Raw genomic sequence first — 132,118 nt, 5'->3', positions numbered from 1 at the left:
GCCTGCCAGGCGAGGTTCTGTGGCCTTCAAAAACGTGACCTTCAGGAATCTGACAGCATTTTTGCAAACGTCACGTGAACAAACAAAACGTTTACAGCCATAACAAAAAAAACAGATGTCACCACTGATGGCTCCACTTGATGGGAGAGAATCTTTCCGTTTTGCAGCACGCGCACAAAGAACGAGCAAAAAAGTGGCTCAAGTCGCAAAAAGTGCGACGACCACGCGTGACGAGTGACAGCTGCCACCCAATGACCAGAGTCCAACTGTGGCCACTGCATCATAGAAATTCCTCGTGCCGGCCGTCTGTGAAACACACGCACACACCCACACGCGCGCACGCGCGTTGTGATGTGGATTCAATTGAAATGCTGATCAAATGCCAGACAGAAACGGAAGCTTATTGACAGTTGGATGTGCGCGTGGACAGCGCAAAGTTGTCCTTGCTGGCACGTGCAAGATGGAGGACAAAGAGGGCCCCACACACACACACACACACACACACACACACACACACACCTCCTAAAGGCTCCGTTGATACGAACGCTGACCCTAAATCAGCCCCAGTCAGGAATGCAGCGCGAATGTGTTGCGGGCGCACCTCCATGCGGAATTTATCACCTCCACAGATGTGAAAGAATCCGCGACGTGTGCGCGCGTCAAGCCTTTTTCAAATTTGACTTGGAGCGAATGCAAAAACGAAGACGGTCGGTGCCTGACTCGGGCGGTGAACGCACCATCGCGAATGTCGAAGGCAATCGAGCTGTTGTGGTTTCAACGACACGCGACAAGCGGACGGACTTTTTTCATCGCCATCTCTTGCATCCCCTCTGGATTGGACTTCATCACATTCTCTTCTCCTCCAAAATCCTCTTTCAGTCATTTGCTAAAACTCGCAGTCCAAAAGGAAACCGAAAGCCAACCAGATCTTCCCTTAAATGTACTTGACATGGACACAATCTGAGGACATGGAAGGAACTTGCAGAAAAAAAGTTTGTTTGTTTTTTTTTAAGCTGATGTTTAGATTTTCCGAACAGACAGTGAAACAAGTCGGTGGCACGCAAACGGAATCGAACGAGAGCGCACCAACTCGGACATGCGAGAGCGTCGAGTGTGAAAGCTTCCCGGCCGCATTTCGTGCGCACGTTCCAGAATACGTCCTCGCTTAGCTAAATGAAGAAAAAACTGCAAGTGGGCGGGGCTTATGCAAATGAGTTGTGTTACAATTTCATGGAATGGTCACTTTTGGGTTTATTGTCGCGAAAAGGAGGTGGAGCGTGACTGCGTGTGTTTATTGCTAAAAACAAAACTGCGGTCATATCACATTATTTGATTTCATGTATTTATTTTTGGGGAATCCAATCGTGAGACGGGTGAAGTGTCACACAGTAAATGTGTTGATCTTATGGACCAAGAGAGCGAGCGAGCAACAAGTGAATGGGCCAACCATGCAAATCTAAAAAAAAAAAAAAAAAAAGTTGAGCACGTCACCGTTTTTTTTCTTTTTTGGAGCAACATTTAAAAAAAAAAAAAAAAAAGTGTTGTTCAAGTATGATCGTTGGAGGAATTCAGAAAAACATAAAATGACACACTGGAAAAAAAAGTTTTCCCTCCTATTGCAACGCGGCAAGACAACAAAGAAAGAAATTGTTTCAAGTGCCATTTGTGCCAATTGTACGCGCACACGTAAATCCCGCCCACGTGGCGTCGCCACGCCGTGTCAGATTAGAGCTTTACGCTTTCATCTCTCGGCCGGGTCGTTCTCGCGGCGCGGCTTCTGTGTCGATGTGCGAAGAAGGTGTCTGCAATGTAGGTCAAGGCCGCAGCCAGCCCGATACGATTCATGCAGGAGCAGCACGGACAAAAGTTTGGCCACTCCCCCCAATAAACTGCTGCGATTATCGGAACTGTCGAGAATTCTTTTTCCCCAATCATGTCTAACCTTTTGTAGTCGATCGATTGAAGACGTCACGGGACAAAACCAAAAATTGGAAGAAAGAAACAAGAAAATGATCAACTCGGTTCACATGTCGAAGAAGTACAAAACCAAAAGCGATCGCGCCGATGCGGAAGCGGAATGAAAAAAATAAAACACTCCGGCCCGTTTTTCTTTCTTGCCAAAATGCGTCGACGCGGCATCTGATGATTTCGATCTTAAAGCGACATCGGAGAATGCGAGCCGCAATTCAGGCCGACCACAAAGCGACCGTTTTGTTTGGAAAGCGCCTCAGGTGAGCTTCCCAACATGACGTTGGAAAGGTTTCATCGAGCAGCGACCGGCAGAAGAATTTCTTTCTTCTAATGATTCCAAAAATGGCATTTGGGCTTCGTGCTCCACAAAAGCAAATTTGAGCCACGCGAGTGCCAATAACAACGAAAATGTTGACGACAAACAAAGTCATCTTGCATTTGCGGCGCTTTGGAACGCAAAAAAAAAGCAAAACAAAATGGAAAATGAAAACGGGGCAAACGCTCCGTTTGCGACGGCCGCACTCAAGCGAGACGAGAGCAGAACGATTTGTGCATGTTTCGCTTTTGCCGCCACAGCAACGAGGAAATCGGCGACGCCGCTTCAACTTCACGACGCTCGATGAACTCTTGGCGTCGTTCTTAACTCGTCGCCTCCATTGTGACGTCGTTTTCAAAATAGGTTGAGCATCAACGCGCTTTGGAAAACGCCAAAGGAGCTGAAGCAAACCTTTTCAGACGCTTCTGCCAGAAAAAAAAAAGGGAGCGGGACGACTGGTCAGTCCAGAAAGACGAGAAACATCGTGAGTCACAAGCGAGGGTGGCAAACACGGATGGGAAGACAAAGCATACGACACAAACATTTGGTTTTTTTGTTGTTTTTTTTAGTCAGCGACGTCTTCTTAAGTCACTTAAGTGCCAAAAAAAAAAAAAAAAAACAGGCCACTCGGATGAAAACCGTCCGTGGAACTCTGAGGAAACGCTTTGTACGAAACTCAATCACGTAGGAAGAGTGAAAAGGAACACAAAAAGAAAAACATGTCACGAGAGCACTTTGGACGACAGATAAGGAGAAAGTGACGAAGACGAGAGCGAGAGAAAAAAAAATGAGGAGGAGGAAAAAGAAGGAAATGACACCGAGCTCAAACGTAGCACGGCCAAGAACCACTAACGAGGCAAAACTAAAGTTGCACGCAGGCACTCACTTTGCTTTATGACAAACACAAAAAACTAAGAAAGAAAGAACAAAATCCAGACGGAGAAAAGGAACAAATTTCATCTTCAATGCGATTATTGCGGCGCATAAAACAAACGACCTCATGGAGACGAGCAATCGTCGGATGTCAAACTTTTCTCTCCAAGTGCTCACATTTCAGTTGCTCAGCTTTGATGACTTCACTGAACGTGCGTCGTTCTCATCCAATCAGAAGCGCGCAACGGCAGCGGCATATCTTCCATTCTTGCCAACAGGCGGCCGCCAAACTAACTTTCATTTCTTCCAATTTGCTGCCAATCCAAACCCAAAAATCTTTCGGTTCGCTCGTCTCGCAGAAAACTGAAAAGTGCACAGATCGTCTTTTGACGTCATCGCGCCAGCTACAAACACAATAATTTGCGTTCCAAAATGATTTTCTTTGACCAAAATGGCCGCGCTCGCCATTTGCGCCAACGATGCTCAACATTGGCGATCTTCCTTTGAGCTCGAAAGGAAATGCTGAGGGGAACAAACGCGCCAAGCGGACATTTTTTCATGAATACGTTTGTGAGACGCAAAGGTTAAAAGTTCATGAAGGAGTTGCATAAAACAAAGAAGCAGCAAACATTCGCGCCGACCCAAAAGGCAACAAATCAACCCGATGGCATTTCCCATCCTTAAAACTGAACAATACGCTTGACATTCTTGGATGACATCTTGACGTAAAGAAATGGCTTTTGAATTCCAATTTGGTTTTGTTTTGGCGGGGAGCATTTCCTTCCGGAACTCGAAGGGATCGAAACTTGCCTTATTGACACACTTGAAAATCAAGCTCCTCTATAAGCTGATTTATTAGCGGGCGAGGAGGAGGGATAAAGAAACGAGAAGAAGACTAAAAGAGATCAAGAGATTATGCAGCACAAGCACAACTGCTTCCAAAAAAAAGAGGCAGTTGTCGGCCGCAAAATCCTGGAAAGTCTCAGGCGGCATCGCGACTCGCGTGGCCTCCATGTAAACAAAAATGGCCGACGGGTCACTGCGGTGCCATCTTGCATTACAGCCCGCGCGTGCGCACGTACCGCTGCTTCCGTCGGTCACGTGCGTTCGCCGGCTGCTTTGATCCGGCGCCGATGGTCCGGTTCCGTTCGGCAGAGCGGTGGCCGTGGCGGGCCGGCGGTCGTTATTACAACTCTGTCTCGGAACTGAGAACGCGCCCTCGGGGAAAATGCTTCAGCCGGGGACGTAAATCGTCACTCGCAAAAAGAAGCGGCGCTTGAACAGAATGAGCTCCATTACGTCTCCGGAGGTTGCTGAGGAACGTGATCGGCAAAAAAATATACGCACACGGAAAGAAATAAAAACTTTAGAAGCCAAAGCGTAAAACAAGATCCCGAACCTATTTATGGAAAACGTAAACGGCTGCTCCGAAAGTGCTGGCAGAAGTCCCGAATGTGCCGGAAAGGAGATGATGCTCAGACAATTCCTCTTTTTCGTTCTTCCACGCACTCCAACTTCCAGAATAAGGCAGAGGGGGGGGGGGGGGGGGAAGAAAGCTTTCGTGGCTTCCACCAAACCAAGTTGCATCACGCATCGCCTGTCAATAAAGAAACTGGGGCTGAGCGCAAACCAGCCACACACACGCACACGCACTGGGCGGGAAAGGGGGAGGAGGAGGGGGCCGGGTCTTTCCCACAGAGCAGCACCGGCGGGTCGGCGGGCAGAAGCTAGCAATCGAGCGTGCTCGGCCGAGCAGCTCGAGTTAGCTTGCGGGCCTGACGAGAACAGGGCAACATGTCTGACACCAAGCCGGTCCGTGTGCGGTGGGCACGCTACCGACGCCCCCGACAGCCCCCGACGCCCCCGACAGCCCCCGACAGCCCCCGACAGCCCTCCAGCTACAAAGTTCAAGTCTGGCTGACTCAACCCAGTCAACGCAGCCCGTCCGGAGCGCCAAACAGAAATCTTCTCATATTTGAAATCCCCCCGAACTGCACACAGCCAATGTGATTCAATCATCTTTCCTGGCAACCAACACCGATTTGGGGATTAAAGAGGAGATCAAAACAGGAAATACATTTGCTAAATGTTGCACAATAGATTAAGACTCGCTCGCTCCACACTGAAAATTTTCTCTCTCTCTTATTTGGAAATCTCGGTTCCGCCCGCCGCCGCTGCGACTCGCCGCTGCGACTTGCTGGGAATTAACGGCTTCGTTGCACCGAGCTGTGGAACAAAGAAAAGATAAAGATAGAACTGAGCCAGGTTGTCGCCTATCTTTGGACGTCGGAACCGGCCCGCTTGGGCTGATGTGTTCAAAACTGAGATGGAAATGACAAATTTCCCAATTTCGAGAAGCACGAACTTCCAAACAAAGTCGAGCGTAGTCTTGATTCAAAGTCATTTCACCGCATGCGCATTCAACCGATCCGTTTCGTTGCGAGCCGTTAGCAATAGCAAGTTTCGCAAGGAGCTTTGGCGAGCCGACAGCGCCCGCTAAACGCGTTGAAACCTTTTTCACACGTCGCCATTTTCTTGCCTTCGTGGCGGCAAATAAGTGACACTTCCTCTTCAAGTTGCGCTCTCGCGACGGGATGACCGCAAGTATCGAACAAAGGCAAAGTCACGCTAATTGCGAAGCTAACGTAACGTCGCGGTGAAAGACGAGAATTAAAAGTGCTCGGGTGACGCTTGAGAATTGTCAGGAGAGAAAAAGCAAACCAACGGAATGACTTTTAGTTGACAAAATGTGTCAGTCTCCCGTTATTGAAATATATGAAATGCGCCCCGTGACGGTTTAAGAGGCTTGGCCGGGCTCGTTTGTGTTTCGCGTGCCGGCTAATCCTATTGTTGTTGTCGCCGGCGCACTTGATGTTAAAGCTTTCTTTCTTCTTATCAGCCGCAAGCATCCTTCAAATTTAACTTTGTGATCTGAAATCCAATTCGATTGGAAACATTTGAAAAGGAACAGATTGCTGCCAAGCTTTCCCAGTTCCCATGGAAACGGGACATTGTGGATGCAAAAGTGTTGTTGGATGCAAACAAAACGCACTCGCTCCTTTTTTGCATTCGCAGTGGAAATGGGGAGCGTCATTTGCTTCGGCGAGTCCCTCCCCAAATGCTTAAGGATAGACGAGACAACAATGAACTTTTCGGGGCTGCTCCCATTTGGATTGCATTTTTAGAATCTTGGCATTCCAAAATTCGACAATCATTCTTAAAAAAAATTTAATTGAATAGAACACTCGCTGTATTTGTGTTACGTTTGAATGTTTTCATGTGCAAAGGCAAACGAACAAAACAAAACAGCTAAAAACAACCCAAAAGTGGCAGTTTTGCAAAAGTTCAGATCAGACAACGACTTTGTAAATGTGCGATGACCCCAATCCAAAGACCGACACGACTACGAACATCCGGAAATGATATCCGGGCATCTCGCCAACTGACAGTTGGGCCGATCGTTCCGAAGGTCAAAGGAGATCCGAAAAGTGAGACGGCGACTCCGGCAAAATAACATTTTCACCCTCGGCTCGCGTGAAAGACGAGCAAACTCCGTCTTCATTATAAAAGCGGTTCCGCAACGTGATCAAATATTAGATGGAAACAATGTCGGACAGCGCCGCAAGTTCAAGAGGCGGACAGAAGGGGGCAGATGAGCGCGCGGCGCACCGCGCACCACCCTCGTGCCGGTCGTGCTCCAAAAGAGGAACACGGACCACTGGAGGGTGCTTTCCAAAGCGGGGCAGGCGTTCCCCCGGCGGGATCCCCGGGACTCAGCGGAGGGCAAGGTTCAGCCACTGAAGGAGAGGCGGCGCGCCCGGCAGTCAATTAGCGGCTGGCGTTTGCACCACAAATGGAGCGCCCACGTTGTTCCAACCCTCAGGCGAGTGCACGCACGCCACTCACGAGTGGATCCACTCAGCGCTCATCAGCGCACGCCGACGCAAGGTCGGAGAAATTCAGCGGGGGTCGCGGGGACCGTAAGAGAGACAGAGCAGGAGGCCAACTATCCTCCACTCACGCCGACTCGGTGGCGGCGCACAAAAAGCAAAGAGTGCGGACGGAACGCGTTCGCTACGGCCGCAGAATATTTTGCGGCCGCTCAAACCGACGCCGTCGCAAAGTCTGAGAATGAGCTCCTTTCAGAAGTGGATTCCTCGACAAATAATCAACCGCGCAAAACACGAATAAAGAATACAAAGTTGTTGGGGTGAATGGAATCCGTTTTCGATCGGGCTCAAGACGACGGTGGGAACGCCCAAACCTTTTAGTTTGACAAAGTCAACCGAGGAGGAGCCAATCGGCCGTTTAATTCATAGAACCGCAGACGCATTTTGAGGCAGAGGCGATGCCAATGACGAGTCGTGATTAATCGCCGAGTGGATATCGGGGGGAGGTTGAAAGGGATTTAGACACAACGCGATCATAATCTCCGTCCGGCCAAACCATCTGGCATTCTCGGCCATTAACATTCAGGTAAAAAAAAAAAAAGTCCTGTTTTTATTGTTGCCTTGCACACAAGTTTGTGTGGTCACAACATTTTCATTGGCTTGTTGTCTTGCCGAGGCGTTTTGTTCCGATTTCCTCTCCCCGCCCCTCCGCAACTCCGACAATGCTCGCGGCACCTCCGGGCAAACCGGGAGACGGGCTCCTTGCTCCAAATTTGTCTGGACCGCAGCCAACTTTGGCGAGCAGGATGAGGCGTGCCTCCCGAATACAAAAGTTGCGTTTGGGCTTTCCGAAGAGCATGACGTTTTTTGTTCGGGGAGGACGGCAACCTTTTTGACCTTTGTCGTTCGGGCAAAAGAACGTGCCAACAAACATTTTGAGTGGCTTTGACAATTTCTTTTCAGTTGGCCAGCTCACGTTTGTCAGCAAGAGACGTCACGCCGCCGCCGCCACCGCCGCATGTCGCTTATTGACGCAGCCAAATGAGGTCACCGTGCGGGAAAGAAAGGAACCAGGACACATTCCTTCGCGTGGAATGGAAAGCAGGCAAAATGTACGTCTCGCTGATACAAGGAGGCAAGTCAGCCCTGAGAGAAGAAAAAAGAAAAAGAAAAGCGGAAACTCCTCCTTGCTGTTCCGCATCAGCACATCACACTCGTCCCAAGTTACACACCCCATTTCATTTGGAATGCAGCGGCCCAACCAGGAAAATCGCCGCCGCATTCGTCACATGCTCAGTCGCCGTTGAAGCAAAAGCACAAAAAGCATTTTTACAATTTGCTTCAAATACAAATTTGTGAAATGCAAAACGAATGCAATTCATTATTCCGGAATGTTTTGGAAGTGCAAAAAGAGCCCGAGCGACGTGAGCTCTTGAAGAAGCGACGCCTCACCAAATTCGAGCCGAGCTTTGTCAAACAAGGCGAGAAAACAAAAAAGAGGCGGCGGCACCTTTGAGACGAGCCGCTTAAGTTGCGCAGTTTCCGTCTGCTAAATGACTTGAATGAGAAAACACGAAGGCGCTCGCATGCTTCTTAGTTTGGAAACTCGTTAGAATGGAACACGATTGTGTGCCTCATTGTAACAGCAACCTAAATGCCCCCCCCCCCTCGCAATTCAGCGACTCACCCATGGCGGCCTTCGTGCCTTGCCAATAAAACCTCCTTGCTTGCATTCCACCTTTAAACAAGGGATCAGTCTCACCTTTGAGCTCTATGTCAACCCTCCTCACAGATGGATGGCATCTTTTGCCTACTGCTCTTTACCGAGGAAAAAAAAAACACACAATCCACCCCCGCCCCTCCCAATCCTCCCAGTCCACCATTGTCTGGCCTTGAGGACTTATTGGGAGCGCCTCCTGCTCTGCAAGCGTCTCCTCTGCGGGGGGTCAGGGAAGGATAGAGGACTTAAAAGCCCCCCCCCACCCCGGACTTGCGCTGTTGCCGAACGGCGGCAACTCAAGTTTGCCAGAAGAATTAGACTCGAGCAGTCACCGCCGTTTTAAACCACACGACGCAGGCTGCTTTTCTGAACGAGCTTTGGAAGGAAGGAACGCGACACGAGGGCAACGCGTTTCACGGTCCTCGAGCAGATCTCTCGGATGTTAAGGCGAAGGTGACGAACAGAATTCCAATCAGAATGGAACGACGGGAAGCACTTTGTTTCTTTTGGACGGTCAACCTGCGAAGTCGGAAATCGCCACCGAAGAGGCGAGACGAGCACTGCAAACTTTATTGAGGCGTGCACGTGGCAAAGATGCAACGCAACCACACAAAAGGAGGCGCGACTTGGCGGGCGACTCCTCGTTTCTCCCTCCTTAACCCTTTGAGAGGAGCACAAAAGAATTAAAAAAGCCCTTGCCAAGATGTCGTCTGTGTTGCTACGGCAACATCTGGAGGGCACTTCTGACCCACATGTGGCATTTCAATGTCTTAAACACAAACGTATCGAAGCGATCCCAAGAAAAGTGATTTCATTTCGACGGCGGCTTCCGTTCCACGAAGGAACTTGCGTCGTCATTTGTCATCCGGGTACGGCAAAGTTCGAGCCGAGACGTGCCGTGTTTGAGGGTTAAACGTCGACAGGCAAGTGGGGGGGGGTCAAAAAGGATTTACAGCAGGTGACTTCTTTGCCACCTACGTGAGTGACAAAGTGCGTTTGGCGACGAGGAAAAAAAAAAGACCAATTTCTCGAAAGCGTGAGAGTAAACAAACATACGAGAAATAAAATGTGGTCTGGCGCCGGTGACAACACGTCAAAAAGGATTTTTACAAAATCATTCAACTGAAACAAGATGGAATTTGATGATGGCTCGTCTCGGGCAACGGTTCCAAGAAGAGGTCGGACATCCGCTGGCAAGCCGATCTTAGCCCAAAAAAGTTGGCGCGTCCGCAGCCGAGTCGTACGCTTTAAAGCGACGCAGCCGATGTCCGATGTCCTGGACACAGTTGCCGACGAATCGGACCTTTTTCTTTTTCAACGGCAGCGAAATCAGCAAGAAAAGCTGACGAGATTTGGAAAGAAACGGAGAGGAAAGCCACAGAGACGGAGAAAAAAATGAAAAAGTGAGCCATGCCGAGTCGCTTCTTGTGATTAAAATAAATGGCGAGCTTCAAGAAATTTTCATCTCATCACCTCGTTTGTGATCGTCGGCTTCCGTTAGACACGAGTGGCATCCCGATTTGCTTCGTGTGCGCAACGGCGAGAGCACGCCAACGACGCGCTGCTCATCTCAATGCAAATGCATGCGGCCTCCTCCTCGCTCGCTCTCTGGCAAGCGCCTGCGCGGCGATTCTCATTAACAAGCCAAACATGCCTGAAGAGGCAGACAGACTCGAGTGAGCATGGTAAATAACCGGTAGGCTTCCTCCGCAGAACGTTCCCAAGATCTGAGCGTCACGTTCTGCAAATTATACCGACAGGTCGGAAGAAATTAAGAGAGCAGACATTTTTTGCCGTCTTTGCCAAGGACAACCGGCAAACGCAGACAGAATTTAACATAAAAAAAAAAACAAAGACGTTCAAAGGTCAACATTGGGAGGCGTTCAATGACAAGATCTCTGTAAAGTGGCGCAAATTTTGGTCTGGATGCCCCAAAGCGGCCACGGTGACTCCGAGTTTGGCGAGGTGGACAGAATGCTGACGAGAGCGTCAGCATGCAAGTGAGCGAGCCGGCCGGAATTTTTTTTTTTGGGGCCGGCGGGTCACCAGAGGAAAGCCGGTCCAAACCGACCCGCTCTTGGCACCGTCGGCACTTCCACGTCTTCCAAAGGATGACACCAAATTCTCAAAGCGGGTGTGAATTATGAATCGCAAAATAAAAACGCGCCGACTCGATAGCCGAGTTGCATCCAATGGCAGAATTAAATGCTCGGAACGTAAACGGACTCAATCGACGGCACGCCACTTTTTTTGTGGCCGCCGTGACATCATTTTGAATTCCAAACAAATGGCCGTCCTGCGTTCAACCGTATTGGAACCTCACCCATGTTGTGTCCCCATAAAAATTGATTTGGTTTCGCCGATTTGAGTGGAGGTGGACGATCTTTTCAATTTGCTGCCAGATGAGCGGCCACCTTTGAGAAAGTGTCAGCAGAGCAGAGAGAAATGTTCCAGTTCCAAATCCTTTGGAGTTGAGGGACCTTTCTGCTTCAAACAGCCCCCCCCCCCCTTCCCCCCTCCGCCGAGCGAGCAGCTGTCACTTTTCAGCAGGCACTGTGGAGGACAGAAGCGAGGAAGGGGTCCTTTGAAGGAATGCTTAAAAGTGGCGGATAAAAATAAACTGGGAGAGGAGAGAAAATTAATTATACATAACAGACAGTTAGTTCACTTGGCTGAGCAAGACCGAGTCTGAGAAAACAAGGTTGTCCTCCTCTGCGGCGCTCGCAAGTCGGGGGGGCTGAACAAAGAATCTTTTGGGAAAAGGTCACAAGATCAAATAACACACAAAGTCTGTTTTCATTTCAAATTCTCCACACGGGAACTCGCTTGGCGCATGCGCTTCCATTCAACTTTTTTCCGGGGCCCAAAATAAGCCGCTCGCTCGACGACAGCGTCGTTGGCCTTTAAATTTGTTTGCGATTGCGACGGATGAGGGTTGACGCGCGTGCCACCTGCACACTCGCGCCGAGATACGGTTTGGAACGCGCCACAATTTGCCACTTGGGCGCCGCCCACCAGCTCTCAAAACTCAATCGCGGCTCTTCATTGGCTCCAAATGGAGGTCAAGACGGGCGAGCCCGCCAGCTTTGGGCGACGGAGTTGATTTCATTTTAGGGGCCGGTCCACTCCAGAGGCGTTGGCACCAAGCGAGCTGGGCGTGCGCGTGCACGTGCGCGTGCACGTGCAAAAGAGCCCCTTTCGCCGGGCTGCTAGTTCCGCTATGGGACCTTTTAATATTTGCGGCGGCGGCGGCGGCACGGATCCTCGTCTCGGGGTCGCGCGCAGAGACTCAAGAAAAAGAGGGAAAAGAAAAAGAGCAAACGGTCCGCAAGGTAGCGACAACACTGCGACCTCAAAAGCGAGCGAATCGGCGATTATCGTCTTCATCGCAGACTGAAAACTAAAACTCCAACTCATTTGCAAATGTCGGCGCGCCGTTTTGCGGCAAATCTAAATCGGAAGCGCAACCGAATGGCGTCGCAATGTCGCAACGCGAACAGCCAATCAAAGATGGCGTGTCGAGAGCAACAAAAAAAAAAAAAAAGTTGCCACGTCCGATGTGGTTCTGAGATGCGGTCGGCTTGCAAGTTGCCATCGGGCTCCTTCGACGTCGCGCTTTAAGCGCGCATTGCTCAAATAAATTTCTTTCTTTGCTTTTGTTTTACCTCTGGCTCTTTGTTGGCACATTTTGATTCACTAAATAAAAAAAATACTTTTTAAAAGTGCATGACTGTCACATTGATCGGCGCGTCAGCTTTTACGTCACTTCCGCCTACGAGCCGCCGCAGATCTTCCTTTCTCCTGCCGAACGTGCAACAATATTTCGGCTTGAAAGAATAAAATGTCCGGATATGATGTGAAATATTTCAAAATCAAACATTTCCGACCCTTGACCACCATCGGATTCCCAAAGCAACGCAACGTTGACGTGACCGACACCGAGGGATGATCGTCGCAAAAGTAGCGGCAAATGTTCTTCATTTTTACGACTATAATTTGGGAACTCGGAACATCCAAACACGACAAACGCGCGCGACGAACATGGAGGCGAAGAAATGCAAACGCGTGACGTCATCAGCCGTCGAAGGATCCCGAAGGCATCTCGCAAGCCGACCACATCGAGCACCGACCTCGTCTTCCGCCGAGCCGTCGCAAATGCGCAAGTTCACAACTCGGACGAATATTTGGCCGGCCGAGTCGAAGCGCAAACGCGGCTGAAGAGTTTTGAAATCCTGGACTTGGATTTGCCGAGTCTGTTGGCGTGCAAGCGAGGTTGAAAAACGACATTTCACGTTTGCATTCAACCGCGTCACGACGTGTTGGCGTCGACGCGTGCCAAGGACGTCATTTGACTCGGGCGCGCCGACGTAGCGCACAGCGAGGAACTTTTGCGCCGGCGTACGAAGGCCGCTGATTTGTTGCTGCGTCGCTCTCGTTTCTTTCTGCTGTTTTTTTTTTTTTTTATTCATGTTGGCCTTTTTTGAGCATAAGCATTCAACGTCAACATGAGCACTTGAATCTTTTCCATGGAGCGCCGGCAATCGATCGGCTTTCCAGTTGACCTCGTCGGCAAACCCGAACACAAAAACGATTGACGTGACGCGAGCGCAGACCTTCCGTTCAACCGAGCTGACTTTTTTTCTTTGGGGCGGAGACGACACGGTCGAGGTTTCGTCTTGCACGGATCCAAAGAAGTGCACGGTTTCCAGTCGTGGTGCAACCGGAAGGCCGCGAGGCACATCCGGTCCACTTTTCAGAGCGTCAAGTGAACTCGTCGAGAAAGGAAGCAGCTTGGCTGAGTCGCACGTGAGCGGCGACCGAATCGGCGTGGAACAGAGCGACAACGACAGAAACCGAAAGGAGCGCGGCCAAAAAAACAAAAACAAGGCAACGCCGGTGACAGAACGCGGCCGTGAAAAAGACGAGCGTGAGAGGAAGAAGACGTGAATTAATGGTGAGTGGCGGCGTGAGGTCGGAAGAAGCGCACCGGAGAGAGAAGGATGAGCGCGTCGCTGGGGTTCGCATCGTCGTTTCAGTTACGCAGGAGGAGGCGGCTTCCGCAGGATCCCAACAGATACGCAAATGCCGTCGATGTCAACGCAGCACAAAAATGAAAGTAAAGCAGAACCCAAACAATATTTCTTTCGTGGCGGCTCATTTCGCACTTTTCTTTGTCATCCATCCACAATCTAATTGGACCGAAAATATCCCGCTTGTTGAATGCTCCACAGGAATGCAATGAGGGGGTGGGACGGGGGCGGGGCAACCACACAAAAGAAGAAAGGGGGCGGGGCAAAGTGCACATGTCAGCAAGAATTCCAAAGTTTGGACATCACAGTTCGAGCCGCATGCACGTGCAAATTCCTGACACTGCTGCTCGATTGTGGGAAGATTTGGATCCTAATTAGGCAAGATGAAGGCAAAGTTCTGGATGGGTTGCGAAAATTATAGAAATGTCATGCAAGGTTGCAGATTTGGCCTCTGATTGCAGATAACCACTGTGCACATCAGTGGAGACAAGCAGGAAGGTGATTGGGGGGGGGGGGGCAGCTGCCAGTGGATGAGACGCAATTGAAAAAAAAAAAAACAGAACAACTGACAGACGTTCAACAAAATGTAAGAGAGGAAAACAACGCAAACAAGATTTCATGGTAGGACCTCAGAAATTTCGATTGCTAATTTCCTCGTGAACTAACTCAAATGATGACGTGACATTGATTAAAGAATTTCAGTCGCCACCTGTTCGATTGCGAGTGCTCGGTGGCACCGCCCAAAAAACGTGATGCTGCAAAATTGGGCCAAGATTGTTACATAAATCTTCACACCTGCCTGGAAAACACGAAGTATTTCAAAAAATAAAAAAATACTGCAGTGATTTCTCGCTACAGTTAAGCTACAAAAACTATTTGGAAGACATTTCACAAAATCGAATGTGACTTTTTATTCCAATAAAAGAGTGAGAAGGGGAACCCCCACTGAGCAATGCAACGAGTCTTCCTGTTGAGTTGCCAAGCATGGCGCACTCGGCACACACACACGCACACACACAAACACGCACTCGACACACACACACACGCACACACACAAACACGCACTCGACAGACACACACACCAACACACACACTCCGCTTGCTGCCTGCTCCTTTACTTGTCGAATAACAAAGCTTCCAAATTGCATTTACGCCCCATTTTTAACGCTGCACCAACACGATTTTAATCATTTCAAAGTTAATAAGGGAAATTAATTTTTTGGGGGGGGGGGGCACGCGCACGTCCCTTTGGAGAAATCCCGCAGTGGGGTTGATCTCCGAAGACCCTTCTGGGCAGAATTGTGTTGTAACCGTGAAGAAAAAAAGCCGTGCGTGCGTGAGCGCGCACAGGTGACGCCGGTGTCTAAACTGTCATTGCGCGTGCATGTGGCGGAGGAGCGCGAGGCGGCGAGATGTTCCGTGTCAACAAACGTCACTTGTCGTTGTGCCGTTGCAACATTTGGACAAAAAAGTCGATGAGGGACTCGACTCGACCTCGCTCGCTGCATCACAAGCACAAGACAAGCTTGAATTAGAGATGACAAAGTCGACATTTTCAGACCAAGTTTCAAAAGCTTCGGTGTCGCACCCCACAATCACACCCCCCCCCCCAGCCCAGGCCGAAAAGACTCGCCTGCTGGACCGCGTGTCCATTTTCACGCCCGGTTGTCTGTGTGTGGCGCGCCCAGCCTTGCAAACAGACACCGAGAAAAGGGGGGAAAAAAACAAGAAACGAAGAAGAAGCAACGAGCAGATTTTGACTGCTGCTGCGTTGGAGACACAATCGAGTCGAGTCGAGCCGAGCCGCGCGAGAAAACCTACCAAATAGTGCGCTTCTCGCCTCTCGCTCCCCACGCGCGACTTTTGCACGCCACTCACCAGTCAAGTGATCCGCAGCGAAGAAACGGTCGCCATGATTTAAATTCCAAAAGTTGAGGACATTTCGACTCCGGTCACGAAGTGACTCGCGATGTCTCTTCGGCGGCTCCCTGCGTGTAACTGGAGAGAAGAGGAATGCAGCTCGAGCTCCACGCGGAGGGGGAGGGGCGGGGCGGAGGTGACAGGAGGGGAGGGGCTCATGCAGTACTTGGCTCAGTCCATAGAGGGCGCCCCTGGTTGACGACTGTGGTTCATTTGAAATGTTCACGCACTCACCCTTTCACCACGCGTCTCAGTTGAGCCAATTTCAATTTGTCACACGTTCACGTATTCATTTGGGTTCGTTTTAGATCAGTTACATTTCTAGTTGCTCTCCATTTTCCTGAATAATGTTGTCATTTGTATTGTGAATAATTCATTCACTGAGATACCCGTGTGAATATTTGCATGCATTGAATCATGAAGCATTCCAGAAGTGAACAAAGGCAACATTCAAACGTTGAGGAGTGGCGTAAAACACGGATACATGCTTCAAAGCGCCATTTTCTCCATGCATTGTTGTTGACTTACTGATCGACTGTAAATGATATTCAAAAACAAAAACAAAAACGGTCCCGGATTCTAAAACGTAATCAGGTGAACTGGAGTTCTTCAAAGGCCGAATTTGAAGGCCACATGATGTGACTTGGGGCGCGCCCGTGTCCAACGTCAAGTGACCTTTGAATATAGCCTTCAAATCTGGCCTTTGTTTCCATGGAGACCCCGAGCAAAGGTTGCTTCGAAGCTCGCTTTGGTTTTCTACGCGCTTCTCTTCTACACGCGTGTTCCATGTTCTGGTGCAGAATTCTGCTTCAAAGTTCCAGGCAGAAGCCACGTGTCATGTCAAAAACAATTCATTATTTGTCTTTATCCAAGCTTGAAAAGCCTTGAGGTCATTTCAGCATATTTAACCTCAACCTCACTGTCCATCCGGGTCACGGCACTAATATAATCGGCGATCACCTCGAGTGGATCGGCCCTCCTTCACGCGGCCGAGCTCACGCTTCGCCACCAGAGAGTTCAGCTCGTTAGCCAGCAGGCGGCTGTTGGTGCGTCACGGAGTGAGGTTGAAGTTGCTATCGCACAGCTAAGCTAAGCTAAGCTAAGCTAAGCTAAGCTAAGCTAAAGTAGTTGGCATCCTTGACATGAGCAAGGACAGAACCTGAAAATTGCACACGGGAAAGAGGAAGCCCGCTTTTGAGGACCGAACCTCAGAACTGTGAGGGAGCTTTTATTCTCAATTGCGCTTGAGTTTTAGGCAGGACACGGCCAGCTGCAAGATGATTGGCTGCTACAAGCACATCCGCTACTGCTGCAATATGATCGGCCATTTTTGGGGTGACAAATTTAAAAAAAAAAAGGACAACAACAAAGACTGGGGGTTGATTTTCGTCCGTCGCGCGTCCTTTGTCCTTTTGGCCGCGCCGAGAGCCGATTCGCGGGCCGGATGGAAATCAACCTGCGGCCTTTGTTGAGCGAAGCCTTTTTGAAAATGTCCGCCAATTGTTTTTTGCCGACTGCGCCGTTGGAAACGTTTCTTTTGCTCTGACAAATATTTGGTTCGCTCGCGACGTGAAAATTGTTTGCGGTCTTCCCGTGAAAAACATCGGCTGGCTTCACGTCCACGTTGGACGACTTCCACTTGAGGCGGACTCCGGGACGGCTTTTGGTGGAGAAAACAGCTTCTGAACTAAAAAAGCGGCTCGCAAAAGTCGCCGCACGTCTTGTCGCGTGTGTTTTAAATCCAAGGCGTCACTTTTTTAAGATGGCCAAATGGAAAAGCGCCGAGCACCTTAAAGAGGCTTAAAAAAAAGCACCTTCACGCGAGCAGATTTAAGTCCATCCAAACTTGTTTTGCAAACACCGTCGCGCGCTCGACTTTTTTAATGAGCCAGATTAGACTTTGCTGTCACGAGTTGACGAGACCGAGCGCGGGCTGAGCGGCTCCAGCCGAAAGCGGCCCGAATATGAAATCAACTTGCAGCCGCCGTTTTGCGGCGACGCTCGGGCTTTTTTCATTGGTGCACAATTGACGGCTCGTGTTTGGCGACAACCACAAATAGTTCCAACGGACTCATCTATTCGTCAAACTTTTTAAGCTAGGCTGGAGATGATAGCCGCATTTCACGCAGCACGTCATCGCCGTCGTTGCATCTAGAGCGCAATTTGCAGTCAGTTCTGTTTGGACGAGCGACGGCGCAAAGGGACTTGCCGACGGGGGGAGAATCCTGAAGCCAAAAGTTCAAGGGACAAAAAGTCTTTTGCCAGACGCAAAAAAAAAAAACCCTTCCAGGTGCCACCGAGTCAACATCGTGTACGAAAGGGGGCCCATCTGTCGGTCTCAGACAGAAGAGCAGAAAATCGGCAGGTGCATCTTGACAGCGTCCTTGCGTCTACTCATAAAAAAAAAAAAGAAGATTGTAAGGAGCAAGCGAGGAGCAGATTTGCAGCTGGTTTAACCCGAAGTGGCCTCATGCACTTAATGAGCCGTTAATTGGCTAACAAGATGGTCGCGTGGAGACCGAGCAGCATCGCGCTAAACCGCTCGGATCCCTCCAATCCCATTCCGGCCAGCTCATGTCATGGGACTCGCAGCGTGCGAGCGAGCGCGTGTGTGCGTGTCGTTGTTGCCAGTTCAAGTCCGACGCGCTTTTTCAACGTCATTCTTTTCATGTCTCGCAGAATAACGTCGTCATCTTTTGGCCATCGTATTGCTCATCAGTCACGCTTTGATGGGTCGCCCCATCGCGTCCACGAGTTGTGCTAAGCTAAGCTAAGCTAAGCTAAGCTAAGAAAGCCCTCGTGTGTTAAACATTTCAAGTAGCCAATCCCGAATGCGAGTCCGATCCCGGCAAGCCGTTTGTCGTCGCACGCTTGCGATCAAACACGTCGTGTCGCCTTTGCTTGCCAGCGCCACGGCGCGTGTGCGTGTGTGTGTGTGTGTGTGTGTGTGTGTGCGCGTGTGTGTGTGCGTTCGCGTCGGAGGCCAGCACACACTCGCGCTTTGAGGAAACAGCGCATTTCATTCTGATGAAATGAGGGGAATTTTTGTGGTGGCTTTTCCTGTCCGGATTGTTTCTCACGCCACAGCCACGGGATTTGCACAACAATGAAGACACACAAACCCCGTCCGAAAGAAAAACATTCATTCATGATACTTTTGGGTTTTTTTTTGTTTTTTGCTAGTAGGACATTCTGAGAAGATGCTTAACAAATATACGGTGAAATAAATTCTCTTTTAAGATGCTGGCCAACTTCCAAGTCAAACAAAAAAATTCCCGATGGGAAGCAAGTTTGAAAAAGAAGTTCATTCATTCACTTTGAAGACTTGAAATGTTTGTAAAAGTCACGTTTTAAGCTTCAAACACCAAATTCAACTTCAAAAAGGCCAACGGAGAATGGAGAGGAAGCAAAGGAGAAAAAGTCAAGGATCAGTTGAGATCTTTTCTAATGTTTTGCGTCACTCCATTTGCAGCTCGCCGCCCGGTGCCGGTCCAGTACCATAAAAGTGAAGAAAAACGAACACGACATCAATTCCACGAATTTCGATAAAACACAGAAGAGCCAGCAAGCGAGCAACTTGGATCCTGCAGATTCAAAGTTTGCCATTCGCAAATTTGCAACTGAAAAGCTAAAAAAAAAGGTAGTGCTTTGCCGCTCTGGTGGCCTTTATGTTGAGAAGCTTTCTTTCGTAAAAGCACACGCGCTGCAAACAAGAAATCAGCGGGCTGCTTGGGGACCCCGACACTGGTTTGTGTCTTGAAAATGCTTCTCAGGTTCGCTTCCACTTTGCCATCGTTCCAATTTTTTATTTTTCTTTGCTGCAGACTGCAAGTGAGTCATTCTGGACGGCCGTCAGACTGTAAAAGTTGCGTTGGCGTTAAGAAGCTTGCTTTGAGCTCGGTACCTGCGAGGACGTCTTGTCACAACATTCTTTGAACGAGTGGCTTTGAAGCCGCGCACGTCGGTCGTGCCAGCTTGGGAGACGAAACCCGTTGGAGTCACGCCTTGCCAGGTGTGCACGAGCGCAAAGCGGCGCTGCAAGTTTGCCCGCTTTTGTAGCAACAAAGTTGAAATCGTCACCGCGCGCACCCCTTGCTCAACTTTAACGAGCGTGACGCTCGCGACCGCTCAAGACGTTCCGTGTGACAAAGACACACGCAAATGAAGCGTTGCAAGCGAAGCGTTGCAAGCGAAGCGTTGCAAGCGAAGCGTTGCAAGCGAAGCGTTGCAAACGAAGCGTTGCAAACGAAGCGTTCCAAACGAAGCGTTGCAAACGAAGCGTTGCAAACGAAACGTTCCAAACGAAGCGTTGCAAACGAAGCGTTGCAAACGGAGCGTTCCAAACGGAGCGTTCCAAACGAAGCGTTGAAAAGGGTGCACAAAAGTGAAACGAACCACAAAGACAATTTGCTGACGTCAACAGAATCCAAAGTTGCGTCGTGCACATTTTTCAAATGCGCTCACCAAATGTGGCGCATTCGAAATGAGCCAAGTAAAAATGGGTGAAAATACAACAGCCCAAATATGAACCAAAAACTGGATACGAGATAAATGTTGATTTCAAATCAAACTGAACATATTTTGATCTGAATATGAAAACATTTTCAAACCGGACAGTAAAGTGAAGCGTACCTGACGTTACTTGATGAAATATTTTAATGGCAGATCTATCGTTCGTCTCGTGGCTTCTAATTTCCTTTTTGTGACAGAAGGCTCTAAAATGTTGATTTTTGCAAGAGCGATTTCTTTTTTTCTTGCCTCATTTCTGTCGCTATGCGGCTCGCCGTCGTTCTCCGTCGGCCGCGCTCGCTTTTCAAATGGTGGCCGCTTTCATCGTCTTGCGCACAACCAACGTTCATGCGAATATTGGACGGTAACCTCGACCATTTCGCACAATTGCACGACACCCACCGTTTTTTTCTCCTCTTTTCTGCGCCTGGGAAGCCATCAGAGAAAGAAAAGCTGACAAGTCGGAGTGGCGGCGGATGGCAGGCTTTAGTCCGATGCTTCCGATTCCATCCGTGACGGCGCGGCGAGCGGCCCTCCCTCACAGCTGTCCTGAAATCAATCAGCCGCGCTCTCGGAGGTGAGAACGCGCAACTCGACATTCTTGCATGCGCAATCGTCTTCTTGGAGCGGACGGACGGGCGGCCACGAGTCCAAATGCAAAATATTGAAGCGTCTTGAAAATGACTTCCTGCTCGGATCCATCAGGCGGCACGCGATGACCTTCAAGACGATGACGGACTAAGAAGTGGCAGTCTCGACGGCGCATTCGTGCAACAAAACATTCGCGTGGCGTCTCGTGCACATTTCATCCGAGCCGACTTTTCAATTTTTCCGGCGCGCCCGTAAGACTTTGCCCGTGTAGAAGGCGCACGTCTCCCGCACTGAAGTGAACGTGAATGAGGGCAACCTCATCGATTGGCCGTCGACCGAGTTCGCTCCCGCAACGGCGCAAACGCCCACGACTAATATGTCTGCCTACAAAAATACTAAAAGAAAGAAAACTCCGCCCACGCGCAGACTTTGCGCTAAACTTCAAAATAAGACACTTGCTGATCGGCACGTGTCAAAATAAATACGAATAAAACAAGTCCCGTTGATCTCGGACAAAATACAAAAGAAAAAAAATTGCTGGCGATGGGCGATTTTTCTGCGATTTGATATCCTGCGGCGTCTAAAAATAGCAACGACATTTACGTACATGGCGGAGAAGGTGAAACGCTTTCAAAAAATGAAGTCGGCCAAACTTATTGGCCGCCGGCCGATGACGATGTCGGCAAACAACATTGCCGCTCCCGTTTGCAAAATGACCGAGTGGGAGCTGGACCGCGACGAGACGATTGGCGACTTTGCAATGGCTCAACGTGCGTGCGATCTCGCATCTTCAAATCAATCAAGTCACTTTTGTCACGTCGATACGGAAAAACGGACCATCGTCTTTGCATATTTCTTTGATTATTTGTCATCAAAAGTGCAACGAATGCGCAACTTGCTCAGAAATGACATTCGCCATCGAGGCAAGGAAGCGCCGCCAAAGGATGAAGAAAGGAGAGGGAAAAAAAAAAGGTTTCGTTAAGCTCCTTCGGCTGTCAACGTGTTTACGAGCAACGCTCGTCTCTTCTTGAAACGTCCGCTTTGCATGCTTCGTCGGGATCGCAATTGGCGATGCAAGCGCCATGAGGCAAAAAGTCAAAAAGTCATTCATTGTCATCCGGTGACAAAAAAAAAAAAAGGAGGAGCAACCACGGGCACGTGAGCGAGGCGCGAAAGCTGCATCATAAAATTGAAACGAGCGCAAAATTGCATCTCGATTCATTTCTCCAAAGTGGAGTCGATTACATCGAGTGTGACAAGTTGCACATGGTGGAAGCCAAAATCTTATTAAGCAATGGAAGCAAGACAAAGCGCCGGTTACCTTTTCATGTTTTGATTACACACACACACACACACACAGCGAGGCTGAAATGAGTTCAAGTTAGCAATTCCATGCAAAATATGCAAATTAGGAGCAATGTCCACGTGATGAGGGGGAGACATGAAAGCTCGTGCCACAAAATAACAGAAACACGCACACACAACGAGCTGAAATGAGACAATCCTAAGATTGCCACACAAAAGAGGAATTTCCTCCTCCTAAAGTTGGGACGTCTTCTTCCATAGCGACCGAACGACCTCGTTCGGCGCCACAACACAAAAGTAAACCAAAATGAAAGAACATTTCCACACCAACAACAATGTTGACATGTTTGTGCCGCACAAAGTCAGAAAGACAACAACACAACTGCACACGGACAGAAAGGCTATTTTGGGTCAGCCTGCCCCCCCCCCCCAAAAAAAAATAAAATAAATAAAGAATAATTGATTGAGGCCATGCAGACAACGGAGCAGTTGTGTATTATTTCTATCAAGAACTGATGACACTTTCTCAGAAACACACACAAGCATTCATTTTCTACAACGCACAAACCATCGCTCTGCGCAATGCCCGCAGCTTGTTGATTAAAAAAAAAATTTTTTCCCAAGAACGATTTGCTGACAACCAAAAGGTCATTTTAGTGAATTGTGGACGTCGTGCACAAAGTGTGATTTCAATTCAATGGCAGCCACTCAGACAAAATTTCTGCCGTCTCCTTAGGATGCGACAGTTGCCATGGAAACAAACTTGTGGCCAGTTCTTGTACAAAAAATAAAAAAATGGTCTTACCGGCCACACTTGACCGTCTTCACACATCTCAGCTGAGCCTGCAATTGGAAAAAAAAAAAGCGCCAGTTGTGCTCGATCCCGTTTTTTGAGGTTTGTGGCGAGGCTGCCTCATCAAGCGGCGCGATTACATTTCAAGTATTCGCCGTTCGGTGCCTTTTGGGGAAATGCTGCGGTTCGACAAAGAACGAGAAGCAAATGTCCGAAGAAATCTCGCCGTTGCGTTGATTTGAGATGAAGGTCGCCTTCAAAACGTTTGCGATCTCGCAACGCCTCATTCTGGTCACCGGTTGGCCGTTGCCGACCGCGCTCGATTGAATTTGCAATTCCAAGTCACTCAAAATTCAAAGGAGAGACGAAAATCTTAATTGTGAGGAACAAAACGAGAGCCGAAGCGTACGAGCGAACGTCCTCGTTCGCCGTTATTTTCAACACATCACATGAAGGCCTTCGATGGGAATTGTGGACTCGGACTGGCAAAAGTGCATCGGGCGCAAGTTGGCGGCGTTTCTGCGGCGACACAAACGCGTCACAACAACTCGGGTTGCGCGATTCGGGAAGGACGGCGCACGTGGCGACATTTGCGTCGCGGCGCTTTCAAGTCGCGTTCCTTCGTTGGGTCGCGCGTCAAAGCGGATCGCGTCCACTCGTGCTTGTCGCCACTCGCTCGTGTTGACCAATCAGATCCCTCCAAGCCTTTTGCGTCTCGTCCTCGTCGTCTCGGCAATTTGTTTCCATTTTCGTTTCCTTCTGTCAAGTTCAAGTCCTCTTTCTTTTGTTTTGAACTGGACTATTTTTGATGGTCTGAGTTCCTTTTTTTCTTTTCTTTTCATGAAGTCCCCTTTAAGTTCCGGCATTTGGGTCCTCCTGTTAACGCACTCGCGATCGATGAGATGGCGAAAAGCAAAAAATGATGGCGGTCGATTCTTCAACATGAATGGCACGCCTCCACGAAATGGAATTGTGGAAGACGAGACAAACACGTTTGGAACATTTTAACGCGCGAGCAGGCGGAGGACAAGAAAGTGGAACGAGGTTTCGTGTCATCGGGTTACGATGTTTTTGGTGGCGCGGGAGCCAAATTTTGTACCCGTGAAGTGACGAGTTTCAAGATGGAACTTGGAAATTGTGAAGTAACAAGTCGACGTTTGAGCGCGGAAGGCGTCACGTGACGGCCAAATCTTGTTGAGGCGCATCAGCAGCACTCTGCCTAGAAACACAACGTCGATGTGTGTTTGCACGTGCGCACGTGCGCGTGCACGCTGGACACATTCCTCAGCTCCCTGTCGACGTGAGCTGCGACCAGTCAAAGTGCATCCATCAGCGACCTGCACGCGCATCTTTGAGTGTGCACAACCAGCTGAGCCCGCGTCGTCCACCTTGCAAAGAAAATAAAACAACAAAAAGCCGTCGTGTTGACTTCAATTTCTTCGAAAAGTGGAATTAGTCCAGAGTGAGAAGGAATTATTTCCCTCTGCGAGTGTCCTTTGAGACAACACGTCTTGCTCCTCAATCACATTTTTTGTCTTTTAAAGAGAGGGACAAATAAACGGCGTCATTGAAAAGCCATTCACGCGCATGTGGCGAATTTCAAGGTGGCACAAACACAAAAGCAATTTTTTGTCACAGCACAACAAAGCATAAATTCAATTTGTTGCTTTGAGCGGCTCCAAAACGACTCGTTCTCGTCCCTTATGATTTTTGCTCTGAAATATGTTTCCTTGTCCGCTAAAAAGAAAGAAAGAAAGCGTGCGTGCGTGCGTGCGTGCGCACTCTGCTGGCTGCTCGCGCGTTGCTTTGATCTCGGTCAAAAGTGACATCATGAGCAAATGTAGGCCAAGCGCGGCTGCGAGTGGCAGAAGTCGCGACGCGCACGTTATTGACGATGACGTCACGCAATCGCAACCTTTCAAGAACACGACGAGCCAACGTGAGCTAAAGGAGCAAAATGCAAACATGAGACGACGTCGAGAGAGATGAGCTTGAGTTCCTTTCCATACTGGGCCTGAAGACCCTCCACGTGCACGCGCACGTGCACAGCATCCATCCACCTCTGTACTGCTACAAAATGAATGTATTATTCATTCAACGAGCACCAAGCAAGACGTCAGCCTTTCAGGAAGTGAAGCCACCATAGCGGGGGGGGGGGGGTGGGTCCACACGTACATTTTGTATGTTGCATGTCCATCCAAATGTCCGCACGTGGAGAAATTTCCTTCTCTGAAATGCAACGCCATTTTCTGAGCCGCCAGCTTGACTTTTGTTTCCACATCGACCGAAATAAACTTCAACTTCAACCAAAGTTGACCTTCGAATGCAGTTGAACGGCCGAGGTCGTCGAAAACACGCAGCACGTTTGCGGTGACGTCACGCAAAAAAAGATCATCCTCGTTGGCGTTTCAAGTCGGGGGAGACAAACGGGAAAGAAAAAAAACGTTGACGCTTCACTTCAGGCAATCAGGCCTGATCGTCTGACGGCCGACATTTTGGACCAACGATGGCCAGCGCCGCTGGGAGGGGAAAAAAAAAAAGGGGGAGCGGCCGGCCACGTGTTGCCCGCCGTGAGCCGTCGCCACCAAAAGCGCCACAATCGCATTACGAGAGCGAAATGCGCCCAAAAGTGCGAGGCGGCGTTTTTGGAGCGGGCCCGCCGCACCGCCCAATTCGGGCCACTTCACAAGCGTCTCCTCGCAACACGTGCGCGCGTGTCGCCGACACACGCTCGATGCCCTCGAGCGCGGCGACGGCAGCCGCCGAGCCACCGAGTTGACGAGCCGCGTTTATGAAACGTTGCTCGTCCGCCTCAAAAGTCCACTTCATCGCGAAATTCCAGCAGCACGTCGCTCAATTCATCACCGTCATCCAATTTCGCTTCCCGTCCTCGCCCGCAACAGAAGTCGGCCGTCGGCCGAGACGAACACGTCGCAAACGGGAACGGCGACTTTGTTCTTCTCTGGCAAAGGGAAATGAAGCGCGAGCAAAAGCCGACAATTATTTTGCTTTCAAACGTCAACGAGCCGCGCCGTGATGGAGAGGAAGCTCCCGTCTCGCCTACTTTCCATCCACACGCGGCCCGAGGCGCCTCCACATTTCGGAACCTCGTAAAGCTCGCGTGTGCGGCTGACTCAGCAGCATTGACCCTCGTGGGGACGCGCTAGCGCTCCGAATCGATGCGTCATCAGCCCACCTGAACGCCGCCAAGAAAACTGCACGATTGCCTCCGAGCACAAATGGATCCTCTCCCGCATCCTTTTGACCCTTTTTTGTCCGTTTCTGTCCCCAACATTCCCAACGACGTCCCAACAACTCGGGGCAGCTCAACACATGATTTGCTTCGGTGTCGTTTGTTTGCCACTCAACATGTCTGCTTTCTTGGTCGGCTTCTTGTCGCTCATCCGACATTTGAAGCGCTTTTAGCGCGTGTGGCGACATCTGCTTTACGATTGGCGAGCGCCTATTACGATGTCATCGTGGTCGTTCTCGTCAGCCATCTTTGCCACGGTTATGGAGTCGATACTATTTGGCCAACTTCGGGTCGCTGCACGTTGAGCAGATAAATTCCAGCGACAAATCTTGCATACGCTCGATAGCGGCGGGGGGCCGAGAGGTCACGTTGGCGTTGTTGGCAAAAAGTCCGACCGTGTTGCGGTCGCCAAAACCGCCGATTCGGTTTCCTTCGGCGCTCGTTCTCATTCAGCTGCCGCTTTTCCCATTCCGGGTGGGGTCGGCGGGTTCTGCTCCAATTTGGCTCGGGTTGAGCGGACACATGCTCGTTTCGGGGAAAAATGAACATTTTCTCGGCGGTGCCGCGACGGGCCCGAGGACTCGGCCCAGTCGAGTTTATCGTCGCGCGCGGCTGCACTGGTTGATTCGAGCTCCAATTAAATTTTGTTTTCGAGACTTATTGCTTAAAATGATAACACACCGCTTGCTTTTTTTTTTTTTTTTCCTCCAGTAGAAGGGAACAGATTAGACATCAAGTCAGAAGTTATGAAGCGCTAACAATAGACTAAAGCAAAAAAAATAAATAAAAAGTCTCGTCTTGATATCAAAGCAAGCAATTGTTGGTCACGAGCTAATGAAATGAAAAGAAAGTGCAGCGACGTACGAGTGGTTGCCTTTGACACTTTCGGGATACTCGGAGATGAAGACGTTACAATTCTGCTGCGGTGTTGACAAGCACCAAAGGTTAAATATGGAGCGTGCGTGCGCACGCGCGCGTTGGCCGAGGACTCATGAATTATAATGCGAGCTGTCAGTGTGAGCTCGTCCTCAGGATGGTTCAAGTTGGGACGAGGCGTCTTGCTGCTCGATTCGAAGCCGGCTAACATTCAAAACGCGCATCGCACGCATGAGCAGCTGCAAAGCACGCTAAAGTCATAAAAGACGCACAAAAAGTGTACAAATTAAAAATAGGCAACGGAAATCATGGTCGCGTTATGTCAACATCTCGTTGAGACAAAGCAGACGAAGAGCAGCGTGGACGGACGACGGCGGTGGGGGGGGGGGGGCGGTCACCCCAGGGGGTTGGCGTGTTGCGGGGCGCGACGTGAAGGTCACGTCGCTGAGCATCAACTCAGCCGGCAAGTGGCCCGTGCGGCCGTCGGAGCGAGAGACTCCAAGGGCGCCGTCGCCAAAACGCATTTCAGGTGCCCGATGTTTCCGATGGCGAACGTTTTTTGAGGGCCGCCCGCTCGGATCCCAATTTCAAATGTCTCAACTCTGAGCCAGTCGTGCTCGCTGCGGTCAAAACATTTAGAACTCCACGGCATCAATCATTTTGTTTCCATTTCTAAAACTGATAAAAAAGGCGCTCACTAACAAACTCATTGCGGCGCTAATGCTAACGCTAACGAGGCAATTGTGTCTTGCGATTCACTCGCTCATTGAGGCGGGCAACTGAATGACGTTTAAAAACACGTCGGAGTTGCACGCTTTGCTTTCATCCAGCCTAATGCATCCGCACGTGCACACGCTTTGTAAATTGGCCCGTACACAAAAGAACGCAAATGTGTCGTGACATCACCACATCATTTCGTATCGTCAACATCGTTCATCTCTTTTGCAAGCGCACTCGTGTGTTTAAGGCACAAAACGCAGTAACGGAGAACCAAACCTGGTGGTGCGCCCCCATGACGTCCGACTTTTGTCTCGTTTTGGGAAGACAAAAAAACAAAATACGTACCGCCATGAAGGATGTTCATTTGGCCTTGATCTTAAAAATTTGTAACCTTACCCAAAAGCTGTCTGACGTGCTCTCGTTGGTCACGTGACGCGCGCCAGACGCCTTCCAGCATGTTCACACATTAGCGTGGATGCCCCACGCGAGATGACAATGTGAGATTGGGCCTCGGATCAAACATTCTTTCCTTGCAGCCCATGGTTAACGCACACACACACGCACACGTTGTTGTGTTGTTATGAGGACCGCCAGTAGCAACCAGCGCGACCTCTCACTTCACTGTTGCAATATTTCAACAAATGGCGGCTTCTTTACGAGTTGGTGGCATGTCGGGTCGTTTCAGAAAGAGCGCAAACGCCTTCTTGGATGGCGACGGGACGAATTTCAGCAATTAGATGAGGACGGCTTGCGCACAAAACCAAATGTCAATAATGAGCCGCAAACACGAGTGCGATTGTTGCGACGCTAAACAAGAAATGATCCAATTTCAAATCAAACGAAAATTCTGACTCGGTCACGAGCAATTTTTGGTCCGCGCAAGCCACAAAAATTCTTCCACATGATCCGATGAACATGTTGCCAACTCGTCTTTCACGCAAGAAGTCAAATTCACTTCAACAAGTCCACATTTCACGCTCAGCGAGCCAATTTGGGAGAAAAATGAGAAAGATCGTCAGATTATTATGAGGACAATTTGGGTTGGTGCTTATTTATTTATTTTAAACGTCAGATTTCAATCTTAATTTGAGAAAAGCTGCTGCACGTCACGTGGCAGACAAAAAGAGTGAAAGCAGCTCATTGGAAGTTTAAGGTGAAATTAATTTATGCAGCAGTGTATCAATCACAGATGGTGAAATTTGAGCATTATCTAACGAATTATCATCAAATATTACATTGGGAACATCATCATTTCGGTTTTGTTGTTCATTTAGACTAAAAAAAAAAAAAGAATCGTTAACAAAAAACGTGCCAATGAAATCAAAGACGGGCCCGTTTGGAGTGAATGAAATCCAGTGTTGACACACAAAGTCCAACCATGATAGAGCTTCCGTGTGTGAGCGTGCGAGCGTGTTGGGGTGATCCACTCATACTCCCGCCGCCTTTCGTCGCTTTGTGTGACAGACAAAGCTGATAGCGCCGCGTCTTTCTGGCGAGATAGCATCATTATACAAACGGCAGCCTGCCATTATTGACACTGCATTTGTGTCAGCGTGTGAGTGACAAAAGAGGGAAAGAATACACACGAGGCTAATGGGGTGTGTGTGTGTGTGTGTGTGTGTCTGCACAAACAAGTGTAAAACAAGCACACAGTCCATCATCTGCATTTCAATTATGGTCTCTTCACTCATCGGTTATCAAATGCATCGATAATTATTTTTCAGAATCGATTCAATGTTTCGGTAGCTCTTCAATTAAAAGTGGTCCTCACAATTTCACTTTCTCAAAAGTCACATTTCATAATGAATTCATGTTTGAAGTTAGTTCCTATTTTTGAATAAGTGGCTAAGCCCTTTTTTCATACATTTCATTGATTGCTGGCCAAGACAACCATCAAATGAATCAATTTTTTGTTGCAGCCCTCCGCCAGAGATAAAAAAAAAAAAAAAGGCTTGGATTTTACTACAAATTGAACTTTTGGAATGTGGGAGGAGAAGACGCGAGCGACCTCAGAACTGGGAGCCAGATGCGCAAAAGTCGATCCATTAGGGAGGGCGCCCCCTGCAGGTGAGTGCAAGCGAATGGTGGCCGTCGTTAAAAAAACAAAAAAACAAACTCACAGTCACAACGCTAAGATGGCGGGCTGGAGAAAGAGAAAGGAGAAAAAAAGCGGTGAAGAGAAAGTGGATGAAATCTGTGGCGTCCAACTAAAATGAGGCCACGGCAGGCTAAGACGAGAGGAGTTGAAACATTGATGACGCGCATCATCGCCATCTTGACTGTTGTTTTAGGTTTGTACGAAAATGACAGGCACTTACTTCGTTTGCCATTCAGGTTCGCTCTCTTGGACTTATCAGCTCTCTCTCTCTCTCCGCAACACGAGTTGGCCGACGTTCGACGTTCGATTCACTCACAAGTCCATTCCACATGAGAGCTCACACTTGCTTTCCTTGATGATTTTGACCATGTTTTGCGCTGATTTTTACGCTCAGCAAAAGGTTTCCTCCCCGTGCTCACCCACCACACGATCCAAACAAAATAATTACCCACAGGTGTGTGCACCTACTAATAAGAAAGACCCCCCCCTTGTGACATCACCAATCACTGTGCGAAAGTGGAGTGTGTTGCGTGCACAACACACAAGCATGCATTGCAACAAAGGAAAAACCACAAAACACTACATGGCTCCTACACTTTACGGGAATTGATCCCCATTAAGTCTTTCGAAAGTCTGACACCTCGTCAGCTGGTGCGAGGCGAGCTGTTGAAGCATAGTGAACATTTCACGACATGACGGAAAGGTTCAAACAATCACCTGTCAGATGGCTGCACTTAAGGGTATAAAAAAAACCCTGCTAATTACAGCATGTTGAATTTCCTCCAACAGTTTCGTTAGCAATTGCCGTCACAAACGTTCCAAGACTGGAAATCAATCGTGCCGCATCGAGAGCTCCAGCATGAAGCCGATTCCTCCAATCAAAGTAGCGCCCGTTACCATGGCAACCACAGTCCCAGGTCTCTCACAGCAGAGGCGAAGATGCCTGCTTGAAAAGGAAGCTGGCAGCGACCACAAAAGTCCCACGAACAAAAAAATAAGGTAACAAGCATGTGATGTGCAGGAAGAGGGAAAAAGCGCAGCTGACTTGAGAAAGCAAATAGAAGACGAGCATCTGGCCCACGGCGTTTATCTTGATTCCACACAAAAGACTCATATATTAGGCAGGCAGTGTTCGGGCAGCTCGGCTGGGGTCCTTCGTAACTTTGGCGCCGCAAGCGAGCGAGCAGCCCTTGAAGCAAATTACGAACAAGTTGACGTGTGGCGCCCGTAGATGTTTATGACTCGATCCGTGTGTTAGCCTTTAAGTTGTTATCTGTGCCAATCCCGAATGTGCGTCCATGAGTGGCGAGTACTGTCGCCTTTTTTCATATATTGGCGAAGCTTAAGTTCTCTTCATGCTACCGACGAGTGGGCGCGGTTAGCATTAGCTGGCGCTAGCTTGTTATTATGACTTGTTCACCTGCTTTGATGTTAATAGGATGACATTTTACGTGTAGTTGCTGACTTTGACTTTTATTTATATATATATATATATATATATATATATATATATATATAATAGCTGAAATTCCCCACCTATTTCTCTCAAATGGTAATTCAAGTCTCCTAATAAAAAGCAAATGGCATGTGGGCTTTTCTGAGCTTGTATAATTCACATTAAACTCAAACCTTCTCCTTAACTGAGTAAGAAAAAGCAATAACGGAGTGATTGGAAGCTGGTATTTGTAAAGAAATGTCAAGGAGAGACAAGAGATATGAGAGTCACTGGCTGCAAACTTCAATATAGAGGAGGGGGGGGGTCAGAGCAGACTAATCCCTGGTGAGGAAGCGGCGTTTGGACGAGGAGGTATTTACTTGCGTCTCAAACACGCGAGACAATGGAGGAAGAAAGACGCTGATAAGGTCGTCTTCCATCTTCCGCTTTCCATTTTTGGGGGAAACATTTTAGAGCAGGAATTAAAAAAAAAAAAACTACTACTGCCACTTTATTCTATTGCAAGTACAGTCCACATGCATTGGGGTCAAGTGTGCCACTAAAATCCAGCAGATGGCACGGTGCCAACTGGACTGCAGTGGAACCGAAAAGCATTTTTCAACATCGAGGTTGGCGCTCTTGTGAGTGCCGACGCTGTTGACGTGTGTCAAGAAAGGAGCGCAGGAACAACAACAAATCCGACGGCCCGAAATGTGCTCATCTTTTTGAGCTTGTCATGATGGAGAAATATTTCATCACAAGTGTTGGCAGACATTAGCTTACACTGCAAATGTGATAGAGGCGCATTCTCCTCCATTGCTGGCTGGAAATGGAAATGCATCTTTAAGTCACACACACACACAGAGGGTTAAGTTTGCCATACCTCCGTGCGCTGACCTCGACGGGGGTTATCTGGAAGCTTCCTTCACACCTGGCTGCTAGCGCAAACCAAAACAGTCACCATGGTAACAGCAGCCGGGACAATATGTGGCCTGTCCGCTGTGCACGTGCAGTTCGGCGCATGCACTTTCTGGTGACCACATTAAGTGCGCAGACGTTTACTATCGCCGAGCCACATGATTAACACGCACGCACGCGCACACACAAATAGATGTTGACTTCACTATTCATCTGTCCTGCACTTCATTTCTCGCTTAATGAAATCACGAGCGCGGCACACAATCAAGCCTGCAGGCCTCGCAAGACGGCTGCACACGAGCCCCATTTCCTGTCGTCATTAGCGCGCTGCGACGCACAAATTCAAACACAACACAAAGACGCACAACCTGGCGCGTCTTTGCCGCCGGATCACCTGGATTTATTTCCGAGAAGGCAGAGGTGTGCCTGTGCAACTTGACAAGAAATACAGGCATCGTGCACTTCACAGACACAAATCAAGATTTAAAAAAAAAAAAATGACGAATGCTCAGTGGAGAAGGCGAGAGAGAGAGAGAGAGAGAGAGAGAGAGGCTCTTCAGTGGTGGCGGAAAAATAAATCAAACGTCGTCCGGCGAGAATGGGATGATTTTGACACGTTGGCGCTTCATCTTCATGCTTCTCCTCCGCGATTGGTCAGTAAGTTCTGCAAGACAACAACAGAGTGACGTGTTGGAAAACTTGAGAAGCGCAAAATGTGGCCGTGCAAAAGAAGCCAGCAAAGAAAACTTCCAAGTTTGCTTTTCTTACGTCTTTTTGTGCTTTTTTTTTTTCGTCCACGGCCACTCATTGACGTGACGTGATGGCAAAGTCGCAAAGAAAAGCGACCGCTGCACGACGACGCCGTCAAGTTGACTTTCATTTGAATGTGCTTTTGAAATAAAACGACCGTGCAAACAATGTGATCATTAAGGATGGAAAAAAAAAAAACAAGTTGCTCATGTCATGAGATGAGCAAATGCTAAATATGGAATCTGCAAACCACTTTTTGTTTCAGGTGTTGCTCATTGGGGACTGTTTTTTGTTTCTTGTTTTCCTCTCTTCAAAGTGTGCGCATTCATTCGTTCATTTTCTTTCCCACTCGTCCTAATTGCAGTTGCAAGTCAACTGCAGCCGTTCCCAGCTGACTTCTGGACTGGTCACCCATCCATCGTACGAGCCACTCCCGCCATTTCAAATGTTCCATCAACCCCCCAAAAAAACACGTTTTAGGGGTGTGGGAGTAAACCGCAGACAAAACACAACAAACTTCCCCAAATAATCAAATAGTTGTCCACATGTGAGACGTTCCTGCGATTGACACGATGAGGCGGAAATACAAGCAACGACAATGCTACATTTAATTTCACGACGCGGATGCTAATATTGAGCATGACGGCGCAGAAAACGAGCGATGCCTTCATGACATTTTCTTTGGCCCGCTGACATCACGTCATCACACTTCAAGCGCTAACAACCTCATGGATTTTCATTTGGGCCGCAAAAAAAGTCCAATTTGAAGCGACACGCAAGCATACTAATTCAATGAACAACATTTGTCCAATAAAACGTGTCCCGGAAGGTGCACGGCCGGCGCGGGGCGCGAGGTTGGGCCGCTGATGCGATGTCGCTTTCAGCCAAGAAGAAAAGGGCTCCCGTTGATGTGCTGTGCGCCGTCGCCTTGGCGATGATGGATGGCGACGAGGTGCGAAGGAATACACGCTTCAATATTGATGTTCACACGCGCTTGCCTACGTGGATTTTCTACGTCTCCAAGTAAAGTCATGTTGGAGGAAATTCACAAACTCAAACGATGAGGTTTGCCGCTTGCTAGTTTGGACTCAATTACTCGAAGCGGAAACGAGATCAAACTTTGAGGCAATGATCTTGTTTCTCATCGTTTCCTAAAGCGCTCTAGTCGCTCCAACTTGTTGACCGCTGGATGTCCAATTACGGAACAAGACCTTAACGTGACAAACTTTCAGACGCTCGAATATCTTTAACAAGCAAAAATATCCTGAATCCAAAATATTTCATGCAAAACGTTTCAGACAATTTGAGCAGTATTATTTTGCTCGCCTCCCTGCTGTGACGTAGAAAATAACAAGCTGAACTCGAAAAGGGGGCGTGCCAATTTGTCGGAATTCTCATCACAATAAAAATCCCGAAATGACGACGGGGGGGGGGGGGCATTTTAGGGACGGATGTCACTTTGCCATGCAAACCGATTCTCGACGTGCCAACGGTGGCTGCGCCCGACGGCACATCGACAGAACGTTCTTTTCCAGTAGGCGGCCATGAAATACGTGTTCTTAGCTAATGCTAATGCTAATGCTAACAAAGGCGTTAGTGAGCCGACATTCAACGTGCATCATCAAGCGCGCCACTCGCAGAGCGAAGGTCCCAAATGCACGACAATGACACAGACGGGAGAAGTTGGATGGCGCAAGTTTGCGTGCGTGCACGTCGACATCAATCATAAAACATAAAAGAACGTTTGAGTGTCGGCGGCAGCCAGAAAAAGTGAGACGGATAAAGTTGAGTGATGCTCACATCAGACTCTGGCAGAAAAAAAGCAGAAAGCTGGTGGCACTGGCGCGTTTTTTGACGAACGGAAAGGATGCGGAATTGTTTACGTACATGAGAAGGAAAAAGAAGAAAACCAAAACGTTTAGTTTGGCACAATGTGTACATTGAAGTTTGAAACTTTTTCAAAACCTTCATGAAAAATACGTCGGAAAGTGGAAACAATTTGACGAACCGTCATCACGTGACATTGTTGATGCAACGGAATCTTTTTTTTTTTTTTTTCCCAGCCAGCCTCAACGATTGTTGCCTCGCAGGAGCTCAGTCCAACATTACAAAGTGAGCGTTTTTGGAAGAAAGTGACTCATGACCAAATTCTAAATTCCATTTACAGCTAATTTCATTTTATACGCATGTGAAAACCGCTTCATCATTTTTTTGGACTCATCCAAATTGGACTTTTCCGAGCTGGATGCGACTCACGTTCTTCTTCAAATATTGTTCTCAGTTCTTCGTAGCAAAAACTGCCGCTTTCAAGATGTACAATTTAATTTTCCTTTTCGTAACAACGAGCGTGCCTTTAAAGCGCCAAGAGGCTTTTTCGCAAAATAAGAAGCTTTCATGTCCACTTAACATTCAAATCGCAGCTGGGAAAAAAAAACTAACAAACAAAAAAAAAAAACGGTGCCATTTTCTACATCCTGTGTATTATATAATCGTTGAAAGAACATGCCAAGTATTTTTTTTCTCATCTGTCTATTTAGTGTCAAAGGATTAAAAACAGCGGCTTTCCACAAAGGTAATAATATATGCGGGAAGACGCACGAAGGAAATGCGCACCCGCCACGAGTCTGCGAGGCGCGATTCGGCGTCGGCGAGCGACAAGACGCACCGTCAAGTAATAAAAATCATTTGCATGCAACAAATACAAATCCACGCTGATGCGGGCGGCAGGCAGCCGTCACGTTTAGCAAACCTTGCAACGACATGACGGCAAGTGCGGATCTGAACTGAGTGGAAGAGGTCTTAATAACGCGCGATGGATGCGACGCGGGAAAGAAAAAAGTTCAGCGGTGAATATCGGTCGGCATGCAGAATGGACTCGAGTGAAAGTGGCGACGTTATCATCGAACAAAGTCGCGAAACCTTTTTCAATCGAGTCCACTCTATCTTAAATGGGTTCCTTTTCAAGATTGAGCGCGAAAGGTCGACTTGAATTGAAATCCAACTCTTCAAAAGATGAGCGCGAGTCGCTGCGGAAAAGAGCGAGATCATCTCATAGATAATTGTCATATGTTAAGGTTGAAAAGTTGGCCCGACTCAAACGCTTCTTCCCGTTCTGACCTTTCAAAACTTCAATGACGCACGTCATGAGAGGAAACGTAAAAGCGGTCCCAGTCACGTGGCGGCTTCACAATTTATCGGAGAGAACTGAAAAGTGCACAATTATTTGCAATTCCGCTTTTACCCGGATTTGAAACGAGCTCCTGATTTTGTACTTTAGATGGCGATTCATCCATTAAGCGAAAACCCAAACAGAGTCGACAATTATTTAGTTCGGAAGCGGCTCCATCACTGAAACGAGGAAGATCGAGATCTTAACCGGTACCAGCCCATATTATTTATGATCGCATCAGAATCGGCGGCCCAAAGCATTTATCACAACACCGTGACGATTTTGTTCCGTTTGGACCGAGCAAAATGGGGCGGGAAACCTTTTTTCCATTTCCATTCTTCAAATTTGATTTGTTTCAAAAAGAGGCCCAAAGCATGTGCCAAAAGTCACGACGACGTCGTCATGCAAGAGCGGAATGGAGGGGGAAAAAAAAGCAAAGCTTCAAAGTATTGCTTGCTGCGTTGCATCACAGCTTTTTTTTTTTTTGATGTTGCACACCGCAAACTCTAAAAGATTTCTTTTTCTTGGTGTAAATGTAGCGAGAGACAAACGCTTCGCAAACTCAATCAACTCTAGCGCGCCTCGCCGAACAATCGCCGCATTTGCAAATACATTGAAAGCTTGATCACTAAAGAATAACAAATAAAGAAATAATTCTTTGACGCTAGCACTAGCTTTTGTCGACTAAGTGTAGCGTTCTAGTTTGCCGGGCGGGAAAAATTGGTGAAAAACGTGTCAAGACAAAGTCAAAGGTTTGAATTTGACAACATTGATTTTCCCATCCAAAACGATTTCAAAACTGACGCCGCAACAAAATCTGAACACTTGAACAACTTCAAATGATTGAGAGAGAGCCTGAAATGATCCAAGCGAGGTGGAAGTCGGCTGCAACAAGCAAAAGACGTTGCGACGCTTCTCTCACGCGGCCGCTGCGGCTTACCTTGTTGGCTCGCTGGACGCAGCTCATGTAGCGTTTGGCCAAAGCGGAGCAGTGCAGGGTTTGCCGCGGATTTTCTCGGTAACACCGGAGCACGTCGGCCTGCGGCTCGGCGCACAGCGCCGCCGTCTGCCGCCGGCTGCGCACACACACACACACACACACACGACGGCGACAAATGTTTTTGCAGAGAAAATGTTTCAAAGTTGAAACGAGACACAATTTGTCGGAGCGGACACACCGGCTGCTCTTGTGACAGAATGAGGCAAATTGACAATTTTCTCCTCCCAAAATATAAGAATCGCAACGATGACAAGAACAATTTGCGGCGACATTCGACATGACCTGACAGGCGTACTTCCTTTTGGCCAACATGGAGTTATGCCAAGTAAAGGAGCGCTTGCTTGGCTCGCGGCCATTTGCAAACGACGTCTCCCTCCCGGCTTGCATCCGCTGACAAATACTCACAATTCATTCGTGGAATTCAAGCGTACACACTGAAAAGGGCGGAGAAATGAAAGCAAACGCAAAGGCAGCGACACGTGGGTCACGTTGTGTCTGCGCGTGTGCAGCGGAGGGCAGAGAAAGGAACGATTGCAGGAGAGAATCTTCATGAAAAGAGAGCGAGAGGTAGACGAGCGCTGCTAAATGTGACAGCGACGTACGAAATGAGAAGCCTTTGCGCTCGCGCAGCCCATAAATCGGAAAAAGACGGCGCTTCGCACGGCTCCCGAGTGGGGACACTTTTTGCGGCGTCGCAATCAACACTTGCGCATTCCGATACGCTCGACAAAAATAGTCGGCACTCGGAGTTCTAACGTAGTGTAATTTGGCTTTTTATTTGGAGATTATTCGATGACTGAATATCATGTTGAATGATCCAATACTTTTGGTGTTTGGAAGCACGTTCCATAGCTCACGTCTAATGAGGTCCGTCTTGAAAGTCAGACGTTTGACCGAGAGAACGGCAACAAGCTCAAGTTGGAAAAAAAAGAAAAAATTCAACTCATTCTTTTGTCTATTCATGAAGAGAAGCGTCGCGACGGCAGGTCTGTTGTCAAAATGGAATCGGAAGCAGAAAATTGCAGCAACCGCCTCGTTTGAAAACGACCGGCGACTCGGGCTTGTTTGACAGCAACAAAAAGAAGCGAAACAATCAAATGACGTTCAAATCATTCAACTTTCACTTTCTAATTTGTCTCACCTCGGCAGTGCAAAGTGAAACGGAGGTTCTTTTTGACTTTGACGTTCTCAGGCAGAAAAGGCGTATTGTACTTTTTATTCTTCCTTCTTTGTCCAAGTTGGCCTTGTTTGTGTGTGAACGGCGATTCGTGTAAGATGACGAGGCTTAGTCGCTTCAATTTGGAATATTCGGCTGAGTGAAGAGGAAGAAAAGAGAGGATCAAAGATGAAAAGGGATTAGCGTGCGCGTTGTCTGGAAGTGAGACGATGAACATTTGCAACAATACGCCTCGGTTATTACAATTGACACCAAAGATCAGCGGCTAAAAATTTGGTTGCGAAAGCCAGCTGAGGACGCACTCAAAGTACATTCGGGACTTAAGTCAAATTGTAAATTGCCAATTGAATGTCGGTCTTGCGTAAGACGGCACCGACGTGTTCCGAAGCAGGTGCAAAATGTTGAAAATTGCGCCACGTCCCAAAAAAAAAAAAAACTTGACACGGGCAGCGGCACATTTTGTGCTAAGATTGAATTTTGCAGAATTTGACAAAATGTTACAGAGACAGGATTGGCCACCCCAAAATCCGTTTGTTTTGCGTTTGAAAGGTGTGCTGGGCGGCAAAGTCGAGGTTCAGCGCCAATTGGAACGCGGCGGAGCGTGAACAGATGCAGACATTTGGAGTGCGCAAAGGAGAGAGCCACGAAGGCGGCGTTAGCGGCGCTGATTGACTGACTTTGGAAGGCGATAAGACGAGCGTTTCATGAAAACAGGTGACATTTCGGAACAAGATAAGGCGCGCGTTTGCGTTTGCTGATAACATTTCAAGCGGCGCAGCTTCCCTCAAATTGTGGCAAGACTATCTGCCGTCGCTTGCCTTTTTTATTTCGATTGCGCGACTTTTAAGAAGCGCTGAGAAGTCGGGATTTTGTTGCTCACATTTGAGCATCCGCAACTCAACGCTCGCTTGCATCGGCTCGGTATTTGATGGACAGCGGAGGGGGAGGGGCTTGGCGGAACGCTAAGCTAACACGCTCGTGCTAACGTTCAGCTTTCTTACATGCTTGATCCTTTCATGTTTCATGGCAAAGCCACTCATTTGTTGCACTTGAGTTTGTGTCGTGTGGCAGAAGTTTTAAAGATAAAGATAAAGATGTCCTTTATTAGTCCCACAATGGGGAAATTTGAGGCGTTACAGCAGCAAAGATAGAGATCATCATTTGTTTCGTTTGGCTCACCCACAAAGTACCGACTTGGCATGCTTGGGACCCCTTTCGACTCGGCGCCACGTGAAACGTGTCCACGGAGAGACGAGAGTTCATATTACGGAAGATTCTTTGCTCATGTTTTTCAAATTAATGTCAGGCTTTTTTTCCCCATTATTTTGAGATAGAGCCGAAAAAAGGGAGCCAGAAATACACAAAACATGGTCAAAAAACAATTGACAAACAGAAATGGGAGCAGCAGTTGTGAGAAAAAATGTTGGCACGTGAAAATGAAATTGTAAAAGATGAATTTCGAGCAAACGTTGAAAATGGAGGTCACCGCGAGGTCGCAAGCAAACGGCCGCAGCGACGTAGAGAATGCGCTGCGCTCTCGTAGCCTCGCGCAACTCAGCCAACCCTCAGCGGCGAGTTCATCAAATAATTAGCGTCCGGTGAGTGACGGACGGCACGAGGAAACGCAGACAAGCGGACTGAATGCAAAGTGCGCACGTAAGCGTGCTGGAGATTGCCAACGTTGGTGCGTGAGCGCCACAAAATCGTAAATAACAAATTGCTTTTTCCACCAGGAAAATTGCACTCGACTGATGTCGCGACCTTTTTTCATGCAGCTGCGAACAGGACACCGTGTCATCATTTCAGCCTTGAATTGTGCCAACGCGCCAATGACCGGTCAAGAATGCAAAGCAAATCGAAAAGCAAAGACGAGGCGACGGGGCGCAGACGGGCAGAGCCAAATTTGAAATCGGAAATGGAATCGAGACAACGAATCGGAACTTACCGGACGTTAGCCTCCGCTTTGGTGGCCGCCTGCTTGTACTGCTCAGTCGTCTCTTGGTAAGTTTCAAGGTTCTGGCGGCAAAAAGACACAGATAAACAAATTCTAGCCAGGAAGAGGAAATTAATGGGCAGAGTTTCAGAAATCGCCAGCTTGTCATGATGATCTAACGACTTCTATTGCGCTGAAGACAATAATATGACTTGACGTGTCTCAATTCAAGTTTAATAGTTGAGCACGAATAAGATGCAAAGTACATTAAGTCTCTTCATCAATTTGAGCGCTCTGAAGAAAAAGCGCAGAAGGCAGCAAAAAGCGGAATGGCCACGTTGCTTTCATTCGTGCCATTTCAAGTGAAAGAGCGTTCGTCATGAAGGCGAGGTCACACGCGGAACAAGTTTCGGGTCAACTCGATGCGGCAACGTTTCACAAATAACGGCGCCACTTTTCATTATTCCCGATCCTGCGACGGGCAGCAAATTATTTGAAATAAGCGACGGCATCACCAAAAGGCCGTCGAGTGCGTCTCTTGATGTCACAAATGAAACGTGGCTTGTTCTCATTCGGGTCGCAGGTGTGCTGCGGCCAACGCGAGCGGACATCGCCGACATCCTGCGCCGCTCACCTGCCAACTCGACAAATTTGCAACTCGTTTGGGGAATTGGGGAGGAAGCCGCGGCACCCGGAGAAAAGCCACGCATGCAAACCCGTTTGGTGGATCCTGAAACCAAAATGTCTTCTTTTTTTTTTTTATTTATTTGACCTTGACTACGTAGGCTTCCATAAAAGGAACGTTTGAAAAGTCGGTCATGTGAGTGTGCAGACTGGCGGGTCGACGTTTGGGAGTGTTGGAGTGTTTGCGATTAGCTCCGGTTGCATTCTTCTTCGCGCAAGACGAGACGAAGGAACAAGCCATCCTCGGCTCTTTGACATCAGAGGAATGTCACCGCTATCGGTCGCACGCACAAAAAGCAAGCTCTTCACACTCATTTGCACACGCGGGGACAAAAGCCCGAGAGGCGAATGATAACCCTCAACAGGCGGAAGCTATGATTTGGGGATGGGCTCACTCACGGAGGGGATTAGTGCGGGTGCATGCAAGATGAGTGTGTGGGTGTAATCTTGCATCCATGCAGGTGTGTGACCAAACGTGTGCACGTGTGTTCCGGTTGTTGCTTGCGCGCCAGCGGCTTTGGCTTGCCATGCTCTCCTCTCATGTCACAATGTGGAGGGACTCTTTTTTTTTTTTTTTTTACCCCACACACTCCCCACTTGGAGATTATTTTTGGGGGAAGGAAGGCGTCAACAAAGGAATTAAAAAAGGTGCCTTCATTTCAAAGCGACCGGCGCTTGTTTACGAGGCCACAAGCGGACACGCTGCACCGGAACACATTCGGAAAGCCTTCATGGAATACGCAAAATGGCAGCCGCAGTGGGAATCGTTCCGGTCTTGGCGTATCCATTAGTTCGGAAACGTATCGCAGGAAAGACAAACATCCACCAGCGCGCGCTCGTTTGTGTCCGCGTGGATCCAAAACGCATCGGAAGGCTTTAAGCAAACACATTCGTGCGTGTTTTCGTTCATCCTGTCGGCAAACTCAAAGCACGGAGCATTTTGAGGCAAACGCAGCGTTATGCCGCCATCGTTCATATAAAGTCAAACGTTGATTCAGTGAAACATCACACGCACCATTAGCGAGTAACTCAAAAAGGCTGGCCTATCCAAGAAAATTTCAGATTTAAATTTAGTGGGCGTGGCTCATCTTCTCCATATTACGACATTTACGGTCAATGCGTGACCGTGCATTCATCACGATGTCGGACAAAAGACGGATGCCGAGGGACAGTTGAAGCGTATCTTAGCATGCGCGTGCAAATTTGTTTTGGGCAAGAAAAAAGGAGAAAACGGTTTTGCACGTTTGCAGCCGTTTTAAGTGTGGCGACGCAATTGAATTTGAAGAGGCCATTCATTTCATTTTAAGGGAATTTCAGAAGGTACGGCAGAGTGAAGATAGGCAGGAAAAGTGGAGAGGGAAGAGAAGGAGACCCGCATGAGGCGAGAGGGTGCGCTTAATTCCCGGTCCATATAGCTTCTTTATCTCTCGCTTTCAGTCGCTCGCTCATCCACATGCAGGTCAGCTGCGAGCAAGTAAGGGTGGAAAATGTCTCGGAAAGGAGACGGCGGCAGCAAAGGCTGAACGATCGCCTGCCAATCATTTTCCTCCATCAGCATGCCATTTCACTTTGCATTTATTTATTTTTTTTTTCTCAGTGGGTAAAAGAAAGCTCGTGCCCGGGACCGGATAAGGTCCACTCTGCCCGATCGAGGGGGAACGGGGGGGCTGCAAGGTGCGACAGATGCTCTCAAGTGAAAACTGCAAGGATGGAAGACGAGCCACGGGAATGTCGGTATCAAGACTTGGCAAAATAAACATTAGCGGTGGAAAAAGTGGAATCGAGTCCAACGTCTCGATTCATCCCAATGAATAATAATCGATGAAAATGTATCGAAACCATTTGCAGCAAACATCGGTGTCTGTGGACGCATGCCCCGTTTTGAGACGTAGCGCATGTCAACATTTTGGAACGCAACGCTCACACTTGTTGGCGGCTACGCTTTACGTATTCTTCTTTTGCGTCTCATTTGACGTTTTTTTTTTCAGCCAGGAAACCTTCCTTTGCAAACACACTCATTTTGGAATGCAAAAATGAAGTTCTTACTTTCTTCTCCAGGATCTCAAGTTGATGTTTGTAGAAGCTGGAAATGTTGGCCAACTCTTGTTCTTTCCTCTCCAGCTGTCCGGCCTGTGAAAAAGAAAACGACAGGAGAAAAGTGAACAACCTGAACGAATTTTGACAAACCCGTTGTCGTAAACGACACGACGACAATAAAGATTGCGATTCGTGGAAAGACAACACATTTTTGCGTGGAGTACGAAAAAGAAGCCTAAAAAAACGTAAAGGACTTTTTGAAGGCGTGCATGCACGGCGGGGGCCGATGGCGGCTTTGAAGTGCGCTGAAATGTTTTAGCGCGACCACTGAGGCCACAACTTTTTGGGGTGAGGCAGCGAAAAAAGGCGCTCAACTGCAAAATATAAGAAATAATGTCATGCCAGACATGTGAGAGGCCAGTGTACATGTGCGCAGCGTGCACAAGTCATGAATGATCCACGAGGAGAAAAAGCACGTGCTCGTCCACTTTTGTGCGCTCGTTGCTGATCCGTGTTGCCACTTGTTGTAATCCGGTCCTTATCCCAATATAACAGGCATCTGCATCCCTCAAGAGCACATCTGCAAATCTTCATACTGCGCAGCTCACTGCACTGCCATTTTTTTTTCTTACTGCAGCGGCTGTTTGATGCTCAAGGGCCCGTCTGTGTGTGTGTGTATAAAATCACCTCCGCCAGCAGAACAGATGATGTGTAATTTTCTGGCTGAATACCTCCCAAAGTGTTGTTGTGTGGAATGGTGCCGGAAACACACTCACAGCCTCGCTTTAATGCACAATGAAAACATGACATTTGAATAGAGTGCACGTGCGCGTGCATGTGTGTGCGTGCGTCAGAGAGAGAGGTATGGAAAGAAGAAGAAAAGGTGAAAGTCACCAGCAGCGGCAGTGTTGCTTACCCAGACGTGGAAACGGGCAGGCTAGGAGAGAAGAAAGTTCGGGTTGGAGTTTGAATGCAAAAGAAAGTCACTGCGATGAAAGAAAATGTTTGTGTGGGAAGACGACAGATGGAAGAGCGTGAGAGCAAAGCAAAAGAGAAACTTAACGGACGTTAGACATGGCAGGATGACCGAGCTCATCTTCACAATTGCAGGTTGGAGACACTCGGAAAAAAATCAATTCAAGTGAATTCAGTTTCATAAAATGGAGTCAATTTCTTCAAGAAGGTTTGTAAAGCCCGTCATCAAATAGTCATCAAAGCGTCCGGACAACCGATGGCCATTTCAATTGTGGCCATCGCACGACTTTTTGCAAAGAGGTTTTACTGCGCCGTAATTGCGGAATCGGTTTCATCCGCAAAATCTTTGGTTTCCGATGTTGGCAAATTCAAGTGGCATGACATCAAAGTGGAGGCAAATATTTTGAAAGGATGGAAGACATAAATGAGGACGTTTTGTTTGGCTTCTGTTGCAGCTTCACGACACAAGCAGACATCTCTTGGCAACAAACGTCCGCATCAGCCGAACCAGGGGGTGTGCGCACGTGTGTGTGTGTGTGTGTGTGACAGATGGACAAAATGGGAAGTTTTGTTTTGGGACTTTTTTTTTTTTTTTTTGTATCTAGCCCAATGCCACTTGACATTGTGACAAATCTATGCGCTAAATAGGACAGCATGCATTAGCTACATTTGAATAAATGAAGAGAATATTTTGGTGAGCATTTCGACTTTGAGTCAGTAGCAGAGAGCTAACGATGAATGCTCAGAATAATGACGACTCTTATTATCGAATCCGTCAAGAGGCAGACAACAAAAACAAAAGCACGGGCGCTCCCGGCTTTCTCAAACGTGACTAATTAGCATTTTGGTACAAAGCGTGCGATGCGCAAGTAAAGTTGCAGCAAGTCACCGACTTCCCTCAACAATTTCAAGTCGCCATTTATCCATCGCCACAATTATTGTTAAAAAGTGCCTTTTTGGATCAAATATTATCAAGCAATCAGAAAAATTCTTTGCTAATCACAGCAGGACTGGATCGGGATGGAGTGAGGCAAATTTTGCAAGATGATGGACACCCAAAATATTTGACAGAAGTCCCTTTTTTCCATCTCAATCCACTTTTCATGTGAATTTGTGCGCGACACGTCTGATGACGTCACCGCAGCTCACCGACGGGAGACGAGACTTTGTGGCAGGAACGGTGCATCCCTCCGCGGTGGCAGCATCAGCAAATCACGTGTGACGAGTGAGTGCGTGGACAAAAGGGCTTCGTGGCATTAACATGATGAGAAAATGTCACGTCGGTGATTCGAGGAGCTGATAACAAGCACGTGCTGAGATGTGTGGGTGCGTGACTCCCACGTTTGAGAAACAAGCATTTTGATGAGCAGAAATGTTACTTGGCGCTCCGTGCACGCTCTCCCTCACCTCCACCCCCGCTTCGTCTTTGCAAACAAGCAAAGCCGGCTCGTCTGTCCGATTGTGACATGCGAATGTATTATATTGCGCGCTCGATAGCCATTCCCTGATGGAATGTCCATCTGAGCCCTTCTGCCAGATGCTTCCAAGTGAGGGCTGCCGCCTTTCAGGACTTACGATAGAGCGCCAATATTGGCTCTACAAAAGGCAAAATGTATTCATTTCGGATTCCGTGTGGGACTAGACAGCAGCAGGCCCGCTAGGCTCATTTGTGTGACGGCGTTCCCATTTGTGAAGTGTCAGGTGCTTCAATTTTATCCTCTTTCTAGTGGACAGTGTCATGCGCTTTGATCACTGGTAAGGACACAAGGACACAAGGAGACAAGGACACAAGGACACAAGTGCAGGTCGCAATTGGGAGAGCCACACTGGCCAAGAGCACGTGTTGCTGTGCAGAAAAATAATTCATTTCCTTTGTGAGGGACATGAAACATGCTTCACTGCTGCCATCTAGTGGCGACTTAGGTCACCACATCCTTTGCCTGACAACTCACTTCCTCTGAGTGAACGACAGACATGCAGACACTCATTTGCATCCTCCAATTATCCAAAGCTGTTTACTTGCAAGCGACTGAAAAGAAGCACCGACCAACACTGACATTTTAGCAAGCGCTCGCCCGGTGTGACACAACTCCTCAATTTCCTGTCAACGGCCCACACAACAGACTGGCTGATGTGTTAAAAGGAAAGCGAGGGAAGCGACATCAGCATGACCAAATGGGCTTGTCACCTCTCATCGCACATTTCATCTCCAACAGAGAGCATTCCATTTTTTTTCCTTTTAACTTCTCTGACAAGCTGCCATCGCAAAGACAGTTTTGGCTTCTTGCCTTGTTTGCATTATGCAACAATTCATTAATATTTCGCTTATCTTCAGGTTTAAGCTTACAGAATCCTTGGAAATGACACAAGGCCTTCGTTACGCACCGACAGCAACACAACACCTCCAAATGATGCCCAATCGCTAATTTAGGGCGCAGTCACGCCGGCCACCTCCTCAAGTTGGTTACATAATCCTCGCTAAGACTTTGCCAAAGGTCGTAGAGCCATGAGCGATACAATGAATCGGCGACAGTGTGTAACTTTTGGCTGCAACACAACAAGAGCGCTCGCTTGAACAAGGCAACGGCTAATGCACGGTTTGGCATCCGGCAACGTTTCGACTCGGATTTGAAAAAAGATGGACGGGGTCATTCTGTAAATTCTTTGGGGAGTCTGAATGTTGTTATTATGACCACTGCCAGGGTGAGATCTACGGTGGTTATGATGAGTAGAAGGATATTAGAAGGGGAGAAAAGATGGAAAGCCAAAGAGGACACATGAAGCGTCTTCTTCTTCCGTTTGTGTGTCACTTACTCACAAGATTACAAATTGCACGTTCCATTTTGTGAAAGATTGGCCACGATTATTAGTTTTGTTTGTTTTTCAGCCTTTGCGTCCAACATACGCATGCGGCACAGCATGTAATTAGCGCAAGGTATAAAAACAAATGTTGCATCTTTTCTTCTCACCCTGCGAGGAAACTTGGAATGGGAGTCGCCTAAAGCCAATGCTTGTTGTTTGTCTGCCGAACGACATTTTATCGGTAGCAGGAAAGACACCTCGGAAACAGCGCGAAGAGCCCCGCGAAAGCCGGGAAGTGTTAATGGAAGCGAAGAGAGGAATCCAACGTTGTTGCAATGTGTCACCGAGTTAACGTCGTCACCGACTGAGAAGATTCTTTTTATTTCTTGCAACGTTGTATATTAGGTAATGCGGCTTGGAATGCAGGCCATTGCAAAGAGCATAGTTAACACTTTTATGGTGTTGTTTATGCCTGCTCTGCTTGCCTAATTAAAACAAGGGAGCGGAATCTCTGCCATTGATAACAATTTTGGGAGCTGCCTCAGTTCAACGGGAGCACATTTAAAAAGACGAGTTGCTCAGCGTACTTGGCAATAAAAATATCTACAAACACAAGATGAGCAGCAGTAAGTGTCCACACCTGCCGTGGGAACACTCCAAATGAATTTAAACAGCCGCAATAAAATGGAAAAGGCAATATTGCTGCATTTGCTGTTCACCAATGGCAATTGATAAAAAGGAGCCAACAAAATGCTTTTGTTGTGAGTTCCGTTCCAAGATTACGACGATGATGATGACGACGCGGCCGCCACGTTGCTCAAATGTATTTGCGCAGCTTTCATCTGCTCTGAAAAACGTCGATCCTCTCAAGTGAATTTCAACCCAAATCACACGACCGTTCCGAAGCAAGGCAATAACAATAACGTCGGGGAGAAATTTTCCTAAAGTCATCGAAAAATCCAAAAAGCAATTTGGTCCACATTTATTTAACGCCGGCTCAGTGAATATTTCACGTATTGACTCCCCAAATTGCGCTTTGTTTTTGTGTGCAGCGATCCTACCAAACCACATCAGCGAAGGTCAAGAGGTGATGATGATGATGATCATCATCATATGGAAATTGTTTTTGCCCAGTGTTCCTATTTGTTGCACAACAAATTCCATGGCACCGTGACCACGGGAACAAGTCGAAATTAGTTGACAGGTAGAAAATGCGACTCACCAGCAGCTTTGCCTTCTCTTGCTCTTTCCGGGCCTTCGCTTTCTCAAGCATGAGCGAAGGGCTCAAATCATCCAACCCCACCGCCGTTGCAGTCTCGCTCTCCGTCTGGCCCAGTCGGCCCAACTGCTCCTGCACCAGCGCCTGCTTATTCTCAAAGCTGAATTCAGAAAGATAACCCAAATTATAAATAAATCGTGATTGATGATGGAGAGATGGAGGGACACTCACTTTCTACGAATTTCTTCCTGTAGTTCCGTCACGGAGGGGCCGGGTGATTTTAAACCTGGAAAGCAAAAGAGACAAAAATACAACGGCACTTCCTGATGGAACAAACTTGCAAGAAGACGGCAACAAATGAAACAAACAGCGACGGCAACATACTTGATGCTTTGCGATTGTCTTGCTTAGATGGCGGCCCCTTGCCACTGAAAGGCCCCTGAACGTCCCTCATTCGACTGAGAACATCCTCTGACAGCTGCAAAACGAGTAAACAATGGTCTCTCTTTCTTTGTGCATCACAGAACAGCATTTGAAAATTGCATCTTCAGCACATTTGCAGCAAAACACAAATCCACTCAACAGCTCCGCATCCACATTAGAATTACTGAACAGTTCAAATCTTATTCAACAATGTGAAAGAACATTTCAAAAATCATTTCATTTCAACCATTTGGTTGGAATTCCAAACTATGATTTTTGAAATTTGCACATTTCCGCACTCCAACACAATTTCAACATAGGGCACTTTGCAAATTGCTGCCGCTTGTATCATCTCCACAACAACATAAGTATGCAAATCAGCCCCCGTAAGAACTTTCTGGTAGTTTTCTGCTCATCTCTTTCCTCACCATACAAACAAAAACGGAAGCCATTTTGCCCCCATTGATGTAGCGGCTATCAAAACTTGCTCATCCTTCATTTTTCCCAAGCTGTTGCACTTTCCAGCCCTGCTAAAAAAATAAGAAGAAGAAAAAAAAAGCATCGGCCAGCATGGTTTTGTTGTGTTTTCATGCTGGTGTCACCAGCAAACAACAACAAAACAGCAGCAACAAAAGCAAAGCATGATTCAAACAGTCGAAGCAACTCGACCAACTGAGCCAAAGCCACTCAGCAACACCAACATGCAGTTATTGTCCTGCTGCTTTCCTGGTGACACCAGCTGGTGTCACTGGTGAGAGCTGGTGACCAGCTGGTGTCACCAGTTACCCACCAGAACAGAATAGAGACGTTGTAGAGTGGCTTTGGCTCACTTGGATGCATGTTGGCCGACTGTTCGACAACAACGAAACCATGCTGGTTTATGCTGGGGTTTTTTTGTTTTTTTTTTTAACACTTTATCTACTCATGCTTTTGTAAAGAAAGCAAATGTTTCCGCTCCATCATAACACAAGCGCACGTCATGGAGGTCAAAGCCACGGTTACTTTTACGACATGGTCATCACAGCAAGGCGCTGTCATTTGGAGAAAGTGTCAAGTAGCCAGTAATGCAAATAAAAAAGGAAGGGTCGTCTGAATACATGAGCAGGTTCAGGTGAGGACACCCCCGCCCCGAACATCAGCTAAAAATGATTAGCGTCACTTGAATAAAAAACGTTTACGCTTACCTTCACTCCTTCAATAACTGTGACCTTCTCTTCTTCGTCCAGTCCGAATGACACTTTCCTCACCGCGCTGCCATTTGCTCCCATTTCGAACGATCTCTCCGTTTTGCCTTTCTTTTTTGTTGTTGTTTGTTTTAATTCGGCTTTGTTTCCTGACAAGTCGACATTAAGTTGGACCTCAGCGGCTGCACTTAGCCGCCCGCTGCCGCTAGTCAAAAACGGTCCAATCAAGGTCACCGTGCTCCGCACTGTTCTAAAAGCTAATTGGTTGGATGAACTCATTCTGACGTCATGATGGGGAAGACGGGAAATGTAGTTTACAACTGCAGCCTAATACAATTTCGCTATTGAACAGGTGACGTTCGTATTTTTCACCAAATTAAAGTTATTTACGTGTGACAGATTTGTTAAACAGGAACATACTTTGCGGGATAATACTTTCGTATATTAAAGAATATTTAGATTAATTCATATGTATATTCTGGTGATGGTAAAAATTTGGGTTTTTTATTAGTTTTACACAATACTTATCCAAATCATATGATAAACAAAAATCATTATTTCACTGTGCCGTGAATCTACTTTAACTACTGAAATAAATTTTTTCACAATAGTTTGCGCGTTAGCTGTATGCATGCAAAATAAAAGGTTGGTCTTCCCAGCTTGTCATTTGCTGGATGAAAATTAATTTTCAAATTAATATTGCAATTTTTTGACAAATGATTCAGACAATGGCTGGAAGAATTTAGATGTTTGGTATTCATTTCATACTAACTCACAAATGTCAAGAAACATTTAAAAAAAATCACGAGTAGAGACCATGGAGAATGATTGTTTTTATTCTGTAGATAGCATTGAATCATTTGACAAGAAAATGTTCATTTACAATTCACAGAATCCAATTTAAATAAGCCTTTTAGAGCTAATCTGCAAAACGATCGAGCATAGATACTTCAAACCACCTTAGTTAGCCCGATTTCGAACACATTGTGTAGAATGCTTTTGTGTTGTCGCTTCACAACAAATACATTCATATGTAACCTTGCAGCACGTAGGTTACCAATGCCAATACTGTGCATTATTAAGACAAAGCTCCTCTTGCATTAACTGTAAAGAATTTCAAAGTACTCACACAATCAGCAGTGATAGGTGGGACAAATACAAGGCAGCTTGTCCTTGACAATAAAGAATGAAAAAAAAAATGCAGTTAATGGGGCATTTCTGGCTCAGACGAAGAAGACAGTGGATGGCATCTTGAAGATGTTAAAATTCATTTGATGGATAGATGATGTGTTCAGAAGTAGGAATGTCATACTCCTAAAATAAATAGAAGGCGGAAAAAGGGTGTAAGACCAAAGCTGATAATTGCTTTTGTTCAGCGTCCGTAGACAGTCAAGATGCTGGAAGATGAACCACAGAATGTATTTTCAATCCACTTTTTTACACAGCAACACACAACAATTTCACTTGTTAACACAACATCAATTACGTAGTTCAAAACCTGTCAAAAGAACACAACATTGCCGTGTAGGTTGAGAAATGGCAGTTTAGTACATACAATTGATAACTTGTAGAAGATAACGTGTCGGAAACACTTGAATGGGAATGTACAAATGATACTCCGCCATCTCGGAAATAAGTAATGCAGAAATCTTCCTCACTGAGGACAAAGCAATTGCTGAGGAAAAGCGGAATGAGAGAAGAAAAAGTCAGCTTGAGCGAAGAGCTACAGCAGCAGGGCACACTGGCAACAGTGTTTCGATTAAAAAAAGAAGAAAAAAAAACAAAAAGAGTCAAGAGTCGGGAGACGCAAGTTAAATGGATAGAAAAAGGTCCCTCCTTACTTCTTCGTCCTCATCTATACGGCCTTGGTCCCATAGCAACACCATAATTCCATTTTGCGCTCGACTCTTTCCATGATTTGCACACATTCGAGTCCAGATGCAGGAATTAGACGTGAACAGGCCTCCAATGATCAGCCTCAATGCTGTTGATGCTGCTGGAGCCAAAAGGTCCCGAAACGACGTCGTCGAGATGCGCCGCGACCGCTCCCGTGCCGCTGGGACCCGAGCCGTCAAACTGGGTGGACGAATAGTACAGGCCCTGGTCCGCGAGCTCCCGGCGGCCGAGGGTCGACGCAACGGTCGGCGGAAGGTTGACGTCACTTTCGTCTGCCTCGTCCACTTGCGACTTGTACGAGAACAGGATCTTAGGTTCTGAACTGCGGCGGCGAGAAGACGGACGCAAGTGTGAAGACAATTTTCTGGTAGTCTTCAGAGCCCTTTTGCTCACTGCGATTCTTCGTACATACCCAAAGAATCCTTTGAGGAATGTGACGTAGATGAGTGGTGCGAAAGCAGAGAAGTAAAGGAAGGTGGTGACGTCCACGCAGCTTGGATCAGAAACAAATGAGAAGAGTTAGGGATTGGCTAGTCCAGCCCCCTCCCCACCTCGGTCGTCATGGCAACAGAAGTCAGAACCATGGCACGGTGTACAATCGCGTCCACTAAATGAAACCAAACTAGAAAGGGTGTCTTATATTTTTGAGAACTATTTTTGTCACCTTTTTAAGTTAAGAGACAAAATGGCAGCAGATGAAATGAAACGGAAAAGCGTGTCGAGTTGATCTAAAACATGAATTTTTAGCACAATGTGTGCCCATGCCGCAATTGTGGACACAAATTCAAGTGTAGCACTCCATCAATACACTTCAGCCCGTTGAAATGTTTTGGCACATTTTTCCAATTTGTTTTTGAAAGCTGTCCGGAATCCAGACAAAGTGTAAATAATTGTGTAACAAAAGTCCTTTCAAAACAGATTGTTGTTCACGTTACACCCACTAAGTGCCTCCTATTCAATTGTGCGTGTAGCGGATTCAACATCCATGCCTGTAATGCATCATCTTTATACTGACCAGAGTCCCTCGATGATTCCCGCACACAAAAGCGCACTGCCCAGGCCCTGGATGAAATTCAACAAGGAGAGGATGGCGGCATACACGTAGAAACTTCTCTTAGCTGCAGAGAGGAAACAAAAAAAAGGTTGATAGACACACTTGGATTTTTTTTTTTAAGACACATTTACTCAGCACGGCCGTCAAATTGATTAAGGCCGAGCTCAAAGTGTATTTTGCTCGGGACAGCAGCAACTCAATCCAAAGTGCAAAGTGGCACGCAGCAATTGTCATTGGGTGGAGCCGCCCACTGCTTCCTACAACTAAACATTATTGCCAACATCATATTTACTCACACTTAAAGCACTCATGTTTTTGTTTCATCCGATCTCGAGTGAAGCGAGCCGGACGCAAAGTGGATACGACGATATTTGCCAATCTGGCATATGGAAGCGCTTGTGGGGAATGGTGCACGTCCATCCCAACTTACACGGTAGAGATATCCTCTCCCTCACCGGCGTTTTGGGCAAGATCACGATCAGAGAGTACACCTAGGAAACACACACACACACACACACACATCCACTGATGGGTGAGATTTATTCTGTTTGTTTTGCATTTATTCCTTCCGATTACTAACCAAGCAGAAGAAGCAGGAGCTGGCCAACCAGAAATGTCGTCCTCCATGTCCGTAGATATTGAAGTCCTCAGCGGACAGGTGACTGTCAGGGTAGTAGATCTCTAAAGTGCCCTACAGGGGAGGGATTTTTATTTAGATTTGGTGGATTAGGGAGGAGGGGGGGGGCAACCACATCATATCACACTGCAGTGGAACCTCAAAATCGTACAACGCAGAATTTGCCGAAGATTTTCGAAATATATTTCTGAAAGAACTTTCAGAGTGTGAACTGTGTCAGGTTTAAAAGGTCCTGACGCCTTCATTAGACTGAATTAAATGCAGAGAACCAGAGGAATAACCAGGGAAGGTTTTGTCTTTTCTCCATCGCGATGGGAGGAGAAGCCAGGAAGTGAAGTAGACGTCTTGCCAGTTCACTCTCCCGCACTCTCACTGACTTCTTCGCCCATCCCTCTGGACTTTATTCAGAGAAAAACGAAACCTATGGAAAGTGAAACTTAAAACAAGCGTGTGGGTGTGCGCATGTGTGCTGAAGCAATGATGTGCGTGTCTGTGAGTGTGTGTGTAATTATCATTGATACAAATAGTGTATAAAAAACATGATTAAAAATACACAAACTATTTACATACTCTCACAACTGCCGTTGAGCAAGATGCAATCGTAGCTCACAGCTCAGCGAACATTCAAAGGATTAAGATTGATTGACTCAAGGACCCCCACGTTGATGAGAATTGGACTTGAATTGCGTCCTTTACATTTAGATTACCGGGAAGAGGGGAGGGGGAGAACATTAGAAAGTTAACTCTTCTTGTCTTTAGATGCTCCGCTGGAAAGTGGAAGCGTCACGTGATGCTGTCTGTGTTTGTCATCTGAAATTACCTGTGTGATGGAGTACGCCAAAGCAAGCACAGTCGTGATGGCGAGCACCCGCTTTATACTAGAATTACTCTCCAGGTGACCTGCAATGCAAAAATGAGTCACAAGACAAGAAAAGGAAAAGGACATTTTGCCATTTTGGAATGAAGAAAACCCCCACCGCAATCGGGCCGAGAAGATTGGAACAAGGCAAATGCAAAGTGAAACGATAAAGCAAACCAACCAAAAGCCAGTCCCAGAATGACAACGCTGAGTTCGATGGCCAGTAAGAAGAAGCGGGTGATTTCCCATAATACCTTTGAAAAAACGAGAGAGAGAAGAGCAACGGCGATCAGGAGAATGCACGGCGACAAAACAGCAAAGAACATGTGAGCAAGTAAACAGTTGAGCTTTTATTCGTAAGCATTAGCTAACCATTTGTTGTTTGTTCGAGGAAACCGGATCATAAATGTCTGCTCTTGAAAAATGCCGACATGTCATTTCTCATTTATGCAACAGCCTCGTAAATTGTAAAGTCTTGCTGAGACTGAGGACACCAAGAAGCAAATGTCTAGAACGTGACAGCCGGTTCCAATTATTACGCAATACAAAACCACAGCGGACGGCGTAAAAAACAATGTTGGATTTTTCAACAAAGATTGAAGTCCAAAACGTACAAAAAAAAACAAAACTGCAGAGTGTACCGGCATCTGTTACGTAGACGGCATTCGACAGAATTTTCTCAAATGTTTCCATCCATTTGGCACGACGTCAAAATCGAATAATTGAAACAATAACACGGGTCAGCAGCACTTTTCCCATCAGCGATGCCTTTGTACATCCCTCAATGTATTTTTGACACCGTTTTAAAAAACGTCTTGACTTCAGGTTTTTGCCATTTTTACTTTTGGGATTAAACTATAAAAAGCTTTCACAAAATGGCTTTTGTCATGCACCATCATTTTTGGCTATGATGTTAAAATATAAATATATCATATAGAAAACTTTACTTGCATCTCTGATTAAAAAAAATAAAAAGGGTTTTTGTACAGTACTACGAATGTTTTTTGTTCACAATGTCAATACATTGATAGCCACAAGGTAAATTTGAGACTATGTGGCATTTATCCGACAATTTCCAATGTAAGAATAACCCAAACGTGTCCTTTCATTATCTACACTTGCACAGTCTTTTAATACGCAGTTGTAGCGCAACCTTAAACTAATAAATATTTGTAGTTTCAAGCGGTGCACTGCTGCTTGCTTTTCTGTTCATTTCCTTTCCTTACTTTGTCGATGATGGTCGCAGAGCTGGATGCGCTGACAGTCATTGATACAATGGCCCGGGTGATTCCAACGGCTGCTACGACAAATACCTGAGACGAGCACAACATGTTAGAAGACCAAATAACTAAGCAAACAACAATGTGCTGCTGTGGAATTAAAAGCAGCGTGTGTGACCTTTGAAGAAGGTACTGAAAGGCACTTATGCTGTCCTTTATGCAGCATCTCAGAAGGACATTATCAAGGTGCGGTCATTGAAAGACAGCAACCGTCCAGAAAAGCGCTATACAAATTAAATGTATGTGAAAGAAATTTATCACCAAGTCATATCACTCGTCTTATGTAAAGCTCAACCTGCTTCTTTAAGAAGAATACAATTGATCATTTCCCATTCAAGCATTAAAAACAAGAGTATGGTGAGCCAGGCAGAGTTGTCGTGTTCTTGCGTAGCTGAGGTTCGTAACGGAAGACGGCACCTTCCATCTAGCCACGGGCCGATTGCCGTGGTTTGAAAAAGTCGAGGAACAAACTTTTGTTGTTTTTTTGAGGAGACTTGTTAGCGGCTGCAATATGTTTAGCTGCATGCAGAGACTGTTAAATAAACGATTAATGAGAGAGCTGCCACTTTATTTTTCTCTCCTTCACAAGCAGAACGGGGAGGGGTGAGCAGTTACGGGGAAAGAGGGACGCAAGGAGAAGACTTACTAAGAAAAATAAAAACTTATTTATTTTAACTTAACAGTACATAAAAAAAAAAACTAAAAATAAATTGTGCTTAACGGAAACAGGTTTGATTTATTGAAATATTTGAAAATAAGTCATTTTAGAGCTGTAATGTTAATACAAAGACACTGCGACACTGTCCCAATCTAAAATTGGCCCATGCGCAGTTCCAAGTTGAGTACAAATTCCCGTTACGTTCACAGTCGTAGCAACAAAACTCAGCCGCAAACCAAGGACTCCCAGCACAATATCAGGTGCAGTTTGAGCCTAAAACCAATTACTTTGGTTAACATTATGTTCCAAGTGAAATTTGAACAAGTTAGAGGTCAACATTTTATTTAGGAAGTTCCACTGTACTCCAAGCTAGACGCTGGGTTTTGAGTCCTACCAGCAGGTAAAAGGTGATGAAGATGGGGCTGGACGTGATCCGAATCTTGGCTCTCGCAGACGGCAGCTTCCACATCAAGAAAACAAAGAAGGCCACATTTGGTATGAGGAGAGTGACGTCCCAGAAACGCACCCTAGAAAAGAGAGTATATTAGTGGCATCACCGTCCGGATATTTCCTTCCTTTGGTGGTCACTTGCTTACCTGGAGTCACCAACATCCTCATACAGAATTTGGAGACATTTGTGAGCTTTGCTGATATTGGCTTCAGAATCAGGTAGGCAGGTGGGGAACATAGAAGTATTCTCCAGTGGTGCTGACGTGACGCTGCCATTGTATTGCGCAAACCTAACCACAGAGGTGGTTAGCATGTTTTTCCACCTGGAGGGGGGGGAACAACACAATGTACAGCAAGTAAGATATTCGACTTCTGGGAAGATTTGACTTCGACACCTTTGTTAATACGTCACAACAATCCACACATAGCAAATGTATGACACTTCGTAAATGTGGCATGCACCTGCCGTCACACATTTTGTCTTAAAAAATGTTCATGTCCACGTGAGTGCAGAATATCGAACCTAAGCAAAAAGTGTCAGCAGTTGGACTCCAGTTGAGATTATTTGTATGTCGTAACAAACTACATGACGACTTCCCCAAAAGTTCTGCTGATGTCAACGCCCCATAATGGTGCTTGTTACTTGAGCCAAAAATGACCAAAAGTAGCAAAATGGTCGCTCCGCTTTTGACAAAATGTTTAGTGGACGACGTTTGCTGTTCGCCGACGGTGCCTGCCCGCTTGCAAGCTAGCTAGCTAGCTAGCCTGTTAGTTAGTGTTTGTGCACTTTGGAAAGTGGCGTACATCTTTTTTTTTTTCTAAATCATACATTACAGCAAGAAACGTGAGAAATTTGGTCAGGGATGTTATCGAGCAGTTTCGTCCGAAACTAAACTAAAGTGGTAAATTTACTGCAAACGCGACGACGCTAATCCCTCACAAATGGTTGTTTTACCTTTTTTCAGAAGATTCCCTTGAACAATTGTTGCAAACGTGGTCAAAATCATTCACATGTTGGCCCCAAAACGACACACGTCAGTCAACTGCTCGAAAAATCTCAACATGTTTTCCTGCCTCGATTAATATCCTCGATTGTCAGATGACATTTTGCAGCCTCGCGGAGCAAACCTCGCGAGATCACACAGTGACGTCATGCTACCTATTTGTCATGGTACCATGAGTCAGATGAAAATATAGTCCTATTTTTTCTGCCCCAAGCAAGTTGTTCCCTAATATCTTTATTTATTCTTTATTTATTTTATTTGTTTCTATTTCTCCGTTAATCTATCTGTATTTTTACTTAATAGTTATATTATTCTTTTCCACTATATTCATGATCGTTTTCTTGTTCAATTGTTCGATTTACTATAATGACTTTTACATTTGTCTAATTGTTGTATTTTCTACAGTTTGCAATAAAGAAAAAAAAAAAATAAAAAAAAAAATAAAAAAAAAAAATTAAAAAAAAATAAAAAAAAAATTAAAAAAAAATGAGTCAGATGAAAAAAAATATGAGACTGAGGAAAAATGAGTTCAAATCACTTTAACTCATTTATTTGAAAGAAAAAGTAATGGCTCATTCACATGTTGGAAGGTGGATATTCAGAATAAATTCAGAACTCAGAATTTTAAATCCAATTATGTACTATACATAGACTATTTTAATATTAATTTTTTTATGAATCAATAAATAAACCACATACAAAACAATATAAAGAAAGCATTCCATCATTATTTTCACCATTTAAGATTGCTCAAGAATTTGCAACTCCCACAAGTGTGTGGACTAACCAAATGTATATATTGATTTGTGAACAAATATTAAACTTAGCAAACTGTGAAATAAGTTTGAATGAATGTAAAAAAAAACAAAAAAAACAATGTGAGCAATTTTAAGCAACAAGCGCCAAACTAACGCAACTGCTAAGAATAAAATGCTTGCAAGGACAGTGACAGGACACATTTTTTTTTCTATCTGCAGGGTGACAACACTTCAGGGAGGGATGGCCAGGTATGTGTGTGCGTGGATCATTCTTGTGCATATTGTACCATCTCATGTAGACATTAAGCGACGTGAAGCTTTTTCACAGCAAGCATTTTAGTCTGTCTCTAAAGATAGATCCTCACCGGCAACGATGAAATACATTACACACAAGGAATTTGTCTCTGGTAGTTTGAGCCACACTAGGTGACATTAACAAGCTCGGGTTTGACCCGACGGTCTTGCTGTTCGGTTGCATCGTTGTACTCGTTGTTGGTTTGTATAATGGGGACGTGATAGTTGTGGCCCTAAAAGATGATACAATTGGTCCTCAGTCCTCACGAAAGGCCCACATACCACAAGGCTGACGCATTACCAAAAGCTTTTAGGAAATGATGGTGACGCGTGCTTGAGGGTGGCCCGACATCATCCGATAGGCCAGGTGCACCGGTTCCGTCAAGTTTGCTTCAAATGTGTGCAAGAGTGTCTTGCTACTGATGCTGCTGATGTGGTAGAAGCTCAACGTGCGACTTCCGAAGCTCAGCCTGATCTCGATCCTACACGACATGCGCGTCCTCTTGAGCGGCACATCGCGGCCGCACTCGAAGGCCGTCAGCAAGTTGTCAAACCACATCAGGCACCAGGAGCCGCGGCTGCTTTCCAGCGCCGAGGAAATTCCGCTGCGCTCCAGCTTGCCGCCTTGGCACACGCCCACGATCCACGGAGAGCCATCGAGCTCCACCTCCCAGCGGTGGTCTCCTTCCGTGAAGCTCTGGGAGCTGAGAACTTGGAAGAAGCTGCTGAATCTGTGGCGGGAAGGCACGTATGGCTGCTTGGCGGAGCTGAACGTCACAGTCTTCAAGTCGTCTGAGAGGAGGAGGTTCGGATGAGCTGTGCCGATGTCAAACGTCACCTCAGACGGATTGAGGGCATTGCGAAGCGAGCGATGAATGACGCCGAGACTTTCCCTGAGCTCGCAGTTCACGTGCTCCAACTTGGGTATGACTCGAAGCGGGTCGACCTTTGGCTCCACGCGGCCGTGAGTTTCTGCCGTGTTTTTTGGCGTCATCTCGGCGATGTGCGGTCGCAGGTCTCGAAGGTCTTCCGCAAACGTGGCTTGGTCTCCCTCCGTTAGGAGTGACTCGGCTCTGAGCAGAACTTGCCTTAGCCGCCCGCTGAGACGGGCGGCCTGACCGATGCGGTGGCTCGCGCTGGCCTCACCGGGCGTGAGCTCTTCGTTCAGCAGCCGCATCACTTCAACGCTGTACTTTTGCACGACATCATTGAGCTGGCGCAGATGTTCCGATGCCTTTTCTCTCAGCTTTTCATTAGCGGCCTTCAGTTTCATTTGGCGCTGCTTCTCCTCCCTCAGCACACTCTCTGCCGTCTCCAAATGGTCGGCAAGGTCTGTGACTTGAGATGCCAGTCCAAACTTAATCAAGTGAAACTCTTTGAATTTCAACCGCTTTCCCTCCCTTCCTGGGCTCGGTTCCAAGTGGCAATTTGTTTCGTATTCATCCTCCACCGCACCACATGCAGGCAGGTGGTCCTTACCCGCTGCAGCTTTGTCCGACTTGGCAATATTGCACATTTTCAAACGGGTCACCACGGCTTGCCCCCCCCCGTATTCGTTCTGGCACTCAGGGCAGCTGTGACGGTCCAGCCCTTCTTCCAGAGTTTGAATGCAGACGTGGCAGTAGATGTGACCGCAGGGCAGCGACGCGGCCTCCGAGTAGACTTCCAAGCAGATGGGGCAGCAGGGATGGAAAGCGAAGGCCTCGGTCACATTTGTCATGTCGGCTTTGTCGGAGCGGACGTATTGACAGACGCTGTAGGACAGACAAGGAAAAGAATGATTTAGCTCTCTGACCGCCGACAGGCCCGCCTACGCGGTGCTTATCTGTGCTCTTATCAGTTGCACATAATCAGTATTGGCAAGGAAGCCAAGGTTGAGGGCTCGCTAGTTGGTTGTCACCTGCTACGAGCCTGCCGAAGTCATAAAAGCAGGGTTGGGCAAACTGATTTTTAAAAAGGAAACATGGGTCATGTTATATTCATACATATGTTTAGGAAGGAAAAAAAACAAGTTAGCACGTGTTAAAATAGGAAAAACAGTAATTACTCATCATTTAAGTTGTATCAATTAGAATAAAATTCATTATTTAATCAACTTAAAATAAAACTGTCGAATGTACATTGAAATAGAAAAGAAGAAAAAATGACTACAAAATACATACAAAAAGGGATATTAAGCAATCAATATGGGGGGGGGGCTAATTTAATGCAAAAAATATGGGCATGTGCACCCCGTTTCCCCAAAAATATTTTAAATGAGTCAGCCAACGCAAAACGTTTCGACGTTAGCTTTCGTTTTGAACGCAACGAATCATCACATGCAAATCGAAACTTACCCTCACAAGACGTCAAATCTCATCTCGACACTTGCAGTATCCATGCTTGCATGCATGATTTAATGACTAACTTAACAAGTCCCATGCACGTTTGGGGATTTAGTTGTTTTTTTTTTTTATAGCTACTCAAGTGCAGGTGGCGCCATTTAAACACGTGGTACACTCGTGCTAAAATGTTTTGAAAAGATCGAAATCACGCAAACTCTATATAGTCAATACTCACCGAAAGCCTTGCAGTCATGACGTCACGAGTTCACGACCGGCGCTCAGGCTCGTTTGGTTCAACCTTGCAAACCGCGTGCACGCGGTCACGTAAAAAAACTAAATATGAACGGTCACCGATTCGTATTAAAACAGATAAATTTATTTTAAATGCATCCAAACCCGTTTTTACAAACACCACATTAAACCGCCATTAAATTCCATCTTTCTATCATGTAGAGTATGCACAGAAAAATAAATGTCATTAAACAATCTTTAAAAGCATTGCAGAGCATAAAAGCATGTCCCTCATTCACATTGTACAAACATTTGGAAAGGTGGTCGTGCAGAACTAAAAGGAAGACATGAAATGTCATTTGTCAGCATCATTCAACTTGCAATTGCATTAAATCAATCATTTCCAGCGTAACTAAACAACCACACATTAGGTATGGAAGCAGGAATTGTCATAGCTAAATACTTTCGTACGTCCAACAATTAAAACAGCAGAGACCAAAGCACGTCAGCAAACCGAGATCATTAAAGAACTCTGGAGTTAATGCTGAAACAAAAAGTAGACGAAATCGTGACGTCAACGCAACAGGAATGTCACGTCACTGCTTTGTGCTTCAAACGGTCCCATCACACGCACACGCACACGCACACAAAAAGCAGGACGTGCTCCAATATTGGCTTGAGCATCATTTCTGGCGCAAGCTTTGAACCGATGAAATGTTGGCAAAGGTGCCATGCACAAATATGTGGAATGAACGTCAACGCGACAACAAAAAATAAAGGCAATATATTTCGTACTTGAAAAATTGCCCAGATTGGACTGATTGTAGGCAATGTCGTATTTGAAGAAGAATCAGTCCGAGTCGTGTTAATATTTTATGCTCCGGCATGAATGAAGAATACGTCATCTCAAAGACACCGCAGTGATGTCATCAAAGGCAGGCATTGGTCAACAAGTGTTGCAAATATTAAGGCAGACAACGGCAGAGGACGTCTACAGGAGTGTGTCGAGGTCCACTTGTGGCAGAGGCTCTTTCCAATACGTGACGCTGCTGAACTCAGGACACACAAAAGCACAAGCGCCGCGATCATCGAGCTCGGGGAAGAAATGCTCCACCAGCTCACCGAGGTGGCTGTAACTACAACGACGACAAAACGACAACGGCGGTCAGGGATGGACGCTTCCGAGTGCTTCATTCCAACGCCGCGCAACTTACGACGACTTGTTTCCTTTGGTCATCTCTTGGATCAGCTCTCCTTTTGGATTGACCGTAAAGATCCTGGTGTTGAGCACTCCCACCTGAGTGTAGGCGTACGCATCCTGCAAATGCGCAAACAAATATTCCATTATTACTTTCAACTCATCGACCACCTTTCCTTAAATGGTGAACCAACGGCCAAATTATTCAGCAGTCGTCGACAAAACTTCCGGTAAAATCAGCACGACAGGCTTTGTTCTCTAACCTAAGCCCACGATGAGTGACACGTTTGTGCAAATGGCGACATCACACGCCAGCAGAGGCATCTGTAAAGCTCAATTTTTAAGTGGGGCAAATTTGGGGATTTTGTTTCTCAAAATCAGAGATGCAAGGAAACCTTTCAAGATTTTTGGTTTGTTGTTGTGCCGATTTTGAATCGACCCGAGTTTTTACCCTTGCATGCTTGGCTTTCCAGAAGCCACCAACCTGGTTTTCGCAAACGAATTAAGAGCACAAACGTGATCCGGATTTGGAATCTTTTTGCTTCTGACCACCAAGACAGAATATGCATACGTTGGTCCTGTTGCCAAAGGCGGCGTAGAAGGGCTTTCTCTTGGGGTTGAATAAGTCCCGGATGTCGCTGAGACAAGCGATTTTAAATACTTCGGGCTTCTTCTCAATCACCTCCCTGCAAAATGGACAACAAACAATTCGAGAGACGATTGAACAAGTGTTACAATGACAAATTCCGGAATATTCCAGCCATCCATCCACCACTTTTTTTTTTTTTTTACACAGTGCTTGTCCTCCCTCATTCAGGCTGCGGGTGAGCTGGAGCCCATCCCAGCTGAGATTGAGCAAAAGGACGGACGGGTACACCCATGACTGGTCGCCAGCCCCGAAAAACATTCACACGTTTGGACGATTGCTAGCGAGTCTCGCATTAACTTAACAGGAATGTGGGAGGAGGCCACAACTTCCACAAACTCCTCCGAGCTGGACTCAAATTCTGAAGCGGACACGTGTGAGGCACGCGTACTCACCACTCACGAGCGTCCAACACGTTTGTCAAAATTGCATCGCGCGTTTTCTATGCCGCTCATTGTGTTCATACCTGTGCAGCGCCGAAAAGAGGCTGCTCGGGGCCAGCAGTACGGGGCCTTTGGGAAGAACCGTGCCTTTGTCGTTGACCCACTGCAGGTAGTTTTTGGTGATGGCGGCCATGCCTATGGCCCGCGCAGAACAATACAGGAACTTGTAGCCGTTTCTGCAGCGACACAAAAAGTCATTGCAACAAGCATGCAGAAAGCACATATCGGCATCCGTGTGTTGTCCTCTACTGGTGAATTTTGTGGTAGAGTTTGGCGATGTCTTTGTGCGTCCAGTCTTTGCCAAACTGAGGCAGGATGTGTCCCAGCGCATCGGACCTGTCGGAACATCGAGCCGCTTTAAGCGTCGTCACGTTTCAAGTGGATTGCCACAAGTGCGTTTACTTGGTGATTGTGCCGTCTATGTCTGAGATGATGATGCGGTCGTCCCAGTTCCACAAATAGATGGCGGCCTCGCAGCGACAGGTGCCCTGGTACTGAGTGGTCACGCTGAATATCACCTTGTTGGCTCCTTCGCGCAGATTCAAGTTCTCCTGGATTGAAAAGAGTGACAAAAGTACTTAGGTAGCTCATCCGACCCTTTTGTTCACCGCCAATCGGTTCATACAAATCCAGAACTTTTGCGGACCGACGGCTGACGGAGCGATTTGGCAGCTCGCCGCTCTTTAGTTATCGGGACTCACTTTGCTAGCGAGTGCGGAGTGCGACAGACAAAATTAGCATTGGCAACGCCAAGTTTCTGTTCTTTTTTTTTTAATCCGTGTGGCCGGTTCCAAAGTAGCCCTGCGGCCCGGTGCTCGGTGACCACTGCTCTCAGGCAGTCACACGTAATTGACCATGCGGAGGGAAAAAAAAATGGCAAGACGCCTTTGGAAGTGTTAGAAATTGTGAACCTTTCCGATATGTCGACTTACAATCTGTTCGGATGTCAGACGAAGTGATTTTCGGTACATCTGAGTGAGACATTGAGTGGTGCGAAGCGTCTCTGTTGACATGCTGGACGTGAGGACGACTTTTTGACCGAGTCCTGCCACCGCTTCATTCTCCGCGACATCCAGTGTGGATCTGAGGGGAAAAAGAAAAAAAAAAACTGCAAAAAATTGTCGGCTGTGATGAGGAACTACTTTGTATCATATTCAAAGAGATTTCAAATACATTTCTATTGTCCTTCAACCAAATAGGGCAGGCAATAAAATCTTGAGTGTTAATGATGACGTCAATTCTTTCGCTAATGAATTTGAATGAAAAATTGTCCGCTGAGGGTCAATGTCGGCTTGTTTAGATTCCAAAATTCTTCATTCTTAAGGAACGTTAAAGATGTTTGATGTAAATAAACATACATGACTGCGCTTCGATCCCCACGTTGACTTTCCCGCTCGTCTTTCTTCGAGGGCTCTTGCTGAAACATCAAGAAACGACACGTTCAGTAAACGTGCTCTCGACAGGGGCCTCCAACTGGCTCAAGAAATGTTGAAACACAAAAACAGTCACCTGGTTGTTGTCCAAGTCGCGTCTCCTCCAGGAGAACCACCAGCGTCCCGACTTTTTAGGCATTCTGTCCTTAACGAGACTCTGCACTGCACTCTACGAGAAGCGAACAAATCATAAATTGCGTTAACGCAACAGCTCAGCTTTGAGCTTGACGAACTAAAGTGTTTCCACAGTACAGTTTGTTTACATGGCACCGAAACGGAAGGGACAAACGGGGGAACTAAATGTTACTGTCCAAAACCCACGTGACAGTTTATGAGTGCCGGGGAATGTCGCAATGCCGGGGCACACTTGCGATGTTAAAAGCAATCGACCACGCTCACAGTTGCAGCGATCGCGCTTTGTTGCGGCGTGAAAGCCACATCAAATAAAAAAAAAAATTCACAAAGCCAATGCCGACAACAGGGAAGCTCAGCGTAACAGTCGGGATGATTCTAAAAAAAACAAAGAAGAAGATAGCAACCTGGGGTAAGTTCTTCTGGAAAGCTGTCATGGACAAGACCATCGGCGCCGCCACGGCCCAGTTATAATAACTGTTCAACATAGACAACAACTTCAGTACATTTCATTTCCTTGCCGATGACGAGACTTGAAATCTTACTTGGAGTTGATACAGATCACGAGGCTCGGATCGTCGATGATTCCCGGATTGTTGACAAAGTCCTGATAGGACACAGCGTGCTCCACAAAGGTCTCTGCGCAAGCGGCAAAACACACGCTTGACACGTTGCCGCTTGCACCGGCTGACTCCAAATCGCGCTCACCTTTGGTGATTTGGCTGGTGTCCCCCACGTGGCCGCACAGCGACAAGCTGACGTCCGCGGCGTAGGACGTGCAGTCGGACAGGTATTCGGTACCGCTGTCCAGCGCGCCCGCGGATTGCGGCGACTGGCTTGCTGATCCGGAGCCTCGTTCGACCGCAGGCGGCGAGCAACTCTCGCTTTCGCTGCAGGAGAACCACGCAAGCAAAGCCATCTTAGGTGGAGCACGCAAATTCCACACAAGACCAAAGCCGAGATTAAAATTCCAGAAGAATGTCATCTCCCAATCTTTGACGTGTTGACAAAAATAATAAGATTGCTCCACGATATTAAGCAAGTGACCAGAAGAGGAAAATGAACCCCACCTGTTCCTGTATTGCTAACGTATCCCTGACCACGTCAGCCAGAACTTTTAATTATTACCTCGGCCAAGGGGAAGATCCGGTTCCAACATGCAAACTCCACACAGATAGGTCAGAGCCGAGATTCGAAGCAAGAACGTCCAAACTGTGAGGCAGACGTGCTAAACATTAGATGGTGGTCTTGGCCATTTCCAGAAAACTAGCAAACAATATTCGACACACATATGAATTGTTTTTGCGGCACAATGACTTGACTTCTCCGCGTCAACGCCGTTTGTGACAAATATGTGTGATGCCTTCCGAGGCAACTCCAAAAGTTGCATCAACCTGTGTTGCAACGGTCAGACTCTTTTTTTTTTTTATGACATCATGCATTTTAAAGACCCTGCTCTTTCCCTCCTCTTTGTGCGGCCATCTTGGGACACGTATTTCAACTGAGCATTGGTGCGCTCCAAATCTTGTGACAGGCGCGCCTACGAAAAATAGAAGCGAACGTGGGACGGCCTTATTAGTGCCGAGTTGGGACGGAAGTATCGAGAAAATGACTTCCTGATTATATTTTGGCCGTTACGAAATAAAACTATTTTGAAATGACATTTTATATGTTGGGTTGTATAACTTTATTTAGTGTGATAACAAAAATAAATGAATAAAAACCAAATCCTTTTTTTCCGCACACTGCTTTGCTCATCTTACCTCTTGGGGAAGTAAAGTGCTGCAACCTCAGGGTCGAGTGACGTCAGATCATCCAAGTAAATGCCTGTTGGTCCCAGATGATGATTCCCGGTACGTCTGCCTACAAAAGTCAACGCGTCAACTTGGAAATTTTGCACATCAAAGTGTGGCGTGAGCTCACCCTTCTTTTTGTGTTCTTGTTCCTGCTTGGCGGATATCTCGGCACCGTTTCCGAGTTGCTCAGCGACAGTCCAGCTGACCCGGTTGTCTTTGGTTTCCGTTTTTGGCGACGCAAAGTCGACCGTTTCGAGTCTGCCATTCCGCGCGCACCGTTTGATTCCGCTGTCGCCTTCACTGACGAGTCCGCTGCCAGTGCAGCTTTGTTGGCGGCGCTCAGTCTGCTGCTGCTGCATTTTGTTGGATTCTGCACAAACTCTGCTTGCGATGTCTCCCAAGTTGCTTTCCATCAACGTGTGTCCACTCGCCTGACGACTATCCTCATTTTGGCCTCGAGCCGCATCGCTCACGCCACCAACTTGGCCAGTCATGACCGCACCGCCTTCATGGGCCGAGACTTCAGAGTCATCCGTCTCGTTTGCCGCAGCCGACTTTGACAGGTCCCTACCGACTGAACTGCTCAAGTGTTGATCAAAAGTCAGGGCCATCGTTTGGAAGGTGTAGGCACTCAGGTCCAGAGACTGAGTCCTGGGTTGCGGTCTGACTACAGTAACCCGGCCCGCGGGCTCGTTGCCCGTGTCAAAGGAGTCTTGCCTCTGAATGGTGCGAAAATGAGAAGAGTCCGACGGCTGGAATTCCACCGACGATCTCTCCGATGGACGTGGCTGGAAAGGCAAAGGAGACGAAAGGACGTTTGCGCTGACGGTCTCAAATGCTCGGCGCGGTTCTGCCATACCGTGGGAAAGCCTCCCCAGTTCCACTGCATCGGGACGCCGGGGGACTCGTGGTTTTTAATCACGAGCTCAGAGTCGCTCTTAGGAGACGATGGGCGGCTGTCAAAAACGCTGCTGGGATGAGGAGGAAGACGTGTTAGTGCCCGTCACCGCCGCTCACGCGCATGACGAGATTGACGTGCCCACTTTTCGACAGGCGACTGGTCGCCATCCGAGTGGCGATGAGAATCTCTGACCGCCAGATCCTCCTCAGTTGGCTCCTCGGACAGCGAGTAGTACACGGACTTACTTTGAAACACACAAACAAAAGCACAATGACGTCAGCGCCCAGAAAAATAAATATGTGGAAAGATTTCACAGGCGGACAGAGAAAGTACATCTTGTTGCAATGTTTGTTTGTTTGTGCGTCCATTTGTTAGTTGGCGGGACACTTTGTCAAGATGTTGCTTGACTGATGCGACAACTTGCTTTGAGGGGCTGGGAATGATTTTTTTTTTCAGCCAAACAACAAAAAAGTAAAAAGAATTTCAATTCTCCATCCATTTGCTTTGCTTCCGGGCCACGCCTTCACCAAAGTGCCCTCATAATAACATTTCCCACTTGCGACGCAACGACACGGAGAAACCAAAATCCGTTTTGTTCACTGACCTGACTTGCAACAATGTGGCATGTTTGTCTTTGTTTGGACTCTCGTGTGAGCTCTGATCTTTGTCGCCCTCCCTTTCCTTTTCTTGCTCATCTGAAGAGGAGGTCGCCTCTTCTCTCTGGTGACTATCTGAGCGCACACGTTTACGACGACGCCTCCTCCGGCGCGTGCCGGAACCAGAGTGAGACGATCCATCATTGGTCTCCTCGCTGACTTCGGGACCGTCAAGTGGAATTGGCGAAGTGCAGAGATGGGCCGGGACTTCGGACTACAACAAATGAATATTCCTTCAGAAGCCGCATGCAACTAATTAGTTGGTCACAAGTGTTGTGATGTCAATCCAGCCTCATGTACAAACGCATTTGTTTTTCTTACCTCCAAGTTGTCATTTTGTTCCACAAAGAAAGCTTCGCCGTTGTCCCCAAGTTTCATGTGCAGGTTTACCGCTTCTCCATTAATCTCAATGTCCACCTACAGAATAGCGGAAGGCGTGAGTCAAACTGAAAATAAAAACATGGACGGCGTTCACACGTTCAACTTACAACTTTCTCCTTGGAGCGAAGCACACCCAGTTTGCCAAAGCGGACATGAAAGGGCGAACACTGGAAGGAGCCGTCGGGTTGTCGCACCACGATGACGTCGATCCCTCCAGTGAGAGTGGCCGGGTTAAGGCCACAGTACAGCTCCTTGACCGTCACGTACACGGTCTCTGCCAACTGGCCCACAATATTCATGGTTTGGGACTGGAGGAGAGACCAGCATGAACACAAAGCTTTATTATAGCTTTTCAACCACGACTGACAGAGATTAAGCCGGCCAGTGAAGGTGTTTCTTCGATCCGTGCAACGGCAGTTTTCTTTTCATCTAAACGAGCCCAGATTTCACTCGATGTACATTTTCTGCTTGACTACACTGCCATATAATTCAAAAGCCAACCGAGTCTTACCCACAGCGAAGGATGCAAATGTTCTTTCTCGACCAGGCTTCGAATCCTTGACCCTCTTTCGGCCATAGCGCAGCACCATTAATATCTCGCGCACATGCCACGCGCCAGGCCCTGGTTGCCAAGGTAACCCACGTCTATAATTATGTCATATTAATCATCAGTGCCCAATGGTCACTTTTGCTTTCCTTGAATCAATCCAAATTCAGATTTACGAAAACTTGATCCCACCCATCTACAGTCGGTCACATCGTTGTTCAATCCAGTGAGTGATGCTGCGCTGTGATGTCATTCGGTCAAACACTCTCGTGTCCTCTGTGTTGCACTATTTAACGCACCGACAACACAGACATAGACGCCCACTGTCCAGTTGGTACTTGCTCACTGTCGTCGCACATGACAGCCAAACCAGCAATTTCTGAGAGGCTTCGACAGGCTATTCAAATCAGGCTGGCATGGAAACACAACAACACATACAACTCATCGGTCAGTCATCCGTTTCTGGACCAGACCGCAACTATTCGAGCACAGCGGGATGACATCGACATGAGCCGTGAGAATCTCGTTCTATTTGGGAGGAAGTCAAGCTGCTGCTGCAGCTTGTGGAAGAAGAGCACCTCAAGAAATGAACACAATGGTTTATAGCAGGCAATCTCACCCTCGTCCAATCAAAATGGACAGTCTCCCCATCGTCCGATCAATGATGGGTCTGATCTGATCACTAATTGGTCATGGGAGTCAAAACACTACCTCTACACTATCTCTTTGGTGGGAAAATGTCATTGTCTTATTTCTTAGGGTGTTTTTTTATTTTATTTGATGCTGTTTGTAATTTTTTCCACTGTTTTGTTTAGTTATTTGTGTTTGATTTCTACTTTCCAATTATTGTTGGGTTCGCTTTTAGTGGTTTTGTATAGGTATGGTTTTCTGAGTGTTTTTTATTGAATTATTTGTTGGGTGTTTTTGCACTTCAAGGCCACCGTTCTATAGGACAAAGTTCAGTTAATTCGTTAACAACAACGGGATTACAAAGAGAGAGGGCGCTGTCAAACTTAAAAGTGCTCAATAAGTAGTTGATTTGAGGCGCTTGACCACAACTTGTTCTACCATAGTAGCGAGGCGACAGGTCTGCTTTAGTGTAAAACGTGTGTTGCAAAACCTGAGTTCTAATTACTCCTTAGCACAACTTCAAAGCTAGCGGCAACAGCAACCGCCGTTTCAACTGTTACAGTCCCCAGATTACATGAAGGATTTCACAACACCGTTATCAGAGTCGCTGCTTTATGGACTTTTTTTTTTAAACGTCGAACGTGAAGATGAAGGGGAATTAGTAACACATAGTTGACAAAAGTGGAAGAAAACTTACCTTTCGGGACGATATTCAGTTTGTCAAGGCGTCAGGCATCCTGAACACTTCCGGGTGGACGACGCATCCACGTGACATCAGCAGCCAATGATCAAACAGGAATGCATTCAAACCCGCCCACGAGTTTGATGCGTCACAAAGCGTCTTCGCTGGAGTTTGAACTGCTGAATTGAAATTTTACTGAAAACAATCACACTTTTTGCCACATAAATGCTTTTATACCAACTCGAGATTAAGATCATACTCACAAACATGTATTTTAATGTTCAGCATTAGAATATTTTGCTCTTCAGCAGTGGTGCCAGGGGTGTGGCGTGACGTCATTACGGTGTAGTCAAGCTTCTTTGTTCTGAACTTTATGACGTTAACAGGGTGTATTCTTTATTTATTCTTGTAATAAATAAAAGGATATACAAATGAATGTTTTTTTTAATTGACTGACAAAATACTTGTCATGTAATGGGCTACTTTGCAACATTATTCTAATACAGCACATGAACGACAGCAATAAAAAATAAAAATCATACATGTAAACATGATGGCAACAACAAATGAAAAAGGACAAATTGACATGAAAGTGCAAAGGAACATTCAAGCTTGAAAGGTGGCTCACGTCACGGAGTGTGTGATTTTTTTTAATTAAAAAAATGGACATCACAGGATAGCAACATACTCTATTTTGTTAACTAACATTTGTGTACGATACATTTCAAGTGAATAATGAACAAGTATTTAAAAAAATATTTGAGGAGTGTAAATGTTCAAACTGAATAATGTTGCAGTGCTAGCTTCTTTTTTAATGAACACCTGTTGGCCTTGTAAGCTACTATATTTTAATGTTGGTTATGTGTTTTAGGTGATAAACTACTTGTATTAAAAAGTTTGAGAAGCACTCTATTGCAGTAATTGCGATGCTGCGATAGTTTGAAATTATGAAACCTTCTTATCCAGCAGAGGGTGTTATTGCATTTGTACAACTCAAGTTCTAGCATTGACGTTTTACGGTACGAAATAAACAAAAACAAATACCAAGAGATATGCAGTGAAACCTACTCCATAAAATAATAATCGAACACACAAAATGATGTCTTTTTAAATTGAAAATGCTGTTTTAGATATAATGAAATTATATATATTTCACACAACACAGAGGACCAGATAACACAGACAAATGCATGCAAGAATTTATTTGCAGAGGGTACATTCACAATGTTCATAAATTCTTTGATAGTGATAAATTGAAAGTTGGTACAATATACAGGCCAATTTGTTTTTACATGCTAGAGAAGCACATCTTTACCATGAAGGGAAGTGTGCAGCTCTGGCAGATAAATCACGAGGTTCCCTACGTGTTCATGTCACAGTGGTGGCAAAACAAAGTGCCTATTTAAGGGAACTGTTGCACTACAAAGTCAAACGCCGATGCTCACAAAATTTCTCTGCATCAGCTCCCAACAGTGCCCCGTACGGCACCTCCCCCTTCTCAATATTTAGGCCCTTTTCTCTAAATAAGGCAGCCTGCTGGAACTTGCTGTCATTTGTGCCTGCTCCCCCCCTACAGACATTTTTACTTGCGTCTGTGTGGCAGCAGCCTGTGCATTCTTTTGCCTTGTATGGAGAAACGGCCTGGCCCCGAGATGTCTTTGAAACGGGCCGGGCCGACCTCGCCATTGGCCGGGACGGGAAGGGAATGGGAGGGGAGGGCAGGGCAGGAGAGGCGAGGGGAGGGTCTGATTCTTGAAACAAACGTTTCCGTGGAACTGCCTGCCTCCCTTCCCACTCAGTGCCGTGTCTGGAGCAGTGGACAAAGAAAAGAGCGTTTGAGGGATTCCCACACAGTTCTACCTGAAGCCAAGGTGAGAACCAAAGATGTGCGTTTGGAGTGGAAATGTGCTGCGCGAGATGATGTGGTGATTGCAACACAAGACACAACGATGGCTTGTTTGTTGCCCTCTGGATGAAGCTGAGTGCACTGTACTGTGCGGGTGTGTGGGTGTGCGTGTGTGTGCGCGCTCCATTCCACAGTGGAATTCCTCTGACCCATTTAGATCTCTTTTGCTCCCTGACTGAGGCTCCACATTTTGTGTTTTTGGAACTCCTGACCTTTGAACTCGAACTCTGCACTTAGTTGAAACAGTAAGGGATGACAGGAAGGCGGTTTAGTCACATCTGCCCTTGCGTGAGTGACGGCGCGGGACTTTTTGTGTTGCGCTAGGATTAAAATGAAAAAGGTCAAGAGCAGTCATTCTCAACTGGTGCGTCAGCACCCAAAACTGGGACCCACACACACAGTCGCACAGTAATGTTTGTTCCAAATATCATCCACTCCGACTTCCTCCCTCAAAAAAAAAACAATCAAACTTAGGTTTATTGAAAGTAAATCAGTAAGTACTGTAAAAGACAACTTTGCTTAACATGTATAGAAATAGAAATAGAAATCGAAATCCCTTTATTGTCATTGTACTCAAGTGTGCAACGAGATTAGAGACGTCATCACAAGTGAAAGTATAGGACTGATTTTGTTGGGAGTTTTTGTTTTTCTCTGACGTACGCAGCATCCCAAAGTGCGATGAGTTGAAAAGAGTTGGTGGACCAAATGCAACAACGATGACCCCGAGCCAAGCCGAGCTCTGTCGCCGAGGTCCAAAAGAGTTGCGATCGTGTTTGTTGATTCTCCCGCGGTGCATCGCTTCGGCTCGCTGAACCTGATTGGACTGATTGATCATTCTCTGTCCTGAAAACAGTCGAGGACTGTTCCGCATAACACAATTAGAGGGACTCAAATTCGACTGTTTACATTGGTTCAGCTTTAAAACACACACACACAGCCGAGCATGATCTGATTGTGGAATTTCATGGTTCCTTCGGGCATAACTTGGAACTTAGGGGCGAGTTTATTGACAAAAACATGTTCATTTTGACAAAATATGAACCAAACCAACATGACTTTTTGCTTTTTGTCTCAATGAAGGATGCATCTTAAACTAAAATGTCTCCTTCCTTTTGAGCGTTATGAGCATTGATGTACCCAAATATACTTTTGACTCATGTTGACGGCTTGATAGAAACTTTTGACCAATTTTGGTAACGCTGTACGTGCTTCATTAAGTGCCAGAAAACATTTTAACTTGTTACACGTCCACATTTGAATTGCTGCTTTTTGTTGTACGAAGAGCATGTTAAACACATTCCACGTTTTTGTGTATTGTGTGAGTCACGTCAGGTTAACGTTTGGTATGAGGATGAGTTTAGAATGACACAAATGAAAAAAAATGTGGTCCCTGAATTGACCTTAACCTCATCCGGTAAACGGACTTTGACTCGTTTAGCGCTTTTCCACCTGCGAGGCTGTCAAAGCGCGTCGCACGACTTCTCAGTCTTTCACCGGCAGCAACAAAAGCTACTTTCGAAACTTGCTCAAGGACACTCGGACATTGTCACAAGCTCGGTGGGCAGACGACCACTCGATTAGAATTTGGGAATTAAAAAGAAAACACGGACTGAATTTCATATTTGAATCGCATCTCAATTTTTTTTTAGAGAAACAAAAATATCATGATGAGGCGCTCCTTTTTACGAGATCAAATTAACAAAAATAAATTGCAAAGAACCGGTAGAAGAAATTGTAACTGATGGAACACCATCGTACCGTGTTAGTTACACAAAACCACCATAAAAACAAGGTTCAATCAAACTAGAAGTTAACGTTGTCTCTTTTTTTAAATTGCACACTCGATCTAAGAAACGACATGAGAGTGTTTAGCGTGTGAAATAATGGAAGCGAGCAGGAAAGCGAGGGCCGAACAGGAAGGAGCTAGCTCGGACCAAAGCGTGACTTCACCTTTTTGCTATTTTGGGTGACGCCAGTACGGAGGTTATTCAGTCACATGATAAAAATGGAAACATTTAAAGGCATATAAATTGAGACGATCAAGAGCGACGGATTACATCAAAGTTTGTGCAGTGTTGACAATAAACGAGTCCTCCTCCCCCTTGAACTCATCATTTTGGACTATGAGACATCAATGATCAGGCTTTCAGATTCACATAAGAAAGCAACTTTCCAGCCGTCACTTTTGTCAGCATAGAAAGCAGGATTGAAGAATATTTGACGTTGAATAATCTTCAACAAAAAACAGATTGAGCTGAACTACTTTGCGTTTTCAGTTTTCTTCGACCAAACGTACACAGTGTCAAACAAATGTGCCCCCATCTAGTGGCCGACAGCGGAATGACATTCCAAATAAACGGGAAGCAGAAGCACGAGCACAGACACGGCTTGCATTTTTAGCAAGAATGTTGCCACTGCGCGCTTATTTTCTTGTTCATCGGAATTGGCATACTTGGTGTCTTCAAACATTTTCAAAGACACTTGACTGTCGCGTGTCCGCTAAGCATGATGTCACCATTTCCTTAAAAGTAAACGACGGGTTTGACAACGAGCATGTCGACAGTCAAACGTCGGTCAATAGTTTTCACTCCGCCGTCGTAGTCAACGGCGAAAGCGAAATGAATCCGTCCTAGTCGATTTGAAGGACGCCTTTTGTCTTCTTGCATTGGCAACTTGTTGAAATCAGTTGCAATGTCAGCCCGCGGTGACTCGTCCATTCAAACCGGCTGCGTCCTGCACAAAGCTGAACCGTCTCTCGTGGTCGCCACAACAATCACGACACATGTCAGAGCCCAATATGAGCGGCAGGTCTATTTGAGGGTGCGCGTGAAGTCCGACATGCGGCATTTTCACACCCATCGCTGGAGAGGGGGCGCGATGAGGAGAAGTCATGGTGTTGATGCACCCAGCTCCTTTTTCCCGTTGAAATTGAGAGACTTGATTCCATTGGCTTCAGTCCGTCAGTCACTTGAGGATGCGCACGAAGATAAAGTCGAGCCAAAAGGCGTGGGCACGCGCCGGTGCTTAACTCACTCACTACCATTGACGGATAAATACGTCAAAGATCCATTTTTTTCGCTCGGCTGATAGTGAATGAGTTAACATGTCGATGGCTTTTATTATTATTTCGTTTGGTTTAACTAAAAAAGAAAAACAAACTTCAGCAAAAGAAAACCATTCAAAGCAACAAAAATGATCTTGCATCTTGAAGAACAAAAGTGCGTTCCAAGATGACTTTTTGAAAATGGGCCGAGAGGGGACCGGCCTAAAACTAAATGAAGCCACTGCTATGTAACGAACAAAACATTTTGAGGTCATTTCAAGGCAAAGACGTCGTTGAAAAGAATTTGCGCTCAGGCTCAAAGTCAGCTGCCGCCATGTCGAGCAAGCGCGCCAAGGGGAAGACGACCAAGAAGCGGCCCCAGAGGGCCACGTCCAACGTCTTCGCCATGTTTGACCAGTCGCAGATTCAAGAGTTCAAAGAAGCCTTCAACATGATCGACCAGAACAGGGACGGCTTCATCGACAAGGAGGATCTGCACGACATGTTGGCCTCTTTGGGTACGCCGTCCATATCGCTCACCGGACCGCCATCGTTGTGTCTTGCATGAGGGTGACGCAATTTTCATGGCATCAGGTAAAAACCCGTCTGACGACTACCTGGAGGGCATGATGAGCGAAGCCCCGGGCCCCATCAACTTCACCATGTTCCTCACCATGTTTGGAGAGAGGCTCAACGGCACCGACCCGGAGGACGTCATCCGCAACGCCTTTGCCTGCTTTGACGAGGAAGGCTCCGGTGAGTTGTCGTCAAATTTGCTTGACTCCATGCAAAATGGACGCCACTTTTTTGTTTTTTGGTGAACGGCGTCAGAGGCGGGTTAGATGGCCGTCTTTGGAATTGCGCAGACGGTGGACCCGAGAGAGGGAGGTCTGTGCCGTTGTGGGAGTGGTAACAACTGACTTGAATCATGGCCAACAAAAGCGGATTCTTTCATTCCCTTTAAATGCGGCGTGCTTGTCGCACATTCAGCATCTGGGCAGGGAGGAGAGCACATCTGCAACAAGTTGTCGGCACGTGGACGTCGCCCAGCCCATTTGAAGCCCCCCTAAATTAAATGCAAGCACCAACCAAATTTGAGTATATGACAAAACTGGATCTCCTTTTGTTAACAAGCTGTAGCAATATTGTAGTCTGTAAAACGTAATATTTGATCAATCAAAATACGTCTTCTCGACTGAGCTGAACCGAACTCCCGTTTAAACGGAGACCAATCATTTTAAAACGTACAAGTGGGAAGGTTTCGCGTTAGCAATGGCCGCTTGGGGTGTAACGGTTTTTGTATTCGTCCCAGACCGTCTCGTTACGGGCTTCACGGTTGGGTTCTTATTCAGTTATTATTTATGAACAACACGAGTTGTTTTTCTTTTTTTTCTTGTGCTTTTAGAACAGAGAATGTTATTTTTCCTTTATAGCAAATAGAATTTTAACTCGCTACCCTTTAAAACTAAACTAAAAAAAAAACTCCTCTTATGTTTTTGAGACTTTTTGCTGTACCGAACGGTGACCCCCATATCGAGGTACGTATCGAACCGTTACACCCCGATTGGCGGCTTTTTTAGGTGGATGGGGCAAAAGAATGAAGAAAGATTTTTTGGGGTGAGATGTTGGTTTACCAAGTAAACAGTTTTGGAGGTGAACAGAAAAGACCGAGCCAAGCGTCAAACATGGCAGTGACAGAAATGCGCATGTACCATCAATGCAACGACACTCGTTTGCCCGCCCAGTCGCTGCCAAGCATTTTATTTTTTTTTAGTTTTCACAGCGCTGTTGTCACTTTTGTCTTCTCTCGCTTGTCCATATTGCTCCATGAAATCAGTGAAATTTTTTTCTTTTTTCCATGACAAATAATGTTAGGCTAACGTTCACGCTAGCTAGCAACAATGTAACACTTATTGGTTGAAAGAGCTTCGGAATGTAGTCTCGATAATTGCAAAAATAATTCATTTCATCTCAATAATTGTGGCCGATTTCCTTATTGAGTGAAATCGGTTTCAATTCAGTTAAATTTGTTTGTACTGAAATTTGTTTTAAACGCTACAACAAAGTTCTGCCTATTTTTAAAACTGATTGGAGCTAACTTGTTGCTACATGGCAACCTTAATGTCGAACCTTCTCCCCTCCAAGGTGTGATCCACGAGGACCATCTGAGGGAGTTGCTGACCACGATGGGCGACCGCTTCACAGACGAAGACGTGGACGAGCTCTTCCGCGAGGCGCCCATTGACAAGAAGGGCAACTTCAACTACGCCGAGTTCACCCGCATCCTCAAACACGGCGCCAAAGACAAGGATGACGAGTAGAAAGGGGACGTGACCATCCACCCTGCCTCTGCACACACACACACACATTTTCACGTCCTACTTTCATGAAGTATCACATCATACCATTTGCTATAGGATGCGGACGCATTTGCTTGTGAAATATTTTCCTTTGAAGGTTATCACGAAGAGGCGTTTACGTGCGACAGCAGAGCGGATTGGACAATCAGATGCAAAATGTTGACCTCTTTTTAGCTAGCATGCTTGCGAAAAGTCGACTCGCCAGCTCAAAGTGACACTGAAATGGACCGAATAGCAGTTTGCTCGTATCGTTTCTTCCTTTCTGACAAGGGCGGGGAACCTCCGGCCTTTGACAGAATTTGCAGCAAGATCAGTTCCAAAAAAATAGAATAAAATATTTGAGCCACATGGCTATGATATAGAGAAAAAAAATGAGCGGCACATTTGTTCATTATTTTAGTAGAGGATGAAAAGTGAAAAGGAGTTCCCTTGCCTGTTTTGCACGCCGATCGAATGTGGCGCGTGTGGTCAAAACTTCAATTTCACCAGCTGGTGACGTCGATTTGGACAGGATCGGTCACGTGTGTTGAAATTGTCAAATCACAGGGTGGAAATTGCTCAGGTGAATAAAGTAGGTCCATTGCCCTTTGATCAAAGCAAGTGTTTCATTTTTGGGGCTTCATTGAAACAAATGGAACATGTTGTTTTAGAAACAAGCCAATTAACGAAGAAAAAAAATCCTTGTGGTCGGCCAATTTTGTATCTTTTGTAAGGTCGTTGAACCGAAAATCGTCGGCGTTCCTTTCCCGACCGAGTGGGTGTAATTTGATGACGGCAGCGAAGACGTCACGTTCTTAAAAAGACACTTTGCTGTCGTCTGCGATATTTGCAGGCTGGAGGATCCATTTTGCAGGACGATTCATTAAGAATATAATTTGGGTTTTTGTTAAATAAACACTTGGTCATGACAAATAGTTTTTGTGCAAAGTCACACATCGTAAAGAATGTGGACACGTTACCAGGAGACATGCCAGATGTTTTTGTGGGAAAGGTGACTTTCCACAAAAAAAAAAAACTTAGTAATGTTCATGGTTTGAACGCTAAAGAAGCCGTCAAAATACCATCTGGGTTATTGTCAATACTTTAAAATGCCACACCGCAGACAATTTATGAAAAACTGAACTTTTATTTCTTTATACAAAACACACTTGAAGTTTAAGGCATATATCGCACAAACTATTGAGTTCATTTTTAGTGTGCATATATATATATATATATATATATATATATATATATATAAAAACAGAACAGGGGATCTGGGGGCGTATCATGAACCCCTCAGTCAAAAGTTTAAGGCACAGACGCCCGTCATACTGCTAACGGTCACGGTCAGTAACATCATAAAGATTTTTTGAATGGCTTTGGCAGTGACGAAATGACAATCTTTGAGATAAATATGTCATTGCCAAACTAAAACGATTTGACCTTGAAAACTTAAACATATAAAACAAGTTTTTCCAATTGGAATGTCAAATATCTAAAACATACAAAATCATTCTATCTAAAACTTGTTTGTCTAATTCTTTTAATCAGACATCTTCGGAATCACGAGCCACATTGTAGTAAAAAAAAAAAAAAAGTCATTTAATACTTAGTTTTCTACGCAAGAGCCAATCCTAGCGTGACCGGTGTAAAATGAGGTATCCATGCACATCCGTTGACAACATGAACTGACAATAATGAGATTCAATGTGAACAAACAGCTAGAAGGAACGGGATTGACATTTCAATTATACATTAAAAAAACTCAACAAAAAAAACCCTCTTTCGGCACATGCAACGTACGTAAGGGTACAAACTGGCCATGGTTCATCGACTCGGGTCAACGGGAACCTCTCAAGTCTGCTACAGTATCTCGATGATGTCGACATTCAGCCGCACAAATATATTGCCGTTACGCTAAAGACAGTTTCATGGAAACTACGATTTTGTGAATGACTGGACATTTCTAAAGCACAGATGAAGGGGGCGGGGGTGCCATACGTCTTCATAAACAGTCGGCTGTGACATTCGACTTTGGCCGAACGGCAAACGTCTCCTCCGTTGCCTCAGACAAAAAATAAGCACGGTGACGTCATCGAGTTGCTACGCTCGACACCGTCATCGACTTCAGTCACACAGCCAACGTGATCGGATTTTCATTCCGCAAGCCCCTCAAGGACAAAACTGGAAGAATGGACGAGAACACATCACACTCACACACGCAAGAAAACGCTCTGGCCGGAAAATAAAGACATGGTGACTGTGAAGACAAAAAGCCGACGGAACAAAGTCACAATTGAGTGCAGTTTTTTTTTTTTCTCACATGGGTTATTAACTGGACTCAATTGTGACTTTGTTCCGTCGCCAACGAGGACGACGCTGTTAGTGTAACATCGACTAAAAAAAGAAAAATGGAACGTGTTGGAATAACTTTGAAACATTCGAGACAGATTGCCGCTGAAGGCATCGCCAAACGTTTGCGACAACTCGTGAGCACGGAACGATGCGCACAGAGCGTCGCTGACGGCACTTAACGACAAAGTCACGGCAAACAGTTTTGCCACAATCATTTGGGTCAATATGAACGACACGGCAAGACGCACATGGCGGCCATTTTGCTCGCGTCCCAAAATGACATCACAATGCAAACGCCACAGAAGCAAACCCAGAAAACGTCTCAAAAACGGGGCGTCGTCACGTCAGATGTGTCAAAATGGCCGCCCCGCAAACGGCTGACGTTTGCCGCTTTGTTCCGATTCTACAAATGCAACAATGTGGGGGCACATACAACATTATCGCAAAGACATTTTTGAATTGACTTTCCCTTCATTTAAAAAAAAAAAAAAAAAAGCAAACGTTGCTTGAACCAGCAGCTCTTTAAAAGAAAAACCATCCATGTCAAATAAAAGTCGTGCATTTCTCAGACACATTCGTCGTCAGCTCAATGGGGAGTGGTGATTCAACTCGCTCGTGTTTTGTTTTGAACAATCTGTCCCACTTCGGCCCCCCCAAAAAACGGACGCACCCGCGTCGTACTCACTGCGTGCACGCCGTGTGTTGCGAGCCCCACGCCGAGCCGGTGATGGGCGCCTTGACTACTTGGAGGGGGCTGGACTGCCTTGCGTCGGCGTGGACCACGCTCCACATGTTGGGCACCACTGCCGAGTTCCTCTGCGAGCCCCCGCCGCTGCCGGCTGTGGTGAGGTGCGGGGGGAGGCCTAGGAGAGGCGTGACTTTTGACCTCGACGGATGGCCGGAGGGAGCGACCGGCGACGGCGGCGGCGGGCCAACAAAGGGGAAGAGCTGGGATTGGTGGAAAGGAAGGAAAAGCGGGCCTGCGAACGAGCCGGCGCTTGGAGTGGGAGCGGCTGAAAGGAGAGCTACGGCTGCTGGTGAGGCGTAGCTTGCCACGCTGATGGAGGGAGAAGCCGTCGCCGTCGCAGGCACGGGAGGACTATTTGAAGCTGCATGGGGATCGGCGCGATGCTTCTCAGACTTTGGCTGCCCAAACGCTGTCGTCGCCAAGGTTGGCATGTGGGCTGGCAGGAGCCGGGACCGCTTGGAGTCCTCCAGGGGACTCCAAATGGCTTTGGGCATGGGCAGAGGGGACAACCTGGGGGCTGCGACCAGGACTGAAGCTGGTACAGAAGACTGAGGAGCGTCCGAAGCGCTGGCTGCCACAGACACCGCCATGGCCTTTTCCATCAGACTCTGGACGCGGCATGGATCCAAGACGTGGTGGCTGTCTTCAGGAGGGGGCGTGGGCCCCATGTCACTCGCGTAAATGCCGCGCTGCGACGCCAGCTTCTCAATCGTTACGGTCTCTTTGGGAATGTCGTGGCCCTCCTCCACCTGCTTCAGGTTCTCCTGCTCCGCCGCCCTCTGCAAAGCTGCGTCAACCAGCAGCCTCAGATCACTAAAATCCTGAGTGGGGAAGAGCTCAGGGGGCGTCGGGGGAGGGGTGTTGAAGAGGCCACCGGTTGGGCTCGCCGCGGCCGTCGCTGCGGCGGCGACGTTCGCGCCTTGCTCCTCGGCCTCCCTCAGCAGTCTTTGCGTGTCGAGCCTCATCAGCGCCTGAACCGAGCTGTCCTTGGCGCGATAACCCGCCGCCGTCAGAATTGCGGTGGCGGTGTTGCCGAGGACGCTGAGGTCCAACGTCGGGGTGGAGCGGATGACAGACGGGCGCTGCTGAGCGGAGCCGGTGGACGAGCGGCTGTCGGGGGACGAGTGGCCCTCGCTCTTGCCGCTTAACTTGCGGGTGACGGTGAACTTGGTGGGGTCTTTGCCATCTTTTCGCAGCAGGTCAGGCAGGAGGCGGCGGCGAGCATTAATGAACCAGTTACATATCTGAAGAAGGAGAACGAGGGTGGACGTTAATAACCGACGGCTGCTTTAACAAATAATGACAATGTTGCTCTTGATCATGATTCAAATTCAACCGTGAAAAACCAAAATGAAAAAAAAAAATACAATTGTGAATATAGTAATATATTTAGAGTATGAATTAAAAGTGAGGTTCAGCAACAGGTTGACTTTTTTTTTTCAACAACAAGGATAAAACTCATTGATGCGTCAAACTTGAAACCAGAAAATAAAAATCTTTCAAAAACCCGATCCACTCGAAAAAATAAAAAAGTTTTGAAATCGTCGCCAAAAATCTGTTTCTCATATGGCGATAAACGCTCCAACATAGCGGTCAGCGATGGTCGCCACTTTTTATTCAGGCATGACCTCGCTCCCTTTCGTGCTGCAACCTCCCGAAGACACACGGACGGCAATCAGGAAGATCTGTGCTCCAAATATTGAGCCACAAGGAGAAGCCGGCCAAAAAACATTCCAGTGAAGCGACGACAGGAAATGAAAGAAACATCGAAGGATTTTGGGGGCAAAATATTGAAAATTGCTTTTGTGCAAGTTACACGTTTTAACAAATATAAGAAATATTTATATAATAATTGCCCGTGAAAATCGCAAGGACTTGTTACACCTTTCCAAAGTATTGATTTATTCCAATGATTATTATGATAGAGGATGTGATGACTTTTAGAGGAGCCGCTTTTGCTTCGCTGCCCCACAGCTAGCACGCTAGCTAGCAAGCAAGCTAGCTAGCGAACTGGCGGGCTGGCTGGCCAGCAGCAGTCGCAAACAGCCTCGCTGGGTTTATTTTGTATACAGGAAAGATGTGATGATGTTTTCACCGCAAATTGGTAAAGGCCACATCACAAGCTTTGGGACTAACACACTCAATTGCAAAACACGACATTTATCTACCACGCACGTCCTCTCATCTTTTCCGGAACATTTTCAACCACCACGGAACCGAGTGGTTTTGTGGGATATATGCAAATGGAAAGCATTTTAATGTTTGGCTAGAAAAAGTGGGTTTGGTCGAGGGATTTGTCTTATTTGGGTGCAAACGTGCGCTTTTCTGCTTTCAACAACAATCCCTCCCCTATTCAACCTATTTGCATGGTGCATTTAAACATTTGCATGAGACAGATCCGCCCCCAGAAAACAGACTAACGAAGCAAGGCTAGTGCATGATGCGGAATGAACACAGATTGAAACATCTCAAGTTGAAATGGTCTTCCTACCTGCAGCACAGAGAGGTTGGTCTGGCTGGACAAACTGAGTTTCTCCTGTTCCGAAGGGTAGGCGTTGAAGCGGTGTTCGTATAGCCAGCTCCTGAGAATCTGTACCGCCTCTTTGGGCAGGTTGCCACGGCGACGGCGCTTCCCGAAGAGTCCCCTTCCTGACAGGTCGAGGGGGGAGCCGTCATCGCTGTCCGACATGGCAGAAGACTGCTCCTGCTCCATGTGACGCTCTTCTTCTACAGCTGGGAAAAAGTGGCAAGTGGTCAGCCATGTTGAGGGAAACCGCAAATGCATTCGGATGAAACTCGTGCTCATGAAATGGCTTTCAATGAGCGGGCGGCAGCAACGAAACCTCGATGGGCCTTAAAAGCCCACTTGATTCCAAGTGAGGTGGTTGCGTTTGTTGTTGGGAGTTTTGGGTGACCAATGGAGGGAATCTCCTCTTTTTAAAATGGAACATGCCTGCTCCCATGGGGTGCGCCACAGAATGCACTAAATGTCTCCCTCTCTCTGGCTGAGTGAAACCTGACCCCCAGGGCAGCGCCTGTCTTCACAAAGGAGATTGTGTGCATATCAACATCACAGTGGCTGCTGGCCCAGGAGTCCGTTGACCATGAGAGGAAGAACTAAGCCGTGTGGGCTCAAACTTGTGACAAAACACATTTTCTTTTACAAATCTGCATTGACAAACTAATTTGAACATTTGGAGAAATTGTGTTGTGGTTGTAGTTATCCATCATATTTGGGAGACATTCAGGAGTAGAAACATTTTACCCGGACTGCTCCAAATAAAACCCTCATTCCAAAATTCCACTACAATTAATCGTGACATTTGGAAGACTGGGGTCCAAATTCCAAACATTTGAGAAAATGTCCAACTAGATGTGCTCTCCTTGCGTCTCCGAGCTGCCAAATCGTCTGCCATCGGGAGTATCTCATTTGCCAAAAGAGAGAGCAAAAACTTTTTGCTTTGCTTTGTTTACAAGCGCAGGCTGCTTTCTAATCAGTTGGAACGCCAGCCGCGTGCTCGAATGTCTCTTAGACGCTTTCTATTGTCCTTAAAAATATATATATATATAAATCAATAACTCAAGTAACGTCCGAGAATCGGAACCGAATGTTTTAATGGAGCGGCCAAAAAAATCTCTGCATCGCACAATCTTGTGAGCGGAGACCAACAAGTTTGCATTTCATGCTAACACGTTTTATTTTATTTTTTTTCAAAGACCTCCACGTTTTTTTTAAGGTGACCGAATTGTCGTTTAAGACACAAAGGAAGCAGGCGGGAGCCACAAACGGACACGATGGCGATGCTCTTTGGCTTTTTGGGCAGCCTCGAGCGATAACTAGCTGGCTAGCTGGCTAGCTGTCCCTCCACAATTAAACACAAACACGCCGCATAGGCTGGCGACGCGCGCGCACGCACGCGCGCGCGCGCACGCACCACGCATTCCATGCTAAACGAACAGCAAAGCCACATGTGGCTCACACAAGAGAACGAGAGTCGGTCGCTCCCCGTTTCGACACTTACTCGCTTTGAATGCTTTCATTCTTTGTTGCTGGCTCGCTCGCTTGCTGTCCAAGTTGCTTCTGCGGGAGCCAAACGACGGTTGACACAACAGCACTTTCTCTTTCTTAATCTTTTGGTTGGCGTCGCGCCCAAACTTAAATGCGTCGCCTTTGTGGTTGTTGGGCGCCGAGAGCTTCGTGCGGACGGCCGCTTTCCATCGCACCGTTTTGCTTTCTTTGCTCGCTCCGTTGAATGTTTCCTTTCGGCGTCGCTTATTCTTTACCTGCACGCAGCAAGCGCAGCTCTTTGCCAATCTTGACAGTCGCCACTGGAATGGGCCCGCCTTCTCGACGGCTGTGGGCCAATCACGAGCTGGTGTTTTGCCTCTTTGGCAGTTGTCGACCAATCACGGCACTCGTCAAATGTGTCATCCCAACTGACGGAAAGACCATTCCGTTCAAAATGCAAAACACATGAGATTGAAATGCAAGATTTGAATCTTAAAAAGTGCTTTCAGTCACTAAAAATCGCATTCGAATGAGGCATTCACACTTTGTAAGACAATTGTTTTGTTTTGTTTTATTTCCAAACGCCGCCTGGATTATTGTGCAGCATGTTGGAGCAGATTTAAACGTGTTAATGATGTTATCTACATTAAATGGTGGTTTTAAGATGATGGCAATTCTTTTAAAAATAAATTCACCACACTACTTGTAAATGTGCTTCCGCGCTATTGGAGGTGATATGGTTTCGATAAACAACTATCACCCAATACTGCACAAGTCTGCACCCCCCACACACGCACGCGCACACACACAAAACAACGATTAACCTTTTGAGAAAGTAATTCATTTTATTTGACCTTCTGCCTTTCCATGTTTCATCTGAAGATTCTTGAGATTGTAGAAATAGAGCTACAGCATTGTAAACAATGATATCCATTTGTCTAACTCATAAGCACAGCGTTATTTCAAGAAGCAGGAGGACGCTGATAATCATTTCAATATCAAATAGATGTTGCCATCCGCACGTATACTTTTAAAAGTGTCACTAAGGACAAAGTCAAACATTTGTTTTAAAGGACAACAACGTCTCACATACATCCAACAAATTATTATTGCGCAGGGAGCAGTTTTCTTAAAAGGGTTTGCTTGTCGAACAGCTTTTTGCTACATCATCTCTGTGCTGAGGCAACGCCCATCACTCCTCCACACTCAATTTGCAAAGATGTTAATGAACTTTAAAGGTAGTAGGCCTTTGGAATATCGTGTGAGTGGTTGAGGGAAACGAAATAGATGACACATTTCCTTGCTCAATTAAAGCAGTTGGCAAATGATTGCCGTCTACATGAAAGTGATCAAAATAAAAAGTGTCATCAACATATGGACTTCATGCTCAATGTCGCATGGGAACAACAAAACAAATAAAAAAAAACAATTGCTAAAATCAAATCATCATTTTAGATTCCTCAAGCCCTCAATGGACAAACACATGATACAAAAAGCCCCAAAAATGTTTGCTATCAAATATTGTCAACATTTGTGGGTCATCTGGGGCTTAATCCGTTTTCACAATTGACCTGCGGGCTCAACCAAATACTTTTTGCCAACCCTGAAATCAATAAGAATGCGTCACATTGAAATGGTACAATCAAACAAATCAATCAGAGAGTAACAAAAGCTTGAACAGGAAGAGAGCTCAGATAAACCCACTCAGGAAAGAGAGCGACAGGTGTGGCCGAGTGATTTCCGTTGGCCAATTGTGTATTGGAATGAGACCTCGTAGAAATTTAGGAGATCAGAATATCATGACGTCTCCTTTTGTAGATCTCCATTTGTTTGTCATACTGTTCCATTTTTGTCCTGTGCTCATCTGAATTCAATTCCGGCAGACAGATGTGCTTGAGCGGTTCCAAAAGTAAAAAAAAAAAGACCCCAAACCACAGTAGAGTTTTGGAAAAGCTGGCACAAAATGCTTGCAGCCAAGATATTTGACTCATTGGCGATGATACCGCAAAGGCATCGGCCCATTTATTAGACAGCATCGCTTTCATGACGTCTTCCTTCAAACAGCACAACACAAAAAGGTGACAAATCTGACGCGGTCGGTGGGTTCTCATTTGCTTATTGCGAGACCATTTAAATAAGTTGTCAGACAACTGTTCCCGACCAGCGAGGAATCAAATCAAGAGATTTCAGCTCAAACAAAAGACTCGGCGGTGATAACGATGCCATTGGCCTCAGTCAAAAGGAAGGGACGTTCCCCAGGAACCGCCAATCGACACCCCGTGAGCCTGCTCATCGGCAAAAGCGCACAAAGGCCGATCATCAATGCAAAGCGAAGCTCTCACGCGCTTGTTGGGACATTTCCAAGTCAAAGCCTCGGGCGGCAGTTTTGGGCCGTAGGTGCCGATGATGGAAAAAAAAAAAAAGAATCGAGCCAGGAGAGTTTGGTTGACCATCAAACTGGATTGGAAGACGTGCAAACAACGGCAGCTTGTCAACTGGACGACGACTTGAAGTCATAAGCACGTTTATTGGCCAAGCATGTCAAACACACAAGGAATTTGTTTCCGGCAGTATTCGCTACCTGCGTGACTTTCATTCACGGGACGGTGACAGCAACTTTTACCAACTTCTTCATTTCACACCTTCCGTTTTCCATGGCAAGATAGCGACGCGGACATTTCAATGCTCAAGATGAATTGAAATGAGGCCAATTCAGTCTTCCAACAAGCATGCAGCACTTCAAGAAATAATGCAAACACAGCTGCTAATGAAGTTCACATTTTAATTAAATCGTCTTTCTTTAAATAAAAAAAAAAAAAGTGCAGAGAAGTTGCACAGAAATACGATGGATTGCTTTGAAGGTTTTTGAAAATTAAAAAAGGAAAACAATCGAGCGTGTTGCCAAAAAGAGAAGAGAATCTAAAAAGCCCTGAACGTACGTGGGGAAGCGGCGAACAAATGTGGAAGAAAATCACCCACAAAAAAAAAAATAAAAAACCAAAAACCAAGTGTGGCAATTGCTCGTCGTGATGTCTGCAACCTGAACGACGTCCTTTGAGATTCTCAGCATCTTGAGATCTGTGTTCATTGAAAACCAGGAAGAAAGGAACCTGTAGAAATTCTTCCAAACATTTTGACAGACACGTTTGTGCTCCGAACGCCGTCAGAATTGGCTCTCGTCACGTGACGGCTCCAAAATATCCAAAAGCTCGCCTACATTAAAGCAAAGCAAAGTTAGCGAATCACGAGAAGGAAGCAAGTGGCTATGGTGTCGTGTCGTGTAACGTGTGTGTGCACGTGCGTGTGCACGTGCGTGTGTGTGTGGCCACAAGGCGTTGTTGTGCAAAGCTACAAAATGGCCAGACTGGGGAGAAGGACGACAAGAAAAGGAAAAGCAAAAATGCTCCACCGTGTCCTCCGAGTCAACATAGAAGAACATTTCAAACGGCCTTCAAATCTACTTTGAGAATGTGATAGGAACATGATTCTTCATTTCGTTCTTTTCATGATAAATATTCCTAAAAAGTAGCGATAAAATGCAACTGCAGAGGTTTTCATTGGCAGCTTTCAGAAGATGGAAAGTCCACAAAAGTTCAAACTATGTCTTTGATGCCTTCAGGACCAGCCGACAAACAATTTGAATCTCTTGTCATTTGCATTGCTAACATGTCCACTCTCCCCGTTGCAGGTATGGTTGTGCTACTTATCTGTCCCATGATCTGACCTCTGACCTTAAATTCCTCTCTCTCTCTCTCGCTCTCACTGTCCCCCTCAAAGGCGCGTCTGTGCTTCTGGAACGTAGATTTCAATGTTGTCTGCGCTCTCGGTGGCTGAGTTCTGGCGGAAGGAGGCGGCCTTCTTTGCCGCCAGCAGACGCCTGCGGGCCTCTCGCCTCTGCTTCTCCGCCGAAGCCGAAGCCAAAGCGGAAGCGGAAGAAGAGGCGCAAGGCGAGTCGGCGCTCTTGTCACGGCTCAGCGGCGGACGTCCTTTCGTGGCCTTCCTCGACGCCTTCTCCTCGTCCTGGAAGCGACACAGCGACCGCACAAGACAGACGAGCGGGGAGAGCGATGAGAACAGAGACGAAGGCGAGAAGAAAAGTTGTCTTTGGAAGCTGCCGCCAGATTTGACAGACAGGACTCGGACAAAGAAGACTGCTCATTAGATCCGGTAGATTCAAGTGGCTCACAGGATCGAAAAACAAACAAACAAAAAAACAACAACAAATAAAATGAGACAAAAACAGTCTCGACAATCGGCAAAGATAGGAGAGAAACGGTCGGACATAAACGGTAACGTGAACGGATATGGACATGAGATCAAAATCGAACCACAACTTGCAGACACGTTGCAAGGCGACAGAAAGCAAGAAAACGAGGGAAGGGCCTTTGAAGAAAGATTCTTTGGAAATAATCTTCATGGATCAATCGGCCAAATAACGGTGACTTGAATAAAACATTTTTTGGGACACCAACTTTCGAAGACGTGAGCACTTTGCGTTTAGAAGCGTCGGAAACAAATTTGCATTCGTATTTATTTGCAAATATTCCGACAGAGTGAAGAACACTTGTGCGTACGGGGCTCGTACCTCAAAGTGTTTATCGGCCGTCGACGAATGGAAGTATTTATGTGAAGATTAGACAATTCCGACTTTCATTTAGTGTGGCATGATGTCGAATGCTCTTCATTTTTACTGCGCGTGTCTGAAGTTGACAGGCGCTCAATAACTCAATCAAAGTCGTGAAATGAGTTGTGCAGCGTAGCGCATGCTCATTCCGACACAAACGCACGGCAGACTCGTCTCAACGTGGACGCGAGCACAAATATTTGACAGAAGGCGTCCGCGTGAGCCAGTCCATCGTCGCCATGCTCACGACACGCGCAACGCATGCGCAAAGCGGGGCGTCGACACGCAACGACGGCGCTTCCAAATGAAATGGCTCCATGCATGCCGGAAGGGATCTCGCCGGTCCCTTTCGATTGGCTCGACATATTGTTTGATCCCACGAGGGGATGTGGAGGTGAAGGTCAAAGGTCAAAGAAGGTGGGGAGGGGGGAAATGGCAGTGGTGGTGGGAGGAGAGAGGCCGGTTTCGGCGGCTTTCCTACCCCAGCCGGGGCACTGGGCAGCAGGGGTGGGAAGTACCTTCCGCTCAGGGGACGGCGACCGGTCAGCCGCAGATGACGCAGGCTGCCAGTCGTTGGACTTGAGATGGTAGAGCTCGTCAAACTTGAGGCTGATGTCCTCGATGGAGAGCTGCAGCAGGTCCCAGAAACCAGCCAAGTCCTGCGCCGCGGGCCGCCGATCGGCGCTCACGTTCTGGCCCAACGAGGGACAGTGGAGGAAGAAAAAAAACAAAAAACGCTGTCATTGTTGGTGGTCAGCTGTCACTTCACTCTCCCACAACAACAACAAAAAAAAAAAAAATCTTTTCGTGTGTGCTGTTGCTGTTGTGGGCAACATGTGGTATTCTATTTTTCACTTCAATCAATTCAAGTTAAAAACAAAATACAATTGTTTATGTATTTATTGTCTCTTCAAATCTCATCACATCACTTTACAACTCATCCATTCCCCGACTATTTAAACAATTGCCACTAGGGGGAGCCATTCTATCGCTTACATCCCAGCATTTTTTTAAACACACATTTCGTGTGCTTGACGCGGGCAAACAATTTGTTTGAAATGCTCCATGTAATTATGGTTGCGGATGTTCACGAAATAAGCTCATGTGGCAAACGGAGTGACCTATCATGCCAATTCATTTTCTCGACTGCCTCGTGAGTTGATTCGAAATCAAGCGCATGTCATATTTGAGACGGGGGAAGTCAAGCCACTGAAGCACATCGGTGGAGAAAGGCCAAAGTTTATCTCGTTGCCGTGACGATATTAGTTGCTAGTTGTAATGCGATTAAGTTTAAGTCGTGTGTGTTGCTGGTGGCTTCGTTTTCCACGCAGGAAATTTTGAAGTCATTTCATTTGCTACCGGAGGACACACAATCACCTCATCCACCGAGAAGATTCTTAATGTTTACGAGGTTGCATCAAAACATCTCAATTTCAACTGAAAATTGAACTTTGAATCTATTGTTAAATTGTGGGCCGAGACGTACACGAGTGGCGACAATTGTCTTGGTTAAGAGCACAAAATGTTTTCATTTCCCAGAACTTTGCTTTCTTTTCTGCAGGGCTGAATCAATCTACAAATGAAAGCATATCAATCAATTGTTATCTGTACATGGGATGGGAATGATCAAATGGAAAAATCTTTTATTGCTGCTGATGTTTTTTTTCCAGTATTATATAAAGATTGACCTCAAACGTTCTAGTCCTGGATGTGTTTGACGTGTCTTAATGTGCCAAAACCATCATCGTTGTGCGCAAGTGTGCTAAGGCAAAACCCACCACGTTTTGTTCGCACAGCCCTCGGAACTGCTGGAACTTCTGGGACATCAAGAGCTGGGCACTTCCCACTGCACTGCGGACCTTCCCCAACACTACAGCGCCAAAACGTAGAGCAGACAAACGCATCCGAGTAAGTGGACATCTTCCATAGACAAATTGTACCGCGTCAACGCAATAAAACCAAAAATCCAATTTGCTCATCCAAGTTGCTTTCGAAAGCGCACTTCCCAAGTGATCCAAGTTGGTGCGTGCAAGTGGGGAGAAATTCATTGCTTTTTTTTTCATTTCTTTGAAGACATTTCATCTCAAATGCCGTAAATACGCAAGCCACGGGCCAGTGAGGAGCGTTGTGCCAAAACAAAAGTCTGGACTATTTTGGGACTCCAAACTGATCACCAAATCTGGATTACAAAATGATAACAAATTCAATTTTTCATTTCAAATGTTCACTTTTATTTATTTAATCTGGAGGTTTAATTCTTGAGTAGATTTGTGTAATTCTCAGGATTACAGACGTGCGGGTGTGAGGCAGCCGCAGGTATTCGTTTCTGCTTCATGCCCTCCTTGATGCGAAAGTCCAATCAATTTAAGGCAGACCACGAGAACTGAGCTGCGACTCATCTGACGAGCTTCAACGTGACGATGACGGAAAACAATCCAATTGAGATTTGAGTTGTGATTCGACGAAAATTCCAGGCATGACTTTACAAAATATTGTGACGTGCAGTTTGGTCAACGTTCACAAGAACAGGCAAAATAGTGAGGACCAAATTAACGGCGCCTCCGGTGGTGAGAATCGAGAAGTGCGCTCAACTTTTTGGGTTGGGACGATGCGTCCATCTATGAAGTGGCGGCGTGCTGGAGCCCATCCCAGCCGTCTTCGGGCAGTAGGCGGGGCTAACACCCGCGACTGATTGCCAGCCAATCGCAGGGGACCATCCAGGATGGCCGAGTGGTCTAAGGCGCCACGTTCAGGTCCCAGTCTCCCCAGGAGGCCTGGGTTCGAATCTCGAATTTCCCCATTGTGGGACTAATAGAGGGCAAATTATTATTATTATTATTATTAATTATAAATACATTCAAATGTTGGATGGAATGTAATTATTATTTTGTGAGTCAATTAATGAACAGAAAGCCACGACATATTCAACGAGTCTCAAAATGCGTCCTAAACAGAAGTTTTGACGAGCAGTAGTTGCGGCGGCGTCCGTGGCGGTCATTTATGTCTCCAAAATACGGCAGGTGGTTTGTTCAACACCAAGGAAGGAAGTTGAAACGCGGGCCGGCGAGCGGGCGAGCTCACCCTCGTCCGAGAGTTGGTTGTCTTCGCTCTCCCGATCCATCTGCCGGCACCACCCTTCCATGCGGCCCGTTTCGGCCTGCAGCAGCTTCAGGAACCAGTGACCGTCCCGTCGACAGAGCGCCCCCCCTCCGCTGACACTCGGGGGGGCGTTGCCGCTACTGCCATTGCCGCTCTCCAGCCAGGGATCCGGCGGCGGTAATGAGGAGGGGTCCAGCGCCGGGTCGAGGCTTTCTGAGAAAGAGGAAGAGCTACTTCGTGTGGTGGAGCGGTTGAGGAACTGCCTGGGAGGTGGAGGGGAGGAAGCGTCACCGGTCGTGTCGCCGTTGTCTAAGGAGTCCTGCTCAGGAGGGGAGCTCAATGATTGGCTGGCACTACTGACCATGACTTTCTTTTCAGTGGCTTTGGCCTGACTACTGTGGGCAACGCCCGACAAGTCCCGTTTATCTTGTTCGGAGGCCATGCCAGAAGGGCGACCGGGCCTGAAACAAAACGTGGTGACAACAAGCAATTAGGCAACAAGTACCCCAAAAAAAAAAAAGGAACAGTGGACGTCAGTGGACAAATTGTTGCGCCATGAAGTGATCACAAAAGATGAGTTCGCATCCTCCCCATCATCATCATCAACCAGGAAAATGTCTCCAGCAGTGACGCTTCGGTCAAAAGGTGAAAATAGGAGAAAGGATGAGTGTGACAAGAAGTGCAAAGGAAAACGGTGACATTGTGGGAATTGCGCAAAGACAAACGGACACAAAACGCAAAGTATGCAAGGACAAATGACGAGTTTGTGCAGCTGGTCAGGATGTCCAAAAGAGCCCAAATAGAAAAATGACGTCATACTGACGTTCAGTTGGACAAATTGTGCCAAACGGTCAAACGCTGTCTGCTGAACCAACAATACGGACACAAGTATGGAGACAAGATCAATTGAAGAATGTCCACGGACACTTGGAAGAGTTTGGCGTGAAAAGTGAGGAGCGAAAAAAATGGCCCGCAACGCTCGCGCTCGTGCAAAACGTTCTTTGGGAAAACCGGATGAAAATCTTCCCAAATGAAGGGAAGCGGTCACGGACGTCCTCCGGGTGTCTCCGTACTTGAGTCCGCATCGGTTGGCGCCGACACTGAAGGAATTTGCTCATGGCATTTCAAGTCAAAGTCCAAACAAGATTGGTGTGTGCAGCTAGAATAGAAATTCCTCACGTTGTTACAAGGACAGGAAGAGGACTTACTGCCACCCGTCCTCCACCTGCACGCCGATGGACTGGAAGCGGGCCAGGGGCGGGCTCTCCACTCGTGGCACTTCTTGGACGCAGTCAACCTCGGGACAGGAAGTGACATCACGTCATTAAGCCGTTTCACGACGGCGTTCACGGAGACAAGCAGCGCTTTGGGATTGTTTTTCTTTTAAAATGTCACGTGTGGTGGGGCCACGTTACCGTGGCAACCCTTCAAGTTGGAGGGAGACACAAAGAGCACGAAAAGACGCATTTGGAGAGACAGCGATGCTTCCGGACCAAACCTTGCAGAAAGTTTGACGCTTTCCGGCAAATATTTGCCGGTCAGCTTTTGACAAGAAACGGCTGAGTCGGAGCGTTTGCGGCCCGATTGGTGAGGTGAGGTGTCGCCGCACGCAAAAACATCGAATGAAGCACAAACGCGACCCGAGGCCAACAGTCGCACTCGCACTTTGTGGCCGTCAAGTGCACGTTCCCATCCAAGATGCGAGGGTCTCAATTCCTAGAAAGGTTCGGTCGCCCCGCCCACACTGAAGACCACCCACAAGTCATTGCGGCTTTGACCAAACGAGCGGGAAACGGACAGCATGCGCTGGAATTCTAACCCGGTAAAAAAAAAAAGGTCTTCTCGTGTACATACGGAATGATTCTCTACATTGCGCCGCAGATCACGCCGGAGCGGCAAACACTTCAAATAACGGCGTCACGCTTGCCATCGACTGGCCGAGGTTTTCCTTTCCTGAAGTCTGAAGATATTTTCAAAGGAAAATCGTCCAAAATGAAACATGAAATCTACCTGGATGCCGATCGAAGAGAGTTTCCGTCGGGGCGCGGGCGCCGCGAGGGCCTGGTCTGCAGAGTTACTCGATCCCGACTGGATGGAGTCGAGCGCAACTAAAGTGGCGTCGCCGGTTTCCGTGGAAGCGTTGGCCGTGGTGGGGACGAGCGGCTCTCGAGGGATGGCGATGGGCGTGGGGATGACGTGCGGCGGGCGAGGTAATCCCCGCGCCAGGCTGTCGGCGCGAGTGCTGTCCAGGCTGTCGGACGAGTTGCTGTGCGCGTGGCTGGACTGGCTGTTGACCTCCGACCTTTGGTCCCGATGCTCCAGGTAATTGTCTTGGGCCGACTCGGTGCTGCTCTGCACCGTCACGGAGATGAACGGCTTGGAGGTGGTGCGTGGCGGCACGGGAGGCGGAGCGGCCTTCTTGCAGGTGCTGATGCAGGACACTGCAAGATAAGGCCCACAAAAGACAATCCAATGAGAAGAAGACACGTCGGAGAATCGGCGCTTGCGTTTCGGATGCCGTCATTAGAAAAGGTCAACTGGGAGGTGGGGGTGAAGCCATAAATGGTCAAAGAACGGACGTCGTCGTCGTCTCCTCCTTGGTAGGGACAACCGCTTCCACTTTTTGAGTCTGTTGTCTATAATCAGCCTGGTTGTGGCTGTGCGAGCGGGTCATGAAAAAAAAAAAAAGGCATTTCAAGTCATTAAAGTCAACAAACAAGGCAGCAATTTTGTTTGGCGGCATGCCGCGTCCACGTCGGCTTCCACGCAGATCAGCATCTTCGCACGCTTTGAGGAGGATGAGGTGTGTGCGTGTGCGCACGTGCGAGCAGGCACGCGTGCACGTGCACGCATCCGGCCCTAAAGTCATCTTCATTGTGCACGCTCCTAAAGCAGAATGTGCAGAAAGCGTGACCCCGCCCCTCCAAAAATAAAAAGAATAAATCCACTTATTCTGAGCACGAACACTTCAAAGAGGCGAGATGCCGCATGCCGCTCGCACTGAGCCATCTTCCCTCCGCAGATCAGCCGAGACGCGAATGAGCCGAGCCAACGTTTCGTGACGTTACGAATCGGCGAGAAACAAAGCCGCGCCTGTGAAAAGTGAAAATGTTGCCTTTCATGGCATCGCTTAGCAACTCCAACCTCGACGGGCAAAGTCATCCAAACGCTTATCATCACCAAAACAACGCCGCCAAATTGCCAAACGAGCGAGATTCCTCTAAAGACGAGCGGCTTCTTTGTGCCAAAACGCAATCTGGAGTCAAGCTGACAGGACAGCGACGGCGTCGCCTTGCTCAGGACGCCTTGGAAATAATCAGCAGGAAGAAGCTGGAGCATCTTCAACATTTCCAACAACTCGGCATCCGCTGACGGGGAATTCATTCAGCTTCCGGTCGAAGAGGTTACTTTGCTTTGCTACGCTACTTTTAAAGAAGACGAAAGCTTTTCTACGACACGCCGATGGTTTGCGTCTGACGCAGACACGGGAAATGGAGGTTTTTGTTGCTCTCAAATGTCACCAACTTGAAGCTCAACCGGCATCACAGAACGAGTTGGACTTGAGAGGTCCCAGTGCAATCGAGGACAACGCAACAGAAATTCAAACTGACAGACTGTGAGCAACATTGGCGAAGACAAAAAAAAAAAATGAATAAAATCCGAGTAGGAAGCTTTCAATCCGTCATCATCCTAAAACGTCCGCTGACCGGACAGGAAGTGTTTGAAGACATTTATGATGTCGTTTTCGTACTTACAGAAACAGATCAAGTACATTTTATTACTCGCGCACGGCCAAAGAAAAGTTCTGCAGGAACCTGCCTGCTTCTTTTCATCTTTAATGCTTGCTATGCTAATAAACCACAAGACTTCCTCTTCTCAGATGAACAATTCAACGGATGCCAGAAAGATCGAAGCGTCTCCGCATATCGCGGAAGAAGGTCAAACCTTCACCATCAGGACTCCTTCTCTTCTACGCTTGGACGCTCACCCACAAGGGGGGCGACTTGGGCTCGGAACGGGTTCGCACTGAGAGAGGGAGATGGCTGTATTTATTGCACTTCATCCCTTTGCTCATTAAACGCAATTTAACATTTGGATTTTGGCTCTCAATTGCTTCTTCACACAGCCGCGCTTCCATGTTTTTGCATCTCTTCTCTCTCAGTTGAACACCAGTACACGCCACTGCATTACTAGATTTCATTCTGTCCCGAATGCAGATGTTTGAATTCTAAACACACACAAGTACTTGATCCATCAAGGGACGATTAACGGGATGGACTACGTCCTTTTTATTGATTGTTCACTGCCGCTTTTTTTCCTCTTTCCTTTTCTTTTCTGTGGGGGATTAGGTGACGGTGACCCACTAGGAAGTTCTAGGCATCGACCAACCGGGCATGCACCTGTTCCAGTGATGTCGGCTTCCTGCAGCGCGACATTTGATCAATTTATTTATATCTAATTTAATTATTTGTTGGCCTGTTTACTGCCGCTTCTTCTCTTTTCTGCCCCCTCTTCCCCTGCTTGGGAATTAGGTGATGGGGGCATGCTTTGAAGATTACGGCACTGACGAACCGGGAAGGGACCTGCTCCGCCGAAGTCGTCTTCATGCAGCGCCTCTTCTGATTTCCTTAAATTTCAGCACTTTGTTGAACTACTTGTTGGCCTGTTTACTATTTCTGTTCTTTCTTTTCTGTTCCCAATTCCCCGACTTGGGAATTAGGTGATGGTGATTCACTTGGAAGTGGCTGTTCTGAATTTACACCAACTGACCGGTACAAGATCGAAGGCTCATCCTCCGATATGCACCTGAACAACCCAGAGGGGGCGTGGCGGCAATGCGAGTGGTGCGTTCAGGTTCACCTCGGGCTCTCCAAAACTACTACAGTGAAATAATGGCGATGTGATGCATGATACCATTTCAATTAATTTTAATGAGAAAATGTCAAAAAACACTAAACGGAAAGTTAAAACAAAATAATAATGAATATCAGTGTAGATGTTTTCAAACGACTTCAACCTTTTGGGAAAATTCCAAATCACATGAAAGCAACAATTGCATTGCAGTCTTGTGTGGCGTGTGGTGGATAGCGCCACTCAGTGGATGTTGTGTGATTTTATTTTATTTTTTAATGTGGATGTTAATTGATTTTATTTTAGAAGCCGGAACAGATCACTAATGACGTAAGCAGCAAGACACTTGTTTGATTGCTGGAATAAAACTATTCCGGCACTTTGTGTCTATGTAAATATACAATACAATGCAACTTTATTTCTATTGCGCCATTCACAGCAGCTGGAACTGTGAGAAAGCGTTTTCCATACTCTGTGGGTGTTAATGATCTAACGCTGCCGTCACCGCAAAGATGAAGCTGACAAATATTTTCAGTCTGCAGCCACAACATCTGTCGGGATTTAATGCACAACACATCCAATAAATCTAATATAATGATAGATTTGCATTGGAATTCCAGACATTTATTATTGTGATTAAAGATTGTAGTAGTGTACAGTGATGAACTATACGGAGGGCTGTTTAAAATGTTTTCTGCATTTAGTTTCAGTAGGAAGTCCCGACGCAGAGCCAATTTTCAAGAAGCTCCAGAAGAGGGCGCTCTCCCCAATTGTACAGGTTAAGCAATATTCTGTATCGTATCTCAAATAATGTACAACAGGTTAAGTTAACAAGTGGCTACCTGATGGTGAATGTTCAAAGTTTGGAGCGAAAGAAAAGATCATGGGAATCCCAACCCAATCGCTAAGAATGTGATTGTAAACCAAAGTAGCTCAGAGCGCGAGTGCGATGCCGTGAACGGCTGCCAATTACCGAGCAGAATAAGTGCTAACTGGTCGGAGGACGGCTTAACATTGTTACCTGTGTGTGTGGGTATGATGCGTGGTCTGTCTGTCCCCAAACGCTGCAGAAAAATTGCAAGTTGTTTCTCCTTTGGAGCTTTGTCCAAGCCAGAGGCTATCAGGTAAGAGCCAAACTGTTCTTTCCATGTCTTCCACTGTGTAGAAAGGCCGTCTAGTATGGGCAAAAGAGGCTGCATTTGAACTAAAAGTCTCGAGTGTGTGTGTGTTTGTATTTTACTACTCAAAATATGTCATCAGTGAAAATAAAACTCGTCTTCTCTTTCTTTCTTCCTTCCCTTTTTTTTTTGATTGGGTTATTCGAATCCTTGTATCCCCTTTCAACGCGTGTCCACTGTATGTTTTTTTCCCATCAGTGACTCACCAGTGCTGGTGCCGTAAGTGCGAACAGTGTTGTCAGGTGGCGGGAGCGAGCCTGAGTCTACGGACGTCACGTCGTCATCTTGAGAGCAGCCCGCCTGGATGGCCCTCAGGTAGCTGTGGCTGCGGGAGCGGAAGCAAGTGGGCACGGGCAAGTCTGGAGGCTCCGGGTTGTCCTGAGAATGGGAACGGGAACGAGAATCTCGGCGACGCTCTTCATAATGATGACTCATGTCCAGGTCCCGGAGCTGCATGCAAACAAGATGGAAGAGACGGCTGAAAACATTGCGTTTCTTTCAACCGCGAGACTTTTCAATGCTCACGTGGGCCATCCCAGGAAATAGGGACCTCCGGGAATGCCATTTTGGGACCGACTCGGCTTACTAACAGCCGACGATCGTTTTGAAGCACTGACCTGTCCCACGCAGCTGCGTCTGCCCAGTGTGCTGCAGGCACGGCGGAAGTCGTCTTCATCCCAGTGCGGCACAGGCGAGCCAGCGCCGCCGATGCAGTCGAGGTTGTCCAGGCTGCGGTTATTGGCGAGCTCTCGGAGAGATGGAAGACAGCTGCGCGACAAAATAAACAAAGTACTCACAGCGTCACATTGGAAGACCAAGCTAACAAATATCATGAGGGCACACTTTGTTCAAGTCAAAGTTCATATTTATGATGATGGCGAGGCAGCGTGAGACAACATTCAAGATCAGCTATGGCAAGAAATAAAAAAATAAAAAAAGCGTATTAATAAAAAAACTAATCTCTTACAAAAGATTTTGCAAACAAAAGCAGTTAAAGCACTTTGCTTCATGCAAAACACAAAACTATAGTGCATACACACACACACATATCCAGATGTGTATATATATATGACACCAAGTGGAATGGGCTTGAATGAATAATTCTAACCAATTATCGTGAATATCATTATTTTAAAATCAAAATGTATCAAATAATGACAATTATAAGAAGAATCTCTCAAAAGACATCATTGGTTATTACTTAGAATGGATATTTACATTGTTTACAAATACAATAAAGAAAAAAAACAACACTTATGAATCTAGAAATGCAACATCAATTTTTGAAAGTTCTGCGTTTCTACTTCACTTTGTACCAGAATCCTCCAGTTGACAAAACAACGACTAAAACCAATTTAAGGCAGAGTTGCATCCTCTTAAGCAAAAAAAACCCAAAAGAACAGTCCACTAGAATAGCTTTTTTGTCATCTCAGTCCTCGTTTCCATCGTAGCGGCGTGAGAGCATGCAAAGCTGCTAACGTGAGCTGGCACAAAGTCCGCTCACGGCGTGGTGTCGCCAAAGCAACAAAAGGAGACGGTTGTCTTTGCGGACACACAACGATGACAACGTCACGAGATGTTTCCCAGACTTAAACCACAGAATGATCATTTTCAGCGCCAAGTGCCGTGCGGATGCGCTCGCCAAGCTTGCAGGTGGGCGGGCAGCAGGCGTTGCTTATTTGGGCCAATCACTGACCTGCTGATTGAGCCGCTCAGTTGGTTGAGGGAGGACAAACTGCGGATGGGCGACCACAAAGCGTCCGGCTCCCCCGGCAACACGGAATAATCCAAGGTTGTGCTGCTCGCGCCGCAAGAGAGCCGTCAGTTAGTCACGCAAGCGTCTTGAAGCGTGCGCGTAAATTTTGTTCACGTTGCCCTCGCGCCTCCTCATCGGCGAGGCAACGAAATATTGCGTCACGTTGTGGCGTGTAACGCTCACTTTTTGAGGACTTTCTCAGATTTTTTTCAAACTCACTTTGGTACAATTGCCAGAGCAGAATTTGCAAACGAGTAAGTGCATTTTCCTCAAAACAATCGGACCGACCCGGATGCACGCCGGCGACGACTCGGGAAATAAAGTTGTTTCCGTCACGTCGAAGACCGCGGGGCGAAATAACGACGACGATGAGACGAGCCGCCGGCATTGGCCACGGAGCGTTCACACCCGCAACGGCGCAAAGCACCCTTTTTGAACCGTGAGATCCCATTTTGAGCTCAACTTGCGAGCCTTTGAGTCCAATTTCTCACGTGTAAAATGGAAGCTTATTGGAAAGATGTTCCGCCCGTGCACTTGTCTCAAATCAGACAACTAACGACGTGCAAATGTCTTTTTACTGAGCGTCGACTTGTGCATTCAAGAACTGATTCAAAATGAAACGGGCCAAAATCGATTGAATGCCTTTTTGGTTTTCTTTTTGCAAGCAAATAACTCATCCATGGGCCGCTCCCACTTGACTGACTGCGCAGCGATTGGAATCCGTTCGGCGAATCGGCCAAACGTCGGCGGCCTTACTTGCGTGTCGGTAGCTGCTCGCTCAGAGAATGCTGCGTGGCCCTGAGGTAGCTCTGGCGGCGAGCGGCGGTCTTTGGCGAGGGTTTGGGGCTCCCCTCCGAGTCTTCGCTGTCCTCCATGTCCGCCATGGCCTTCACGTAGCTTCCGCTGCGCATGCGCCGACACGGAATTTCATTTGGGCCGGCGCCGCGGCCTAAGGAGCTGCTCCAATCCCCCTGCGGGCAGCGAGAAATGGCTCCAGTTCCGTTTCAAATTCTCAGCACGGCGTCACAACGTCGCACTTCCCATTCAGCCCGGTTGGCGGTCGGCCTCACTTACCCTTCGACCGACCCGGAGGTAGTCGCGAGTCAGTTCTTGTTGGCACGACCTGGACTTGAGCAAGGACCGGTCGAGAGTGGCCGAGCCCTTCTGGATCACTTGCCTGGGCGGGCCCATCGTCAGCGGCGACCAGGATCCGCCTTTCGCGTAGTCTCTATCATTCAGGAGCACATTGGCGGCCCGCTCCAGTCCATTTCCAGCGGCCAGCGTCCGATATTTGACCTCATCGACGCTTTTGGAGGCGCCCACGGTGTTGTAGCCGCTTCGAACGAGGCCGGCGGGGCGTTGGAGCGTCATCAGCGTCGTGGCGTTGTGGAAGTTGCTCATATCGTTGCTGTCCAAGTCATCCGAACTCCAGTAACCCGACATGTTGGAACGCGGCCGTCGCTTGGCGGCGCCTTCCGATTTGGTCCCGCCATCTTTGCTTTTGGCTCTGCGGTTGCGCTTGCCGCCGCCGTCGTCGCTGCCCGATGAGCGTCCGTTGACGTTTCCTTTCATGTGGTGGCTTTCAAGCGACTGCGACTTTGCGAAGAGCTTCTGCACCGAGTGCAGCATGTAACGAATGCGGCCGGGACTGTCCGTTCGCTGTTTGCTCGCGGCGAGCGCCGACGCTCTGCGGAACTGCAACGTGCTGAAGCCATGCTTATCAAAGTCCAGAAGGCCGCGCGGCGCCTGGTTCTTGGTCACGTGATGCGAAATGGTCGCCGAGCCGCTCGTAATCAGCGAGGTTCGTCCGCTCGGCTCGGCCGGGCCCATTCCCGATCCGGCGCCCGTGGACACGGACGCTCCCGACGTCCCGCTTCGCATGGCGCCGATGCCTTCTACGTGCAACGAGAAGTCCGATGGATCGTAGGAGTCGTAGTGAATCCTGGGGAAGGTGCTGCTGTTTGACAACTGGTTGTTGAGGGGCAGCAGACATTCGGGCGGAAGAGAGCCCGGGTTGGCCGAGGGGTAGGGTTGCGGGTCCGAGTTGCCGTATTGGTCCGCGGTCGGGCCGAGCAGGTACGGACTCCGCGGCACGGTGCTGCTCTTGTGAGGGTAGAGCGCCTCCAAGTGGCCGGAGGAAGGGGCGCAGGAGTCGGACGGGTGTCTGGAATGGCTGGTGCCGAGCCCTTTCATGACGGCGAGGAGGCCGCGCCCACTTTTAGACCTCCAAACCCAGAAGTCGACTCCTAGAATTCCAATGAAACAAAGACAAAGAAGTGGACAGGTTGATCTCAGCCGAACAAACGAGTCACGTGCGACGCAAATATGGCATGACAGATGTGCCAACAATTCTTTTTTTTTTTTTTTCGCCACAATGAACGTTTGTGTTGGAAATGAACGAGTGGTCTTGTTGCATTGCAGATGCCAAACAAAGACGATCTTCAGTTTGTGCGTCAAAGTGGGCACAATTGCCGGCAGTCTGCACCGATGTGGTCGGAATCTGATGAAAGATCGCTTTTCTTTTTCGTTCCTTTGTTTGAAAGTCATGTAAAGCTCACGTCGATGGATGCGACGTCCAAATCGACTAAAGGAAGGAGACGCTTTGATTGGCGGCGAATCAAGTTGGTTGTTCACACCCATAGTGGTGCAAAATGTTGAAAATGGACGTTTTTATCTGCACCAACTCGTGCGCGTCTGACAAAATAGCAAAACGCAGTCCAGCCTGCCCCTGCGCACAATTGTTTTTTTTTTTTTTGGTGAAGTGAGTCGCGTCACTGTCACCAGAAAACGCTCGCACCGCCAGTGTGAACTGCCTCAATCAATTCCTATTCTTCATTTTGGGAATTATCATGTCCGGAGTCACTTCAAATGAAACAGCCAGACGATTAATAACGGCCACAAGAAATGAGAAAGGGAATCATCTCTGCACTCGGTAGTTGCTCTGCAAATGTTTGGTGCTCAGTGCATGCAACAATGCGAGCGAATGTGTGTGTGTGTGTGTGTGTGTGTGTGTAATTTTACACCCTGCATGGAGCGTCTGGTGGCAGCCGCGTGCACCAGGAAGCTGCAATCTGTTCCTTCCAGGGGGGTGAGGAGCATTTTGGCACAATGTCCAATTCATGACCTCGGCCACACTCGGCCGAAGAGCGACTGAAGAAAAAGTCACATTTCACGTCTTTCTCATCTTGTCTGGCAGCCCCAAAGCCAAAGACACCAACGTGGATTACATCTCTTTTTTTTTTTTGTCTCCAGTCCATGAAGTGACAGACAGCTTTCGTGATGCCAATCTCACACACATTCTCACAGATGAATTTTCTGGCGTCAAATCACCAACATTAATATGTCAATCTTCATTTTCAGGCTCAACTTGTGCAAAGCTGATGTTAATTTGTTTCTGCTGCATAATCACTAACGTGCGCTATGAATTCAATTTTCATCCATTTCAACTTTCTCGAACTGAACTGCTGCGACGCGCTGCAGCTTCGGCTCAACAAAAGAAACACTTTTCCCTTCGTGCGATTGGGCCCACCGCTGTCCAAATGGAAAGGCCGCATTTTGTTTGTCGTAAAGACGCCAAACTCGACATCATCGCATACTTGGTGTCGGGATGCCGATTTGACGTTTTCCCGTTCGTTCACCGGCAAAGTCAGCGGGCGAGCTCGTGCAAAGGATCTCGTCATCGTCTCTCGCGAGCATCGGCGCTCCGAAGCGAGTCCGTCCGCTGCGCTGGGCCGCAACACACGAGGCGACTTTGGCGCTCAACCTTTTCGCGGTAAAGACGAAGCGCCGGTGAAAATGAAAGCGATCCGGCGGGAATGAGGCGGCTTGCGCGGCAGCGGCAGAAGAAGAAGATGAGCTGCCGGAGGAACAAAGAAGAGCGGTCGCACGGTCGGGAAAACTTGACAAACTGAAAAGGCCTCTTAGGATACAGAAAAAAAAAATGACATGCAGATTCAAATTGAGAAAATTGACGGCTTCTTTTCGACAAACGTTAACGTTCGCTCAAGGACACTTTTGAGCAACCTCGGAGTTGGGGGGCCGATGAGCCATGATGCCCCCGCGAAGGAAGGAAGCAACGGTCACTTTAAGAGCGTGCACCGGGTCAACACACAAACTTAAGTCACACGTGACAAACATGAAATGAGGTGAGAGGGGAGGAGTCTAACCTTGCCCTAATTACTCGTCATCTGTGCTGCGCTCTGGCCTATTTTCATGGCTCTAAATTTATCAGCCTCCTTTCTGTCATGAGAGATAACCCAGCAACTCCTTTTAGTCCATCTCCGAAGACCGCCAACGGAAAATGAAGTCAGCGAGGTGCCGCTGGCACGCCGGCAGCCAAGCGAGTCTTCTGCAGCTTCCGAAAAACACTTTGGCATTTGAAAAGTGTTTTCTGTCTGACAAGGTGCGAAAAAGCAAAATGATTTGCGGCCCGGGTGATCGGAAAGCACCGATGACGTCCGAAAATATGACTCGTGTCTTCTTGGGCTCGGTGGTCACAAATGAAACAATGCCAAAAATGCGGAAGATGATTTTGCATGTGATCTGGAGCAGATTTTTATGCACGCGCGTAAAGTACATGCGCCTCAGACGTGCACGTGCAATGCAAGTGCAAAATGGCCCCCCCAAAAAAAAGAAAATTCTTTCCAAAGCCACTTCAGCAAGCGGCGTTGCGCTTTGATTCGGAAACGCGGCATTGCCTTGAGCGAATGCGATCGCTTTCAGGTGAGATGCAAACAAGACGGACGCGCTTTCAAATCTCGCGGCGTCGACGTCGTCTTGCTTTGCAGGCGACGCGTCCGAGCCGACAGCCGCAGGCCGTCGCGAGCGTAATCCGCTTGCAAATGCCCTCGCAATGACACACGTCGGGTCCAAAAGATCGTTTTGGGCGTCACCCCCCCGACAGAGGAAGCGATGACGCAATCAGATGAGGGGCGACCACGTGGCGGGGAAATTGAGGACAGCAAGCGGGCGCAATTTCAATCGCCACAAGACGCGACGTCACCAAAAATGCCGTCATGGCCGTCTGTCAACCCGTCAGATGCACCGGGTGGGAGCTGTTGCCACGGCAACCGCCGTCAAGTCAGCAGGACAGTTTCATATGATGTGATCTGGAAAATCTTCAACTGATTTTGGCTAACGTTTGCGTCGGAGGTTGAGCTCGACCGCCTGCACATAACCGGCGTGCATCTGTCACTCAATCAAAGAAAACGGTCAACTTTCCGAGTCAGGGAAGGTTCAGCTGGACTTTTTTTTTTTTGGAGTGAGTGAGTAGGCTGCACAAGTTTAGAAGTAAGCTTCCTCAGGTATGACATTTAGAAAAGCTGCCATGACTCATCTCAATATAAATAGACTGGAGGAGGAGATGAAGTATTTCATTTTGGGGGGGGCGACTCATCCCCCCCCCCTTTTTTTTTTAAAGTGTTTAAAAGTGACCTAAATAGAAAAGTAAGAGATTGTGGATTTCGTTTGCACTCTCAAAAGTCCTTCTTGCTATGTTGTGCTGTGTTGATCATCGTGAGAACATTGCGCAAAATCCGTAATCACGCATTTTTCCTTGACTAGTTTGAAGTCTGTCACATTTTCAGTTCAGCTCAGTTCCATCCACATTTTGGATGACAAAAAATACTTTGCGAAAGTTTTCGTGCAGAAAGCCAAATATTGGTCTACAAGTCATTGGAAAGTGACTTTTGTGTCTCCCGAGTTTCAACCTTCGGATGGACGTAACATGAACGTATTCTCGTGCAGGTCAAGCTTCGCTTTTGATCGCAAAGTCGCTGCGCTTTGTGCCTCGCAAATTGTCACGTGTGCGGTTTGCACAACGAACGTGCTGTGATTGGCTAATCATCCGTTTCATTCCGCAAAAGCAAACGTTAAAACGGGAGCTTTTGCCAGTGCGATTCCACTTCCACTCTCATCGGCGGACCACCGGAGGGATGCGGCGCCGCTCCGTGATTGGAGCGCGTCGTTATCGGCTCAACACAGCCGGCAGGACCCCCGTTTCGAGCGGAAACGGCAAATCCAGATGCACGCGACACGGCCGTTGAATGCAAATGCTTTTCTTCCCCGAAAGACACGACAAGGACGCGATCCGGTGTGGCGCAGGAAGGATGAGCGACCGTGGCTTTATTGATCCGGATCGAGCAGATTTTCCCACGCACAATCCCGAAAACGGAAGCCAACTCGTGTCATTGATTCATCTTTTAAGACGAACAACACCGCGAGAGTGTCGCTTTGATTGACGGCGGGTTCGGTACAACTTGTCCTCACTCATTGAAATATTCCGGTGGCGCTGACCGCTCGAGGCGACAAAAACAAGAGGCGGAAAAAGACGAGATTTCAACGTGGCATCACGACCACGTTGAGATTTTTGCTTCTTCACGAGTTTGCGTTCTTCAATTTTGAAGCTTGTTTGTGTTCATGAGAGAACAATCAGCCCAAAAAAAAGGCAGAAAATGCTCAACTTAGTGAATGAAAAAAAGCTAAAAGTCAGCCAGAATTTTGCCTTCCGCAGAATGGAAGAAAACGGCGTCCACGCAAGCGATTATTCATTTCTTTCGGAGAGAAGAGTCGTCAAATGACGTCATGGCCATGCGCAAGGCTGCAATGACTTTCAAAATCAGGAGCAAAAAAGCTGGTGACGAGCATCCGCGTCATGATTGCAAAGTGGAAGACGCCAAAAAAAGGCCCGAGTGGTCAAAGATCTTCCGTCGCGGAATGAAAAGCGAACGAACGCCACAGCCAGAAAAGGAAACGGCAAGACAAGCGTCACGTTCATCTTCCAATCTGGAAATCGGTTTCATGTTTTCAAGAATGAACAGGAAACGGAAATCAAATTAGGAGACAAAAGGACTTCACGCGGAACACAATTCTTTTGCCGTCTCGCGGAAGTCATCGATCAATCGAGAGTTCGCGACGTCATCGTGACTTAAGCGAGGCTTCGGTCTGGAGGAATTTCACTTTCTCTTCCTCTTTGAAGTCGTGTCAGTGCGTTTGCAGCAAATTGCAAATGAGCGCGTGCCAGCAAACCCCCCCAAAAAAAAGAAAAAAAAGAAGAAGAGAGCGCAAGACTTACATTGGAAGCTCATTTGGGCGAAGCCTCGATGCAAACGTTTTCCTGAAAAAGAAAAGAGGACATTTTCAACACACTCATCGGAGGAAAAAGCATCTCCACGCCCTGAGGCCAAGTCACGTTCAGGTTGCGCTCAGGAAAACTTTGTCGACCTCCTTTTCCTGCTCTGGTCTCAAGAGCGCTACGGCGGCCCGCTCGTCCCGATTGCGTTACTTCCCTTCAGACGTTCTGACAATGTTGAATGCGGACGCACGCAACAAACACGTGTGCTGGATGATGATGATGACGGCGCCGTGCACACGCACGCAAAGCAAAAAACCCCACAAGAATAAAGTTGGTCTTGCTTCTTCTGTCATGCGTGTTGACATTCGAGGCGACCGTGAGCGTCAATCACTCTCGACTCGACTTTAGGACGAGATTGTTCGACGGAGGACGCGCGGGAATCCATTTTAAACATCGATTGGGAGCCGGCACCGACAGGATATTTCAAGTGCATCCGGTTGAGACTGGAAAATGAGAAATTTGTCTTTAAAAACGCCGATTGGCCTTTTAGCCATTTTGAAAAGTTTTTTTCCCAAGCGGTGTTTTCCTGCGTTCATTCAAAGCACGCCTCCTCTCCCCGTCCAATCGAAAAAACGAGCCGCTGCCGAGGAAACGCGCGTTTGCTTCCTCCAGAAGTTGCTATCGGTTGGTGCGGCAGGCTTTGGATGACATCGTGAAAGAGGCGTGGCCCCCATGACGGGGAGAGGCGGGGCTGGGGGAATTTCTTCAGAAACGGGCTAAAGACGATTTAGTCTAACGTCACGTTCGTGTCTAAAGTGACAAATTGTCATCTTTTGCATTGTTGAGGTTTTGAGGCTCAGAAAACGACACACCGAAGCCCACGACAATCAGATTGCGTTCGGAATGACCGCTGAAAATGACGTCAAAGTCGATAAGAAAAAAAAAAAGTCAAAGCGGATCGCGGCCAACGTTTGCACAACGAGCGTCACATTGCGCCGAACTTGGCCGACGTGTCAGCAAAATCGATCAACGGGAGCTCCCAAATATTTCCGGAGAGGTCTGCGTGGACACGCCGCCGCCGTTTTTGCCCTCGCTGGGTTTGGCTTTGATTTTTCAGAGGGCTGTGACCTTTAAAACGAAAATGTCAGAATGTTTACCTTTTAGCGGCGCGAACGGTGCCAGAGGTCATGGAAAAAATGCAAAACGGCGTACACTTTACTTTACAGCAAACTAAATAACCGAATGACACCCTTGAAGGCCGAGCGCATGTCGATGCCTAAATGGCGTTTGTCCTTTGGTGCACGTTCACGGACGACGTTTGAATTCCTCGCCGGTCGAATTGCAACCGAAGCAAATTCAGGACCCGCAAAGACATTTGAAAGGCGCGCTTGAAGATGCCGTCGACTTCGAGCGGCAAACCACTCGTGACGAAGGACGAACGGCAGGTTGCTTGTGCCGCAGCGAAATCGAGAAAAAAATGAGACCGAGACATCAGATTGCAAGCGGCTGCTCATTGGACCAAAAGGACGCCGAAGCTTTTTTTGTTTCGGTTCTGTCAGCACATCGCAGCAAAGCGTCAAGTCAACGAGATCCGATTTTCCAACACTCGTCCCAACGATTTCGGCAGCCGCCCTCCTCCCAACATCCGACCTGAAACTGCCGACTATGACGAGGCGTGGCATCAAGAAGACGCTCTGGCACATCTTCATTGGAATCAAAAAAAAAAAAAAAGAATTGGGAGAGCTTCCGGCGGCGAGCGCTTGACGTGATCTCAACGCACCCGTTGGTTGACATCGAGCGTCGCGTCGTCTCCACCAATCAGATGATGCCTTCGGGGAAGTCAAAGCACTTCACGCGGTTCGTTTCGTGTACGTATGGAAACTCCCTCACGGCCGATTCCTTCAAAAAAAAAGAAAAAAAAGTTTCCTTTCGAGCCGTTTGCGGCGCTCGACGAGCAGATGGGAGACGACTCGAGTGTGAATTTGCCAACGGGGGCGGCGTGACAACATTTTGGGACGCGTCTTTCGTTCAACATGTTGGATCGCATCTCACGACTCAGCAACTCCGGCAACGGGATGAACTTTTTTGTGCAGGCGGGGAGGACGGACGTGCTGGTGAAAAGGACGAAGACGAAGGAGCGTTATCGGACAAACGGATAGACGACACCTGTCGTTCACAGGCGTCGCTTTCAGAAAGCGAAACGTGAGGAAGATCCTCATCCGTGTGGGACGAACGGCGGGAACGACTGGATTTTTGCTTCCACTGCTTTCAAATTGGTGCGAATGAACTGCGAAAATGATTTTGTGACGCTAGAAGGAAGAAGATTGTGACATGAAAAGATAAAAGTCCATAAAAACGCCGCTAAAGCGGCATTTTGGTTGGGAGCAAAATAGAAAAGGACGACGTGAATGTGAGCAGGAGGCCTGCAAAATGCCAACGTGGTCGAATGAGGGCCGCGAGTGCGAGCGTTTACCCGCACGATCATGACGATGAAATGAAAAATAAAAAAATGTCATCCTGCTTTTCCACGTGACAGAACCAGCAAAGCTCAAGCGGGCTGAGCTCCGTTTGCGGCCGTCCTGACCACGCAACAGTTGCAACGATGATGTCAGCGACGAGGCGCTCCATCTCGAGGTGACGTCATTTTTTCCTCCGCTCACGAACGCAAAAAGTTGGATTTGACGACCTGTCATTTTTGTTCTTTTTTTTGCCACATTTGTTTCTTGCCGTCCACATCCGCAAGGTCCTTCTAAACTTGTCATGGGCGGCATTCTGTGATGAAAGACTTCTTTTTCTTTTATCCAAATGGCAGCCACAATAATATTTTTTTTAAGAAGTCTTGACAAAGAGGTCACCGCGCCGTTTCAAAGTCAATTTGAAGAAAAAAAAAAAATCGCACACTAGATTTATCACCTTTAAAAAAAAAAAAAGAAATCTGCCACGGAGCGCACCGACATGCGATGAGCATGACCGCTTCAAGGTCATCGCAGCTCGAGAAACGTGGTGTCGGAAATGCCTTTTTCTGCTCACTTGACCCCCAAACGGTGCGAAGACGACACGGAAACGCAAGAAACGACTGGATTGATGGTTTGGTCACAGATTATGCGGACGCAACACGCCGCACCATCGAGGCCTCAGTTGGGATTGTTGAAGGACGAGAACGAGAACGGAGAACGAGCTCCGCACGCTTTTCCCCTCACAGTGAGTCGATTAATTGTGCTCGCGCGCCCCGCCGTCGGCGTGCGGCGTTACGAGCCCCATAAAGAACTGCAGGAAGCCGAAAAGTGGAGCGTCTTCAAGCGCTGGCGCAAATTTGTGCAACTGCAACATTCCACATTGATTTGGTTCCACTTTCACTCGCATCTTGGTGCGAGAAAAGCAAACGTTTCTTTCGATTGGATTTGAAAAGCGCTGCACGGAAGAGGATGACAAGCGGGTTTTTTGGCCTCATTTTGACCAAAGAATGTCAGGAACATTTTTAGAATATCGCTGGCAACTATTCTGTAAAATGAAGATGATTATTGTGAAAAATGATTTGTGCAGAATCAAATAGAAACTGAAGGAAAGCTGGCAACTAACTGGGAATTTTACGGAATTCTGCACTTCAAGCGCCACAAGACGATCAATTTAACACACACACGCGTGCGTTTGAGCAAAAAGTAGCGAAATTTTGTTTTTGAGGCCCTTTGTCCATCTCAAGATGTGAGCGTGAGTGAGGTTGAGGACGCCCATCAGCCACCGAGCAAAAACAACACAAGTTGCACAAAGCACGTGACTTAAGCGAGACCTTTTAGAAATCAGAGACAACAATTAACTCTCACTAAATATTAGTTGCAAATCGGGCTGGGCGATTTGGCTGAAAAATATATCGTGAAGCATGTATGTCATATCGGTCCATATTGAGACATATATTGATTTTTTTTCCTATTAAAAAAAAAAGAAAAAGGGCTGAATTGTCCTTTGTGTGCTGGGACTACGGGATGTTTGGTCCCCCACCCGTTACTCACGCCGGCCTCGCTAGTCTGGAGCTCACGTGTGATGGAACTGAGGAACGTTTCCTCAAGTCGGCCGGTAAGTCCACCTTGCGCCACCCGTTTTTTTTTGGGGGGGGTTTGTTTGTTTTGAGTCACGCTAGCTCAGCAGCGCAGGCGTGAGCCTCAGGTTGTATTTCCTCCATGGGAGGGAATTTTTGACCAGTTGGGCCATGATAGGTCGAATCTGCTCCGTTGTTTTCTTTTATTTTTTTTAGGATTGATAATTTATCGATACCATTTTCTAGCGATACCACTCACCCAACTATCGCGATACATATCAATATCGAATTATCGCCCCATATGATTGAGTTTGGTCGCCAACCTTTGGCCTAATTTGTATTTCCTCTCATGTAGCGAACTACAAAAGCGCGTGCACTTGATGGCGCTAATCGCAGAAGCAGCGTCCGTGCCAACCGGCTCATCATCGCAAACGTTACGCGTCCCAGAGATGAATTTTTAATAAACTATTGCCTTTCTGCATTTTTAGATCAACAGCAAGGGCTAATCTGCGATACGGAGAAAAGATCATTAAAAATGGTTTTATGCCTCCTACAAATTTGAATCAAATTTTAAGTTAGTGGCCGTTTTCACTGTTCTCCAAAAAGAGACCAAGTGTGCTTACTTCAAGTTATTTGTCACTTCGCGTTGAAGTTTAACAACAAGACCGTTTGCTTAATTCTAAAATCGAAGGTGAAACGCGAGACTTGGCTGAAAATAGAAGCACGCATGATCTGCTTTTGCCAATCGTGTGTAAAGTCAAGCCGAGCAGGTTTTGTGGAAAGCGATGATGGATGATGACTGATCTTGCAAATATCTTAAACGCAAATGCGGTTCTGGAGCCATAAAATGAAAAGTACAGGATTAAAATGATGAATTAGGATTTTCTAACTTGGGGCAACCAAAGCCGTTTTTCTTATTCATACATATTTGCCTCTCTGTGGGGAAAAAAAGAATTCCTGTTCCTGCAATTTAAATAAATAGGCCTGTTGTTGCCCTGGGCTCTCCTTTAATTTTCCACTTCACATCCCGAGTCAGGCCGAGCAAATGGGCCGAAAAAAAAAAACGGAAAAAAGACACGGCAGCCTGTCGCAGCAAAATCGGGCGAAATTGTGACGTTTGGGACGAAGGCAAACGAGCCTTCGACCTCGCCGCCTGATGAATGAGCAACAACGTGAAATTGCAGCCGCTGCTGATTTGCAAGCAGGTGAGCGACATGCAATTAGCAGCGGCGGGCCGATCCAAGCCGAGCTCGGTGGCAGCTCACCCGGTCGGAACGTTGCGAGCAGACTGCAAGCTCAACAAATGCGGTGGCTTTCTTTCACCACCCGGCGAGACTTCACACGTCACTGCAAAACGCAAGCACGAGCACAACGCACAATTAGTCCTCGAAAGAGGCGCCGGCATGTTTCTTGGAAGGAAAGTCAACTCACGATTTCTGTCAACACTCACCAGCACCAAAAAGTCTTGCATTGTTGTGCCACAAAAAAAAAAAAAAAACCAACCACTTTCTCTGCTCTGTTGGTAGCCCCGCCCCCTCCCTCCACCCTCGCGTTTGCTCTGTGCGGCAGCGCAAATCTCTTTAAAGACGCCCGAGGGCTTAAGCACTCGAACATTCTTACACAAGCACGTCTCACTCAAAGCAATCCGGAGCCGATCGAGAGGCTTACGTCTTCGTCACGCTCGCTTGACTTCGAAGTCCCGGCCGCCCTTCTGACGCTTGATCACGTCGTGCAAATTTTGACGCATTTTCATGGAGCGCTTCTTTTATTTTGCTCAAGGGCCGTTTCATCGAATCCATCCGCGATCCGAAGCGCTTTTCCTGACGACGAAATCCCGACCTCGTCGCTCTCGCCACCTTCCTGATTGAGCGCAAGGCCCGAAGAAGCCGCAAAGAACTTTCTTTTGCGGTATTGACCGAAAATCCTCAGACAGACTTTTGATTGACAGCCACGGCACGTGCGCGCGACACGATTGCGCAATTCGAGCGATCGATTAACGTGCGACAATTCAAAAAGACGTCGGCTGAAATGATCCAGTGGATGTTTTGCTCCGACATCGAAACATTTCTTTTTCTTCCATGGATGCATTTGCCGCGAAAGGAGATCAAATAAATTCGACGGAAACGTTTCCACTCGAGTTGAGTACACGGCGCGCTGGGCTGGATTTTTTTTTTTGTAATGATCAACGTTGTCATGCATGGGAAGCGAGCGCAAAGGCAAAGTCGGGGCCACAACAGAAAATGATCCCCAATTTTTTCTTTTTCCGACGCGACCCTCGCGAGGAGAGGCGCAACGGCTAACGGACGGATGACGTTTCTCGCGATTGACTTTCTCGTCAAAGCCAAGACGACGTTTGTGAAATGCGCCCGCAGCTCCGACTAATTCATTTTTGTATTTAGGATTTGCGAGAGCAGATGGGCTGCCCGAGCGACACGCCATCCCGCCGGGCAAAGAGCCAAACATCCAACGAGCAGATGTGCCGCTGCGTTTCCTCGCCTCGGGCCACCGGAACGCAGCGAACGGCGCCATGGCGAGCACGCGACAAAACGCCGGCACGCCATCGCCATCGTTCGCCACGTCACACAGACGGCAGGTGCTCGAAAATCCCCAGCCAGACGCGGGAAAGGCCGGAGTGTCGCATGACGACGGCGATTGCGTTTTATGGCGCCGGGGCAAACGGACAATGACAGATGCGCGAGGGGGGCGGGGCCACCAGCGGAGACCGAGAGAAAGCGGAACAAGGTCGGCTTGATGAGATGGCGACAGCGGGACGACGGACGAGCCACGCGCTCAAACGGGGAAGCGACCCGACGACCTTGGGCGGGCTTTTGCCGAGCCGAGCGCTTTGACGGCTCGCTGACGCGTCGACGATGCCAAAGCTCCGCCGGTGGCCTTAATCCGCCCCTTTGGCTTTCGTTACCATTTAAGCACGTTCGCCTTTTGCAAATGGCAAGCGCCACGCTCGCAGGAGAAGAAAGCGCGTTGCACACAGCAAAGTGTCACCATCTTCATAACGCCGGCGATTGGCGCCACAGCGTAAGGTTTCCTGCCATTTAAAACACGCAACACTCGCTTCACGATGAAGGACGCACTCGTTAGCGTCGGCCGTCGCTTGATGGCCTTGCCTGGTCTCGGCCCATTTGGGGATCGCTCACATTACTAAATGATCCTTCTTTGAAATCGGAATGTTTGTGGCGCTTCAGGCGATATGACCTCAAATCAATATCGCGATAAATTGGGCACTTTTACCTCGATAACGATAAATGCGCGATAAATTCCCCCTGAGGACCAAAATCAAAATGAATGCAGGAAATGCATATTAACTGCTTTTTTTTTATTGACCAACTGGTACACATTCCTTTCAATGAAAAATAAAAGTACAAAAATCATTTGAATAAACATTTCAAATAGCTTGCTTTGCATGACTTGAACAATGTCACAAAGAACAGGAGAAAAAGGGTACCTCTCACAAAATCTTTTTCTGCAAATAGATGCTGTAATGCCATTTGCTAAGGCCTAGATTTGTGTAAAGGTATCTTGTAAACAATATAAATAATGCCATGTGCAAAGGAGCTAGTCGCCTGTAAACAAAATGAAAAAAATGTCAATGCCAAATAAACGCGTGTGCTTCATCAGGAAAATGTGCCGTCTCGAGCACTCTGGTGCGCAGTCGCCACTTGTCGTCTATGTACTGCACATTTCAGGCTCAAACAGGGATCCATGTTGCGACTCGACCACAAGTCGGATGTGGATGCAAAATGCTCGACATGTCTCCGCTCCCGTCCCGATGTTGTCCATATCGGGAAGTACGGTTTGCGGCAAATATTTTCGTACATCTTGTCGGCTACTTTTATGAGGCGTTTCAATCCTGTCCGCTCCACTGTAACTAGAGGAGCTCTATCTTTAGCTATGTGCTCGGCTATCGCGTCCACCTCTGAGACGTTCTCTCGTATGGTGTCGCCTCCGTTATGGGCTCACTTGTCCAAACTTGCTTCTCACTTTGAGCTTTTTGCACAAGCTCCAAGTCAACAGCATGGTTGTGTTGTGGGTGGGGAAAAAGAAAAGGTTGGACGCGCTGTTTCTGGTGCTTACGACGCACTTTGTAGTTCATGTTGTTTTGCTCAAACATCGTCTTTATGGAACCCAAAACATTTCCAAACGACAGATGTCCAATTTCTTTTCGGGAAAAGCGCGACAGGAACAATTTCAACTAACGTTACTTCGTCTGCAGCCGTGTCAGCCGCTTCAGGATTTGAATCGCCAGCTACGAAGGCGTCTTCTGTTTACATTCTTCTACAGCGCATGAGTCACGTGACGACATGCGCTGGAGCAGACTTAAAGAGGCATGAACATCGCCACAGACAGAAAAGACTTTAGTTTTTCTTTTTTTTTTTGACACCGAATTTACCGACAAGGGCAAAATGATGTCGGTCACTGTAATACATTTCGGTAACGGTAAATTTTCGGTTTATCGCCCGGCCCTACTTCAGGATTCTCGACGGCAAACTCTCGTCGCGGGAGAGCCGGAGCCGATCGCCGCTGACTTGAGTTGAAAGGAAAACGAAGAAGCGGGAACCAAGTTTGGCCGCAACGCCGAGTGGACGCGGCAAGGAGGTCTCTCGGTCTTGCTAAGCTTCAAATCATCAACGTGAATTCTTTTCCAGAACCGGGCCGACGGGCAAACGTTTTCTTTGTTCTTTTCATTTGTTTCCAATGCGTGCAGTCAACTGTCCATCGCGCGTGCGGCTAGCACAAGAAGCTAACGTAGCTAGCAGTGGACATCTTTGATCACTTCCGCTTACCGTCCAGCAAATATTCTTTGTAGCACTGTCAAAAAGGTTCCGAATGAAGCCTTTGATGCTCGCTCAAACGAGGTCGACGGACGTCCGCTGGCGCCGTCACGTTTAACTCCAGTTGAGAAATGTTGGTGACCCACTTGGAGTTGGCGCGCGAGAGTCCCCCAAACCAAAAGTGCGGTTCCGTTTGGACGTGAACGATGATGACGTTTAGGGCACACAAGTCACATGGATCCGATTTTCTTTTCTTTTTCAGCCATTTGGACTTGATTATTCCTTAAGGAGGCTCGGAAAGGTATCTTGCCTGAGTCGGACGGTGAGAAGAGGAATAATGGAAAAATGAAATTGTCCGAGGGAAAGATGGCCAAATTTAAGTCGAGTCATGAAAATCGGAACCAATGCGCCTCTGGTTGCTCGTTTGCGGCCAAAAAGTCGAGGCCGTCGCTTTTTAAAAGCCAATTGAAACGTCGGACTCTTTGGGCCAAATCTTGTTTTTGATATTGTTCCGGCCATAAAGTTAGAAAAATGGCTCAGCAGGTGGGCAGGCTTTTTAAATCTGAAAAAAATGTAAACATTTTTTTTTTTTTAGCTGCTGACAACCGTTGCTCACCCGCAGACCAAAATGTAGCTGAGCCATTTTTACGCTTTTTTATTTGGGCGACACACCAACAGCGACGTCGGCTTGTCGAGGTTCCCGCAAAATGAGAGGAAACATTTGTCACTCGTGTCTTTCTCGGACGCCGAGTCTCGCTGACTGGGAAGTGCGACTCGTCTTCCGACGCGGCTAAAAATAACAGCAAGAGCCGTCGGATGGCGCGAATATCCATCAAAGTCTGCGACAGCGGCAAATAGGAAGCGAGGAGCTCATCAATAAATCATCAAAATGAGCTTCACACAAGGTGTTCATCTTCGGAATGACCGGCGCAGAAAAGCATCGAGGAACATTTCGCCTTTTGTCCTTCGAAACCAATGCCGGGCGCACGTGGATGGCGGCTGCTCCAAAATTAAAAACGTTCTTTTGTATGGAGGGCCGGAAATGGAACTTGAACTTTGGTCACATTTCACGGAACGCGACAATTTCAAGTGCTTGACGTAAAACGTGAACAGCATGACGGAAAAAGAAACGAAACATGAAGACGACGTTCCAAAAAATCACAACAAATCGTTCGATGAAAAGGATGAAGCCGAGCTCCATTGTGAGATGAAAACAAGTTTCAAATAATGACAACAACCGAAAGCAAATGACAATAAAGGGATTTCTATTTCTATTTCCAAACGGCGCGTGTTCACTTTTGAATGGATGAGATGACGTTTTTTTGTTTTCATCATTTGAGGAGAAGCAAAAATGTTACAAAGATTGCAGCAAATAACAAATGTCTGTCGTCTTTTCACACTTTGGAATGTGAAATTGTTCCTTTCAAAGGCCCCACACGGCCGCCTCTGTTATCCACGGCACCATTTCAATTCATTCCAAAGCAAAGTCCTTCACTCCTGCATTATATTCGCCGGTTCCGATTTTCAGCGCGAAAAAGGAAAACTGCAGCTGCTCAAAATGGCCAACTAGAGCTGAGCTGATTTTGTTGCCAAAACGTTTGAGCGACATTCAATGACGATGACGTCGACTTCAAATGTGAACGACAGAAATGAAACGGCAGGAGCTTTAAAAGCTTTTGGTTGGGGGCGGGATTTGTGTCCAATAAGCCATGCCGAGGATTAAAGTACGTTAATGCAACGGCAACACAAAGTGCACACACGCGCACGCGCACGCACACGCACACGCAAAGTAAGAAGGCTTATTGCATGTCAACAAAAGCCGGCAAAGAAAAAGGAAGCATGATGGGTCGGCACAAATTTGTGACGGTCACACATCACAACTCCATGACAAAAGTCGCGGCTACGCTTGACACAAGCCACTCGCTGAATTTAAATAACTGATTTGAATTGGAAAACAGATTTCACACTCGCGCAATAAAAAAAAAAAAGAATCTGACTTTGACCGCTCGCGTCTTTTCTTGTTTGGGCAACTTTGAAGTTCGTCGAACGAGACGCGATCGGGGAGCCGTGTCAGAAAAAGTTCCATCGGGGACAAACTCGCTGAGAACAACGCCAACTGGAGAAGACGACGTGAGCGACAGTTGAAGATGCAGCCGAGTAGTCGTCTTTGGTTTTTTTCCGCCCGCATATTTTGGCTCATCTGAATCAGTCAACTTGGCAACCGACGCGTCCCAGTTGCAATTTGTTCTTTTCAGCCCAATTTTGAAATGCAACACAGTCAACAAGTTGTGTTCATTTATGTTTCCTCCAACATTTAACTTTTTAAAAGTCTTCAATGACACTCTCAGGCATGTTTTTGCTCCGTGGGACAAAGTCAAAGTACGATGAGCGACGTCAGCACGGGAGGAACGTGCAAACGTCACACAGCTGAGTTGCAAATATTAGCAGAAGAAACGAAGAATTTGGGATGGGGCTGCAAACGGAGTCGACTTCATCTGCTGTGAAATGATGAGCGCCGACGTTGCTCAGGACGGAACGCCGAGGACATCGGTGACGTCGAGCGCCGCCGCCATGTTCCATCCGTGCTCGCTCTTCTGCAGGCCACATCGTGCACGATGCTGCATCACCAAACGTGCCACAGCAAACGTCGCGCTGCTCGTCCCGCTTTCCAAATGTTCAAATGAGGACACCTTTTTTTTTGGGGGGGTCGCAAACAAAAGTCCTGAGACGCTTATTAGCCTCATATTGTGTCTGTTGATGAGTGGAAAAGCCTCCAGCATCCATGCCAGTTGAATCCGCACAAGGCAAGGTCAAGATGCAGCACGTCCCCGCGGCCCCTCGGAGATGAGCATATCGTGTTCTCCAACATTGAGCCGCCCACTCCCTCATTTGCATTTGCATGCTCACCATTCACAGAGCGAGCCGAGAGAGGAAAAAATAATAATCAATCAAAAAAGACAACAACAGCGTAGACAGAACATCAACTACTTTGCTGTCCAGGTCAGAGAAGAGCCAAGTCATCCTGCCGCACAGACAACGAGCTGTAATCAGCAAACCCCCAAAAAAAAATGCTAAGCACACCGTGAACTTTAATACGGATTTCTATTTGAGAACTGCAATGGCAGAAAAAGTCAGCTGATTTGATCAGAATTCAAAATTCAATTTATTAAAATCAATTAGCGACTTGAGACAGACTGCATGAGGAAGCTCTTTGGCCACAATTTGTGCATTGCGTAAATCATAATTTAAAAAAATTAAATCAATTTCTTTGTTCGTGCCAACAAGGCAAATTCACGTAGAACACATTTAGTAGATTGAATTTCTAACTCCGAGTTAAAAAAAAAAAAAAGACGCGGAAAGAGAACTCAGACCTTCACCAAGCAAGTTGCCATTCAACTTCCTGACAATATTTGGAAGAAAGATGCCGACTGTAATCTTCCTTGAATATTTTAAGATTGAAATCAACACTTGAAGGCAAACACAACAAGACTTTGAGGCTCAACAACGTCAATAGTCGCGAAAGGGCGCAAATGTTCGTTTCATTTGGGGCCGCTCCAATGCCAACCCTGCGGAGCAGCTCAAAAGAATCATCCCGACGGCTCCCAAACATCAATTTTGGTCTTTGAACATTGACCCCCGTTTTACACAAATGGCAACTATCGAAAAAGAAAAAAAAACACAGACAGGCGAGACTTAAATCAACGATCATCAGCGTGTGAATAATTTCTTTGAGCAAATGTGGACGACCGCTCGCAACTCCACCACGTCGCGACGGACGACCATTCGCTCGCCCCAGCGCAGCTCAAGTGAGTGACGTTGACTCGTCAGTCGTGAGAGCAGCTGATAATGTGATAACGATCACAATGAAAATGTCCACGTCATCATCGAAATGAAGTCGGGCAGTGCGACCGCGCAAGGAAGCGAAATTCTCAGCAAAAGAAATTGACAGTTTGACAGATTTGTAAAAGCGCAATTATTGATCCAAAGTCATTTTGCACGTAAATGATTTTTCGGCAATCACGTGGATTGTTGCGCCCTCCGGTGGCCACAAAAAGGAAGCAAGTCTTCGGTTCGCCGCCGTACGAAAGCCGAAGGAACGAGTTTGCCAAACGGGGACCGATTTGAGACGACATTTGCATATTTCCTTTGCACATTTTTTTCAGGTCAAAGGTCAGCCAGCGTCGGGAGGGCAGCACGGCACATCCCGATTTTTTTGCCGCTCGACTTCACGCTCCACTTGTCGCCTCCTCAAACTTTCAGTTACGACGCTCTAAACTTCTTTCTTTCTTCTTTTACGAACTCCACGCGTGTTTTTGGTAGCAATGCCGTAACCGGAATCCAACCGGCGACCTCCGCACGGTGAGGCCACCGTGCTCAACACGAACATTTACCATTCGAGGCATCGCGTGGCGTGTCCTAGCGGGATGTCGCGCGTTGTAACGTAGCTTCTGCGATCTGCCTCCGTCCTCCTCGTCATGCCGACAACCCCTAATCATCCCAAATTGTGTCAACGACAGTCGTCGTAGCAACAGCGTGAGCGGAACGCTTGCAGAACCCGATCAGGAATGAGAGGAGCAAAAAGGACAAACTGTCTCTGCCGCTAATGCAAAATTAATAAGCTTCCATTTTTTTTTTGTGGAACTCGAAAAACAGAAAATTGTCGGCCTCCGTCAACACATTTTTCACTTACCGGTTGCGATGTCCCATTTTCTCTTTCAATCGATTATTTCTCCGTTTCCAAAAGTATCCTCCGCTTGTTTGCACATGGCTCTCCTTCCTTCCTTCCCTCCTCCCCCTGAGCTTCGAGCGTCCCCCGTACTCGCGCACAGGAGCAAAAGCGCTAAAATATTGATTGGAGCTTGATGAATGCACACTCCGTGTGGGGGGGGGGGGAGCAAGCATGCAGGACAGCCGCCGGCACGAGTTTCAACTAAGTGAGAAGGATGGACGCACTTGTAGCCCGGCCGGCAGACGCAAGTGAAGCGACGCACACGTGCCGCTTCACGTGTGTTTGTCTTTCTTTTTTTTTTTTTTCTACAGGCCTCCCTCGAGTCTCGCTGCCCTTCTTCGGCTTTCGATGCTCCTCTTTCATCTCTTTTGGCAACTCGCGTCTCCCACCACCACCTTCCCGCCTTCTCTCTCCGATCCACCGACCTTCTAATTTTCTTTGGTGACTTTGCTCTCCTTTGTTTTTGTTTTTTTCTTTCTCTTTTTTTAAGGTGACCTTTTGCTTTCTGTCTTGAAAGTGACCTTGACAAAGAAGTATAAGAATTGCCATGGAGACGGCAATCCTTCCCGGTGACGCTCATGAAGAGAGCGTGTGGGGGAAGGGAACGCGCACACCCTTGCATTCAAAATTCATGGCAACATTTCATATTCTGATTCCTCAACACTGGCATTTTCGCTACGAGAAGGCGGCCTTCGTTTTTCAACCGTTTCCTTCATGAAGCACTTCTCTCATGTCTACTTTGTACAAAAGTAATTGTTCAATTTGCTCGGAAGAAAAAAAAAGTCCTGCTCAAGTCAACAACTAAAGTAGGAGCTCGCACGTTGGCTAATGAAACACGGATGGGATTTAGTCAACATGAAAACAAAAGGATCATTTGCCATCATAAAAAAAAATCAAGAATGAATTTGAAAAGCAGAAGGTGAAAAATTTAAAGTTCTTGAGGATGTGTTTTGTCGGCTACATTTGCAAATGTTTCAACGCAGACATAAAGAAACGTGTCGTTGTTTATTAGAGAAGTGGCAGGCAGCTCTCGTCGACGTTTTCTTTTGCACACGCGATCGACGCAAATAACGGCACTGCTTATTTTTAGACTTGCAAAAGCCCGAGGGAAGAAACTTCAAAAAAGGCCAGCGCTAATGCTAATTTCTTGCCATTTTCCACTATGCATCCACACCGCAGGCAAACGCCAGCTTGCCACTTTTTTTCCCATTTGGTCGGCGTACGAGAGACACTTGATGAAAAAACATTTACGTTGGCCGCATGAGAAACGAAACTACAGAACGTCGGCGTGAACGTTTGGGATCCGCAGACAAAGAAATGTTTCTGGCTCGAAGCCGTTGAGGAGCGAAGACGCCATCGGGCTCGCGATGCGTCACTCGCGCCGCCGTCGGCGGAGATGATCGCAGCTGCCCGTCAAAATTAGGGCCACGCAACTTTCTGCAGGCGTCCATTCGAAATGTATGCAGATGTGCCACATTCCGGCAGGAATCAAAACGTCGGCCAGTGAGCTTCTCTGCTCGTGTCCTCTAAACGCCGCCATGGAGACGTTATCGGCGTACATCATTTCCACGCAATTAGGCCGGCAGCTTCAGAGAGCAACGGCGCCTTTATGCAATCAAGTGACGCGGGCAACCAAATTGTTGGGAAATTCATAAGAATAATAATAATATTCCCTTTATTAGTCCCACAATGGGGAAATTCGAGATTCGAACCCAGGCCTCCTGGAGAGACTGGGTCCTGAACGCGGCGCCTTAGACCACTTGGCCATCCTGGCGGCCGTTTGTAACGTTAATGACGACGTCAAGCGTGTAGTCGAGGAGGCGAAGAACGCAAAGTAGCTTGGTCTCTGCAGGAAGTCGACGAGACGAGACGGCCGGCGCGCGGCTGCATGCCACAAATTCTGCCGCATATGAAAACGGGCTTCACGATACGCAAGCTCCTTCAATGCAAACGCGCCGACTTTCATGCGACTTGAGCAAGCCGGGCCAACGTTTTGGTCTCTTCTTAAGAAAATGACCTTTGCTTAACTCGCCGCCGTGAAAACTTGATTTTGAAGACGGGCGCTCGTCCGAATGCGACGCTATTGTCGCCGCATCGCGACAATTTGTGTCCCGAAGCATGACCTCTCCGTGACCTTTCGGTTGCGGCGACATAACATCGGGCGAAGATTCCTTGGCGAGACGCAAACGTACGCCAAAATCAAATTTGCCCAAAGAAAACTTGAGCTTTTTTTCTTCCGAAAAAAATGAAATGATAGTTTGTTTATAAATCTAAATCAAATAAACTCTAATTGTGGTGAAAATGTTTTTGGTCAAATAATATAATACATACTGAATTGATTTACGTTGGCATTGCTGTCCATCCGTCGACTCAGAAGAGGTACTGCTGGAGAACAGTTTACTGTGCTTCGTTTGGTTTTGATCTTGCGCTCAACAAATACTCCAAATATTTCAAAATAAAAGAGACAAACTAAACATAAAATGTCGCATTTTCAATTCCTAAGAAAAAGGTACCATTTTTTCCAAGCCTCAAATAAAAAATGCCAAACACTTCCAAACAAAGACGCGCTCATGGACAGTTTTGCGTTTGGCCCGAGCGAGATTTGGCAACAAGTGGAGCGCTTGAACCAAAGTCTCAACACGGGCAACCCCGAAGGATTAAGCCTCTCAAATCTGCCCTCCTCTCGCAGGGATTCTGTTGCTGCGCCACAAACATTCGCAATCATACCAACAAGCGGCGGCGGCCTAACTCGGCTAGCCGGCTCTAGCCGAGGCTTTAAATGTCAGCCCGTCACAGCAATTTGCGAATCTCCCACCGAAAAGTGAACAACGTCGTCCGTTGTGAGGAAAATTGGATTTTTCTCCATTTTCTCCCTCTTTAATTGGAGTCACGTGCTTCTCAATTGATCAACCACTCCGATTGGCCACCAACCTGGCATACACGCCACGCAATGAAATTACCCAGAAAAGTTTTTTTTTCATTGTCACACTCAAGTAAAATTGCAAACGTGACAAAATCTTGAAAATCAGTACGTGACATCAGGAGCTGTCACGATGTCCTTCTTCAAGCCAAATTTCTCCTTTTTGCTTCCAAGTCAATTTGTACTTTGAGTTGGAGCGAATGTCTGAAGCGAAACGGTCCAGAATAAAAAAGTGATGGCGAAAAAAAAAGGCGGCACGAACACCGCCTTGATCACTTTCCAAAATGACTGAATGAATTGTGACGCGTCATTTCCAATTCATCGTTTCCCGTCGGTCCGATTGTTCTTCCGAATAATGGACCATTGAGCAAAAGCGAGTCGGCCCACTTTGTGATTTCGACAAGCTTATTTGTGATTGCAAATGAGTCGGCGGTAAACGGAACAAAGCAGTTATCGTGGGTCCAAATTGTTCTGTTTCATACGCGGCCACGGCGCCGGAAAGCGAAGAAAACGAGTGTGATCAAACTGCAGACGCGCTTAAGCCGAAGACGAAGCCGCCTGCACCTGTCATGTGAATACAAAGAGGCTCTGATCTGGTTCTATAAAAAGCGCTTCCAAAAAAATAAAAAGGCGAGAGGCTGCGAGTCGGAAGAGGAAAGATTTCGTCTCTCCGACAGACACAATGTTGCAACATCTGGAGGTCGCCAGCGAGGGGCTTCAAATATCCGCGTCCGCTCGCTTTTTTGTCACTTTTCTTGATTTTCTTATTTGGAACGTTTCATCGGTCGACATCATTTAGAAAAGGACACAAAGACGTTTTTGATTTAACTGCGATCGTTTTCCGAAAACGAGGTGAAGAGTTCATCTCAAGCTGTCCGTCATCTGATGCCCTCCCGAGGAATTCGGTCCCCTTGAGACGGAGCACTTCATTTCTTTCGTATCGGGCCGCCCTCTACGGGATTAAATGACCCTGACGAATATTTGGCGCTTCCTTCTTAACTTAAAAAAAAAAGAAAACGGAAGGCGTCGCCCTCGAATCTCCACTTCGGCACGGCAATTTTAAGATGCGGCCATTTGTCTTTCGGCCGAATACGCCAATTGAAAGACGTGACAACGCAAGCATGAGAAATGCGGTCGCTGCGAAACGTTTTGCATTTCAGAGCAAATTGTTTTTGAACGCGTCCTCTGTTGTTGTTTTTGCTCATTAATGCCCGATGCGGCCACAAGATGGCATCAAAGCAGCGTCTCATCGGAAAGTAGGCCTTCTTTCACATCTCGACATTTCCAACGGATACTTTGCATGTCGATGTCTTTTGTTGACTCTTTACTCAAAATTAAAAGACTAAAGACTGGCGAAAATCTCAATTCCATTTGAAATCCAAATCCATACGATCCGTCAATATCGGCTCGTCCGAACCGACAAATCTGATGACGATCTCAACAAATGTCTTTTCGAGGTTACGGCCGCCGCATATGGTTTTTCATTTGTTGTGGGCGTCACGTGTTTTTCCTTCAGTTATTTGCGGCAATTATGATTGGACTACGTCGGTAAACAACGTGTTCCAACGTATGCATCAATTCTTATTAGAAACCCGGGACGTTCGTTTGTGGTCGCCAAACAGCCCAATTCGCTTCAAAAGTCCAAAACATCGTCAAGTGGAGATCCAGTTTTTCATGAGACACGCACAACTCAGGCCGGAGCGCACCACGGAATGTTCCAGCAGCACCAAAGCAAAAAAAAACAAAAACAAGAAGTCAGACACGAGCGCTGCACGCAGAATGTGCAGAAGCACGGCGAGACATGGCTGCGGGCCTTTGTCCGTCTTTGTGTTCGTGCGAGGGAGATGGCAGCAGTGGAGGGCAGAGTGCTGCTTCGAGTGACGAGATGCGATGAGACACCGTCGGAGAGAGAGAAACGCATGAGAGAGAGCGGGAGAGAGGCAAGATGGACTTAAATGGCTCTGAGTAAGCACACCTCCAATTTTTGGTCTTCTTTTTTTGGGAAGGACGGCAAGGGGGCGGGGCAATGTTTTTCAGCTTCCTTTGAAAAAGTGTGCTAATAAGCACACTGGACCCGAATTCATTGTTCATTTGATGCCGCTGCTTTGAAAGCATCCAGCTGTCAGCGTGCACGTAAAGTCGCAACGTTGACTCGACGGGAAGCGCGGCCCAATTGTGAGGGGGTTTTTTTTCCATCTACTTGTTCACATCACAAAAACAAATCATCTTATCATTTCTGACATTGATCGAGTAGTGAGGAGGTGGAAATATTTTGCACATATGAGGCCACGCTGCTCAATCTCTAAAGATGACGTCACAAATGAACCGTCTGTGAGGATGAACTTTTACTCTCGCCACAAATGTCCACTTCATCTTTCCTGCTCCGGGAAGGAATCAATTCTAATCAAATATAAAGTCAGCGCAATATTCCCACCAAATCAGTTCTCTGTCCTTTTTCTTTTGAACTCCAACATTTAAGAAAATATCAAATGAAGACCATCCATAGTTGAAGAAATATTCAACATTCCTCCAAGCCACAACTTGAGGAAATGTGCCACGGCAGTAATCTGTGGCTTTTCGGGGTTAATTGGGACCGGAAAAAGTGAAAAAAGGCAAAATAGGGGTTACTTTTTTTTTTTTTTTAATTTGGATTGAATTTATTCGTCGAGGATGCCGCTTTGACCAGGAAAAGTCAAGCGGGGCGTGCTGAGGGATGAGCGTAGACGTGGCTTCTTCTTGTCATTATTCTTGCGCGCATCTGCTTGAAGAGAGTCCAGCTGGTCCCAACGGCTATTTCCAGAGCTATCAATCAATACGCCAATTCTTTTCCTTGGTGCCCAACAAGCAAGACAGCCAATAATCTCTCACACTTCAGCAGCTCCGTAACAGACCGATGAGGAAAACTCCCCCCTCGTGTCGTTCCCGTGAAGCCATAAAAGGGAGCTTTGAAGGCAAAATGGGTCCAAAAGCCACTGGGCACTCAAAAGTTGATGGAACATTCGGCCGACGTGTGTTTGGAAGCATGGGTATTAAAAAAAGAAAGATCGATATTGACACACACACATTGGCGCAATCTAACGACTTCAACGGCAAGATATGTTTGAAAAATGCCCCTTTTTGAATGCGCTTGTAGTTCACAACGGCACTGCATCATACTGGGAGCGGTTTCAAATATTTTGGTTCTGATCGCTTGGTTGTTATCCTCAAGCAACAAAATATTCTTTCTGGCATTGCACTCAAAAATGAGCATCGTGGTCTTTGCAAGCGCTTCATTTTTGAATCCCTTCTTGCATTTTATTTTATGAATCGTCGACCTTTGGGTGTGTACGTGACAAAGCAAATATTGTTCACATCATTTTGGATTAAAAAGCGCTCCCACTTTGTGCTGGAAATTGCCAGTTTGGTCTTTAGCGCAGTTAGCATCGAGTCCAGATGTGACATCTGAAGACATAAAGGCAACATTTCATTTCTGCGTGTTTGGCACCCGAAGGCATCACCAGTTTTACCTTGGCTTGAAAGCTAGAACGGTTTCTTCCGCTCCGCTGGAGCGACGACGACCACCACAGCGGCTTCAATCCATTCACCTCAAACAAGTTCCCAAAATACGAACACGAACCGCGGCCGCCTCCGGGCCAAAATCAGCACGCGTCCTTTTCCTTCTTCGCCCCACAATCGACAGACTCCTCCATTGGCGAGGCGGTGAGTGAAAGAAATGCGAGCTCGGATGGAGATGAGGAGAGGAGAGGAGAAGCGCACCGCCTCTGTGGCGCACGAGGATGCGGAAGCAAAGTGCACACTAACAACTGAGGAGGGAGCGACAGAGCGAGAGAGAGAGAGACCTTGAACAAACACGCAGTGACGTCATTTCCGGGGCTGCTGGGAATCTTATTCATGTTTTTAGAGCCTTTTCACCTCATCAGCACATTGATTTTAACTGAATCGCACCGCCAGAAAAGCTCACAACCAATTTGGTGTGAGACAAGTAGGGAAATGGCTAATTAAATATAAGTGGTCGAATCACAGCAAGATGACGTCACGCAGGTCACAGGCGCATTTCAAGTGGAACTCGTCGAAAAAAAAAAATTTGTGGATTCTGCCACCCGCGCATGCGTCAAGAGGAGAACAAAGATCGAAATTCGGTCAAGCATTTTTACCGCCGTTAAAGTTAACAACGCGCATTTTCGATTTAGGAATCATTCATTTCATAAAATTGTTCAATTCCAAATATCAGCTATGGACTTGCAGTCTAATGACGCGTTTTCTCGTTAGCATTAGCGCGTGGCTCGCACTTTTTAATCATTTTAATTTTGTCAAGTAGTGACATGAAATAAAACCAATCACAAATATGATTCCAAATCATTTCGTCATCAAAATATCATTTTTTAACATCCACGCATATTTTTAGCAGTTTCAATCGATTTTAAAGTGCTTTTCGATGAATCGTTACATTCCTAGTGACTCAAGCTCTTTGCACTTTTCTTTCAAATCTTTTATTTGGGGCAGTGGGCGGGGCGGATCCTGAACTGGTTGACGAATGCTGTGCGGCGGTTTCAGATATTTGATTTGATGTGCCAAATTCTCTCTTCAAATTGACACAATCACATGTGGGCCAATTTGAACGGCAAATGTTGGCAGCTTTCAATATTTGAACAATTCCAAACACACGACGACGACGACGACTGCCGTTTGTCTCTCTGTGCCGCACTGTGCAAATGTGGATGGCGCCAGATTTCTTTGCGCTCCCCAGAGACAATGTGAGCAAACGCGACCGGAAGCCGACGATGGCATCACAAAGGCGTTTGCGGGCCCTCGAGGAAAAGCCGTCGGCCGAGAGGGCGTTACTGCCACGGACAAAAACAGGGCAGCGATCAAATTTCATTGTCGTCGGCAGGGGCCGCGATGCCTTTCGTTGTTCTCGTACAACATTTTTAAATCACATCTAAAAATGTGCATTCGCATTTGACATGATTGGCACGCTATTTCATTGTAAAAGATTATGAACTGTTCTCTTCGTCCGATACTGAAAACTTTTTCAGGCTCTGCGGTGAGGTCGGACATTTGAAGCGGCAGACAAACCAAAAGGCAACAAACGATCAAACGCTTGTAAGAAGGTTATTACAAGCGTCGCGCAAGCAGTTTTCTTACAGCAACGCCGAGAACAACAAAATATTGGAGATAACTTTTATTTGTGCTGAGGAAGCACTTCTATTTTTTGACAACAACCTCATCATCCAGCATCAGATCCACAAAAAGCAACATTTCAAGTTGACTCGCTGGCTTGTTGTAAGAAGAAAGACAAACTGATCCAATAACCAATTCGGAAGTCTTTCTTCCAACCGCGATCATTTTCACACCAAATGAAATAAAGCAAGGACGCGACTGGTGTGAAAGTCGAGCATCGCCACTGACATGCTGCCAGCAAAACTTGCAAACTTCATTTATTTTGGAATGGCACTTTTCATGAACATGCGGACGACTGACAAAACACACGTTCATCGTCCGTGTTCACAAAGCCACTGAAACGGACTTTTAGACGATTTGTGTCGGCAATGTTTGAAGGAACACTTCAAATATCCAATTAGAATAAAGAAGAAAAAAAAATCAGTGGGAGGGGCAAGAAGAAGAAGATTTGAAAAGCATTTCTGCATCCAAACAAGGTCAATTCAACTCGCACACACACACACACACACACACACACACACACAGCATGGAGCGATGTCAGTATGAAAAGGGCTCGCCAACACCTCTTGAGCTGGCGTGCGACCCGCACCTTGCTCAAGGGCACCTTGGCGGTGGTCAGGAAGCAGACGAGCATCGAGCAGCCCAACAATTAGTCGTCCTTTTTACAAAGCGCAACTCTTTCCAGATGAGCTGCCAACGCTGCCCACATTTTATAGCTTGTGAGTGAGTGAACATTTTGAACATTTGCTCGCTATTCGTCGGGAGTTAAATTGCGTTTGTCACTTCTGTTCAATTCTGCTTCCTTATATGTGGCGGCAAACGGACATTTTCCGCTTTGCTGACAGCTGCGGCATCACGAAACCCCCAAAAAAACAAGAAAAGAAAGGCAAAGCTCACAGCTACTTCATAACTGAAATGCTCACTGAGCTGAAGTTGAAAAGAAGAAGACCGACGGAGCGATGGCACAATGATCAGTTGAGAATTGTTACTGACTGAATCGCTACGACAAAATCAACACCGGGTCGCTTCAGCATGAATTAAAATGAACGTCTTTATTCCTTGTTCCCATAAGACACTTAATTATCGTGACACTCTTCTTCCATTGCTCTTTGGATTAAAAGAAAAACAACCCAAAACCGCCCTGAGCCAGTGGCAATGGAACGCAGCCACAGATGGTTTCTTAATGCTAGCATGGACATTTAGACATGATGGGGGGGAAACAAAGGAAATCAGCCGTATGGGAGCAGAAGCAGCTTTGGACGCGAGGATTAGCACGTTTGCTAACCTAGCCCGGATGTTGTTTTGATCACGATCAACAAAGTGAAAAAAAAAGAAAGAAAGAAATCGTTGGACGCGCACGACAAATTGAACGCGACAGCTTTGTTCTGTTCCAGACGGTCATGAAAGAGTTAAAAAAAAACAAAAAAAAAAACAAAGAGAGAAAAACGTGCAGAGATTCGCCCTCTCAACAAAAGGTGTGATGTGGCGTGCTGGGCGTCATGACACGCACACACAACATGACCTTGTTGGGACGCGTCCATAGGCCTGGATCGATGCCCTGTTCGGCCATGCTCAAACATGCACGCGCGCACGCACGTGCACACACACACACACACACATGCACACGCACGCTTGCCAAGACTCGCGTGCATCAAGGATCCTCGGTCTACATGCATTCATGAGAAATCTTTCCTATAGCACACAAAGACTGATTGCGGTATGACGACTTTGTTGGTGCAGCGGCTGAAAAAGCCAAAACAAAGCAAAGCATTTTTACAGTTAAGAAATGTCAATGTTTGGATCACCACGGCACAAGAACTGAAACGCAATGTTGTTCAAAAGCACAATCGACAAACAAAAAAAAAAAAATCGATGAGCTCTCAAACATCAAAGGTCGGTTGCGAGTCCAGAATTTGGCATCACAAATGTTCTGTGAGTCGAGTTTGTCCTCGAGTCGAATTATGTCCCATAAAGAATCCATCTTAAAAAAGTAGCGTGCGACCCAATTGCTGCGAGAAAAACAATTGGTCGTCTTCTAAGACGGCTTGATTCAGTTGGAAAAATACGCTCATCATATATTTCGATACATTTCGTTGTTCAACATTTCTTGTGAAAGGTCAACCAGCTGAGGTTTTGTCGGGATGATGCTAAGAAGAGAAGAAGGCAGCCACTTTTCAATTGATTTGTGAGTGGCCCACTTTCTAAAAATCCGGCCGGTCAATCGGTAATAGCAAATGATTCCAAACACGAATGACTCTTCGAATAAGAAAATGCGTCGGCTCTGTTTGAAAAGAAACTTGTTTCCAAATGAGCAGCACAGCAAAGCCGACATCTTCTCCTTGCAAACTTTTGGAAGGTGACATTCCAGTCAACTTTTTCTTCTCAAAGGCGCCACCTCGGCCTTATTCAGTTCTTCATCAATTTACGACCCCCCCTCCTCCAAATTACTCAGGCAATTATTTCCAAAGTCATAATTCAGCTTCAAACCATTTTTGTGATGGTCTTTGTATCACTTGCCTGTGTACGTGCTTCAGCTCATATGTGCCATTGAAGAATTGGAGCAGATCTTCGCTCACATTCCTAAAAAAAAAAAATTGAGATTAATATTTTGAGAAACATCTTCAGCAACACCTTTTGAAATGGCACATTTGTGTAATAATTTCTCACTGGAAGGCAGATCTGATGAAAATAATAATTGATGGTCTTGCGTAAATAAGAGCGGAAGCATTTCTTATGCTCCTCGTCTGCCCCTTTTTGCATTTAAGGACAGAGTATGAAGGCCAAGAAGTCAGTGTTGCTTCGCAAAACAAGCCAAGCGGACCACAAATCCGAAAGTAGACAGATGGCGACATCTAGCGGCCAAACGTGTGTTCTGCAACAATTTCTCAGCCGATCCTGTTGCGCAGAGGCGGGACGTGTTAAAAAAAAAACAAATGTTTTGATTTTACAAAAGAACGAAACTACAGAATTACTGAATCCACAAAAGTCCAAAACATGAAAGGTCAAAGTCAAGACATGAAT

General features: G+C 47.1%; 7 protein-coding genes across 21 annotated transcripts; 1 reads left to right on the top strand and 6 right to left on the bottom strand.

The window, feature by feature from the left end:
* Nucleotides 1–32,596: 32,596 nt before the first annotated feature.
* chchd6b (coiled-coil-helix-coiled-coil-helix domain containing 6b) lies at nt 32,597–49,811 on the bottom strand. 4 transcript variants are annotated; one of them, XM_088309112.1, is made up of 9 exons: nt 49,572–49,811; nt 48,349–48,442; nt 48,196–48,250; nt 47,968–48,124; nt 43,885–43,905; nt 42,978–43,061; nt 40,260–40,330; nt 37,078–37,213; nt 32,597–32,882 (listed from the first exon to the last, which is right to left on the bottom strand). In XM_088309112.1, the coding sequence occupies exons 1-9, from the start codon at nt 49,653–49,655 to the stop codon at nt 32,850–32,852; spliced, it is 735 nt and encodes a 244-aa protein (XP_088165238.1). In that variant the 5' UTR covers nt 49,656–49,811; the 3' UTR covers nt 32,597–32,849. The 4 variants fall into 4 exon arrangements, 3 of the variants coding, with proteins under 3 accessions (XP_088165238.1, XP_088165240.1, XP_088165239.1); XR_015845805.1 differs by lacking the exon at nt 32,597–32,882 and adding an exon at nt 38,279–38,449 and having other exon boundaries at nt 37,085–37,213; XM_088309114.1 differs by lacking the exon at nt 37,078–37,213.
* A 910-nt stretch (nt 49,812–50,721) lies between these two features.
* On the bottom strand, nt 50,722–57,551 carry tpra1 (transmembrane protein, adipocyte asscociated 1). Its single transcript, XM_088309898.1, has 11 exons — nt 57,361–57,551; nt 56,552–56,728; nt 56,350–56,482; nt 55,244–55,330; nt 54,199–54,271; nt 53,979–54,058; nt 53,102–53,212; nt 52,952–53,012; nt 52,483–52,585; nt 51,880–51,960; nt 50,722–51,789 (listed from the first exon to the last, which is right to left on the bottom strand). Exons 2-11 carry the CDS (start codon nt 56,716–56,718, stop codon nt 51,519–51,521), a joined length of 1,167 nt encoding a protein of 388 aa, XP_088166024.1. The 5' UTR covers nt 56,719–56,728; nt 57,361–57,551; the 3' UTR covers nt 50,722–51,518.
* A 382-nt stretch (nt 57,552–57,933) lies between these two features.
* On the bottom strand, nt 57,934–61,103 carry trim107 (tripartite motif containing 107). 2 transcript variants are annotated; one of them, XM_088309639.1, is made up of 2 exons: nt 61,021–61,103; nt 57,934–60,215 (listed from the first exon to the last, which is right to left on the bottom strand). In XM_088309639.1, the coding sequence occupies exon 2, from the start codon at nt 60,179–60,181 to the stop codon at nt 58,772–58,774; it is 1,410 nt and encodes a 469-aa protein (XP_088165765.1). In that variant the 5' UTR covers nt 60,182–60,215; nt 61,021–61,103; the 3' UTR covers nt 57,934–58,771. The 2 variants fall into 2 exon arrangements, with proteins under 2 accessions (XP_088165765.1, XP_088165764.1); XM_088309638.1 differs by lacking the exon at nt 61,021–61,103 and adding an exon at nt 60,798–60,933.
* A 36-nt stretch (nt 61,104–61,139) lies between these two features.
* LOC148326620 (phosphatidate phosphatase LPIN2) lies at nt 61,140–70,640 on the bottom strand. 6 transcript variants are annotated; one of them, XM_088309600.1, is made up of 21 exons: nt 70,477–70,636; nt 68,710–68,910; nt 68,543–68,638; nt 68,170–68,435; nt 67,708–67,809; nt 67,524–67,635; nt 66,792–67,452; nt 66,632–66,731; nt 65,997–66,080; nt 65,577–65,758; nt 65,414–65,507; nt 65,276–65,345; nt 64,813–64,905; nt 64,662–64,720; nt 64,236–64,386; nt 63,706–63,854; nt 63,553–63,639; nt 63,327–63,479; nt 62,786–62,900; nt 62,231–62,334; nt 61,140–62,152 (listed from the first exon to the last, which is right to left on the bottom strand). In XM_088309600.1, the coding sequence occupies exons 2-21, from the start codon at nt 68,899–68,901 to the stop codon at nt 62,008–62,010; spliced, it is 3,015 nt and encodes a 1,004-aa protein (XP_088165726.1). In that variant the 5' UTR covers nt 68,902–68,910; nt 70,477–70,636; the 3' UTR covers nt 61,140–62,007. The 6 variants fall into 6 exon arrangements, with proteins under 6 accessions (XP_088165726.1, XP_088165727.1, XP_088165729.1 ...); XM_088309601.1 differs by having other exon boundaries at nt 67,524–67,632; nt 70,477–70,635; XM_088309603.1 differs by lacking the exon at nt 65,997–66,080.
* Nucleotides 70,641–72,187: 1,547 nt separating this feature from the next.
* Nucleotides 72,188–78,366, top strand: myl9b (myosin, light chain 9b, regulatory). 2 transcript variants are annotated; one of them, XM_088308149.1, is made up of 4 exons: nt 72,188–72,332; nt 75,725–75,928; nt 76,005–76,166; nt 77,556–78,366. In XM_088308149.1, the coding sequence occupies exons 2-4, from the start codon at nt 75,745–75,747 to the stop codon at nt 77,729–77,731; spliced, it is 522 nt and encodes a 173-aa protein (XP_088164275.1). In that variant the 5' UTR covers nt 72,188–72,332; nt 75,725–75,744; the 3' UTR covers nt 77,732–78,366. The 2 variants fall into 2 exon arrangements, with proteins under 2 accessions (XP_088164275.1, XP_088164276.1); XM_088308150.1 differs by having other exon boundaries at nt 72,226–72,332; nt 75,712–75,928.
* A 551-nt stretch (nt 78,367–78,917) lies between these two features.
* On the bottom strand, nt 78,918–85,193 carry tgif2 (TGFB-induced factor homeobox 2). Its single transcript, XM_088308147.1, has 3 exons — nt 84,878–85,193; nt 83,347–83,588; nt 78,918–82,099 (listed from the first exon to the last, which is right to left on the bottom strand). Exons 1-3 carry the CDS (start codon nt 84,894–84,896, stop codon nt 80,789–80,791), a joined length of 1,572 nt encoding a protein of 523 aa, XP_088164273.1. The 5' UTR covers nt 84,897–85,193; the 3' UTR covers nt 78,918–80,788.
* Nucleotides 85,194–88,386: 3,193 nt separating this feature from the next.
* On the bottom strand, nt 88,387–127,726 carry dlgap4b (discs, large (Drosophila) homolog-associated protein 4b). Of its 5 annotated transcripts, none has more exons than XM_088308647.1 (14): nt 127,423–127,726; nt 107,445–107,486; nt 101,447–102,618; nt 101,129–101,343; nt 100,313–100,414; nt 99,234–99,384; nt 98,823–99,066; nt 98,460–98,612; nt 94,598–95,028; nt 93,796–93,884; nt 92,570–93,048; nt 91,267–91,358; nt 90,007–90,180; nt 88,387–88,884 (listed from the first exon to the last, which is right to left on the bottom strand). In XM_088308647.1, the coding sequence occupies exons 3-14, from the start codon at nt 102,563–102,565 to the stop codon at nt 88,636–88,638; spliced, it is 3,498 nt and encodes a 1,165-aa protein (XP_088164773.1). In that variant the 5' UTR covers nt 102,566–102,618; nt 107,445–107,486; nt 127,423–127,726; the 3' UTR covers nt 88,387–88,635. The 5 variants fall into 5 exon arrangements, with proteins under 5 accessions (XP_088164773.1, XP_088164775.1, XP_088164774.1 ...); XM_088308650.1 differs by having other exon boundaries at nt 88,671–88,884; nt 89,970–90,180; XM_088308649.1 differs by lacking the exon at nt 98,460–98,612.
* Nucleotides 127,727–132,118: the final 4,392 nt, after the last annotated feature.

This window comes from Idiotropiscis lumnitzeri, chromosome 11 (genome assembly GCF_059441095.1).
Source record: "Idiotropiscis lumnitzeri isolate Australia: NSW breed Sydney's pygmy pipehorse chromosome 11, RoL_Ilum_1.0, whole genome shotgun sequence".
NCBI classification, from domain to species: Eukaryota; Metazoa; Chordata; class Actinopteri; order Syngnathiformes; family Syngnathidae; genus Idiotropiscis; species Idiotropiscis lumnitzeri.
Note: the sequence above shows the minus strand (reverse complement) of the source record. Positions and strands in the feature narration are given on the sequence as shown.

Excerpts from the sequence above, each read along its gene's own strand:
- myl9b (XM_088308149.1), top strand. The coding sequence starts at position 75,745 with ATGTCGAGCAAGCGCGCCAAGGGGAAGACGACCAAGAAGCGGCCCCAG. Across the intron at positions 75,929-76,004 it reads CGACATGTTGGCCTCTTTGG|GTAAAAACCCGTCTGACGAC; the intron begins GTACGCCGTCCA and ends TCATGGCATCAG. Across the intron at positions 76,167-77,555 it reads CTTTGACGAGGAAGGCTCCG|GTGTGATCCACGAGGACCAT; the intron begins GTGAGTTGTCGT and ends CTCCCCTCCAAG.
- trim107 (XM_088309639.1), bottom strand. The coding sequence starts at position 60,181 with ATGACAAATGTGACCGAGGCCTTCGCTTTCCATCCCTGCTGCCCCATC.
- tpra1 (XM_088309898.1), bottom strand. The coding sequence starts at position 56,718 with ATGCTAACCACCTCTGTGGTTAGGTTTGCGCAATACAATGGCAGCGTC. Across the intron at positions 53,013-53,101 it reads GCTCCTGCTTCTTCTGCTTG|GTGTACTCTCTGATCGTGAT; the intron begins GTTAGTAATCGG and ends TGTGTTTCCTAG. Across the intron at positions 51,961-52,482 it reads GGAATCATCGAGGGACTCTG|CTGCGTGGACGTCACCACCT; the intron begins GTCAGTATAAAG and ends TTCTGATCCAAG.
- tgif2 (XM_088308147.1), bottom strand. Across the intron at positions 82,100-83,346 it reads CCAACCTCTCTGTGCTGCAG|ATATGTAACTGGTTCATTAA; the intron begins GTAGGAAGACCA and ends CTCCTTCTTCAG.
- dlgap4b (XM_088308647.1), bottom strand. The coding sequence starts at position 102,565 with ATGAAAGGGCTCGGCACCAGCCATTCCAGACACCCGTCCGACTCCTGC. Across the intron at positions 100,415-101,128 it reads GAGCAGCTACCGACACGCAA|CACAACCTTGGATTATTCCG; the intron begins GTAAGGCCGCCG and ends CGGCGCGAGCAG. Across the intron at positions 99,385-100,312 it reads CTGAGCGGCTCAATCAGCAG|CTGTCTTCCATCTCTCCGAG; the intron begins GTCAGTGATTGG and ends TTTGTCGCGCAG.
- chchd6b (XM_088309112.1), bottom strand. The coding sequence starts at position 49,655 with ATGGGAGCAAATGGCAGCGCGGTGAGGAAAGTGTCATTCGGACTGGAC. Across the intron at positions 48,251-48,348 it reads AGACAATCGCAAAGCATCAA|GTTTAAAATCACCCGGCCCC; the intron begins GTATGTTGCCGT and ends TTTGCTTTCCAG. Across the intron at positions 32,883-37,077 it reads GCGTCCAGCGAGCCAACAAG|AACTTACTGACCAATCGCGG; the intron begins GTAAGCCGCAGC and ends GTTGTCTTGCAG.
- LOC148326620 (XM_088309600.1), bottom strand. The coding sequence starts at position 68,901 with ATGAATATTGTGGGCCAGTTGGCAGAGACCGTGTACGTGACGGTCAAG. Across the intron at positions 64,387-64,661 it reads GGGGATCGAAGCGCAGTCAT|ATCCACACTGGATGTCGCGG; the intron begins GTATGTTTATTT and ends TTTTCCCCTCAG. Across the intron at positions 62,153-62,230 it reads ACCAAAGGAAACAAGTCGTC|TTACAGCCACCTCGGTGAGC; the intron begins GTAAGTTGCGCG and ends TCGTCGTTGTAG.